This window comes from Myotis lucifugus, unplaced genomic scaffold, assembly GCF_000147115.1.
Source record: "Myotis lucifugus unplaced genomic scaffold, Myoluc2.0 scaffold_146, whole genome shotgun sequence".
NCBI lineage: Eukaryota > Metazoa > Chordata > Mammalia > Chiroptera > Vespertilionidae > Myotis > Myotis lucifugus.
This window is the reverse complement of record NW_005871194.1, coordinates 2,596,408-2,706,515: the sequence shown is the minus strand read 5'-3', so window position 1 is coordinate 2,706,515 and position 110,108 is coordinate 2,596,408. Positions and strand designations below refer to the sequence as shown.

Sequence of the window (110,108 nt, the reverse complement as noted above, 5' to 3'; positions counted from 1 at the left end):
TGTTAACATCAAGACATTGTGTAAAGCTCCTCTAAGTAAGGGCCTGTGGCCGAGAGATAAACGAACCAGCGGAACAGAGCCAAGACTCTAAAAGTGAACCCGCACACGTGTAGAAACACGATTGTGACAGAGAGGGCAGGATGAGTCAGTGGGGCCAAGGTGTATTACTAAGTAAATGATGCCGGAGAGGTTGGCTACCCGTACAGGGAAAAAAATTAGAACCCTTCTCACACCACACGTGTGAGAGAAACACATCGATGGGTTGCCTCCTGCACGAGCCCCGACCAGGGCCTGGGCCGGGGAGGAGCCTGCAACCACAGGTCCCATCCGGCTAGGGCTGAGCGCATTTTAATTAATAAATGGAAAGAGCAAGGAAAGTCGACCACTTTGAAGGAAGTAATGCATCCACCATCTGGGAAGGCTCTACCCCACACAGTTTGTACAACACAAAGAACACCCTTTCAGATGCCTGAATTCTCCTCCGCCCCAGTCAGGTCCTCTCCCGTGAACCCCGGCTGGGCATTCTTTTCTTAGATTAGTTAAATGAGGAATTTAGAGATTAGCCCACAGGTAGGTTAAGTTCATCTAATGACATCTTAGATATCATTATGGTACATTCATCTAAATCATGAAGTTAAGGTTGTCAAAATACGTATAATAAACAAAGACATTTTTTTAAAAAAAATATATATATTTATATTTATTGATTTCAGAGAGGAAGGATGAGGGAGAGATAGAAACATCCATGATGAGAGAGAATCATGGATCAGTTGCCTCCTGCAAATCCCCCACTGGGGATCGAGCCCACAACCCGGGCATGTGACCTTGACCGGAATCGAACCTGGGACCTTTCAGTTCACAGGCCGACACTCTATCCACTGAGCCGGTTTTTCTCTGTGGTTACAGCGTTGGCCCGCCTACCCAGGGTCTTGGGTCCCATCCCGGTCAAGGGCGGGTACCTCCCAGGTCCTGGTCTGGGCGGTGCAGGGGGGTGGGTGTGGGTGGATCAGTTGATGTCTCTCTCTCGCATTCATGTTTCTCTCTCTCCTCTCCTCTTGCTCCTCCTCCTCCCTCTTTCCCTAAAGATCAATGGGAAAAAATGTCCTCGGGTGAGGATTAAATAAGTAATAACAATAAAATAAAAAATAATAAAATAAAATAAAATAAATAAATAAAACGGAGCCAGAGCTGCCATGCCAGGGGCATTGCCTTGCACGCTTCTACCTCAAACCTTGGTCTGTTAAAACTGGACCAAATAATCCTTGGGCCGGGCCTCGGACGACACTGTCCCAAAGCACTGCTGACAGAAACACCAAGAAGCCGCCATTAGGGCTCCGAGACGGAAAACTAAACACAACGTATGAAGCGATCACCGGCGCCCGGTCGTCGGCACCGATGGAAACGCCTCCCGCATCCGCACCCGTTGCCGTGGTCCCCGATGGGGCAGCACCCGGGCTCCTGCCTGGATCGATGGTTCCCAAGCAGCTCAAATAAGTCCCGCTGTCTCTCCCGCTGAAGGGCCTTGTTATCTTTGGGTTAATGACGTCTGGGTTATGTTACTGGGTGTTGATTCAAGGGCCACCCTAAACCCGTAAAGAAAGAGGACGTGGGCAACGAGGTGGGTAGGAGACCGTGGCCATGGGTCCGGTTCCGGAGGCTCGGCATCCAGGTCCCCTCTGAAGACGGCCGGCCACTCCGCCCCACGAAAACCCGCCCCCGGCGCAGGCAGGGCTGCACCAGGGACAAAAACACGGAACCGGAAGAGGGAACCGAGTGCGTGGGCGCGCCCGAAACCTCCGCCAGTTTGCCGCGCCGCCGCCACCTTCCTGCCGCACTGCGCAGGCGCGCAGACCGATCCCGTCCTCCCCTCCCCCTCCCACCTCTCCCCGGAGCCGAGGACGTCCGCCGCAGCACTGAGCTTCTGCGCACGCCCGTCCCGCCCCCGCCCCCGGACCAATTGGAAGCGGCAGCGCCTGGGCGCCGGGGGCACGACGCCGTGGGCGGGGCCGAGACGTGAGGGCAGCGTGCTGGCGACACAGGGCGTATATAAGTGAATACAGGCACCGCCCCTCGCCCCAGTGACTGAGCCGCCGCCGAGGACTCAGCAACCTCCCCCTTGAGCCCCCCTCGCTTCCCGACGCTCCGTCCCCCCTGCCCGCCTTCTCCCGCCGCAGCCTTCCGCAGGCCGTTTCCACCGAGGAAAAGGAATCGTATCGTATGTCCGCTATCCAGAACCTCCACTCTTTCGGTGAGCGACGGGGAGGGCCCGCGGGGAAGGCCCGGGTGGGGCGGCAGGGCTGTCTAGGCCCAGAGACGGCCCCGGGAAGGCCGCTAGCGCTCGGGCCTTTGTAAGTGGGTGCGAAGGGAACAGGACTGGCCTCGAGGGCCGTGGGGACCGGGCCTGGGCCTTGGGGTCTCCCCCTGAGCGTGACCGGAAGCCTAGGACGAGAGGTCAGCCCTTGGGCGGGCCCAGCGTCTCGGGTGGCGCATTTACTAATGGCTCCGGCCCCACCGCGGGCCACACCCGCCCCTCCCGCCACCGCGGCGTCACATCCTTTACGTCACCGCCGTTGTCCCGGGCCCCGGAGAGGGAGGCGGCCCCAGCCCTAGAGTGACAAACGCGCGCGCCAATGGGGCGGCAAGTCGGCCCCGCCTCGGAGCTCGGGTTCCGGCCGGTTGCATCAGCCGACTGGGGCGGTGCCCGCCCGCCAGCCCTGGCTCCCCCTGGCTCCCCCGACACGTGATCGGCTTCCGAGGGCGGACCCGGAGGCCCAGGCTTTTGGCGGGGCTTGGGCAGGAAGCCGCCCGTCCCCGACCCGCCTGTTCCGGGGAGAGCCCACACGGGACATCATCTGATCTGACCCAGTTCTTGGGGCGATTTCAGGATTCTTTTTCTGCGCTCACCGAAGACCCAGTGGGGAGGGTGACGGTGGCCCCTGAGCCACCAGGGCTCTAAACTTCAGCCTTTCTTCCCAGACCCCTTTGCTGATGCAAGTAAGGGTGATGACCTGCTTCCCGCTGGCACTGAGGATTATATCCATATAAGAATCCAACAGAGAAACGGCAGGAAGACCCTTACTACTGTCCAAGGGATCGCTGATGATTACGATAAAAAGAAACTAGTGAAGGCCTTCAAGAAGGTAGGTCTTCATGGGAGGGGTGGGCCTTGAGGTGCTCACATAGGGGCGCTGTGCTGTTTCTCTCCCCCGGAAAGGGATGATGATGATGATGGCCCGGCCTGATCTGCCTTGCTTCCCCTGCAGAAATTTGCCTGCAATGGTACTGTAATTGAGCATCCAGAATATGGAGAAGTAATTCAGCTGCAGGGTGACCAGCGCAAGAACATATGCCAGTTCCTTGTCGAGGTGAGTTGGGTCACTGGCTGCATTGGTGCCTCTGCCCTGGCTAATCGCAGATCCTGCCTCATCTGTTAATGTCTGCTGGGAAAATGAGCCCTTTCATTTTGTAAGGCTGGACGAGATGGTTGAGTTTCAAAGTACATAGACATGTATTTCCGAAAACAGGAGGAACTCGTCTGCCTTAGTTTACTTTTTTATGGCTCTACTTTACCTTTTTAAAAAATACTTTATTGACTAAAAAAAAAACCTTTATTGTTGAAAGTATTATATATGTCCCCCTTTTTTATGGTTCTACCTTTAAAGGTTGCAAATTTAAATTGTGTGCAGACAGGTACTAAACTGGATGTCTGGTTGGCTGTTCCTCCTAAGTGCTAAGATCTGTTACAGCCTAAGTACCCTGAGTTGAGAACCACTGTGCTCCCAGTGGTTGGGGTATGCATCTTGGCTCTTGGACTTCCCTTGCCCAGTGTAGAAGCAGGAAGATAGGACTATTTTGCTCCAGAATTGGAGACTTGAACTCTCTCAATCTACTCTTTAAAACTCTGCCCTTTTATTTTTTTGCAGATTGGACTGGCTAAGGACGACCAGCTGAAGGTTCATGGGTTTTAAGTGCTTTTGGCTCACAGAAGCTTAAGTGAGGATTTCTTTGCAATGAGTAGAATTTCCCTCCTGTCCCTTGTCACAAGTTTAAAAACCTCACAGCTTGTATAATGTAACCATTTGGGGTCTGCTTTTAACTTGGACTAGTGTAACTCCTTCATGCAATAAACTGAAAAGAGCCATGCTGTCTAGTCTTGAAGTTCCTCATTTAAACAGAGGTCAAGCAGTAGGCGCCTGGCAGTGTCCAGCCTGAAACGGAGCAATACCGTGATGTTTCCGCCACGCCCATGTCTGGCCAAAGCTCCTCACCAGAGTTCCCTGCCCTCAGAGAATGTCACCGCCTGAGCAGCCTTCCGTGAAGCTGAGAGGAGAGGGGTAAGGCAGCAGCGGCATGTGTACCACTAGAGGGAGCCTTCCGTAACCACAGATCTACACCTGACCAAGTGATGGAGCTTAGAGCAAGCAGCCTGCCACCTTCCCTCCAGTGAGGTGTAAGGACTTGTGGCTTGCCACCAAGGTCTTCTTGACCAGACAGATCCTAGCTAATTGTTGTCCAAACACCATAATTTGAGGCCAACCTTCTTATCAGAGTTAAACTTTTGACAAGGGAACAAATTTCAAACTGAAGTGTCAGTCATGTAGCTAGCTATAGAGCTTGCAACTTCCTAGCAACAGCTGCCCAATGCCATGTGAAGTAAAAAAACAAAAATGATTTTTGGGGTGTTCTTTTTTCCCTCCTTCAGTTTTAATGTTATGTTATGTATTTAAACCCTTATTTAAATAAAACTTGTTTTCAGAAACACCTGACTTGCAGATTCTATTTTATGTATAGTCAATATCGTGTGTGTGAAAGAACCACAGAAGTGGGCAGGGAGTCCGTCTGACCCAGAGCTTCTCAACTGGGGCCTGAGCAAATAGGCCAAGAAAACGGTTGGTGAGCTTTTGCTCCTGTAAGTTTCCCAAAAGGACAGACATAGTGTGGGCGTCACCTAATATCCAAACCCCTAGAAAAGGCATGCAAAAGTGTGCTTGAAAAATTAGGTTTGTAGAATTAAAAAATATAGTGACAGATGTGTTTGTGACGCTGAAATTAATATCAGGAGGCTATCCCTGACAAAGGACAATGAATGGTAAAGTATCGTGTACTCCAGGGTCCATTCTGTTAAATACAAAATACAATCCCGCATGTGGATCATAAACCAGTCCTAACCAGATACTGAAATACAGGCTTCCAACTTCTAAGGAATCAACACTTCCTGTTTGTCGCCCATTTTGTAGATCAAGGTCAAACTAGAATGTGGAGGTTGTCTAATGAAAGGCTGAGCCAATGACAAATGCCCTGAAAATAGAAGAGGATTCTAATCTCAGTGGTAGAGGCTTAGAACACAAGATCTTACAAAATCCATCTGTTGTAACAACTCACCACTTAGCTCCCAACTGGTGGCATTGTTCAAAACATTTGGGTGATATTTTTAAATCAAGATTTAACTACAACAAAAGATTTAACTTCTTTTCCTAGAGAGACTTCTAGAAGCAACACAGGGCCAAACCCACGGAGAAGCACAGAAGGTGGGATGAAATAGGGAATCTTGCCATAGGTGGCTGTGCAGGTCCTGAGTGAGGCTGTTAACAACTTGTGCCTTTTAAAGACCTGCAGTTTTCCCCAAAGGGATTCTGAGATAAGCTAGCAACACCAGTATTAAGCTGTCTGCAACCAATCAAAACAATCATCTGAACAAACAACAGGAGGTTTGTAAATGCCCTAATTCAGTTGATGTGACATGGGTGTATCTCGGGCTTGAAGTAATAAAGCAATGTCTCCATTTGATGGTTGAGAGAACTGAGATGTGGAAATGACAAGGTTAATAAGTGATAGAGTCTCATCTAGAACCCAGTCTGTTCTTCCCATCATGACCTGTACCTTCACAATTTAAATAGCTCAATGTACAGACATTGTGTCTTGGTTCATGCAGTGTACCTGGGGATCACGGGGTAAGCAAAGGTGAACCAGCAGACACCCTGATGGGATGTAAGAACAGTGTAGCCTTGCTATCAGGCAGAAAGGGGCCAGTGCCGTTACTTGGCTTAGCTAAAGAGCATAGAATCTCTGAGGATTGGGAAGTCCCCACTCCCATCCTCGCCCAGGGGGCATCTGAAGCGGCGCATTCTAGGCAAGGAGGCCCAGCAGTGAAAGCGCCCAGTGGGTATGAGGACCGTAAGGTAGGACATTGGCTGGAACAAAGGCCCTGCATACACTGCCTCACTATGTGTCAGGCCTGTGCCAAGCACTTAAGTACACATCAACTCTGATTTAACCTTTGGGACTCAGCCCCAGGTTAAAACAGATTCAGAGAAGTGACTATATCAGCAAGTAGGTGGAGAGAAGGGAGTGGAGGAAAATGAGGGGTGGGAAGTTGGTGTGAGATCCTCGTGGGCTGAGTCACAAGCCGAGATCCACCCCTTCCCCCACGTCCTCCCCTCTCCCCAGCCTCCCTGCCCCACCCCAGGTAGCAGCAGCCCTCCGCCCACCCTCTGCAACAGAGACAAACATTTCTTAAAATGGTGTTTCTTAAGAGTGGGTTTAAGACAATAAAAATGGTCAGAACTACACAAGAATTTACAACTACTTAAAGCCTCTTCAAATTGCTGTCAACTCTTTAAATAAATAGGTAAAAGGAAGTATATTTGATACCCAAGCCAGTTTGGTTCAGTGAATAGAGAGTCAGCCCATGAACAGAAGGGTCCCGAGTTCAATTGCGGTTGCAGGCTCGATCCCTGGCCCTGATTGAGGCACGTGCAGGAAACAACCAATTGATGTTTTTTCTCTCTGTCTCTCCCGATCCCTTCCACTCTAAAAATCAATGGAAAAATATCCTTGGGTGAGGATTAACAAAAAAAAGAAACAGTATATTTGGGAACTGAATATTCTACCAAGTAGCTCTAGCATTAACCCCCTTCCTCATTTGCATCCTTGGTGTCAGGGTCAGAGGGCTTTGAAATTAAGAGCTCCTTGACTAATTCCCCCCCCCCCCGCCCCCCAGGAGATAATTCTTTCAAAATTAGCACATAGCCTAAGGTTTCAATAATTTCTTACACTCTTTTTTTCTCTTTTGAGTTGTTTGTTTTTGTAAATTTCTTACACTCTTTAATTGTAACTCAAATATTTATAAAGTATATGTCCACATGATAAAGGCCATACATGACAACACTACAGCCAACATCATGCTCAATGGGCAAAATGTTCATAAAAGGCACTGTTCCTGGGGAGCTTGTTAAACACTGAGATTGTGGACCCACTCAGAACAGCTAGGCTCTCCTGTATCCGGGAACAGTGCGCAGGGCCCACCTGTTTTCCAAGGGCCTACAGAGATGTCTGAGCTGAAAAGAACGGTGTCATCTCTCAAATCTGACCCAACAACCGCAAAATCAGAAGGAATAATTGTTTAACACGACAAAAGGTAACACTGGCAAGAAATGCAAACGATTCTTACATAACTCCCTGTGAACATAAAGTTCTAGAGGAAGAACATTGTTATTTTCGAATCCTCGCCCGAGGTTACGTTTTTATTGGTTTTAGAGAGAGAGGAAGGGAGAGAGAAACATCCATGTGAGAGAGAAACCGGAGATTGAACCCCCAACCCAGGTATACACCCTGACCAGGAATTGAACCTGCAACCCTCTGGCACACAGGACATTGCTCCAAGCAACTGAGCCACCAGCCAGGGCAAGATAGGTTTGTAAAATTGATAAACATCTTTTCAAAAATGTTACAAAAACCATGTCTGTTTGGCCTGTGGGTGCCTGTTATTCGTTTGGTATAAGGTGGGACAGAGCCTCATGCTAGAATCCCCGGCCTACAAACTCCAACAAACGGCCCTGCCTTAAGGGCCAGAATATCTGGTCCAGAAGCTCTGACGTGGGGCCCAGAAACTGGCCTTTTTAACTAACATCAGCCAGTTCCTACGGGAGGCCACAAACCACCCTTGGGGAGCTATTGAGGAAATGAGCCGGGAAGAAGCACTATGAGAGCTAAACTTCAGGGAAAGGAATCAGAAGTATTGTTTTGAAGATCGTTTGAAAGGCGGTGGTAGAGGGTCAGAACTTGGTTACCAGCATTTGAGAAACTAACCTGAGACTGGTGAGGCTCTCCATGGCTTTGATCAGATTCTTAAAAGAGCCACTACCCCAAACAGTTAAGAATCAGTGGTCCCTGGTTTCCTCTCGAGGCTTACACAGGCCCCAGGGGGTTAACAGGTTTTCCAGGCCTATCACAACATGCAGCAACAGTGCGTATTTCCATGTCAACTTGTAACATTAATAACTATTTAAAAATATTGGTACATATCTCTAAAACCAACAGTGTGTCGGATGGAAGGCGCCCACACAGCAGCCTCGCTCCACGGTGCTCAGAAGCGGGGTGTGACTCACTCGCTCCCTGGCCACTATCGCCAGCCACAGCCCAGCCGCAGCAGTCTGAGCGTTGCACAGGTTAAATCATCTTTAATCATAGTCCTTTACGGTTAATTTATCCCCAGAATGGACGATTGGTTAAAAACAGGAAACGTAGGGAACACAAGGTATGTTAACGTGGAGCACAAACATGTCAGTATTCGGTGTGTGTGGCAAGTCATTGATTCTCACTCTATTTCTGCGAAACAACAGGAAACGAGCACACGGACAACGCCAGGGGCAGGGAGATGTGACTTACCTGGTTCCGTGGTCCACCGTGGAGACAGAACTAAAGACCGCCGCTCAGCATCACCTGGGAACTTGTTAGATGTGCAGAATAGCAACCGCCTCCACACACCTGCTGAACCAATCTTCATTTTACCAAGTTTGAGAAGCACCAGTGTGAACCATAAAAGCAGCAGACTTCAAATTGTGTTCTGCGAGCTGGTTAAAAAAAACAACACATACAACAGTATTATTATGACTTTTCATTTTTTATAAGTGAATTTTTATGACAGTGTTAGATCTGCATTGAAATGCACACAAACAGTTGAATACAGAAATCAATAATGTTGGGACAATTGGATGTCCACATGCCAAAGAATGAAGCTGGACCCATACTTACCACCGTATACAAAAATTAACTCAAAATGGATCACAGTCCTAAACATAAGAGCTAAAAAAATAGAACTCTTAGAAGAAAATATGAGTTAATCTTCATAATGTTTGGTTAGGCAAAGATATCTTAGATATGACAACAAAACTACACGTGACAAAGAAAAAAAAATAGATGAATTAGACCTTATCAAATTCTAAAAACTTGTGCTTCAAAGGGTACTATCAAGAAAGTAAAAAGATGCCCAGTCTGTGTGGCTCAGTGGTTGAGCATCACCCTATGAACCAGGAGGTCATGGTTTGATGCCTGGTCAGGGCACATGCCTGGGTTGCGGGCTTGGTCCCCAGTGGTGGGCATGCAGGAGGCAGAGTATCAATGATTCTCTCTCATCATTGATGTTTCTATCTCTCCTCCCTTCCTGTCTGAAATCAATAAAAATCCCTTAAAAAAAAAAGTAAAAAGACAACCCACCAAATAGGAAAAAATATTTGCAAGTCATGTATCTGATAAGGGACTCAAATTTAGAATATATAAAGAACTCTTACCATTCTTTATTAGACAACCTAATTGAAAAGTGGGCAGAGGATTTGAATAGACATTTTTCCAAAGAAGATATTCAAATGGCCATTAAGTGCATGAAAAGACATTCAACATCACTAGCCATCAGGGAAAGGCAAATCAAAAGCACGGTGAGATACCGCTGGGACGACTCTAGTAAAAGAAATGGACCACAACAATTTTGGGTGGAGGATGTGGAGAAATGGGAACCCTCAGACATTGCTGATAGAAATGTAAAAATGGCGCAGCTGCTGAGGAAAATAGTCCGAAAGTTCCTCAAAAAATTAAACATAGTATTACCATGTGATTCAGCAATTCCACTCCTAAGTATATCCTCAAGTGAGTTAAGAACATATATTCACACAAAACCTTGTACACAATGTTCATAGCAGCATTGTTCACAATAGCCAAAGGCAGATACAACCCAACCTAACATCAACCGATGAATGAATTTTTTTTTTAATATATTTTATTGATTTTTTACAGAGAGGAAGGGAGAGAGATAGAGAGCCAGAAACATCGATGAGAGAGAAACATCGAACAGCTGCCTCCTGCACACCTCCCACTGGGGATGTGCCCGCAACCCAGGTACATGCCCTTGACCGGAATCGAACCTGGGACCCTTCAGTCCGCAGGCCGACGCTCTATCCACTGAGCCAAACCGGTTTTGGCCGATGAATGAATTTAAAAACTGTGGTGTATCCATACAATGGACTGTTAATTCAGGAAAAAAAAGGAATAAAATACGGATACATGCTGCAACATGAATGAATCTTGAAAACATTATGCCAAATGAAAGAAGAATATATATATATATTCTATTCTAGAGGCCTGATGCATGAAATTCGTGCATCTGCCTTGGCCCCCGCTGCTGCAGCTTCGTCCAGAAGGTAGCCCTCCATCCTCTTCCAGGGATAGTTTGGAATCAGATGGGTTTATAAATACTGGAGAACTTTAGTAAAGCCTGAAGAAACACACAGTGCCTTTTCCCTTCCCTCAAATAGCCTTTCACAGTAGCCAGAGATGTTTTCGGCAAAAGCAGCCATCAATATCTCCCCCACTCCATTTCCCCTTGCCCCCGCCGCCTGTCACTCCAACCTACCCCATTCTCTGGCTCAGTAGCGAACAGAGTGAAGGGAAGAGAAAGATACACCATAGAGGGAACAGGAAAGCAGGAAGAAGATTTTTTTTAATGCTTATTGGAATCAAACTGCCCAGGTTCAAGTCTCAGTTGTGCATCTGATGAGCCGTGTCCTGGGCAAATCACCGTGTTGAGTTTGGGATTTGATTTTACCTACTTAGAGCAAGTTATCCTACTAGTGATTCCGCAGTGCTGGCAGAAGATATAAGACTCCAGGGTCAAGGACAACTCACTTTGTTACTCACACCCCAGCTAGCAGCATGATTTGCATCAATTCCTCTTACCCCACAAGCTCCTTGGGGATGACATAATATGGACCCACAGTGGTGGTATCTCAGCTGAGGACCACTGAGCTTGGGAAATCTATTGGTTTTTGTTTGTTTTTAATTTTTTATTTTTATTTATTTATTTATTTATTTATTTATTTTTTTAAAATATATTTTATTGATTTTTTACAGAGAGGAGGGGGAGGGATAGAGAGTTAGAAACATTGATCAGCTGCCTCCTGCACGCCCCCTACTGGGGATGTGCCCGCAACCAAGGTACATGCCCTTGACCGGAATCGAACCTGGGACCCTTGAGTCCGCAGGCTGACGCTCCATCCGCTGAGCCAAACCGGTTAGGGCGTGTTTTTAATTTTTTAAAATATATTTTTATTGATTTCAGAGAGGAAAGGAGAGGAAGAGAGAGATAGAATCATCAATGATGAGAGAGAAATCATCAGTCGGCTGCCTCCTGCATGCCCCACACTGGGGATCAAGCCCACAACCCGGGCACATGCCCTGATCAGGAATCGAACCAGTGACCTCCTGGTTCATAGGTCGATGCTCAACCACTGAGCCACGCCGGCTGGGCTGTTTGTTTGTTTTTTAATCTATTGTTTTTCCAGTCAGCAGCAGCAAGCTTGCTCTTTGACCCATAGGGAGACATTACCTCATGCCTTGAGGTTACTCACTTCAAACACAGCCCTGAGACACGGTGCAGGTAGAGACAGGTCATGGCCCTGCATTCTTGGCGTACAGGAATGCTCAAGGCCCGCGGTGGATCGCTTCTACCAACAATCACCAAACTCAGTGTCTCAGTTTCTTTGGCTATAAACTAGGGGCCATCGGATTACCCTTCTTGTGAGGCTGTGATGAGGATTATAAGACAAGTGCTCCCTAAATGTCAATCGCCATTACTAGGGGAAGAGGGAGGTGAAAACGTGTTGTAGATGTCAGCAGGCTTGCAGGGAGGAGAAGTTCAAGTAAGGGGTAAGGAGAGGCCTCTCTGCTCACTTCCTCCACCACAACATTCAGGACACTGCTTCCCTCCAAGAGACAAGGACCAAAGACCTGCTTGATCACCATTGTGTCCCCAGGCTCAGCACCGTGCCTGGCACTAAAAAGCATTTAAAGAAAAAAAATATTTTTAATCCTCAACCAAGGATATTGTTTTTAAAAATATATTTTTATTGATCTCAGAGGAAGGAGAGGGAAAGAGATAACATCGATGATGAGAGAGAATCATTGATTGGCTGCCTCCTGGGGATGGAGCCCACAACCTGGGTATGTGCCCTGACCGGGAATTGAACCTCCTGGTTCATAGGTGGACACTCAACCTCTGAGCCACACCAGCCAGGCCTCACCCAAGGATATTTTTCCATTGATGCTTAGAGAGTGGAAGAGAGAGGGAAAGAGAGAGAGAAACATCGATGTGAGAGAAACACATCAGTTGGTTGCTTCTTGTACATGTCCTGACCAGGGCCCGGGCGGGGGGAGAGGGGTCCTGCAACCAAGGTACATGCTCTTGACCGGAACTGAACCCAGGACCTTTCAGTCCACAGGCTGACGCTCTATCCACTGAGCCAAACTGGCTAAAAAATTTTTAAAAAATAAATGGATGAATGAACGAATGAACGAATGAAAAAGTGAAGGCACAGATCTCTGAGCAAGCAGGAGGGTTTGGGATGAAGGGCCCTGGGGGAGGGACTGCACCCTCCAGTGACGGAGGAAAGGAGAAAAGGACAGACGGGGCCCATACAACTGCCGTCTTGGCCAGGAGGAGGGGACTGACAGTCAGATAACCTTGGAAGTAAAGGGAGAGATGATACACCAGGTTGCCAGGCAACAACCCAGCTGCAGAATATTAATCTGCAATGGAATCAACTGGCCACTTTCAGGTACTTTCCTGTTTGCGCTGGGAGGGGTACAGGAAGGGGTGGTGGTGTCCTCTGTCAGGAACTGGGGAGCAGCCTGGCAGGTTCTGAAGCGGAAGAGGGGCCGCCATCCGGGTGCATCCCACATCACTGAAATGACAAACCGTGGGAGCAGGCTGGGAGGGAGGAGAGTGAGGCCAGGTGGGGCAGAGGGAGACCCCGGCAGGTGGAGGAACCGGAGGTCACAGGGAAGGTCGATTGTGCTTCTGGAGAGAGGGCGGGCCAGGAGGCTATGGGTGAGGAGAGCAGCAGCACTCGGAGTCCAAGACTGACCAGGTTCCCAGCTCGGCTCCCTCACCCCACCTGTGGGGCCTGCGGCGAGCACCTTCACCTGGCTGACCCTCACTCCCTCGCCTCTGAAATGCACCGAGGAACTACTTCTCTCTCACACTAGCGGGTGCTTTTAGCATTATTTCCCCATTTAAAACCACTGTCTGACATGGCTCAACAAAACACTTCCCAATACTTCATTATGAAAATGCTCAAAACACACAGAAAAGTTGAATTGGGCACTCAGATGCCACCACCTGGATTCTATAATTTATAATTTTATTATCTCGATCTCCTATCTGCTCAGCCATCTTATTTTTCATACATTTCAAAATAAATGCACAGGAGACTTCACCCTGTTTGTTACAGTTCTTTCTTTTTTTTAAATAAAATTTACTTACAGTGAAACGCACAAATCCTAAGAGGGCATTCACTGGGTTTGAGAGCTGCACAGTGTTCTGGGATTGAGTTTGAGTGTTCAGTGCGGCCATATGCCTGTGAGCGTTCATTCAACAGCGGGAGGTGTTACTGTTAAGATATGGGAGCCTCCCCCGCCCCCGGCCGGCGTGGCTCAGTGGTTGAGCATCGACCTATGGATCAGGAGGTCACGGTCCGATTCCTGGTTGGGACAAAAAATAAGTAAATAAAGATATGGGAGGCAAGACGGTCCCGAGGGTGGAGGCCAGCGTGACCCAGTGCTGTGGGAGGCAGAAGGTGGGGAGACCTGAGGAGCTAGTGTGAGGCCTACATGGAGGAGGGGGCCTTAATCTGCTCAGGAGGGGGCTGCCAGGGACTATTGCGGGGAAGAGTGGAGAAGAAAGTAACCAAGGAAAGGGGAGGTTGTCCTGTTAGTCAGCACAATGTGGCAGCCTGAGGGGGTGAGGCTGTGGAGATGAAGTCCCCGGAATGATAGGAGAGCCGTACTTAGAACTTAATGTGTGAGAGGCCAACCCTCACCACGGGTCGGGCCGCGAGTACCTGGATCCTCCTCAGGTCTGTGACTTGCCTTTGATCGGAGAGTTAGGAGGTGCTGCCGAGCTGGGGTTCCAGCCCAGGATTGCCAACCCTTGTCCCGAAGATCCAGCCAGCCGTCCAGGCCTCGCCCTGAGCTTCTGATCTGGGAGGACTCGGCGCTGTGCAGCCTGAGCGGCCTGGGCGTGAGGGTGGGGCTTAGGGCTCCCCAGGTGATCTCAATGTGAAGTGGGGATTGAGAGCCACCGTTTTAAAGGCACTGGTGGGCATCAGGTAGGCATCAGGGGAGAACGTGCAAGGGGAAGCCAGAGAGGGAAGGCAGAGGCTAAATTGGGGGCACCCCCTGCTCACTCTCCCGGGCAGCCAGGCCTGTCCCTGGCCCCTGAGCTTGGTGGGTGGCCTCTCCAGCTCAGCTGAGAGCAGCAGCTGGCTGTCCTCTTGGTCCCGGACAGCAGGCAAGGCCATGCGTTGTTCTCCTACTTCCAGTGCCCCAGCCCTTGCCCTGGGAGGGACCACGGGTGCCCATGTTGACACGAACCCCTCCCAGGTGTCACTATTTGTCCCAGCACCTTCACATCCTCCAAGGCCCTGTTGCCTGGACCAGGGCGACGGCGTCATTATCAGCCTCCAACTTTTCCTCCATCGATAACCAATCAGGAAGCCAGCAGGCGATCATCAATCACACTGACGTCTCCCGAGGCCACCTGTGGCCAGGTGGGCAGAGGTGCCCTTGGAGAGCCTCCCTCCCCAGGAAATGCTCTCCCCTTTCCTGGGTACCATTGTTGTGTCTCTCTGTGTGTGTGTGATCCCTCCCCTAGAACCTAGACTCCACCAAAGCGAGGAAAGAAAGGGCCACCACACTCTTCTCCTATCCCTGGGGCCTCATCCAAACCCTGGCTTCCTGCCGGTGCTTACTCCCCGCAGTGAGAATGGAATAGACGAGCAGCCCAAAACCTTAACGCGCATCTCCCTGAACTGTGTTTGGAAAATCACCTGCACACTCTCTCGGAGCCGGTTCTTGCTGACAGGAAGAAGCCTTCCAGAAGCTGGGGCCCCTCGCGTTCATTCTCTGTTGTTGCCCTAAAAATCACCACCCACTTAGGCGCTTCAGACAACACAAGTCCATCCTCTCGCAGCCTGTGGGTGAGAAAGCCAGGCTCAGCGCGCTCCCTGGGCCAAAATCGAGCGGTGGCCAGGGCTGCGTTCCTTCCTGAGGCTCTGGGATGAATCTGCCTCCAAACTCATCCAGGTTGTTGGCCAAAGTCAGTTCTTTGTGGAGGTGGGGCCTCAGTGGGGGGCCCCTCTCAGCTTCTGACGGCTGGCCGGCCACCCGCACACCTCGTCCTGCCGGCCTGCTGCCCTTCTTCAATCCCGCAAGGGCAGGCCAAGTCTTTCATTCTTCAGATCTCAGACTCATCCTTCAGCCACATCATTCCGTCTCCAGCCAAAGAACCTTCTCTGTTCTTATGGGCTCATCCGATTGAATGGGGCCCACTCAGATACTCCAGATAGAGCGCTCTACTTGAAATTCTGCGACCTTAATTACAGTTGAGAAGTCCCTCTTGCCATGTAAGATCACATAGTCACATGTCCCGGGGGTTGGGGGGATGAACATCTTTGGGGGAACATTATTCTCTGCCCACCACACCCACCCCACCCCACCCCCCAGGAGAAGAAAGATCCCAGAATTAGGTGGACAGAGACCTGAGAGAATTTTTTTTTTAAATATATTTTTATTGATGTCAGAGAGGAAGGGAGAGGGAGATACAAACATCAAGGATGAGAGAGAATCATTGATCGGCTGCTTTCTGCACGCCCCACACCGGGATCGAACCGTGACCTCCTGGTTCATAGGTGGACGCTCAACCACTGAGCAACGCCAGCTGGGTGAGATCTGAGTTTTAAGCCCAGCTCTCCTTCTTGGTCATGTGATCTCAGGACAGGGATCGCTCAGCTGTCTGGGCCTGTTTCTTCATCTGTAGAATCGCCCCAGTAGAAATCAAGACTTGGGTTGTGGTACAACCAGGACTCTGCGGAAAGCGTATCATTTCCCGTTGCCACAGCAACATGAGCCTCTCTTTTCCCCAGGATGTGAGCAGAGCTGCTCCCTCAAGCCCCCTCAAAGTCTCTTCTGCCTCTGAGAGTCTGTGACTCAATTATTGTCACCAATGCCCGCACTGTTTTTGCCATTCTCGTTTATTCCATCTGCTGAGTCACCGAGACCTGCGCTGCATCAGGATGGTTAGTCACCAGAACATTTGGCCACTGGTTGCCATGGAAACCTCACAGCCTGCTTCCTTCATCACCTGTTAATTCTCAGCAAAGCTGGCTGTGAATGTGGGTACCACGGCCTCTTATCCAGAGCGGGAGGGGCCCTGATGATGCACGAACAAAAGCAAAATCTCTAGGCCCAGCTGCGGAAAAATAAAAAACAGCCTAGAGCTAGTTACATCTGTCCAAACGAGGTCAAGACAGCGATTTATCAAGCAGGCTAACCAGCCCAACCGGTGTGGCTCAGTGGTTGAGCATCAACCCAGGAACCAAGAGGTCACAGGTTTGACTCCCGGTCAGGGCACATGTGGGCTGCAGGCTCAGTCCCCAGTAGAGGACATGTAGGAGGCAGCTTATCAATGATGCTTTTTTTCCCATTGGTGTTTCTCTCTCTCCCTTCCTCTCTCTAAAAACCAATAAAAACATATTAAAAACACAACAACAACAACCCAGGTCAACAAGCATTCCATTTGGTTTTCTGGAACATCTTGGGCAAGCCCTTTTGTCTCTTTGCTAACCGTCTGAAGATGTATTTTTTTAAAAAATATATATTTTATTGATTTTTTTTACAGAGAGGAAGGGAGAGGGATAGAGAGTTAGAAACATCGATGAGAGAGAAACATCGATCAGCTGCCTCCTGCACACCCCCCACTGGGGATGTGCCAGCAACCAAGGTACATGCCCTTGACTGGAATCGAACCTGGGACACTTCAGTCCACAGGCCAACACTCTATCCACTGAGCCAAACCGGTTAGGGCTGAAGATGTATTTTTATATTGAAAAGTGGTGAATGCGTTCTGTGATTACTGCCTTCCCTTGAGGCACAGGAGCCTCAAGGAATTGGCTCTGGGTAGGGGGTTTGCAAGAGGCGGGGATGAGGGGCAGACCTGGGGAGATGTGGGGTAGCTGCAAGCTAAATCCAGCCCAGCACAGAGGGCACCAGGAGAGGGGGCGACACTCCGGGGTTTCCAGGTAAGGGAAGGTGAGGGTTCACAGCCAACCAGGATGTGGCCACGGGGCAGGGAGAGCGAGGCCTGATCAGCCCACGGCCCATTGCTCCTGATAACCGTGACACGTCCTGTGTGCAGAGGCCGGCAGACGGGACAGGAGATCAATACGTCACCCTCTGATCACACCCTCCCTGATCTTCAAACATCAGTATGGGCGGAACATGCTTTCTGAGTCTAAGGTCATTTGGTCCGCCTGCCTCACCTGCCCCCCAGTGGGAAGTAGCCTAAAGGATGCCCACCAGACCCCTGACCCCGAGGACATGGCAGACATTGTTCCTGACCCCAGGAAGCCTGCCTCCTGCCTGCCCCATGCCCAGCTGAAGAACGGCCCCTACCCTGCTTCTGCCCCTCACCAACGCCCCTTCCTCCCCCCGCATCCGGGTGACTGACGAAATGGCAGGGTGGGGCAGGGTTCTTCGTGCTGTGGGAGCCTGGCCTCATGGGAACGGAGGGCTTGGGAGGGGCCTTGAGGGCTTTATAAGGCAGGGCTGGAGCAACCGGCCCAGCAGAGAACCGAGAGGCACCAGGCAGACCTCAGCATCACCCAACTCCCGGCTCGGCAGGTGAGAGCACCCGGAGGGGAGGGAGAGGCTGGGAAGAGCATCGATGGGGCCCCACACCCTGTCAGGCTCACATATCAGTATCGCCAGGGCTGGGACCCTCCCCTTAACCCAGGGTGGGACTGGGTCTCAGCACGAGGACCCACCCTGGATTCCTGACCCTTGCCTTCGAGCTGACCTGCTGCTTCACCCAGGGCCCAGCCCGGACCCTCTCACTCCATATCCCCCCCTCTCACCAGCCCTGGGAGGTGAGAAAGACAAACGCTATTCTCCCACCTCTCAGATGAGAAAACAGGCCCAGAGGGAGATGTGACCCAAATGACTGGGTAAGGCTGGGCCTGGAACCCGTGTTCCTGGGCCCCATCTCAAGCTCTTTCCTAGACCAGCCCTGTCTGGAAGCACTTCCCATGCGATGGTAGTGTTCTATGCCTGCCCCGTCCGATACGGTACCCACCCGCCACACGTGCACGGAAATACGGCTAGTGCAAGGGAGGACCTTTTTATCTAATTAATTAAATGTAAAGAGCCACCCGGGGCCAGTGGCTACCATACTGGACAACCCACATGGCTAGTGTTGGGCACGGGGAGTGTGCGGGAGGTCTCCAAAGAGATCCCTGTGGTCCTTTATCACTGCTGAGTGTCCTTGTTAAAAAAGACATTTTTATTGATTTCAGAGAGGAGAGGAAAGGGAGAGAGAGATAGAAACATCAAGGATGAGAGAGATCACCCTTTCTTTTTTGCCTTTTAAGTGTATTTTTATTGATTTCAGAGAGGAAGGGAGAGGGATGAGAGAGAATCATCGCTCGGCTGCCCCCTGCACGCTCCATACCGGGGATCTAGCTGGCCACCTGGGCGTGTGCCCTGACCCGGTATCGAACCGTGACCTCCTGGTTCATGGGTCAACGCTCAACCACTGAGCCACGCCGGCTGGACCCTTGGTTGTTACTTTTAAAGTTGGCCTAAATGACAAGACCGAAACACCCACAGAGCTGCTCACGTGGCTTCGAATTGTGCATAACAGTTGAGAAATCGTTCCTCTAAGAAAAGCAGCCACTGGAATTAGGGTAGGGAAGGAGGAGAGGGGCAAGGCGTGGAGGTAGGGGGAGTGGGGGGACTGGCAGGAACAGTCCACAAGCCCTTGCAGAATTGCACACCTGCCAGCAGGGGGGGACCTGGAGCCCACCTGGCCCAGGCCCCTGCCCCTGGTGCCTGGACTGCCCTCCCCTAAGCTGGGCCCTGCTCCCTCTGCAGACAAGATGCAGCGGCTGTGTGTGCAAGCGCTGATCCTGGCTCTGGCTCTGGCCGCCTTCTCGGAAGCCTCCTGGAAGCCCCGCTCGCAGCTGCAGGACGCACCCTCGGGCCCAGGGGCCAAGAGGGCCCTGGAGGCACGTTGGCCGGACCAGCTGGGCCCAGCCCCTCACCACCAAAGGCAGCTGAGGTTCCCGGATCCCCCACGCCCGGTGGCAGGTAGGAGCTGCCGACAGCCCTCCCTGCTTGCCTCCCCCAGCCCGTTTGGGCCCTGGCCTCGGTTCCCCAGGGCTCCGTGTCCCTCCCCATCCTCACCGCCTCTCCCGCCTCTGGCCCGCAGACCTGTCCAAGAAGCAGGGGCCGTGGCTGGAGGAAGAGGAAGAAGCGTATGGATGGATGGACTTCGGCCGCCGCAGTGCTGAGGAAGGGGACCAACAGCCCTAGCCACCTCCCAGCCCAGCCCAGCCCAGCCCCATGGAAAACCAACCCAAATAAACCCGCTTCTAATGGACCACATTGTGTCAAGTGTCCTGGGGCAGGGGAGGGGAGCTGGGGCAGGGTTGAGGCAGGGAGGGGAGCTGGGGCAGGGTTGAGGCAGGGAGGGGAGCTGGGGCAGGATTGAGGCAGGGAGGGGAGCTGGGGCAGGGTTGAGGCAGGGAGGGGAGCTGGGGCAGGGTTGAGGCAGGGAGGGGAGCTGGGGCAGGGTTGAGGCAGGGAGGGGAGTTGAGCACCATCTAGGGCAGTGGTTCTCAACCTGTGGATCGCCACCCCTTTGGCGGTTGAACGACCCTTTCACAGGGGTCGCCTAAGACCATCCTGCATATCAGATAGTTACATGACGATTCATAACGGTAGCAACATTGCAGTTATGAGGTAGCAACGAAAATAATTTTATGGTTGGGTCACAACATGAGGAACTGTATTTAAAGGGCCAGAAGTTTGAGAACCACTGATCTAGGGGCAGACGCCATGGCTCATGCTTCTTGGTGTCCCCAGAGCCCAACACTGGGCAAGAATCTCCTCATGTGGGTGGGAGAATAGGGGGTGGGGGTGGGGGTTGAAATCAGAGACAGCTTTTTATTTTATTTTATTTTTAAAATATATTTTTATTGATGTCAGAGAGGAAGGGAGAGGGAGAGAGAGAGAGAAGCATCAATGATGAGAGAGAATCATTGATTGGCTGCCTCCTGCACGCCTCCCACTGGGCACAGTCCTGGCATGTGCCCTGACGGGGACTCGAACTCTGACCTCCTGGTTCATGGGTCGATGCGTAACCACTGAGCCACGCCGGCCGGGTCAGAGAAAGCTTTTGACAAGATAAATGCAATCGTGTCACGCCAACCCTCCAGTGCTCCCCATTTCGCGTAGAATGAAATCTATGCTCCGTGTCAAAGCTCTGAGAACCCGTCTTCATGGTGGATGCTGCCATGGGGGCCACATGTCTTCCTCCTCTCTCTTCCGTTCCCCAACACAGACACTGGCTCCTTCCTGCTCAGAACCTTTATCCTTGCTTCCGCCCACCCCACGCCAGCACGAACGTCGCTGGTTGACATGCCTCCTCCCGAGAGACCCATCCTCTGCTCCTTGCCCCCATTAGTCCCTGACTGCAGCGTACTGTGTTCTGCCGAGCCCATGGCACATGTGGTGGTTTGGCTGGACGGCTTCTTGTCTGCCTCCCCAGTTAGAAGGAAACTGTAAGAGCGAGGGCCGCGTGTCCCTCTGCCCTGCTGTGTTCCTGTCGCCCCAAACAGGAGGTACCCACTAAATATTTGTTAAATGGGCGAGTGGCTGGCTCGGGCACTTGCTGGTGTCTCACCCACAGCCCCTCACGGCTCTGTCTGTGGGCAGCATCCTCCCCCAGGCACAGCCACTCTCCGCCGGGGGGCGCTCCGAGCACAAGGCCGGCTGGACATGCCGGGGAGTTCGTGCCTCAGTCCACGGCCGATGAGAGCTGGAGGAGAATGGCAGTGCAGACCCCCAGGACTGGCAACCTTTCTCTAAAAGGGTCGGATAGAAAACATTTTAGGCTTCGCAGGCCAAGGGGCAACGTCAAGAACATTGTCTAAGTATTCAAAGAACCATGAGGCCTAGTTTGCTGACTCCCCTTCCAGAGCAAGTCATGCCATCTGCAGAAGAGAATTACTTACATTTAAAAAGCCATCCCCGGCCCCACCAGTGTGGCTCGGTGGTTGAGTGTGGACCTACGAACCAGGAGGTCGCTGGTTGGATTCCCGGTCAGGGCACATGCCCTGGTTGCAGGCTCCATCCCCAATGTGGGGCGTGCAGGAGGCAGCCGATCAATGACTCTCTCTCATCTTTGATGTTTCTATCTCTCCCTCTCCCTTCCTCTCTGAAATCAATACAAATATATTTAAAAAATAAAAATTAAAAGCCACCCTCCAGCCTTTGAAAGTCTGGGGTCCGCATCCCGGGCTGCTGCTCCATCATCCCGCCCCGCCCCCCCTCCATGACTCCCCATCCTCCACAAGAAAATCACTTGTCAGCCTCTCCTCTTTCATCGCACATCGTTTTACTGTCACCATGCCAATAAGGGTCCAGCAGTCATACTCTTCCTGTTTGGGGGGTCCCATCTCACCCCCCTGCCCCTCTGCCATCCCCCCCACTCCAACCACACAGGACTCCCCACTATTGGGAAGTGTCATACTTTCATTCATTCATGAAACGGAAGCTCTGCCCAGTGGCTCCCCCACTAGCCTCCAGCTTCCAGCTTCCTGGACCGTCTCGCTGTGTTTTAAACAGCTCTGTAGCTCCAACACCCAGCATAGAACAGGTCATACAGTAGAGGGTCGTTCAACTCCTGCTGAATAGATGTTTGTTGAACTGGATTCGACCAGCCCTGAGGTCCCAGGGGAGTTTGGGGTGAAGAAGGAGGACAGGAAATGGAGCAGACAAAGAGAGGGGAAAGGGACCCTCCAGGTCCCCAGGTGGTGGCATCATCTAGGTCAGTGATGGCGAACCTATGACACGTGTGTCAGAGGTGACACGTGAACTCATTTTTTTGGTTGATTTTTCTTTGTTAAATGGCATTTAAATATATAAAATAAATATCAAAAATATAAGTCTTTGTTTTACTATGGTTGCAAATATCAAAAATTTCTATATGTGACACGGCACCAGAGTTAAGTTAGGGTTTTTCAAAATGCTGACGCGCCGAGCTCAAAAGGTTCGCCATCACTGATCTAGGTCAAGCATATCAAACTCCCAGCCTGCGGGCTGCATGTGGCCCACAACGAATATTTTTGCGGCCCAGCCAATATAACGGTATGTAAGAAACGTTTTAATAAAAATATTGTAACTTAATTTTTACAATATCCTGTTATACATAATTATCAATAACGACTACAACGTTCACTAATGACTGATGACTATAATCGTGTTGCATTCATTTTCCTTAGGCGCCTTATGCTCAGGTGCATCATTTCTCTCCACTAATACTAGCAGCGAATATTTTAGCTGCCGATGACCACATCATTAGTCTTGTACTGACTTGTTTGGTGTGCGCAACAGGAAATATTTTGCTTTCGGAGAACAAGAAAAATAGGTTTATTTGCATTATGCTTATTAATTTGTGCAGCTATTCAGTGTCTGGTAAGTTAATGTTCAAGAAAAAATATTAATTTTTATTAAGATGTTTTATTATTTTAAGTTAATGATGACTCATTTATTTCAGCCCTTTGTATTCAGCATGTCTTTACTGAAATAAACCTATGTTTCTATGAAAATTGAAGCTTTTGTTTTTTTGCGGCCCACATAAACTTAAACCTTGTTTATTTGGCCCGTGTTAGCCTTTGAGTTTGACATGCTTGCTCTAGGTTCAGGCACTGGAGCCCAGCAACTCCAGCTCCAGCCACCAGAGGGCAGTGTCAGCCCACATCTCACCGCTCTCCAACTCCCTCCTAGGCAGGGCCAGTCACCCCACAAAAGAGGCAGAGTCTGCAAAGTGACCCATTTTACAGACAGAGAAACCAAGGCTCAGACCCTGGGTCACTTTTCAGGTAAACATGTGGGCCCAGCAGGTAGGCGTCTGCCACAGCCCAGGAGACCCGGCAGGCGCCTCTGGAGCGGTGCCTTTCAGCCTCCTTCCCCTTCCCACCCTGTTGCTGATGCTCTGACCCCAGAGGTCAGCAGAGCAGATCCCCTAGGCCTCCTGCTCTCCCTCCCTCCCAGTGTGTCCCCTCGGACTCGTGCTGGGCCAGAGAGAGGGCAGAAGGAGGCAACCCTCCCCTCCCCCAACCACCAGAGCCTTGAACTGGGGGCACCATCACCCTGATGCCCAGCCTTGGGCAGCCTCCCCTGGCCTGACCTTGGAAAAAGTCACCTGGTACAGGGTATCCCTTGGCAAGAGTCCCTGAGGGTCAGTGCCCGGGGTCTGGGCAGGGCCAGGCACCAGAACTACCTTCTGCATCCAACTGGGGAGCAGGCCAGAGAGGGTGCCCTGGACAGGGGACAGGGGAGACCCCCCCCACACACACACACTCCTGCTTGTCTCTTGCAGGCCTCAGGGAGCCCTCCTCCCTCTCCTGGTTCCTCTTCCACCACCCACCCCAGCACCTGGGCATCTCCACCCCTCAGGGCCCCCTCTTTCTCTTACTCCCCCTCTCAGGACCTTGGCCAGACTCCTGGGGCGCTAACCCCCTCTGAGCCTTTCCCCTGGCCTGGGACAAGGGTATGGAATGGGTTGAGGACCTGAGCCTCTCAGCCTGCTGTCCTCTGTTTTCTAGGACCCAGCTCCGAACTTCTAGAAAAGGTCTTAAAAGGGGGAGAAAATGGGAGAGATCTGTAATACCATCAACAATAAAAAAATATAGTAAAAAAAAGAAAAAGAAAAAAGAAAAGGTCCTAATTCAAGTCCTTTTCCCAGAGGGTGAAGCTTCTCGGTGATTAATGAGTAACTGCTCTTTGGTAGAAATATGTGCTTCCAAAATAAATAAACTCTGCATTTGGGAAGCTGCCCCATAGTTGAATTTGAATGCATGTCAAGCTATCAGCTCCCAGGAGGCCAGCATTAAATTCTGGGGAGCAAGACGTTTCCTGTCCAGCTTCCCTGGTGGCAGGGACTTGTGCGGCAGGAAAAACAAACAAGGAATCTGAATCTGCCGTGTCGGTTCCCGCCTGTGACCAGGAGAGGGTGCAATCTGAAAACGTATGTCCGCATCCACATCCCCGACGCACAAGGCCTTTCTGTTTTGCACACTGAGGTCAAAGGTCCCAAGCAGGACTGGAAGACGACCAGATATTGTCAAAGACCGTAATTCAAAACCTGAACATGCGTACAATTCTGGGGTGTATTTCTTTGGGGGGGGCTTGGGCGTGGGGTGGGGGGCGGGGGGAGAAATCTCATGTGTACGCCCTGGGAATCTCAGGGGCAGCTTCCCGTGTTGCCTTAGAGAAGGGCAGGCAAACAAAGCCCCGTTATGTGGCGGTAAACAACAAGCCGGGAAGGATTGGGAGGAGGATTTTCATCCTTTTCTAGAGAGACCGGCTTCATGCTCGCCGTTCCTTGACCTTTCTAGCTGCCCTGGGGGAAAGGCGCTTCCTGACAGGCACCATTGGACCGTTGGAGCATTCTTGTTCTCTTGGAATTTACGAATTGGAAAGGGTTGTTGAGGACACTTGGTCCAGGCTCTCCCCAGCGCAGGAATGGATCTCATTAGCAGAGACGCCATCTATTTTGCAAACCTCACTGGGAGTCAACAGTACATTCCCTCCCTCAGCGGCCAGGTCCTTCTCAGACCTGCAGGCGAGGTGGTGGTTCCAGCGGGCGACTGCCCGGGCTGCACCCCTCACACTGCTTCTCCCAGTGGACGCATTCAGTGGTGACTCAGCTATGGAATTGGTTGGCTTCAATGAATGAGACGGGTCACCTGCCTCACCTTACTACCTGGGAAGCCCTGTAACCGATCCCCGTCCCAGGCACTGCCACCCTCTGCCATGCCGGTAAGGAAGCGGACACTCAGAAAGAGGAAGTCACTTTTCCAAGGAAACACAGCTCAGAAGTGGTGGTGGCCGTGGCTGGGGCCTGACTCGGAGTCCATGCCCTGAACTACAACCTGCTCCCGTCCTGCCCAGTGTGTGTGGACAGCCCCTTGGGGACCCCGTCTTCTCACGCTGCCACCTGAGCGCTCCCCTTTGAACCCTGATAGACACGTCCGCCTCACAGGGCACCTGGATGATGGGTCTTGAGCTCTTCACTCCTCTGTCTCAAAGCTGCTCCTGCCCTGGCTGGTGTGCTCAGTGGTTAGAGCGTTGGTCTGCACATGGAAGGGGCTTGGGTTCGATTCCTGGTCAAGGGCATGGTACCTGGGTTGCAGGTTTGCTCCCTACCCCCTGTCAGGGCATGTGGGGGAGGCAACCAGTTCATGTGTCTCTCTCACATCAATGTTTCTCTCTCTCTTCTCCCTGCCCCCCTTCCTCCCTCTTCCTCTTCTGAAAAGCAACAGGGAAAAATACCCTCAGGTGAGGATTAACCAAAAACAAACAAACAAAAAAAAACTAATAAAAAAATTTAAAGCTGCTTCTTCCACACGATAACCCTTCAAATAGTTGAATGCCATGAGCATGTCCGGACACTCATTCTGTTTTATTTTCTCAGGCTAAAGAGACCCAGTTTTCCACCCGCCCCTGAAAGACATGGCTTGTGACCCCGCCCTCCTCAGATCCCCGTCTGTCAATGTCCCTCTTTAAACATCGCGCCCAGAATGGCAGGACCTGGCTAGAGAACGTGGCTGTGACCTTTGCTTGCCTTGCTCTGCGTGTTTTCTGTCCAGCGCGAGAGCGTGTGGGTTCGGCTCTATTTCTGCAGCCCAACCAGCTACCGTTTGACCCTGTGCAAACCACTTCATCCCCTGGGATTCTGTTTCCTTATGGGTCGGCCTCTTTGTCCCCGTGGTGACCTTCTGAGACTTGGTGTTCCTCCTTAGTTGGATGTCTGCCTCCCCCCTCTGACTGTGCTTTGCTTACCTGAGCTCGGTGCCATTCCTGGTACCAGGACGCTGGCAAATTGGGCAAAGAATGAATCTCCCACATGGAGATAATTACATCCTCTCTTCCGCCTTCACAGAATGGCTGTGCAAAGCCAATGAAGAACTACACATAGAAAACTATTCTCTCACACTAAAAATCATGCTGCTACCATTACCACAGCCACCACCACATATTCTTTTTAAAAAGTCAAACAGTTGCTTTGCATGAAAGACAAAACTCCCAGGACTTTTAGTCATGAATGTGTTCAGTTGTTCATTCATTCTTTGTTTATGAAGCATCTACTCTGTGGTCCATTAATGTACTTTTTCTTACATTACTATTTATAAGCTCAGCAAATCCTTCTCGTCTACTTGAGCTGCACTATTTATTTCTAATCCTGGCACTTTTTCTATTGTTCCACCTCCTTCTGTCACTTACATGTGTACTGTGTAAACCTACTTCTTTTAGTACCGCATGCAATGAATTCTTTGGGTTTGGATTTGCATTGGTGAGACACGTAAAGGGTGCGTGTTTTTTGCCTGCTGGAAAAATCGTGTGGGGAGATCATTGTGAATTAAAAAACACACACAAAACTACAAACTTATACCATAGGTTAATATATAGACTAGGGTGATTATGAAGATTAAATTAAATACCACACTTGAAGGGTTTATTTAGCACAGTGCCTAGAACAAAACAAGTCCTCAATAAATAATAATAGAAGAAAGCAGGCATCAAAGAAAGAGCCTTTGGCATCTCAACCTCCAATGCCTGGGGTCTGAGCTCATGACTACTATTGTCAATAACATAGAATGTCATCCTTCCGTTAGGCCAGGGTTTTTCAATGGTGACAATATTGCTGTTCTGAGGGCGAGAATTCTTCGGTGTGGGGCAGTGTTCTGTTCAGGGGTGTCGCTGGCCCCTATACGTTAGATGCTGCAGCACTGCCCTTCCCCAAGTTGCGACAATTACAAATATTTCCAGACATTGTCACATGCTCCCCAGGGGACAGAATCTGTCCTGGTGGGAACCAGGCCAGTAGACCAGGAACAGCTTGCTGAAACCAGACAGCTTGAACACATGGCCACTTGCTTCTCAAGCGACACGGTGGTATTTTGCCCACTTTTTTTTGTCCTCTTCACTGCCACAATACTGAAAAACACGCCATCTCATATCCACACAAGAACCTGTGTTACTGAGAAATCGAAATGTTTTAAATGGTGAGCATTTTTATGTACTGATTGAGCATTTGTAGATCTTGGTCAGAGAAATGTCTACTCAAGTCTTGGCCAATTTTTAAATTTAGGTTGTTTATCTTTTTATGTTGAGTTGCAAGGTTTTTAAAATATGTATTTTGGATACTAGACCCTTGTCACAGTTGACTTGCAAAAATGTTCTTCCGTCCTGGGGGCTACCTTTTTACTTCTTTGATAGTGTCCTTTGAGACATAAAAATTTTTAATTTCGAAGTCCATCTTATGCATTTTCCCCCGTGCTTCTGGTGTAATAGCTAAGAAACCATTGCTTAATCCAGGGTCACTAAGATTTACACCTATGCTCCTTTTCAAGAGATTTATAGCTTTCACTCTTACACTTAGGTTTTTGATCCATTCTGAGTTAATTTTTGTGTGTGGTGTGAGGAAGGGGTCCAATTTCATTCTTTCGCATGTGGACACCCGAGCATGTACTCTGGCCTTGCACTTTTGTGTTCGGAGAAGACCTAGAGAAGTCTTGGCACGCACGTGAATTCCAAATCAGGAAACTGACATTCCATTCCAGTTGCAAGTATGGGTAGCTGGAGCTGTGACTTGGATGCTAACAAGGGACAGAATCTCATTCTTACAAACCCCAAGGGACCCTTACATTATCACGATGGTTTTTCTGTAGAGAATTCTGCGGCTTCCAGTATGAGCAAGTGAAAGGCATTCTTGTCCAGGATGGAGACATCTTTTTGGCAGGCGGGGACTTGAGGCGCAATGGCCCTTGGCTGGCAAGGATCCCTCGGCATTGAGTTCCGGGGCCGGGGATGGATAATGTGATGACAGGGTTGGTTCACGGCCCAGTTTCAGGGAGGACAGCAGGCTCCCCTCTAAGGATCGTCTGTCTTCCTGTGTGCTACATGCTCTTGAAAATATGTGACATACCAGACCCAGAAAAATGCTAAAATTTCCACCCTTTTCACAAGGGGGGGTTCAGAAATTAAAATGAGTGGCACCCAGAGTTTATTCCCACTTAGCCATGGCGAAGCTGTTGTTTTTTCACCTATAACGAAAAGTCGCACTTCAGAGAGCTTTAGTGGGGGGTCCCCTCATTTTTTGAACCAACTCTCCACTCTCAGATTTGATTGAAAGTAAGTGTCCAAAGATTTCCTTAGGATCAATATTTGTGACCAGCTCCCTCCACTTCTCTGGACCAAAAACTGCCTCTGGGGAGCAGTTGAAAAGGGAGGCTGGGTTACCTGGGGTCCAGGCTGCAAGGTCTCACCCAGATGAATCCTTTGAATTGGTCAAGCAGTGACTTGCTGCTCTGAGCTGCTGTGTTTTGCATGAAACAAGGGTGAACTGTCTTGGCCCCTGGGAGGGTGTGGGATGGGATGCTGTGTTGCTCACAGGGTGACAGGAGTTGGGTTTCCATGGAGTGAAGGTTGTCCATCGGTGACCGAATGCGAGTCCTGAGGATGTAACCTTCCTAGAGAAGGGGCCACTGTTCCCTTGGCATCAGTAAAGCCCACGTGTGTGCCGGTTTCCAGCAGCGCCGAGGGGTCTCGAGCAGGCCATGCAGGACAGCACCCAGGACACCAGGGCCAGGGCTATGGGACATTCTGTGAGCACAGCGGCTGTAAAGGGACATTCTGTGAGCACAGCGGCTGGAAGGGAACAACGGAAAGAGGAGCCAAGGATTTTTTTTTTCACAAGAAGCAAAGCAAGCCCCGGGCACTCTGTGAATTTGTCCCTTTGGCACGGAACCTTCCTTCCACTCTACTTATCCTGTCCACTCGTTTGTTCATTGCAAGTGGCTTAAGGACAATGAACATCTGAGTGGAATTTATTGTGCTGATGGTTGTGAATTCCTGGGAGAAAACACAGGATTCCAGCTTCGGGAACCCCCTGCTGGGGAAGAAGTGTTCATTGTCTTTACTATATTCAAGGTGCTGTCAGACATCCGGTCTGGCCTGCGAACTTGAATGCAGAGGGTTGCCCCTGCCATTTGATGTTTAAAGCAGCAGGAAAAACTGTTCTGTTCTTCTCCCACAGAGTATAAACGCAGCAACAACCTGGGCTAAGATGTACATTCACTCCCTCAACCCCCACAAGTGAGGTTCCTAAGGAAACGTGCTCTGAGCAGGGAGCACATTATTATATAGAAACGACACTCATAGATAACCCTGTGGACACAGACCCAGATGAGAGCTGAGCGAAGCCAGTCTTTGCTGTTCCCATCGGCAGCTTTCCCCAAGGAGAACGGTAGAGGGTCATCCTGAGAATCGTTAGCAACGATGAGGGGATGGCCCGGCCGGCGTGGCTCAGTGGTTGAGCATGGACCTATGAACCAGGAGGTCACAGTTCGATTCTTGGTCAGGGCACATGCCCGGGTTGCAGGCTCCATCCCCAGGAGGGGGCATGCAGGAGGCAGCCAATCAATGATTCTCTCTCATCATTCATGTCTCTCTCTCTCCCTCTCCCTGCCTCTCTGAAATCAATAAAAACATATTAAAAAAATAAATAAAAAGATGAGGGGATGCCTGGAAGAAGGGAACACGGCCTTCCATCCTCTAATTGCATTTCTGCTTAGACCCTGCACTTGCTGACCTGTTCCTAGGGAAGGAGACCTGGAGAGCCGGGAGGGTGGAGAGAAGCGTGAGAGGAGCGACGGCACTCCCATTCATTTTGTGTCAAATGTGCAGTTTCTGTGACTCAGGTGCTCTGCCACCAAAGAAGGCACCTGGATGTGTACCATCTTCACTGGCAGAAGGGTTGGCCTTGGGGTGTGAAGGTCACTAGCAGCGTGAGGCTGAGGGATGCAGTGCTCATGGCAGAAAGTGGGTTGGAAGTTGTGTCTCCTGCATTAGGGACCTGGGCAGCGGGGAGGGTCCTGTATGGAACTCACAGAAGAGAGCCCGCTTGGGAAGGCCTGCCTCTCAGACAGCAGTGAGGCCCATGTTGGCAAGAGACGCGTCCACAGTGAACCGGATGAGGTCTACAGAGCAGTTGGTTAAGTAGAGACATACTTATCCCCATGCACCTTAGTCCTTCCCTTCCCAAGGAGTTAGACTCGTAGGGAGAGCCCAGGGGAGGCATTTTGGAACAGACCACATGTTGAGCAGTCCAGATCTAGCTCAATCCTGTGTTTGGGTTTAAGGTTTTATTTATTTTTTTAAATATATTTTTTATTGATTGATTTCAGAGAGGAAGGGAGAGGGAGATAGAAATATCAATGATGAGAGAGAATCATTGATTGGCTGCCTCCTACATGCCCCCTACTGGAGATGGAGCCTGTAACCTGGGCATGTGCCCTGATTGGGAATCAAACCGTGACCTCCTGGTTCATAGGTCGACACTTAACCACTGAGCTGGACCAATGAGGCTGGGTTTAAGGGTTTTAAAGCTTATGAAAGGAAAGACTAAATGGCGAGAGGAGTTTATATTCAAAGATGGGAAGAAGCTTGAGGAGAATGACACATCAGCCCCAGTGAACCGCCTTTATGTGCGGACTGGGACGCTCATGGAGCGAGTTAGGACAGATTCGTCCTAGTGTGCCTGGCCCACCCCGCCCCAGTCCTGGTCACCCAATCTGTCAGCCATGCTAGAGTGACCCCTGCCAGAGACAGCTTCACTACTCTGAGTCTGACATCTTCTAGGGCTCAAATGGGCCAGAGGCATCAACTTATAGAATAATAGCACCCGGGCCCCAGCACTCCACACTATCTACAACATGGACAATGAAGAGACGAGAGGAAGTCCTTTTTGGTTATTTATCTCTAAAGTCTAAACACATATCAACACCTGTAGGAAATCAGCAACTAATACCACACGTCACTTCTACCTGAAATGTCTAGGCTAGAAGAAGTATCCAAGATATGACATTCTAAGCTCAACATGGAGATCCCGGGGACCAGATACAAAGACAGCGAACTCATCTGCAGCTGCTGGCCAGTTTCAGGAACCAGCCCTCATGTGATAAGCAAGGCATTTTGTTTGTTATTTGTGAGTAGTATTTTTGAGACTCAAACAAGACCTTGCGCAACACTAAATGTTCTATGAAGCAAGAGGGAAGTCAATGGCTTCCAACTTTTTTTTTTCTGTCTTTTTCTCTCATTTCAAAACAAATATGTTCAGATCACTCCAAGATTCATAGCAGATGACTGAGTAATGTGAGACTGGGGAAGACAATAACTCCAGGGAAAAAGGGCGCTTGTCATGCATGAGAGGCAAAGGGAGTGAGGGGACAAATAACAAAGCCCAACTATGCAATGTTTAGGATTTACACGCATTGTTCATATTTTTATCACACAGAGTTAGGAGGACAAAGGGCAGAAACGTGGGTGAAGAAGAGAAAAAAAGTGGGTACGGGGAGAAACTGTCTCCATAAAACATCTAGTGCCTCATCTCTCTGGAATTTAAATCTATTTACATATGCTGTAGGCAGTTAGACAGACGTGAGCAGAGCAAGGACGATGGGCCAGGTACAGAAGGTCACCAGGGTGGAAGCCCCAGGTGCCTAACAATGGACAATCAATTGTAGGGTGGGACCTCGCCCCCAGGGTGACCTTTCCTCCCCTAGCATATCGCTGGTCATGAGGTTTAGACCCCCTGACCTTTTCTCTCTACAGATGACATCTAGGCCTCTGTTGTATTTCAGCTCCAGGCCCAGATAAGCAATAGAACCAGCCATGACTGACCTAAGGACCCCCTGCCCTGGTGCTGGCCAGTCAATCTGTGGAGAACGCAATCCTGAATGGACATATCTGGAAAAATACTGATTATTCCATTAAGATCTTTCCCTGAGACCTCCCCTAAAATCTCTGCCCTTAAAACCCTTAGGATGGAGGACCCAGTGCGCTCTCCCTCCAGGGAGCACCCCCCTGACTTTCCCTTTCCTCTCCATTTTTCTTTCCCTTCCCCCCACCATCCCCATTAGTTTCCTCACTTCTAAGCTCCAAGGGCCCTTCCTTTGCCTTTAGAACGTGTTTGCTAAGCCCCCTTCTTCTAGGAATTATGTTTCTGTAATTTACCCAATAAATGTTCTCTTACAGTTTGGGTCTGGACTTTGAATTCTTTCCTAGCCAGGACCCAAGTGCTAAGGTTGCTGAGCCCAGGTTTGGTCTGACCCCCACCAGTCAGACACCTGGTGCAGTCCCCACCGCCTACAACATATTCAAGGCAGTTGGAACAATCAGAATGCAAATAAGAAGCAAGCAAACATGCTTTCCCCATACACTAAGTAGTAGTGAGAGGTTAATTCTGTATCGCTATTTCTATACATATTGTAAACAGAATGCTTTCTTTGTAGAATTAGAAAATTTCAAGCATTGTTATTTCCCTCGTTTGTTTTGTGGTTCATAGACTGCTGGACAAATTTATTCCCATGATAAATCTTGAAGGAAATCCAGAATTTTAGCCTTAGTCTTGGCCGTCTTCTTTCCTCTTATAAACCAGAATTGATAAAAAAAAATGCTTTTGGTAATACACATGTTGTTATTTTTTCCACATACTGATTTTGGTGTTTGGGGCACATTTTGCGGTAAAACTTTGAACTCTGCCTCCCCACACTTTACTTAGACCAGTCACACCAAGAAAAACATCACGGATCACAGTTACAAAGGGCAGATACTCCATTGCTGGTCAGGTCATGCTTTCTGGGAAAACCCCATTTCTATATCTATACTACTACTAGAGTCCTGGTGCACAAAATTTGTGCACTCGGGCGGGGGGGGGGGGTCCCTCAGTCCAACCTGTGCCCTCTCGCAATCCGGGAGCCCCCAGGGAGCGGGCCTAAGCTGGTAGTAGGACATCCTTAGTGCTGCCGCAGAGGAAAGACTCTCCCGCCACCGCTGTTGCACTCGCCAGCCGTGAGCCTGGCTTCTGGCTGAGTGGCGTTCCCTCTGTGGTAGGGCACTGACCACCAGGGGGCAGCTTCTGCATTGAGAGTCTGGCCCCTGGTAGTCAATGCACATCATAGTGACCAGTCGTTCCTCCATTCGTCGTTTTATTAGCCTTTTATTATATAGGATTGGCGATCAACCAAAGGACTTGTATGCATACATATAAGCATAAGTGATGGATGTGGACAACAGGGGGTGAAGGTGAGGGTGAGGGCAGGATTGGGGGGATGAAGGGACATAGGGGGGATAAGGACACATTTGTAATATCTTATTCAACAAAGGGAAAAAATAAAAAAAATTAAAAAAATATACTACTATTGGCTAAAACGAAAAAATCAGGTAACATCACCCTTGGGTCCCCAGGGCTGTGACCTTTTAACAGGTTCTACTGCAGGTAGTTTTAGCCACATTCGGCCTTCCTACAACTGAGTATTCTATTGTCCTATGCGGCAGTAACTGACTAATATTAGATGCCAAGATGAATTAAAAGTCAACCTTCAAATTCTGTGCCACAGAAAGATACATTTCATTCTGGGGCTATTTCTAAAAATAAAGCTTCCTTTTGGTAATCTTGGTTTATCTCAGGGCTTCTGACAGTGACCATTGGAGTGAAAAGGACATCAAAATAGTCTCACTAAATTTAAGACTAAGTAATTGGATTAAAAGTTTATTTTTCATCTACAATATTTTTAAAAAATATATTTTATTGATTTTTTTTACAGAGAGGAAGGGAGAGGGGTAGAGAGTTAGAAACATCGATGAGAGAGAAACATCGATCAGCTGCCTCCTGCACACTCCCTACTGGGGATGTGCCTGCAACCAAGGTACATGCCCTTGACCGGAATCGAACCTGGGACCCTTAAGTCCGCAGGCTGACGCTCTATCCACTGAGCCAAACCAGCTAGGGCTACAATATTTTTGAAAAGGAAAGCAAATGAGTAACTTCTATGATTGCCTTTCCACAGTAAGAATATGAAAATATTGAGTGCTTTTTAAAGACTAAAACTTCTCCCTCCTTCGAGCATGAAACTTAAGCACATGCATGATTGATTTATTTTTAGAAGATAGCATATGACCATCCCCAGAGTTATTTCCTCCCTCAAATGGAAATCCTTCGTCCTAAGCAGTTCTTGAGTGCAGTGTGATGGCATTCTGGCTGCAAAAGGGTACAGAAGACTCCCAGAAGGTCATATTTAAACCCAGACCAACCAATGCAATAGTTCCCTGTTCCAAGGGACTCAGGTTGACCAGAAGGCTGGAGCCTGGTCCTCCTCCTGACAAATGACCTGACTCCTAGCTAAGATCCTGCTGTTCAAAGTGTGTAGTGCTTAGCTCAAAATGAAGACCTCAACCAAAGTCTTGGAAGTAAAAATGTTCTTTGGCATCTAAAAAACAAAAAATCAAGGGAAAATGCAACAGAATACAGAAACATGAATAATCCCATTTTGAGCCATTTGTCTCTGGGTGGCTTTGGGTCAGGGTCATGGAGCCTGTGGGCTGGCCCCGGGTTGTTTGAATGAGAAGTTCCAGGGCTTTGCAAACTATCACCATTAAGCTGTGACTCAATGCACAGTGAACTATTTGATGCCTTTAGAATCAGAGACTAAACACCAGGAAACTGGGCCACGTTTGCAAGAGAGTGGCCTGGCCGTCCAAACAGCACGGAACCACAGCGTTCCCCACCACCTTGGGGTGTTCCATTTGAAACAGCGGAGTCACTTCCCCGGGATGGCCCCGATTTCTTTCCGAGGACCGTAATTCAAGCTTCTGAGGCTGAAGAACTTAATTCTGCATCGTGATTTTATTTAAATTGAGGACTTTTTCTTGGGTGTGCAGCATGGACCCCAAGACAGCACAAATGCTAAAAGTTGACGGAAGGGGGAGCACTTGGGACTTTGAAATAAAAAAAAAAAACCCATGGTCTCCCCTTTACATAACAGGGCTTGGTCTGTTTTTCAAAACCAGTGCTCTCTCCAGCTGCACGTAGCCCCAGATGTTCTCCCTGTGAGGTTGGGGTATAGAAAGCCCTTTGAGGCCCCGAGCTCACGTCAGAACGCCCACCTACTTGCTCCATTTCCACATTGTTTACAAGAACAATCCATTATTCTCACCACCCTGCAACTTGAGAGTCTGCATGACCCCGTAAGGGTAGAAAAATAAACAGGAGGGAGCTAGAAAGATGATGGTGGAAATAAGGTAAAGAGTGGGTAAATCCTAAAGCAGGAAGGAGCTGGGAAACAAGGGAGGGAGTGTGCTTGTTTTATGAACATAATTGGCTGAAAAGTTTCTAGAAGACAACAAACAAAACAAAATAAAATAAAACAAAACGAAACAAAAACCCACAGACAAAAACAGCCCCACAGACCTTTCCAAACCTTAACTATTCATGTATTGTGTTTCCATTTGCAAAACTTTGGGTTTCAAGGGCTTTGCTTTCCCACCAGAACAACTTATTTTTATCTTACAGATGCAAACAGAGTGAGTGAGTAGGACAATGGCAGATTCAGGTCTCAGCTCGAAGTCTTCCCTGTTAGGTTGAGGCACACAGAGTTGCCAATATTCAGCTGTTTTTGACCTAGGGAAATGGCAATTTCATAGGGTGCAACCTAAAATACTTGGGTATAGAGTGCAAAAAAAATTTTTCAGCACCATTTATTAACCACTCTATCTCCCCCCCGCCCCCAATGAAATATTCATAGTTGTGTAGGAATATGTGTGGAAGAGAATGTTCATAATAGTGGCATTTGTAAGAATAAGATATAAAACTAAACTTAAAAGTCCATGAATACTTAGATGTGTTTTTGTTGTCTTTAGGCTGCCTTTGCTTCGTTAAAGGCCTTGAATCTGTAGCGTGATATTTCAATCAGTTTGGGAGAATTCTCTGCTTGTCTTTCTTCACACACTGCTTCTGTCCCTTTCAGTATCTCCTTGCCTCCTGGGAATTCCAGTTACAGGAAAGTTAAACCATTTGACATCATCACATGTATTTCTTGCTCTCTGTGTCCTCTTTCCTTTCTTTTTACTTTTCGTGCTTTAGTTTGGGTATTTTCTGTCTTGTCTTTGAGTTCACTAATTCTGTTTTCTGCTATTTCTAATCTGTTCGTAAGACCATGCAATGAGTTATTAATTTTAGATATTATATCATTACTTATACAATATCTATTTGATTTTAATAATAAATCCCAATTATCTGCATAATTCTCTATCTTGCTTATCTATTCTTTTCAAAAAAATATTTTTATTGATTTCAGAGAGGAAGGGAGAAGGAGTGAGAGATAGAAACATCAATGATGAGAAAGAATCATTGATTGGCTGCCTCCTGCATGTCCCACACTGGGGATCGAGCCAGCAACCCAGGCATGTGCCCTGACTGGGAATTGAACTGTGACCTCCTGGTTCGTAAGTCTATGCTCAACTACTGAGCCATGCCAACCAGGCTATGCTTTATTTTCTTTAATAAGTCAAGAGGATTTTAAGGTTTTGGTTTACTCACTTTAGTATCTGAATCTCCCAAGTCTCCATCCAGCTCTCTTGGTTCTTTCTCTTAGTTTATAGTTTACTGGAGGCCCAGTGCACAAAATTCATGCACTGGTGGGGTCCCTAGCAGCTGCCGGCTGCTGGCCTGATACTCCCTCCCTTCCCCCAGATGCTTACCACCACTGGGGCCTCCCTCCCTTCCCCTGGCCGGCCCTGCCCCTGGTTGAACTCCTGGACGACCTCCCCAGTGAGGGGACAATTTGCATACTATGCTTTTATTATATGGGATGGCTATTCTCTACTCTAACATAAAGCTATTTGGTCAACTGATTCTCTTTTTATCATTGGCTGAATGATAAATTATAGGGATTCTGGAAGATGTTTTCCCTCAAAGAGGGTCAAATTTTCTTTTGGCAATAGACTGAGAAGCAGCCGATCACTGATCATGACTTTGTAAGGGCTTGCCTCCTTAAGTTTTGCCTCTCTGGTTTTCAACAGAAAATCCAAGGTGTTTACAGAGCCCTCCAACCTGGCAGCCTCTGCAAGTACAGGGTCACTACTGAAATCTCTGGCCACAATTAGCCACCCCTCTGCTGCGTTTGACTAGATTTCTTGGAGTTAGTCTACACGTTGGCACTTTACATATACACCAACTTTGTCAGCAGTACTTGTGTGCAGAATTTGAGGCTCATGCTCTGTGGGTCTCTTTTCTCCAGGATTATTTTCCAGTCACTACTGAAGCCCTGAGCTCCTAGCTCTGTCTCCTCAATTCAGTATGACTGCTGCTTTCTGCTGAAGCTTAGTCCCAGAATTAAGTATGGATAAGTATGGCGCCTGCCTAGTGTGTGTGTCCCTTCTTTCAAGGGTCATATCCTTTCTAGTGCTTATATTCTTTGGTTATTCTCTACTGCCTTTGAATATGTTCCCACAAATTTTACAATTGCTATTCTCAGGAGGGTTACTCTAACACAAGCATGTCAAACTTGCTGCGAGCTTGACATGCTTGCAAAGCTACTTGGTCATGTTGGGGTGTGGCACACGTTTAAATGGATTTAAGTTGTGCATTGCACTCAGAAGAATAAGATGAGACTTTAAAATCTGACATGGTAAGTTATTTAGTGACTCAAATAAATAAGGGAAATTGCAACATTTTGTGTTGGAATAAGCTTCACATTCCAGGGCCGATGCTAATTTGAGTATGTAGGAGAGACAGGAAAGCCCATGGTTTGTGGACTTTGTGTTCCTTCGGCAAGAAAGAGCATTGAGGGGCAGTGTCCCGTCCCTAGTGCACAGACTAAGTGGATTTGTAAGACACAATGTTGACACTTAAAAGCTGCCTTCGAATTGGCACGCACTACACTTTTGCAAGCCTCATTCTGTTGGAATGCATTTCCAGCCAGCGCTTGCCAAGACCCTTGGGTCAGATTTTCAGAAGACTGAAACATTTGATGCCACCCAGGTAGCTGGAAGTAGGGAGCCAATATCCCCCTATGTGTGCAGGGTCACTGTAGAGTGAGATTCAAGCATTGAAAGTCCATGGATATTTTAAAAATCAGACCAAAAGATGGCACCCTTTGAAAATTAGCTTGGCAAATTAAAAGAAACAATACTGAAAGTGTTCTTTTTAATCTCAAGTGCAGAAATGCAATGCAAAGCTGGGAAAAGAACAGCATTTAGTAATGACCTTAAATGACATCTTAATGATGGTTTGAGGGATATTTGTTCAATTGTTTTCAGTTTTTAAAAATTGGCAGAGGAATCTCATGGACTTTCTGGGAAAATTGGAGACATTTTATAATGTTCTAAAGAAAGTTGCAAACAACGATTTTTTTGTTGATGTTAATAACAGGATTGAGTCAGAGGTATTTTTTTCTCCCCATTCTTTCTTTACTAGGTAAGAATAGCTACTGGCTAAAAAGGCAGGAAGTAAAACAAGGCTTTAAGCCCTGAGACTTCCTGTACCAAGGTTCCATGTAGGTAGAATTGCCTTTCTAAAACCTAACAGTACGTTAACTAGTTCTTCCCATCATAAACCAAAAGTGCTCAGGATAAGAATTTAATAAAAATCTTGCTATGTTTAGAAGCTATAACATGTAAGACTATCTTTTACTCAAACGCAGATGGTATTCATATTCTGCATCTATATCTGAGGATACGGGGCTCAAGATGAATTTAAAATTTTAATATGCTACTTCCAAATTTTGGGAACCCACCATCTTAGCTGATAGTCTTCAGAACTCCTTCTCTGGTCTAGGAATCTCCTTGGTTTTGCTTAGGGTATTAGCATATTGGGAAAGAGAATATTTTTTAAAAAATATATTTTATTGATTTTTACAGAAGAAAGGGAGAGGGATAGAGTTAGAAATATCGATGAGAAACATCAATCAGCTGCCTCCTGCACACCCTCTCATTGGGTATAGAGCCTGCAACCAAGGTACATGCCCTTGATCAGAATCGAAGCCGGAACCTTTCTTCAATCTGCGGGCCGACACTCTATCCACTGAGTCAAACCAGTTAGGGCAGGAAAGAGAATCTTAATTTTCCTATTATTCCTTCTCTAAATAATTCCTATTCCTTCACCCATATACCTACATTTGTTTGTTGCCAGGGATCGAACAGCTATTTGCATGGCCTACACTGCAGTGATGGCGAACCTATGACACTCATTTTTTTGGTTGATTTTTCTTTGTTAAATGGCATTTAAATATATAGAATAAATATCAAAAATAAAAGTCTTTGTTTTACTATGGTTGCAAATATCAAAAAATTTCTATATGTGAGCCGGCACCAGAGTTAAGTTAGGGTTTTTCAAAATGCTGACACGCCGAGCTCAAAAGGTTCGCCATCACTGGCCTACAGGATGTGTTGTTGATACAGATGGGAGCAAGATCTTATGGCGAAACCTACATAGGAAGCTAGGCAGGTAGTCCAATTTGGTCATTGATCCCAAAGGACAAGGATGAGAAGGAAATGCAGTTTTGAGATAAAAGGCAGAGTTCAAAGTCGAGAGTAGAAGGCAGAGCTCGGAGGAATTCTCTGGGCTGTGGGGACACTTTTCTAGATTTTAGAAATCGACGGGAGCCTTCCATACAGGCAGGGAGTTGTTAAGGGCTCTTGCCTGGCTCAAGGTGGGAAGGTTAGAGTGTGATGACAAGGTCAGTTCATGTCCATGTTTTGCCTTCTCTGAGCTAAATGCACTCATCTCCAGCTACTCTAAGTTCTGGTGGCTACTGGCTCACAGCTCCTCTCCTCTCCCAAGAATTGCTTTTGGCCAAATGGGAGCCATCTCACCACCCCTGGGACAGCCAGTGCTCATTGACTAACGTACAGGGGTGCAGGAGACCAGCACACTTGCCTCAAATGGCACCAACTCTGTGGAGCATGTCGTTGTCCAGAGCTCCTTGTGGAAGAGGCTGAATCTATTTTCTAGCCTAGAGCACTCCTGGACCACTGGATAAAAGTGCCCGGTAGCCCTGAGCAGGAGAGCGGGTCTCCTCTTCCCTGGCCGCTGTGGCACTAGGATTCAAGCCCTAATCAGTAGGGGCAGGGGCACCCTCGCTGGGGAAGTCATGGTTCTTCACACAGGTCAGTGCATCTCAGCTGAGAGAGAGAGAGAGAGAGAGAGAGAGAGAGAGAGAGAGAGAAACATCCATGATGAGAGAATCATTTATCTGCTGCCTTCTGCGTGCCCCCTACTGGGATCGAGCCCCAAATCAGGTCGACGCTCAACCGCTGAGCCAAGCCGGCTGGGTTCTTTTTTCTTTATTTTTGAATCAGATTGCCCTCATCCAGCACCCTGACACTCCCACCTCCTTCTCCCTTGCATGTCCACTCCCTTAGTCATTAAGACCCCAGGACAGTGAGGCCCAGGTCAGCATTAAGCGACGTCAGCAACAAAGCCTCAGGTCTGTTGACCACAGAGAGAGAGTTTCAGTCAAACCAGAGATAACATCTAGGCCTCAGTTGTGTTTCCGCTCCAGAACAGCCCCGCCAACGACATCCTTGGGAAACCAGACGAAGTGACGCCATGGCTGACATCAGGACCAGAGGGAGGGATCAACCACCCCCTAGCCTGGCACCAACCAATCAGTAAGCCAACGACTCCAAACACAACGCTAACTCTCTTAGTTCCTCATATAACCCATCCCCTAGAAGCCATTGGGAGCCGGGTTTTGAGCATGAGGTCACCAGTGCCTCAATGAATAATAAACCCTTACTTTCTTGACTGCAAACTCCTGCTCATTGTCTTATTGGGCTTTGATGAGCTCAGGCAAATGGACCACTTTAGTCCGGCAGCAAGAAGCCGTATGGAGCTGTGTGCCATGTTTGAAATGGACTAAAGGGCCTTTCTAATAGAACCTAAATGTCACTATCAAAAAATACGTCACAGCTCCACACACAACGGTGCTGTTGATTGCTGTGCGGGGGAGGGGGGTGTCAGGGGAGGTGGGGAGACGGAGGAGGGTATAGGGGGATAACTGGTGATGCATGGAGACTTTCTTTTTAAAAAATTAAAATTTTTACTTATTTAAAGGAAACTTGCCTATTTTCACATCTTGCTTATTTATGTTATATTTTCAAAAGAAGACAGTATTCATCTATGTATTTTTGCATAGATGATTTATATCAAGTATAGGGGTTTTATGTCATGTTAAACTCAATCAACTTTTCTTTTTTTTTAAATCCTCACCTGAGGATATATTTTCATTGATTTTAGAGAGAGAGGGACAGAGAGAGAAACATCAATGTGAGAGAGAAACATTAATCAGTAGCCTCCCGTACTCATCCTGACCATGGATGGAACCTGCAACCTAGGGATGGGCCCTGACCACGAATCAAACTCGCAAGCTTTTGGTGTATGCAACAACGCTCCAACCAACTGAGCCACACTGGCCAGGGCAGCACTTTTTAATTTTATTCTCACATTCCCTAACTGTACAACAGGATAGGCCATATTTTCTCCTTCTCAATGCAAAACCTTCTTCAAGTTCATTTTGAAGCAACAGGGGAGGATCATTGTGTTCAATTGCCCTGTTTAATCAAAATGACAGAAATTTGGATTTACAACCTTTCGACTGGCCAAACTGGCTGAAGAGATCAACTTACTTATCACTTCCATGCAATACTGAGAAGCCAAATATGAACAGGAGGGCCAGACCTCTGATGGGTTTAGAGCAGCGCTTCTCAACCTGTGGGTCTCGACCCCTTTGGCGGGGTCGAACGACCCTTTCACAGGGGTCGCCTAAGACCATCGGAAAACACATATATAATTACATATTGTTTTTGTGATTAATCACTATGCTTTAATTATGCTCAATTTGTAACAATGAAAATACATCCTGCATATCAGATATTTACATTACGAATCATAACAATTGCAAAATTATAGTTATGAAGTAGCAACAAAAATAATTTTATGGTTGGGGGTCACCACAACATGAGGAACTGTTTTAAAGGGTCGAGGCATTAGGAAGGTTGAGAACCACTGGTTTAGAGTGTGAATTTGAGATTTTTTCAACAGCTGTAAGAAGTCAACAACTTAATAAGAACACATCACAAATACTTAATCCATCCAGGGCGACCACAACACTACATTCCCACATCAACAGAGAGACGAACAAAACGTTTTCTGACCCAGGCAACGTGAATCAAAGCAGATGCTAGCCTCTTCCTTTCAAAGCAGACGTTCAGGGCACAGTGCCAAGATGAGGCTACTCTTGGTGGTGTATCAATTTGGTCAGGTGCCCGGGCCTAAGTGGTTCATTAATTTCTTATGAGATGGAGACACTCTTTAACCATAACTAATTTCTGAATCCAATAAGACAGCCACAGGATCTTGTGCTCTTCACATTTCCTTCCCCTTAGTCATACTCTAGATTGCAATGGAACTGGATTCAAATTTTAACAGTGACTATTAATTGTGGATCAGGTGAGTGGTAGGTGTTTTCTGTGCCAACAAAGCGTCAGATGCTATTAGCTTAGAGATGCAAAAGGAAAAGAATAAGTGAGTAAGAAAGAAAAGTTAATAAGAATGAGTTAAAAATTGGGATTTTCCTACCCTATGATTATAGGAGTACCTATATTTTATGGGAGCTGGTAGGCAGCTCATTAAGCAAAAAATAGGGATAACACTTAAGAAGGATCATATCTGGTAGTATAATTATTTTACTTATCTGCTCCAAATGCTTTGGTGATTTATAAAAGTATAAAAACAACTTTTAAATTTACTTCTTTTAATTTAGGTTGAGAATTATAAAATTGTATTTAAATGAGATCACATGTAACAACATCCACAAATGGAGTACTACACAGTGGTAAAAAGAAGGAACTCTCACCATTGGCAACAGTATGGATGGACCTGGAGAGCATTATGCTAAGCGAAATAAGCCAGTCAGAGAAAAATAAGTATCGCATAATCTCACTCATATGTGGAATGTAATGAACATAATAAACTGATGAACAAAAATAGATCCAGAGACATAGAAGCATGGAACTGACAAATTTCAGAGGGAAGGTGAGGGTGGGTGTGGGTGGGGGGGAGTGAGTGACAGGGGAACTTATATGCATGTATGGATAGCCCATGGACACAGATAATAGTGTGGTGAAGGCTTGGGAGGGGTGGGTGTGGGGTGGAGGGGGTCAATGGGGAAAAAAACCGCAAAGGGGACATATGTAATACTTTCAACAATAAAGTTAAATTAAAAAAATAAAAATAAATATACCAATAAACCCCCCCCACCAGAGTTGACAATTAAAAAATACTCACAATTTACCTCTTGCAGCTCTAATCTCAGAGATTAATTCCCCTTTGATTAGGATCCATGGTCATGTCATCAGGAAAACCTGTTAAAATTATTAGGAAAAGCTATTAAAATTATTCTTTGTCTAATTACGTGGTGGTATAAATTATGTTTATTATGAACTCCAGACTGCTTTCATTCTAATCTATTTTTTTAATATCATAATTGAATACAGCCAAAGTAACTGTATTGGATCAAAATACTATGTCACATATAAGGGAATTTTTTTTAGTGCAAACAGCTTTCCAGTCATATTCATTGCCAGAGTTGGTAGGAAATACCACTCTACTGGGTCTTCCTAGCTCATTTCTTACCTATCTGTATAATCCCAATAGGTACGTACTATGCTGAAATCTGTGCCCCTGTACTTCTTGAGTCCTTTACACATGAAGAATTCCAGGAATGGGAATTCCAGTAATTGGACTTCTGGAGTGGAAAGCACTGGGGGTACCTGAGCCAGAGAGCCTGACAGCCAAAGATTGGTAACATGCCAAGTTGACATGTCCAGGTCAGGAAGTGATATGTCATGAGCTGCTTTTCAGAGAAATCAAGGCTGTAACATCCCTGATGATCCCAACAGCCCTCAATAAATCAGACCCAACTTAGTAAAGGAAAGAGAATCAGAAAGAGAATGAATGAATGACAAAAGAGAATCACATCACGCGAGAGAAGAATGAATGACATAGCTTAATGACTTCCATGGGGGAGAATTTATACTCATGTAGCACAGACAACCTGCTAACTATGGTGAACAGACGTGGCTTCATTTAATGAAATAACACATGTGGTGAAAAGTTTGCAGGACTCTTAGAAATGCAGTTTTAGTCCTAATACATCCCTCTACCTCATTCCTGTTGAATCACCATTGCCCTCTTTTCTCTATTATTCCCTAGCCATGTAGCATGAACATCACTGGCCCAAATGGAGGGTGTTGTACAGAGTCAACCTTTCCAAAACGCCACCTGTAATTTGGTCTTGGGCCTCATTGCTTCCAGTATCCACCCTTGCTGAGAGTGGAGTTCTATATCACTCCCTCCTTTTCTTACAATCCTCTCTGATCCCCATTTTGGATAATGTTTCCTTTTTTTGATGTGTTCTTGGTAGCTTTCATTTCTTCGGGAATTCTACACAGTCTATGGTCAACCAATTCTCTATTTCCCCCCACACACTCATTATACCTTTGTTTTTTCATCTTTTCAAACCTCTAAGGATTTGGAGAGGGAAGAGTGTATTTATTTATCTTGAACGAGAGGTCTTCCATTTAAGATCGAGATGACAAATAACAAGGAAACTGAGCATCAGTCTCTTTCCACTCTCCCCTACCTATTTGTCTGAGACGCACCAAAGAAAGAATGGCATGTTGTTTTACACAAGAACTTTACTGGACAATTGGGGTAACCAAGTAGGCAGCATGGGGCTCCATTGTCCTGTGTAAGCACAACCTTGAGTGAGCGTGGGAAGAGCTCTTCAAGTCATCTCAGGACGGGGTGGTGAAAACTGGATTCACTTTGCGCCAAAGTCTCAAGAACAAGCCAAAGAATAAGAGGCACTTTTAATTTTTTTAAAAAGCTAATTTATGTAAGAGCCCAGGTGGTGTGTCTTCCTTCCAGCATTCCTCAAAGATAAATAGGTTCAGATCGGAGTCTATTTTTCTGACTTTGTAGAAGGCACAAATGAAGTTTATGCTCCATTCTTAATGACATGACTATTGAGTTTCCCAGTTCGTAAGTTTAAAGCAAGAAGTATAGTAAAGACATTCTTTTATTAGTCTCTATGACTTAATTCCAAATCTGTGAAATTTTGGATTCTCCTGTTGATCTTGAATAGGTTCGTGTGGCAAACCATCCAAGTTGTAGCACATCCCTCATTGAAGCAAGTGCTCAGTGTTTGGCTCAAAAATAAACAGACACTGCAAGTTTGAACTTGAGAGAAGAAGAGGGAAAAGCCCGAGAGGAAAGCTTTCACAGGAAGTTGGAATGCAATACAATTTTTGGTGATTCCGGACAGTGTTCATTCTGTTTTCACTGTGTCATTAAGAGTGACTCAGGACTGGAACCAAGTGGCAATCAATCTTGTCAACATACAAGAAATTATTTGAAATCTTTGGGATGTTTCTACAGCAACCAACAAAGTTGTTTACAGCAACCAACAAAGTTGTTTACAACTATAACAAAGTAGAAGTAATCAACTCTTCACTGAGTCTGTCGGCCATCTTGTTGGAAACTATCAATTAACCTAAGGCCATCATGTTGGAAACTATCAATTAACCTTATGGCTTAATAAAAATAAAAACAAAAGCAGGGTTATTTTTGAAGTCCTGGTAAGCAGAAGTTACTTACATGGTGGTTTTTAATCGATCTTGAATTGGGATATTTATCCCAATTGCTCTTTCTCACTAGTCTTAAAGGCTCCAGTGGCTTAACAGACCTTCCTTAATACTTTAAAATATACATATATATTTTTATTGATATCAGAGAGGAAGGAAGAGGGAGAGAGAGAAACATCAATGATAAGAGAGAATCATTGATTGGCTGCCTCCTGTACGCCTCCTACTGGGGATCAAGCCCGCAACCTGGGCATGTGCCCTTGACGGGAATCGAGCCCTGGACTCTTCAGTCTGCAGGCTGATGCTCTATCCACTGAGCCAGACAGGCTAGGGCATTATTCAAACATCTCAAACATTCATCCTTCTAGAGTTCTGGCAAGATTTTATTACCTCCCCAAACGGCAGCAGAGCAGCTCCCTCACTCTGTAGCTCAGGGTCCCTCTGCATTCTTTGCCAACATCTTTCTGCCCCGCTGGGATTTCTTAACCCTTTTCGGTCCAATGTGGAGGCTGCTGGGATTTCTTAACCCTTTTCGGTCCAATGTGGAGGCTGACTCGACAGACCAGCTCAACATTCAATCCTGTCAATTAATTTGGACCAGACTGTTTGAATTCTAAAAATAAAATTGAACCGAAAAGGGTTAAGGAAGCCAGGCTCTTCAACTTTCTGAGCTGCAGGGTATAGTTTCTTCATAACCCCCCCCCCCTTTTTTTTGGAGTAGATATGCAGCATAGAATCTCAAAATCTGTGTCCACATAGAAATAGCGAAATCCCTATATTTGTTCTGAAACTACTCACAATCCCTCTTCAGAGACAACAAAGGAAGCGGCTATTCGGAAAGGAACCCACAGGATTCACGACAAGCCTAAACTGAATGTGTTATTTCTTAGACAGCTGTAACTAAATGCCTGACAGTTGTGGTTTGTATTTTGTAACAAGCCCATGAAAATATATTGAATGGCCAAAACCATGGCCAGGGCCACTACATAAAAAATGGTCAAAGGGCACAGGTCTGAAAAAAGTGGCTCCGGGAAAGTTTTTGGTCTCCTCCTTCAATTTCCTCCTTCAATATCCCATCAGTACTTCATTGACACTTCCAAAAATATTGAATATTGAAAACTTCCTAAGCAAAAACTCTCAAGGTTCTATTATTATTTGCATAACTAATTCACTTCATTGTCCTGATGGGGTGGTCATAATAATCTGGCCACTCAGTGTAAGTATCTTGTAGTTTATTGGTCTCGGTATTCTCTACATTGGAATGTGAACTGGAAAAGCCATTTCAAGACTCCCTACCACTTCACTTGCTTTTCATTCTTCCCCTTGTTGACTTGCTCATCCTTTAGGGAGAGGAAGAGAGAGATAGAAACATCAAAGAAAGAATCATTGATTGGCTGCCTCCTGCACACCCCACACTGGGGATCAAGCCCACAACCCAGGCATGTGCCCCAACCGGAATTCAAAACTGTGACCTCCTTCTTCATAGGTTCACGCTCAAATGCTGAGCTATGCTGGCTGAGCTAGAGATTGTTTTTAAAGTGATGGCTTGGTCCCTTGGGGGAGTTTCTCAGTTTTCCTGGGTATCTCCCTTGTATACATGTTATCAAACTTCTGTTTGTGTTTCTTCTATTAATATTTTTATTATGGGATGGGGGGATCTTAGCCAAGAACCTAGAAGGGTGGAGGTAAAATTATTTTTTCCTCCTCTACAACTTTGAAAAGTCCAATGAAGAAAAGAAAAAACTTTAGTGACAGATGACTATATTTGATAGTAATGAGTGCTAGAACAGAGAGAAGCAGAGGTTGTATTTAGGCAGTTGATTAATTCAATAATTATTCAGTGGTTGCTTATTATAGGACAAGTACTATTCCAGGCCATGGGAAAACAATGAGGAAGATAAGATCTCTACACTCATGAAGGTTATCTTTAACTGGAGGGGGTGGGGCATACAGTTTATCCACAAATAAATAAATAAGCTAGATAATTTAAGAAGAATAAAGCAAAGAAAATAGTGAGAGTGACTTGGAGCGGCTTTAGGTTTGGTGGTCAGGGTGATATTTTTGAAGAGGAGACAACTGAGCTGACTGAGACCTGAAAGATAATCAAGAGCCAAGTATGCAGATGTCTGGGAGAAGAAGGTTTTTGGCAGAAAGAAAAGCAGATGCAAGGTCCTGTGGGTGGAACAATCTTAGTGTTTTTAAGGAACAGATCAAAGGCCCATGTGGCTGGAGTCTCAGAGAAGTGGGCAGAGGCCACATCATAGAAGGATCTGTAAGCTTGAATAGGGAGTCTATTTTAGTGCAATGGTGGACTTTAAAAGGGATGTGGTGATGGAACCACAGAACCAGCTGAAAATAGTCTTATTCTGTTGAATAAGATGCTGAGTCGCTTTTTAGAGACAACAGACCAAAATGGTGAGTTATGCAGCTGTAGCATGTGCAAAATAGAGAACTTTGACCTCCAGCTGCACCGGAAACCAAAGTCCCATGTCACGCAAACACAGAGAGAACCAAAGATTGAGACATAACTGGATCTTGAACACCAACAGCTTTTCAGAAGCAAAGAGTCTATTGTCCAGGACCAGTGCTGATGCCTTTTACCATAAATGGCCAAGTTCCAAGGTCTTCCAATTAAAACTTGTCCCACCAGTACTTCTGTCTACCCCTAGTCAATCAAAACCCCTTAACCTAGCCCAGAGATCAATACGGATTTGAGTCACCATTAGGTCTTCTATCTTCTCAATTGGCACCTTCTTGACCAATAAACCTTTCCTTACTCCAAACTTTGATGTGTTGAGTTTTGGTCTTTAGAAGTGTTGGGCACACAAAGTTGGATTCAGTAACAGTGACATGATATGATTTGTGGCCACTGCATGGAAAATAAAGTACAGAGTGCAAGATTGGATGCAGGAAAAATAGTGTGGAGGCCAATGCAGAAATCTAGATGAGAACATTCAAACTATGGTGGTAACAGTACATGTAAAGAGGTGGATGGATTTGGCGTACAGTTTGGAGGTAGGGTCAACAGTACCATTGGATCAGCTGAAGGGAAGAAGGGAAGAGAGAAACCAAGGGTGGCTCCTAGGTTGGCAACTGTATGTTGCTATTTACTGAGAAGGAAAAGGCTAAGGGAAATATATTAAGGGTTCTATTTTGCACACATTTTGTTTGAGATGCGAATTAGACATTCAAATGGAGAAATTAAGCAAGTGCTTGGATATATGAGCAGAGCTCAAGGAAAAGGTCAGGGTTGGAGATATTTGAAAGTTCTGTTGCATTTGAAAGATTAGATTCTAACATTTATTCCACCCTCCTTTCATGAACTTTCCAGTATTGTAGAGGCTGGAAGTTTAAAATGGTGCCCAATCAGTGTTCCTCAGTGGTTGAGTGTTGACTTATGAACCGGGAGGTCACAATTCAATTCCCAGTCAGGGCACATGCCTGGTTGTGGGCTTGATCCCAGTGGGAGGCGTGTAGGAGGCAGCCAATCAATGACTCTCTCTCTCATTACTGATGTTTCTATCTCTCCTTCTCCCTTCCTCTCTGAAATAAATAAAAATATATTTAAAAAAATAAATAAAATGGTGCAGTCTCCTCTCTTTCATTTCAGACCACCCTAACAAGTCCAGGGAGTCAGACTTCAAATAACCAAGATAATAAGAATCACTCACACGCTTTATGCTTAGTTCTCATGAGTCTCTGATGGCAGTAGAGAAGCTTCAGCCTACTTAGAACCTTGATACAAGAGACCTTTCAATCCCCAAACCAAGACTTAAATCATCCAGGCTCCCAAAGGTTATGATCTCAACTTCAGAATCGCTATTTAGTTTAAGTCTTAAGTATTTTTTCCCCCTTGGATGTGAAGAGAAAGGTGAAAATACACATTTTAAATTACCAGGAAAAAAGGTAAGGAAATTCTGGAATTTGTAAAAAGAATATTACTCCCCCCCCCACTTCCAAATGTTGCTATTTCCTCTGTATTATGTGATGATAATGATTTCATCTTTCCCCTCAGTCCTTTCATAGCTGTGGATGGTCTTCTCCTCTGAAGTAAACAAAGGATGTCTCTTGAGACATTTGGCTCCCACCATCATAAAGACATTTTCATATCTCCCCTGTTTCCTTTAGCAACTCTCATTCAACATATTACTTGGCCTCTCTCAGGTCTTGGAAGTCTGTACTATTTTTTTTTAATTGTGGGAAAAATCCTCTCCCATAGTTTTAGTTCAACAAGATCTTGGAAAAGATTTTGGAAGTGTTATAGAACTAGAAAGAAGAGGAAACAAACATGTGAGCAGAAAAGGAATCAAAAGCATAGAAACTAGAAAAAGAGGAAGCCTGGGAGAGGGAGACAGAAACCAGATTTCCTTAGGATTACACATCTGGTTGAAAAATAAAGATGTTGGTTATTTAACTAGTATTGTTTCTACCATGCCAACCAATTTACTTTATTATTTATTTAAAAATATATTTTTATTGATTTCAAAGAGGAAGGGAGGGAGGGAGGAAGAGAGAGAGAGAGAGAAATATCAATGATGAGAGAGAATCATTGATCAGTTGCCTCCTGCATGACCCCCACTGGGGATCGAGCCTGCAACCTGGGCACGTGCTCCGATGGGGAATCGAAACATGACCTCCTGGTTCACAGGTTGACACTCACCCACTGAGCCACCATGGCTGGGCCCAACCAATTTACTTTAATTGAATATTTCTCTTGAATACAATTTGGTATGGCCTCCAGAGAAAAGGCAAAACAAAGGAGGCTAAAAGAATATTATGGAATAGAAGTGAGATAAGAATTTAAAAATGGATGGACAGAGTAAGACTGGCTTTAAGGAGCAGAAAGAATGATCTTTTGCATAGCAATATGTTTCCTGTCTTCTGTGATCTATAAATATAAGTGGTTGTGACATGTTTGAGGGTAAACGCTGCAGTTCATCTGTTCTTTTAGTTCTAGGTTTTCTCATTGGCCTCAGAAATGTCAACAACTGCCATCTGGTCATGAAATATTTCAAATTTCATCATCCTCCGTGTGGTACCAGATTCGTGATCTTGGATTTCCTCTGTAGATGTAGGGGACAAAATGTTTTGAGTTTTATTTTTTTTTATTTTAAGCTGTTGATTAAGAAACAAAAAACTCAGAGAAAAATATTGACCCTTCCTCTTTTGCTCCCCAAGAGATTCAGATAGAAAAACATGCTTCAGAAAGGAAGTCTGACGATGTTCATCTTAGTCTAATTTGAACTAAGTGTGGTATGTGGGGAGGCTTCAGGCAGGGCCTGTTCGCTAGATACCCCCGACCCATTGTTTCTGAGTTGCCTGGCAAGAATTTGCCTGCCACATGTGTTCCGCTCTTCCTCAACTATCTGTAAATCTCCCATTCTCATTTCTGAAACTGAATAGCTCATTCTCCCTCTTTTCTCCTTTGTCCAAACTGACATATATACTCAATGTTGCCTTGTGTCTTTGGAATTTTCATGCATATGTGAATTCCCCATGCCCATGTATTAAAATCTGACTTTCTCCTGTTAATCTGTCACTGCTAATTTGATTATTAGTCCAGCTAGAAGAACTTAGAAGGTGGGAGGAAAAGTATTCATTTTTTTTAGCGTCCGCCCCCCCCGCAGCAATACATCATTTGAAGCCAATACCAGACTTTGGTCCCAATGAAGCTGTATTAAGAATTGGGCAAGCTTTTCTTTGCCCAAGAGCAGGTGAAAACTTAAGCTCAGGTATGACACAGTTGTCATTTTCATTTCTCCAAAGACCTGGTTGTCTGTGCTACCGAGGCTGGTTGAATCCATGGGTTAAATAAAAAGCCACTTCAGTGCTAAAATTCTGCTTGTCCCAGGATATCTCTCCCACTGACCTAGTTTGTGTGATTTCTTTGGGTTACAATGTGAAATCCTCCCTTAAAAGAAGTTTGTTCAGTGTACTAGTCCCAGATACCTCCTCTGGCCCTTTGGGAATGAGGTGAAAACAGGTTCATTTCGATGTGTCCTTGAGAAGTGAGGGGAGAGGAACAAGAAGGGAGCTGGTCAGGGCATGGCAGAGCTTCTTTGAATCCCTGGGCACTGGTAACAGCCAGGCAGCAGTTTGGTGGTGTTGTTGCCTTTGTCTCTTTTGGTTGTCATGGTAACCCTCTGCTGTGGGTAAGGAGATCAAGATCTCCATTTTACAGGGGAGTAAACAAGGTCTGCAGAGAGAGTAGATGGTTGATCCAAGATTAAATTTAGGCCCCGCTCTAAGTCACTGTGCCACATGGCTGCATTCACTGAAAGTAAGAGCTGAGTTCCATTCATTTTTTTCCCCTCCTAGCACAAGATGAATAAACAGACCTCACACAAGAGCCTGGGAAGGCAGTTGGGGAGAGGAGCTCTCCAGAGAAGAATTTTCTGAAAGGGAAGAAAAGACATAAAAGCACTGGTAGAAAGCTCAGGGGATCCTCTCCACTCAGAAAATCTTACATTTTATACATGGTCATCGCATCCAGTAGTTTAGTAAACGTCTCTGCTCGCCACCACTTTTTACTTCCTTAATCACGGTGTGGTGTCTTCTTCGTTTAGATTTTGGTAGCGCATTGATTAAAGCAGCAAACTTACTCTTATATTAGAAATCATTTTCCACTGGATTGCAATGAACTTGTAAATTGGAGACCCAAGACTGGAGAAAAAGACACATGAAATAGAAGACATTTCAAAACTATATATAACAGATTTATTTTATATTTTCGTCCAACTTGGTCACTGGACCTATTACATTTATCAACTTTCTGAGCTGAAGTAGCAGATGTCCATAAAAGATGTTATAATACAAGCATCTTTAGCAAAGATTTAAAAATACAGTGAAAATAGGACTCTGTTGGTTTATAAAAATAAAAAAGCATAATACATTCCTAATAGCAAGTTTTCAGTTTTCCAGATCTGTATGACTGATAGTGTTACCAGTGGAAATGTTATCAAATATATTGATATCAGATTTTATGACCAATGAGTGAGGTTTTCATATTTTTAGCCATAAAATATATATTAAAATATTTTTCAATAAGTATAATACTTTTTGACATGCTCACTTAAATTATTATTAAAATATCAGCTTTATAAAGTATCACACTTGCTGAAAAGTAAATATATGGATTTCTCAGTTTAGGTTAGCAAAAAAAGGATTTTAAGTTTTTGATAAAAAAATAAAATAAAATTTGTATATCATATTCAGAAATGTAAATTTATTTATTCAGCATTAGAACGAAAAATGGGATCAGGGTGACCTGCAGACACACGTAGGCTGGGACTGGGAGGTGGGCTCAGTCGGGTGCCTCTGTCCCTGTTGTCACTGCATTTGCCCAGCACTCACTCCTCCTCTCCACCACACCAAAAACCATGTCAGTGTTCACAATATAGGTTCTAAATACAAACACTGATGCTATCAAAATAAATGTCTTAAAGAACAACCACAGGCTTGAATGGAAACATAGAGTATTTGGGCTTCACGCCTCTTCCTGTGGGAGGAGCTTCCGCTTCATGGAGGGTTGAAGCTCATCAACAAAATTCTCCAGCTCCTGCTCCTTTGAGAGCTCCAGGAAGACCTAAAAGGGGATAAGAGATAGAGAGACAGGGATGTCATACTGTTTTCTGTAGCTCCAAGAGAGTGAAAAGAGTATGTTCTTATTGTACAGTTCTATTCCATGGATGATGTAAGATCACTAAAACTGACCCACCTGCTCCAGGGTGGACTGTGACAAGCTGTACTCCTCCAGGTCGAAGCTCTGTTTAACTGCACAAAGATGGATGTACATTAGGGGTTTATATGTTTTTATATCCAGATGGCCTTAGAAGTCAGCACAGAATACAAATAACAATTTTTAAAAAATATTAAATGAAAAGGTGAAGACAAGAACCGTTAGGATGGTTTAAGTACAGCATTCAGCCAAAAGAACAGCAATGCATTCACATAAGTTTGGAGAAAAGGTGTTATGTCGCACAGTTTCTGAGATGTCTACTTAAGGGAGGAAATGGTGCCGAGAAGGCTTCCTTTCCTGCAGGTGAGCCAGGGTTTTTGCACATCCAGCACAGGAAGAGGTGGAAGGCAGACACATTTGGAACAGGGTTGCTTCAGAAGATTATAGAGAAAGATGCCTGTGGTTTTCTCAGAAGCAGGTAATCCTCATGGACCTCTTTCCGTCCATGCAGCTTGCTTGATCAAACCAAGTAGAAAACCCTTTCTTTGACCAAAATGGACTGGGCAGGGGAGTTAGAGCCCCAATAAGAGCCCAGCAGGCTGGGAATATGCCACCAACAGTACCAGATTGGAAATATACCACCAAAGATACCAGGCTGGTACCGGCCACAATACCAGTTAGGGGATGCTCAGAACGCTGGCGTGCTCAGCTCAGAGAATGGAAAGAAGAGGCATCACTGTGACCATGGATGCTATTCGCAGGAGGAAGAAGAGTCTCCTAGAACCAGGAGACTCGAATCTCTTTCTCAAGGAAGCTGACAAGCAAGTGAAGATATCACTGGGCAGTGACAATGAAAGAATACGGATGGAGAGGGAGGTCCAGCTAGCACAGAGCAGAGTAGCAGAGTTAATGGGCTCAGATGGCAAGGACCACATGAGCCTGATGATGACAGATGCAGTGTAGTTAGTTTTATAGCACAACAGACACAAGAAGATCATCTTAGTGACTAGACAAGAGGTAAGTTTCTTAATATGGAATCCAAGGCAAAAAAATAATATGCAAGTCCACATAAAATTTAGTTTTAAACATGTAAGCACCAATATTCCAAAAGACAATATTCTTTTTTTGGACAGTATTATTCTTAAATGCATGTATGATTGAGTTTTGATTTAACTTATAGTAATATAGATACACAAAAAGATATGGAAAAAGCTCAGAAGAGTAAAAATCACTCCCATTTCCCCACCACTACAAATGCACACAGAATGCCTGTACCTCCTTGATATTGTGCTCCTAACATTCAATTTGAATTTAACACATTATATCACATTTCATGTTTGTCATGGAGGTGGATTATTTTGTGATTTGAAATGATCTGCTTTCAGGCTCTTATTTAAAAGCCTATCACTCTTACCCCTCTCTAATTTGAAGAAAGCTTGTGCTAAAGGTCGCACATCTTCCATCGGCAACTTATAGACCATGAGAGACGAGTACCTGGGAGGCAAGGAGGGGAGAGACACACTGATCCAACCGCAATGAACGTGAACAGACTCAGACTTCTCTCTGGACTTTATTTCTGTAAGTGTGGTTTGGGGTAGGCGAAATGCAGAGGGTGAAGCCATACTAGTAAGAAAGAGGAGGTTCACAAGGAAAACTGGGGATCGGAATCCTGTAGGTAGGTTAGTGCCCTTGGCCCCTCAGATGGGGATGAGTAGGTACAATGCAAATCACATTTCCAGACTTCCCAAAGTCACCTTCCACCTCACTTTTTTTTTGTTAATCCTCAACAGAGGATATTTCTTCCATTGATTTTTAGAGAGAGTGAATGGGAAGGGGAGAGACACACAGAGTGAAACACTGATGTGAGAGAGACGCATCGATTGGTTGCCTCCCCCAGGTCCAGGGATCGAGCCTGCAACCTGCAACTGAACTATGTGGTCTTGACTAGAATCCAACTGGGCTGATGCTCTATCCACTGAGTCAAACTGGCTAGGGCCCACCTCACTTTCTAGGATCAACACGTACTTCTTAGCTTCATCCTCCAACCGGGTCCTGACACCATGCAGTTTCTTCATGTTTCCAACTCAGGCGGAAATCTAAGTCTATTCTCCAGAGCATTTCTAGCTACCCTACCTTCCCCTTCCTACTCAAACTGCTTTCCTAACACAGGAGAGCATAACTGAGTCTCTGATTAGGAAATTAGAAATCTCTAGGAATTCAAGCTCCAAATAATGTCCAGAAACCATTTTAAAAATAATTTGTTTCTCAAATAAATTCGTCTTTCCATCATTTGAAAACCAGGAAGATTCAGATTTCTTTTCTTAAAGATGCTATTTCACATATTTATGGAGCAACCTTTCTCATCCATTTTGCGCATTCCCTGCACCCCTATGACATATTTCTATTTAGTCGTGGGCTGCACGATGAGTTATAACGCTGACTTTATATTTATACTCCGCTGTAGAAATATATTTTCTGGCCTTGTCTTTATGACTTATTTCTCTCTACTACTTTCCCTCAACTCATAAATTATCTGTCTTCTGCATTTAAATTGCAGTTGTTAAAAAAATGACCCTAATGTTAATGTTTGTATTTTTTTTTGTATATTACTTTTATGAGGGTTGTTCCATGACCAGACTCTGGAAATATTAATAGATTTGAAATGAAACTGGAAATATTAATAGATTTGAAATGAAACAGTTTTACATCCCTGTTTTGCCACTTATTAGCTGTCATGTGACCTAACCAATCTACCAATTTTCATGGATTAAGGTCCTTGTAAAGGTCAGACTCTTACAACGAGTTTTTGCAATCATCTCCTTTTTCACTGGAACACCATAGTCTACTTTAGAAAGTTCCCAGGAGGATTAAATAAGATAACCCAAGGACAATACCTGGCACATAGTAGGACCATAACATGCAACATCACCTCTTCTCTAGTTGACTTTCTGCAGTGTCCAACAAATCCTTTCTTTCTTTAGGGTTTCCTTTTGGGCTACATGTGGACTTGCATGACCACAGCTCTATGAACCTGACAAGGAAAAACTGACATCTGATAGCAGATCAAAGCCAGCCACCATCCTCACCTTTCCTGCCGAGCAGCCTGGGGGAAAAGCCTCAGGATTTCGCTGTGCAGGGGCTCCACGTGGGCGAGGGTCTTCACCTTCATCTCCAGCAGGTAATCCTTGCCAAATTTGCTCTTCAGGTGCTGGATGGAACCGATACATCTGGAGGGAAGAGGAGGAGGGGGAGGAGAGGGTGCAATGTTTGAGACTTGGAATTTGCTGCTAGCACTGTCTCAGGACTTGGCCATCAGACCCTGGTCAGGTGGTCCCAGTTTTTCACAGTGACCTCTCTGCCCACTGACAAACTCTACCAGCCATGCAGCTGGTGGTCAAGTGCGGGCTTGGGCGGACACCCACCTCAGCCTCCCGGACACCATGATGGCCACACGGTCACACACGGCCTCTGCCTCGGCCATGTAATGGGTGGTCAGGAGGGCGCCCCTCTCGGTGTTGTTAAAGCTGGCCCTGATCGCCTGCCTGAATGGAAAGAAAAGATATGCATGGGAAACATACACAATGACATCCAGAACCCCGCCCTCTCCCCCACCTGTGATTCCTAATGATAATCACCATTCTCATGAGAAGTGTGGGACAAGGGGTGATTGTGTTTTATCGTGTTACACAGATACACCATAGCTACTTAAAAGATCAATTGAGCAATTACAATACTCAGAGTGAGTCTGTTTGGGCCTGACCATGATTATTTTTCCTTTAATGAGAAATAGCAAGATGTTTTTGCAAAGTGTTGGCTATACGAATGATATTCAGGGTTTTTCTTATTTTGTATTAAGAGACAGTGTACGGGAAGGGGCCACCTTGCTTTCTGTAGATGCGTGGAGTTGGTGGCCACGCCTCTGGGCTGGGATGAGCTAAGCTCTCGGGGAGGCGGGGGAAACCGGGGCCGAGCTGGAGTTACAGCCGCTACAGGGGTGGCAGTTGGACCATTGCTGCTGCAGGATTTGCAGTCTGTTGTGTTTTGTTCTTTTTTAAAAATATATATTTCTTGATTTCAGAGAGGAAGGGAGAGGGAGAGAGAGATAGAAACATCAACGATGACAGAGAATCATTGATCGGCTGCCTCCTGCATGCCCCACACCCAGCCATGTGCCCCCACAGGGAATCTAACCGTAACCTCCTACTTCACAGGTCGATGCTCAACCACTGAGCTATGCCAGCTGGGGCAGGCCATTGTGTTTTGCAAGCCAGGAAGTATGTGGAGCCTCAAGTCAAACAACACCTTCAAAGTCTACCAAAATGTGCCTTCAGTGGTGGCTATTACACGTGGGTTTGAACCCAACATAACAAAATGGGAAACGGAATTCACATAGGGTAAGCCCTCCTGCCAATACAGGAAAAATAAGAGATGCGCATCAGTGAATTCTGCTTTTAACCCTCCTAGACGATCCCTTTAATGAAGCTGAAGGTTCACTAGAAGGCCAAGCCAAAAAAAAAGTGAACATATAGGATGAAAAAAGTTCTTATCATGTTATGTACACGAGTACCAGCTTTTTATAATAAATGGTCCGAAGCTACACATTTTAAAAATGATTTCGCACAAAATAAGTCAAAGCCTTGGATAAGTTTCCTTTTAAATTTGAGGATTTAAAATCAGATTATAGAATATTTAGAGATGAATGCTTAGTAATTATGGATAAATACACACTATTTGAATAGAACTATGGTTCATTACTCATTTAGCAAAGAATTGGGTACTTATTTCAAGGCAAAGAGAGCATGAACATCTCTGCTCTCACGGAACCCCAATCTAACGGAGACTGAAAAACTGGTAACAGAACGTGATAACTATCATGATGGAATTGGTGATAGTGAACTTATCTCATTGGGAACAGAGAGCTGGCTCAGCTGCTTGGAACTGTGAATTCAAAAGTGAGTAGCCATGCCAACTGGCATGGCTCAGTGGCTGAGGTTGACCTATGAACCAGGACATATGCTTGGTTTGGGGGCTCCATCTCGTGTGGGGTGTGCAGGAGGCAGCCGATCAATGATTCTCGCTCATCATTTTTGTTTGTATCTCTCTCTCCCCGTCTCCCTTTCTCTCTGAAATCAATACAAATATATTTTAAAAAAAATAAAAGTGCGTAGCCACAACTTTGACCTAAGAAATTGATATAAGTAGGTATATGTCCCCGACAGAACTCAGATTTCACACGTTAAAAACTTGATGAAAAGTAAAAAACAAATCAAAACAGCTTAAGGGACAATGTTCACAGGAGGTAAACACTTCACAGATTCCCTGCCAGGCGTCCACGCTGGCCCTGACCCGGCGGCGCCCCTCACCACATCTGCTGCTGCCCCGAGGGGTCCATGCCCGTGGACGGCTCGTCCAGCAGCACCACCGATGGGTTTCCCAGGATGCTCAGCGCGAAGCACAGCTGGAAGGAAAGGAACAGCGCATCTGGCATGGATCTGGGATCTGTGGGCCTCGCGGGGTAACCCCAGCCCCAACCCTACCTTTCTCTTGATTCCCTCTGACAAGGCCTTCACAGGGCGCTTCTGCTCCTCCTGCAGCTTGAGCGCCTCCACCAACCTGAAGCAAACACAATGGGGGCTACAGGCTTCTGAGAACCAGGACACTTGGTGGGAGAGCGAGCCACGCAGGACCAGGTGGGGAACAGAGCTCCGAAATGCGGTTCTGACATAGACGCTGGGCCACATTACAATGGACTGGTTTGACACCCCCCACCCCCAAATTAGTTTTTCCCTTTAAAAGATTTGAAGCCATTTTATGACATGCAAATAGCTGTCCTATGATAGTTTACACTTAAATTTAAGTATTTTTGATAAATTTACCAATACATATTTTGTTCTTTCCATATTTAAGATGAGAAAAGAAAATAACATGTTAAAATCGGGGAAACCAGTTTGTGATCGCAACTCTCCCCATTGGGGTCTGGGTCAGCGTTGAGTCTCCTGGGAAGTCTTGAGTTTCCTGTGAAGGCTGTCACTCCAACTGACTTCCTGGACCTCTCAGCTGTGTCCTCCTCCTGCCCCCCTCCCCCCCCACCCCTTCCCCCCTTGTACCGTGTGATGGTGACCGTGGCATCTGCTTTCCTCAGCCCTTTCACCGCAGCGAACACGTCCAGGTGCTGCCTCACTGTCAGGTTGGGCCACAGCGCATTCTCCTGTGGACAGTACCCCAGGAACCCCAGAGGGTCCCCTTCGCTGCTGCCTTTTAGTAGCACCTGCAGAGAAAACTTCCCTCTCAGACCCGACGGCCTGCATTGCTCCTCTGTGTTCCCATGATATCTTTCTCCTTACAAACCTAGAAAAACCAAAGAAATTCTCCGATCTCATGGACTCAAATCACCTGCAACTATTTTGCATTGGAAGAAGGTTGTCAGAGTGTAAATACCTGGCAACAAACAGATATTCAGGGCAAGTGACTTTAGGTAGGGCGATCAGAGAAAGCCTGCCTGCTGAGGGACCATTGCAGCAGGAGGGTGACCGGGTGCCTGCCCTGGAAAAGGCCAGGAGTTTGGGGTAGAGCAAAGCCCTGTGGAGGGATGGTGTTCAATGTGCTCTCAGACCCCAGGCTACAGTAGGGGATCTGGAGCCGAGTGGTCCAGGGGAGAAGAGAGAGATGTGATAGGAGGGTCGTGGGAATCAGCAAGGAGAGGTTTCCTTCCAGCCACAGTGCAGTGAGAGGTCACTGAATGTATTTCAGCAGGACAATGACCTTTTATAAAGATCTCACTGACTGATCTGATTCAAGCTGGTTTCATGACACCCAAATGGTTATTGGGTTTATAATTCAGATCTCAGGTAACCTTTAGAAATATTTCATTCCAAGATCTCAATGAATGGTTACCTCTTTTTTTGCCCATGCTTAAGGAGAAATAAAATATCGATTTTATTTCAAGGTGGTGCTCTCCACTGAACTAAGCACTCCCGATAGGCTCAACTGAGCCACCAACATCACCCAGAGGCACCTTTCACGAACACCTGCTCTCACCTCAGCTTCAGAGCAACTGTGAATATGTTTCCTCCTTCCTCTTTCCTGGGACACCTGCCAATCATGTTCTTGGTGGTCTTCCCCTTGGTGGGAGTGACCACCAGCCCCTTTCCCATGATGGAGGTGCACAGACCTCTGCCTTAAGACTCTGTTCTCCACTCCCCCCACCCCTGACATACTTTTCAAAGGAGCTCTTAAGGTTACCTATCTCCTGACATAGAATTTTAGTTTTCTCTGTAACTCATGTTGTTTCTTTGATAAATTCACCTCTTTTTCTGTTTTCCTGGCCTTCTATGCAGTTGAATTGGATGGATAATTCATTCCTTGAAATCATTCCCCCAATATAGTGTATTTCTACCAAAATATATGTTACAGTAACTAAGCACTTTTAAAGGACAATGATCGATAAATAAAGTTGTTGTTTTTTTTTTTAAAAAACCCTCATTTTAATTTATATTGGGAGGACAGTGCTCATTAAAAGTGCAAATCCAAGTGTTTTATGGCAGTATAAATAGAATTTGTATGCATTTTGAGATTGGACATTCCCACTAATTGCCTTTACAGTCATGAATAATTATTTCCTTTCAGTGATTAATTTTGTTGTATATTAATGTGATAATTTGTAATGTGTATTCAGTCACATTAATCAATTCATTCATCTAATGAATAAGTGAGATTTGCTGTGTATAATATTTTGGCATCTTATAAAATTTATTTTGAGCACCAGTAGGTAACGTATTTTCCATGTGATTCACCTACCTGTCCAGCAGTTGGTTTGGTGTCTCCAGTTATCACTTTAATGGATGTACTTTTACCAGCTCCATTGTGTCCTAGTAATCCTAAAACCTCACCTGGAAAAAAAAAGGTCACATTTAATACAAATTGATTTTAATAATAAAAATAAAACATAGTCTGAAGTCTCACTGTGACAAGTATTCTATGTGATTTGTAGGTAGTATCTCTTTTCATTGTCATACTCTCCCCCTGCCCCAGAGGTAATCATAACCCTTTCTTACATATTTGGGAACAAAAGCCCTTAGGGATGAGGTTAGTTGCCCAAAGTTACACTGATGGGAAGTGACAAAGTCACTCTTGGAAGCTAGGTGTATGACACCACACATCTCCTGTGATCCTAAGAACTGTGCAATAATGTCACAAAATGAAGTCAAGTGCCATCTGCCGGTCAAGCCTTCAGAACATGCTGGCACATTCTTTTTGTTTTCTTGTGAAAAATAATGAATGTTAGGAAATTAATCGTGTTCATTACAGAGAAAAGCACATTTTTGGGGTTTCAATGGTTTATTTCAATAGAGTGCTTATGGTTTCCATGCCCATGTGACTAAGTCCTTATCTATGGGCATGACTTAGTTAATTTCTCTAGGAATGAGCCATGTAAAAGGAGCTGTCAAGGTCACCCCACTGATGGGTCTGTGTGCGAACCAAGAGGTGGTCACAGAATGATTCTCATCAAGAACCACAAAGCGCGAAGGAGGGCACCGAGCCAGCAGTGGGAGAGCCTCCGTGTCCAACCTTTTCTGACACAGAAAGAGACATTCCTTGTGGCGATTTTCTTCTTCTTCTTGGAAAAGCAGTGTTTCCTCCTCACTGTGTACTCCTTGCGTAGACAGCTGGCAATAATGGCTGGTCTCTGTAAATGACAAGTACGTTATGTCAGACCTTAAGACTCTCTATTGACCTCGAACAAGCTTTAGCCTCCGACTAAGCTAGCCCCTGACTGCACAAGCCATGCTTCCAAGAAGACTTCTTACTAGATGACAGGTTTATGGGCCATTCTCCTATCTTAGCACTTATGTTTCCCTCTCCTACAAGGGCACTCACGCAGGAACACATTATTTTATGCAGCCAGCCCATCTCTCAGAACAGAAGCAGAGACTTGGAGAAGCACCAAATCACCCTCCAAGGACAAACAACACACTGTGGACTCGACTTTGCCCTGCATTTTGTAGTGTCCTTTCTCCAAGAAGCAGTGATTGGGGTCACTTAGCTCAGTTTCTAAAATTCACAAATTCTTTCTTGGCTTCAGAAATTTCAATTTCACTCCATTTTTAAGATTTATTTTCTATGAAAGACAAAGTGAGTTAAAATGATTTTTTAATCTGTGCTCATTTAGATGTAAAAATAATGACTACCTGCTAAAATAAAGTTATGATCCTCATTTGTATGAATTAAAGAAACGTAAAATCATTTGAGAATTAGATGCTTTCTGATTTTATTCATTTGTGTTAGTTGTTGAAATAACTACTTTGTATGTTTTTACCTCATCAAAGTTTGTGGAATTCAAGGCATTTACTGTTCTCACTCTTTCCATCTCAACATCTTCATCCTCCCCCTCGGGCTCCTCTGGATTTTGGTGTACATCACTGCTTCTTGGAGAAATTCTGCAGTCAAACCATCCATTAATAATTGATTTCTGTTTTTTATCCTCGTATCAAAAACACTGCATTCTTTAAATCTTATACTTGAGTAGACTGAGTGATTAATAACCCATCATAATCTCTCTTCAATCCAGTGAAATCTCCACGCCCCATCCAAATGCAAATAGGATGCTTGATCTCCAATGAAGGTTAGGCATTTCTTTGGAATATGTGTCAGATTCACTAATTTTTCTCCATTTAACTCTGTCCCTCATACTCTCTTCCTTCTAGTCTCTCTTCCTTCAACCTAAATCTCCCATACTGATCTTAGAAGACTTCTTAAAAGTCTTCTTGTATCTTGGAAGTCTCCCATGCCACTATCTGTAATAGTTATCAATGAAACTGATGGGGAATAAGATGCTTATGGTTGCATCATTGAATGATGGGAACAGTCTCAGCTTTGAAGTGCCATGAATAACTGAACCAGTCTATGGTCCACCAGTTGGACTTCTCACTACCACAGGAAAAGAGCAGTTATTGTTGTCTTTGACCTATTGATCATTCTATTCTTCCATTCTGGACCGACTGCATTCCATCGTCACTGTCAATCTATTCACATTAAGTGCTATTTAAACTGAATGAGCCGGATGTAACTTTCCCTAGTGTTCCACTGCACAGTGTCAGACAGAGTCTTTAATATTCAATGTTTTAGGTCTGTTTGCTCCACTATTTATAATCTTTGATTTAGGTCCCTATATCTCTATTATTTATATTGACACATGGTTCCTACCCCAGCCCATTCTAGTTCTTAGCACTTCTTTGTTAATAGATTCATTTATGCATCAAATATTTTAAAACAGTGATCACTGAAATAAAAGAATCAAATTTCATTTTTCCAGACCGAAAGAAGGGATCCTTTCTCATCGAAATCTTTCCAAACTTCCATTCCAGACATCGAAGAATAAAAATCAAGACGATAAGTTGAAGGGAAGTCTAGGAATAAAGAGATGCATAACTAGAAACACTAAAAGAAAATCATTTCACATGAAAAGTGAGTTAGGAATAATTGGACTTCTATAAAGATGCATTTGGCAAAATCATTACCAATTTCCAATAATCTATTTGTCAAACTGTGAAACTAGTAAATTTACTCTTAATCTTGTTTACAGAAACATAGGTAACAAATATAATTGTGTGATACCATTACTTTAAATAATTTCCTCTAATAGTTATACAGTGTCCTTAAAAATTGGGAAGCATAGTATCTGGTTAGTTGATTTTTATAAAAAATATTCTATTTTTACAAATATTTTATCTCTATGGGCTACAAATACCTATATATCCACACTAATAAAAAGTTCTGCTATGTTTACAGGATTAAAATAGTTTAGTTAGTAAAATACATGATAAATTTTAAAGAAGAATGTGTTCTTACAATTAGGAATATCACAAGGGGCTCTCCATCATTTTCAAAAAACATGAAAAACTGCAAAAACAAAGACAATGGTTAAACATGAAAATTTTCGTTTCGTGAGTTTTTGCCATAATAATGTGAATTGGCCCATTTCAACAACCCTCCTGACATACCCCCCGAAGAGTACTGGCTAAGGGTCCATTCCACAATGTGTAGTGAGGAGCTGTCTTCCTTCCTCCCAAGGTTTATGAGCCATTGTGCTTTTATTTGAAGCAATAGGATTTAGCAATTATTCATCACCTGGTGAGAGAATCTTGGGGTCTGTTGTGCTAGCCTCCCCAAACATTGAGAGAGGGGCAGATTTAACCTTTATCACACAGACCTTCACACACCTGCTGGTGCTCACTGCCCCTTTCATAAGTCCCCTTTCTTTCCTTTCTCTTCCCTATGGATACCCCTTAACTCACATACTGTACCTTCCTTCCATAGGTAGAAGTATAGGTATCAGTCAGCTAGAAAAAAAAGGATCGAGAGCTTCTCTAGAATCCTGAAATCCCTAAGATTAGAGACATTTCATTTGCCCCCTTCTAGAGCTGAGCATGCCCAAGAGTGTATAGAGCCCAGATTGAGTATAAAGGCTGCTTTATTTCTCCCCACCCATTATTCTTCCTCCCCACCCATCAAGTAGGGTCAACTATTCTATTACAGTTCAGTTGGAGCATATTGCCCTATCTGGAGAGAGATTCAGCTGGAAGCATGAAGTAGAAATCTTCAAATTTCATACATACTGAACATGTTGCAGAGTCCCAGCCCTAAGCAAAGCTTTCACCATTGTTTATGTGTTCCAGGACACTGGAGCAGATGGTGGCATTACTTACATAAAAAGGTAAGATGATACAGCCAACTATTGTGATGTGTGGTACGAAAAAGTTGATGAAAAACAGTAAAATATATCCAGGGGATTCCACTATAATTATGGCCACACATAAAAGGGTGATCTAAAAAGGAAAACAAAGCATATTAACCACTCTGAACATCAATAGATGCTCCAAATTAAGATGGCTCATCTTGGAGATATTCCTAACTTCCACTTGACCCTGAAAACCAAGCTGAAATGAGCGGATCTCCATGGACATTTTCTCTTGATGACTCAGCCACATTCCTTCACCCAGAGGATCATGAATGAGACCTTACTGGGTAAATCTAGGATCTAATATGGAGAGCATTTTAAATATAGAAAAGGAAAAAAGGTATTGTATATTATTTTGGGAGATAAAATTCAGAATGATATATAAGCAATAATTATAGGTAAAAATTGAAATTGATATCTAATAGGAATCCCCAGCCAGTGTGGCTCAGTGGTTGATCATCTGACCTATGAACCAGGAGGTCACGGTTCAATTCCCATTCTGGGCACATGTCTAGGTTGCTGGCATGATCCCCAGTATGGGGTGTGCAGGAGGCACTCTTGGGCACTCAATGGTTCTCTCTCATCATTGATGTTTCTATATCTCTCTCTCCTCTCCCTTCCTCTCTGAAATCAATAAAAATAAATATTTTTTAAAGAACAGCTAATAGGAATAAAGCAACAATGAAAGGAGACTTGTTAACTATACCAATGGATAAATATAAGCATTTAAAAACCTGGAGTGGCTTAGTACAAGTAGTAAAATACAACATTCAGGAGAAGAGAAAGTTATAAGTACATCTGACCCTCTCAGACTTTTTCTTCTAAACTACTGTAATGCCTTCCTAAAAGTGTCTGTACTCCTAATTTCTCTCTGTTACAAACCATCACTTCTATGGCTTCCAGAATATTCTTCCTAAAAGTGTGTCTGTGATCATATTTCTTTTCTGAATTATTAGCTTCCATGGTGTCTCATGAGAGTGAGTGAGAGAGAGAAACATCAATTTGTTGTTCCACCCATTCATTGGTTGATTTTTGTATGTGTCCTGACTGGGTATCAGTCCCACAACCTGGGCATATTGGATGATGCTCTAACCAACAGAGCTACCTGGCTAGGGCTGTAGAATAAATTCTTGAGCCCATCGTTTAAGGCCAGCCATGGTTCCAACCATTATGTTCACCACGACTAGGACAGGCTCAGGCTGCAGCCTGTTTTCTACCCATATTCATGTCAGATTATTACCAGTAGTTAGGACTTATTCTAGTCTAGACACTCTGCCCTTTGGGTTTCTGTTCCTCCACTCTTTTCAATTTGCATCATCATTCTTCTCCAAATGTTGAAATCTTACTCTTCCTCAGGTTTCACTTCCTGAAGGAAATCTCTGTTCTCATTTTTATAAATGACTGTCTCCCTTTTCTGGTTTTCATAGACCTCTTTATTACTCAGTTGTGTTAGATCATATATATATATATATTTCAGAGAGAAAGGGACAGGGAGAGAGAGAGAGAGAGAAACATCAACGATGAGAGAGAATCATTGATTGGCTGATTCCTGCACACCCCCTACTGAGGATCAAGCCCATAACCTGGGCATGTGCCCTTGACCAGAATGGAACCCAGGACCCTTCAGTCTGCAGGCCGATGCTCTATTCACTGAGCCAAACCAGATAGGGTGGTTGTGTTAGACTTTTAAAGATGGATGGTATCTTGGTAACTTTGCCTTATCACTGTTTTAGGAATTGGCTGTTTACTCATCTGTTTACCCTTTGAGCACTCTTTCAGTGTTAAAACGGTTGACGACAGGAAATTAGAATAGATGCTTATAGATTACATATATTTTCCTCCTAATTTAGATAAATTAAGTGTCACTTTATGGAATTAATTCTTAGTAGAGAGTTGGAGAAGTTGCTTCTAGTTTTAACTAAGCTGGTTACAGTATTTGCATAGCGTCATGGAGATCTTTGGGGTTATTTCCTTTTCAGTAAAAAGAAAATACAGATGGTTTCCAGGTTTCCTTCTGTTAAATATTTTATGGTGAGAAAAATGTGGCTACTTTTCAAGAAAGACCGGGTAGAAATAGGGAGAGGGAAAGAGGCAGATTTTGAAGAGGCTCCATATCTAAGGCAGGAAACTTTAAATATGTTAGACTCTCATATTAATGTATTTTACCAAGGGCAAATTTTTTAATATATTTTATTGATTTTTTACAGAGAGGAAGGGAGAGGGATAGAAAGTTAGAAACATCAATGAGAGAGAAACATCGATCAGCTGCCTCCTGCACACTCCCCACTGGGGACGTGCCCGCAACCAAGGTACATGCCCTTGACCGGAATCGAACCTGGGACCCTTGAGTCCGCAGGCCGACCCTCTATCCATTGAGCCAAACCGGTTAGGGCCAAGGGCAAATTTAAAGTACTATCTCAGAATCATATATTACATGTATAAAATACGTGTTCAAAAGAAACATACTTACGACAAAGTAGACCATAGACCAAATGCCACTATTTTTTCTCCCCTTGCGAAAAATGAACGAAATTACATAGGTAAAGAAAATAAGGGATGTGGCAGCACCAATAACACATGGGATCTGAAATAAACAGGATGTTACATTTTACTTAAAGACAAATGCAATCTCGGAAAACATTTAAGATTCAAAACATCAGCACAGCACCAGGTCTTATAGTTATTAATAACTTATGACTATGTGAATATCAATGAAAACAGTTTGCATCTTCAAAGTTTCTAACTATGTCATACAATGATATTTGTTCGATGAATGTTGTAACTTACATGTATAGCTGGATCTAAAAATGTAATTATAGAATATCTGGAGCTTAAAATGATATCCAGCAAATACATTAGAAGGAACATCAGCCAGTATAGTGGGACGTCCACCAACGCCTGCCCAAACCAGTAAGCGGAAGGGAAGAGCCCGGAAATCCGAAGCTGGGACCACACTTTGTTCTGAGCAGGAGACAGCAAAAATACAGATGCTATTTCAACTTGAGGTTTAAGAAAATGTGGATTATGCAAGAGAATCCCAGTTTCTCCACACCCTCACAAACTCTGTATTGTCAGTCATTTTAACATGTATTCATTTTATTTGGTGTGTAAAGGAATCTCATTGGGGTTATTTTCTGGGTTACACAAGATGTTACCCATCTTTTAATGGAAGCATTTTCCATCTACATATCTTCTTTGGTAAGGTATCTGTTTTAACATTGTGCCCATCTTTGAAATTAGGTTATCTTCTATTACTGGGGTGTAAGAACTCTTTATATTGCTGACACAAATCTTTTGTTATATATGTGCATTGTGAATATTTCTCTCCCAGCCTACAGCTTTTTATTTGCTTCTTGGTGTTTTACAAAGAAGAAAAGGTTTGAACTTTGATGAAGGTCAAGATAACATTTTTTTTTTGTATGGTCTATGCTTCCTCTGTCCCAACTAAGAAATATTTGCCTACCAGAAGATCTATGATTCATTTCAAAATAATTTTGTGTATGCTAAGAGTTGAGTGTCGAGAACATGTTTTTTATAACAGTATCAATTTCTTTCCATACAGTTTTCTGAAAAGACTAACCTTACCCCATTTGAATTCCCTGGCAGTTTTATTGAAAATCAATTGATGACATATGTGTGGGTTTATATCTGAAATGTCTATTCATTTCATATATTTATATGATTATCCTTACTTAATACAACACATTTTTATTTACTATCACTGTAGTAAGCCTTGCAGTCAGAAGCATAAATCTTCCAATTTTGTTTTTCTTTTTCAAAGTTATTTTATTTTCAGTTATTTGCATACTCATATAAATTTTAGAATCATTCTGTAGACTCTATCTATACATTTATATTTCCACTTATAAAACTTCCTTTTATTGTTACAGCTTAGGATTTTTGTCTGAATTGGCGGCTCAAGTAAACGTGTATAAATCATGTGAAAAATCCTGTAATTATATTACCTTCAACAAGTAAGGAAAGTTTCAGTTACTCATTGTTACCTTATAATCATCGATGCTGCTCATGGCAATGTAAGGAGCACAACTGGATAACAAAAACAGGCAGAGCAAGGTAGGCATTATGAATCCAAATGGATTATCCAGTACCTTGTGAAAAGACAAAGAATATAATGAGTTGCATACACAAATTTGAAAATCATTTAAAAAATATTAAACAGACTATGTATAACCCTGCCTTCCCTTTTGTTATCAAACTCTTGACTATCTAATCCCGTTTTGAAGTTTGATTTTTGGCTTGAAACCCACATGTGTGGATAAGGAAAGTGCTAGTCACAGGACTGCACGATTTCACTTTCATTTCTTCATGTTCTCTTTGAAAATATAGTTTGTTAGTTCTAAAAAAAGTCGAAGTTCTGAAAAATTACATTGATTTCCCAAAGCCACAGAACTTGCATGAATCCAAATGCTAATTTGCCCTGCAGATGTTTACTCAATAAGAATAAAATCCCAGCCACCCGGGAGATGCCTGATGGAGGAGAGTCATAGAGTACATACTCACCAGCAAAGACGTGCTTTTTCCAGTTTGGATACGTGCTGATGGTTTAACCATTCTAAGCAGCCCATTACTAACAATATCCATAAGAACTGGGAAGCAATTCAGTCTCTTGGTATTGCATGCTAATGAAAATGTGTAATTCTAAAATAGAAAAAGCAAGGTTATAAATTCTCAGAGATCTTCATTTTTTCCCCTAAAGAAATAAAAATTCAATACTTTAATTAAAAACCATGTTTTAAAAACAGTGTTAAATAATCTGAACAAAAACAAACATTGTGTTAAATAAACCGAAACATGTATATAGGTGGTATCTGGCTTGCAGGACACCAGGTGTCTGGCTTACGGCTAGAATCAAATATTATTATTGTTTAAGAATAAAACAGAAGTTTCCTTGAGAGGGAATAGATATTTTTTGGACTTAAGTATGTTCTTGACAGTGGGTATTATGTAGTATTTATTTTGCTAATGCACACAGTCTGTGTTGGTAGACAATGATCGATATACGAATTATTTATCATACTAATGACTACAATTAACTAAATAATGGAAGCAGTATTCCTGTATTTGTTTTTCATTCTGTTTCCTAAATTGAAGGCCAGAGTATATTGATAGTTTATTAGCTTTGCACACCTTTAGGATAATTTCTTAAATGGAGACCAGCATACCTTGTCATGACCAGACACTATAATGGCTCCATTATAAGATGGATCGTCTACGCCAGTTCTATTTCCAGATGCATCCACTTCCAAAGCTATGTTCTGAAGCTCCACGGAATGTATGAAGTCATCAATGCTTGCCCCTAAATTGTAGTTTAATGTATTAGGTATCTCAAAACTAAAAAAATCAATGTCCACTTGTGTAGTGAAATGAAAATTAATGATCTTATGTAATATTTACTGTAATATGGACTGTGAGGATATTTTCCCACATAATAACATGCCTGCTACTGTGAATTTAAAAATCTACTCACTTCTATGGATTTTACTTTATAATATATTTATTCACTGCTATATGGTGCATATGGAATTGATTTTTTTCCAAGAAGACTTCAATGAGTAGCTATACCAATATGGTTTTAATGACATAGGTAATTTCTGCTAATTAATCACCAAATTGGCTAAGTCTCACTTCACTACCACTAGATTATTAATTGATTTTCAAAATGTTTCTTGATAAAGGAAGACAACTTGTTGAATGGCTATATAAAGAGCTCCATAAACCTCCTCCCCAGAAAAACAACCATAACTTGTAAAAATTACTAAAAAACCCCAACATGATGAAATTTTTTATTATCTTAAAGACATACAGAAAATGAAAAAAGAAATTAATTTAAGAAAAATCTACTAAATCTGTGTAAGAACACCAAGAAACTGTGACAAAGACCTATACCTTCACAACTCTTCCCTGATTAGCATAACAAAAGCTCCCCTCTGAATGGGTTAGAGGAGGATTCAGATTCTACCTCCTCAAACTCAGTCTACAGTGTCTTCCAGGGAGGAACTGTGATGAGGATGTTGAGAACCACTTGTCCGTAAATTAGAGCTTCTACCTTATGGGTAAGAAGAGAACTCCAGATCTCTCAGCCCCCCATTTCTGGTGGTCTCAAGCTTCTGCAACATGAAGCTGAAGGGAATGGGAAAGTTTGATGGCCTGACCCTCCCAGGAAGATAACTGGAAATCTATTGAAGTTGCATCCCTTCCTCACACCACACACAAAAATGAACTCAAAATGCATCACAGACCCAAATGTAAGAACTAAAAGTATAAAAGCCTTAGAAGAAAATACAGGAGTAAATGTTTATGATCTTGCATTAGGCAAAGCCTACTTAAATATATCATCAAAAGCATAGGCAAGGGAAAAAATAAGTTGAACTTCATAAAAACTAAAACATTTTGCCTTAAAGGATACCAATAACAAAGTGAAAAGATAATGTACAGGATGAAATATTTGCAAAACATTTACAGTTGATTCTTATTATTCACAGTAGTTATATACTTACTTCTATAAAGTCACAAGAAAGTTATCCTACATACTGAATTAGTGAATACTGGATCAGTGCTTATAGGGGAAACACAAGTTTAGGTCTCTGTAAGCCTCTGGTCTTTAACCAATCAGTGCATTATTTTATTTTATGTATGCTTCTGTATATTCATTGTTGATTCATTAACCTTGATCTCCCAGCCAACAGCACTATAATGCATGCCTGAACAAAGCTAATCTAACACACACATTTTCTTTGTAAGGTACATCACAGCATTCTTTACTTAGGAACAGTAGATAGCACTTCAGCTCTAGAATTGGGAAGCATTTTATTTTATTTTTTAATAATTTGGGTTTTTTGTGTGTAGAAATTGGAATCCTCACAAAATGCTCGTGCAAATGTAAATGGATGCAGTCACTTTTAAAAATGGTTTGACAGTTCCTCAAAAGATTAAACACAGTCACTATATAACACAATTCTATTCCTAGGTTTATATCCCAAAGAAATGAATAAAACCACATTCACTTAAAAGCTAGTACATGTATGTTTATAACAGCATTACTCATAATTGCCAATTATTGAAAAACAACCAAAATATCAGCCCTCTGATGAATAACAAAAAATGTGGTATATCCATTCAATAGAACATTATTCAACAATTTAAAAAATGAAATATTGACACAACATAGATGAACCTTGAAAACACCATTTTAAGTGAAAAAAGCCAGTCAAAAAAGATCATACATATAGTTTATGGACCTACTCCTATTAAATGTCTAGAGTAGCAAATCCATAGAAATAGAAAATAAATTTGTGATTGATCAGAGCTGGGGGCATAGTGAATGGAAATGATTGCTAATGACATGAGATTTCTTTTTGAAATGACAATATTCTAAAAAGAATTGTACCAAAGATTATATGATTCTGTGAATACATTAACAAACATCAAACTGCACATTTTAAATGAATAAATATGGCATGTGAATTATGTCTCAAGCTATTAAAATGTATTTTTGGGTATAAACTTTTTTATTTTGCAAAATGTTATCGGATCATTTATTTTTCCTTGACACTTTCTTAATTCCTGCTCTATTTTGGGCTTGTCTATTCATCATCCCCAAGCCTCATAAATTGTTTTGAACACATGCTGAAGAAGCAAAAAGCTCATTTTTTTCTCTCATGTTTATGTTATCTATGTAATGCTCTGAATAGTGAATGCATTGGAGACGAAGCATTCACCACATTATTACCTGTATTATTGATGATTAATAATTGAGTGAGAGGATCATGTGGTGGTTGTCCAGGAGCAAGGAAGTATAAATGGGGAGAAAATTCCCATGTGTAACTGCCAACATATATTTTCGAGATGATGTACTCCAACAGATTAGGAATAAATCCAATTCCTAGAATCAATAGCCTACACAGAAGAAAATTGCCAGTGTGAATGCACAGTCATGTCCTAACCTTTTAAAACAGTCTAGGCAGATTCTAATCGAATGAGACCAAGAAATTATGAAAACTAAACATATAGCCCTCTGAGTCAGTTACTGAGGACCTTGTCTTTTCCCTATCTCTAAGTTAGAGATGATAAATTGTAGATTTATCCTCTTGTTCATTTCTCTCGTTCCTCTCTGGCCATGAGCTACCACATACAATTTCATGAGACATGTGTCCTTTAACTCTGTGTCCAGATTTTGCCTCTTCCTGGAATTCCAGTGTGGTGTTCATTCACCAACACTTTATACTCAATTTTCTTCATGGCCAATCCTCTTCACTTAGTCCTGTGATGACTGCATGGTTTCTTGAATCTCCAGGCCAAATTTTCAATTATTTTTTACTCTTTATTTTCCTGTGCTCTCCATTTCCAATAAGTTGAAAAAATTTTTGTTATATTTTCATGATATCTTATTTTGGAACCTTTCTCCATTCCTAATTTCTAATTTTATGATACATCTTATTGCAATTCTTGCTAAAGGACTGGCATCTCTGGAGACACTGTTATGTGGTATGGCCAGTTTAAGCTTAAAGATTTTGTTAAATCATGCTCATCTCCTAGTCAAATATTCTCAATGAATTCTCATTACTTATTTATTTAGCAAGTACTTATTGAGATCCTATTTCTTTGATGCTTCATCCACGTATTCATAGACAAGGCACTGATTGATACCCTTGGACACCAGGGTGCTACTGAGAGGTGACATGATTATTAGGAGCAGCGATGGTGCCCATTATGCACACAGTATGTATGGAGAGTGAGCTACCATCACTTAAGAGGGCTGGAGGGAAGTTAGGACATCTAGGTTAGAGCAAGTAGGACATAAGGGGAGAGTCAGGACTGCTAGGGCTGAGTCAGTAGAATGCCTAGATAAAAACTAAAATGAGACCTTGGCATATGGACGCTGGAAATAAGGTCTACATCCCAATGTTTCTGTCACCGGCCATAGAAAATCTAAAGGAGAGCAAATAGGCCTAGACGCTTTGACTCAGCTGATAGAGCGTCAGCCTGCAGACTGAAGGGCTCAGGGTTCCATTCTGGCCAAGGGCATGCATGTACCTCGGTTGCAAGCTTGATCTCTGGTTGGGGTGAGTGCGAAGGCAACCAATTGATGTGTCTCTCTCACATTGATGTTTCTCTCCCTCTCTGTGTCTCTCCTCCTCCCTTCCACTCTCTCTAAAATCAATGGAAAGATATTCTTAGGGGAGGATGAACAAAAACACACACCAAAAAAAAAAAAACACGAATAAAGGAGAGCAAATATTACACGAAAACTTACATTAATTGAACTTTTCCCCTACAATTGGCTTTTCCCCTACAATTGACTGTGAGACCTTATAAATTCCACTTGATAGCCTGCTAGTAGCTAAAAACAAGGCCCTTGAATCCAGTTTTGCAGATGCAGACATTTATTTTTATTTTTTGTTTGTTTTCTCTTGTCTTTAAGCCTTAATATTTGTTAATGCATCGACTGACCAAAAGCTATGGCACTCTGATACTCACAGTGATAAAAGAGATTTTCTATCCTGCTTTAGCTTCAATAAGCGGACCCTTGCAATTGCACAGATTTGCTGTCTCCACAGAGCCATGCCACCTACTGTTTCTTTCATCTCACTAAGTGAAGAGAGAACTTGTTCCATCTCAACAAGTCTTTCTGTGTCTCCAGCTCCTTCTGCTTGTCCTCCCCCAGATGTGGCAATACCTGCCAAACACAAAATAAGCAATGCATAAAAAGCCCACTTCGGATGGACTTGATTGAGCTTACTATAGGCATTTGTTGTACGGAGGACATCACAGATAACATCCCCTCATACTGTAGGCACTGGAACAAAAGGACCAGAAAGAAAATCTTAGATGGACACAGACAATATATTAAAGAGGTTAAGATAAGTATGCAAGATCATCATAGCACCTAGGTGTGACTTGGAAACTTGGGAAAGGAAACAATTATCTTAGGTGCTCACCTAGAGAAACAAGTTACAAATTGACATGCTACAAACTAGGGGGTTAACTGTAAATTAAACCTAACTATAGCAACAACCACATTAAAAATAATGAACTAAACATGCCACTATAAGAAATGTAAAATGTCTCAATAAGCAAAATTCAACGATATGCTGTTTATAAGAAGTGCATTTTAAATGAAAAGCACAAACAGGTTGAAAAAAATTTTAAAGTCATAAATTACATTAAAATTAAAGCAATCTATAATAATAAAAGCATAATATGCAAATCAACCAAATGGCTGAACAGTGAAACGATCGTCCAGTCAACCTTCTGGATGACCTTCCGGACTAAGCCGGGGCTGTGAGGGCCGAGGCAGCCGGGGCTGTGAAGGCCTACTCTTGCACGAATTTTGTGCTTCGGGCCTCTAGTTGTATTAATATTAGACAAATTGGGCTTTAGTATATAGAGAAAGGGACAGAAAGCATAGTTGAAGAAATAGTGGCTAAAATCTTCCCAATTGTGATGACAAACTCTAATCTACAAGTATAGGAAGCTCAACAAATACCACATAGGATAGACCAGTGGTCAGCAAACTGAGGCTCAGCAAACCGTGGCTCGCAAGCCACATGCGGCTCTTTGGCCCCTTCAGTGTGGCTCTTCCACAAAATACTGGCTCTTCCACAAAATACCGACTTCTGCGCATGGGCCACGAAGTTTCAATCGCACTGTATGTGCGTGCCCGCACGTGGTATTTTGTGGAAGAGCCACACTGAAGGGGCCAAAGAGCCGCCTGTGGCTCACAAGCCACGGTTTGCCGACCATGGGGATAGACAGAAGGAGGTCCACACCTAAAGACATCATAGTTGAATTGTCAAAGCCAAAGACAGAAAGCAGCAGGAGACAAACAACTCATCATACAAAGAAATCCTGAATAAGATCTAGAGCTGACTTCTCATCAGAAACCATGGAGACCAATAGGCAGCGTGATGACACATTCAAAGTGCTTGGAGAGAGATTTAGAATAAGTGTTTCATCTGAAATTGCTCTTAGAAAATGGGATACAATGAGGGCTATGAGCCTTGGGTAGAAGAAAATGGGCTGTTTTTAATATCAAGGCAAAATTGGCAATGGAGGTAACAAAAATGACAGGGAAGCACTTCACCTTAATATATTCTTGTCCAAGAATGGCCTTAATCATGAAACCCCACATGTTGTAATCATGTTACTGAATGATGTTATTGGAATGGTGTCTTCTCTTTTTTTAGTTTTTTATTTATTGGTTTTTAGAGAGAAGAGAGAGAGAGAGAGAGAGAGAGAGAGAGAGAGGTGTTGTTCCACGTATTTATGCATTCATTGGTTGATTTTTATATGTGCCCTGACTAGGGATCCATCCTGCAATCTTGGTGTATTGAGATGATGATCTAAGCAACTGAGATACTCAGCCAGGGCCTGGAATGGTGTCTTCTTGAACAATATACTAAATCAGGTGTTATGAATATCCTTACATGATCATTTTCATGCATTTTATTTACCTGGTTCATCAATAGTTGCTTTTCCTTCTAGTTTCAGGAACACCTCATTCAAGGTTGTCATGGAAACACCATAATTCTCAATTCCCAGGTCAGGACAGAGATCAAGATTCTCATAAAGTTCTAAAAAACACATACACAATAGCAAGTCAAAATAAGCATAGTGCATCAATTAGAATATAATATTTCCCACTGTAGGTGAACGTCTAGTTATTGTTACCTCATGTTTTAAATACCCGAACACATTGTATGCTCTTAATGTTAGTTACAGTAATTATCATTGATATTATTTTTATGAATAACATTTATGTATTTCATTTCTTGATATTCTTGTACATTACCTGGAAATTTATTTGTTCTTTCCAAGGGCAATGTATAGACAAGTTTTCCTTCACTTTTTGCTGATAATTGGGCATCAGGGATGTGCTTTGTAACAATGGATGTTATTTTTTCTTGAACACACGTTTCATTCAACTGCAAACTGGTGATAAAAAATAGATCTGTGTTATCTAACATTGTCTCCAATTGCATGAAGAAAATTACTTGTCTCTAGGAGACAAAGAAAAATCACATAAAATCTAATGCAAGAAATAGGTCACCCAAACATGAAATAAGAGGTCAAAAAAATCAGATTATATATAGTGCTGACCTCTTAAAGTAAAAGATTGAACTACAATAATGTTAAGCATCTTATCTTTGAATCAATCAATAAATAACAGAATATGTTACTATCTAAAAATAGTAATAAAAATAAAATGAAGAGGATGGACAGGAGAGAAAGAACAAGAGGGAAGAGGAGGAGCCAGGGGAAAGAGAAGAAACAAGGAGTCTGCTTAAGAGACTGTTAAAACCCTGGGTGAGAGATGATGAGGTTGTGAAATACAATGTCAGTTGAGAAAGTTCCCTTAATACATACCTTTCTTACCAAATAATGTGTTGTAGATATATTTTCTATCACATTTATCTAAACTTTTTTGTTATCTTATATTCTTTTTTTAAAATTTTTTTATTAAGTTATTACATATGTGTCCTTATACCCACATTATCCCCCATTTATCTTATATTCTCAATCTCTAAAATCTGCCAATCAATAACTCATATACTCATACTATATACTCCATATATCTGTATCTGTATATCTCTATCTCTAATCTCTCTATATATCTGGCTATACATCTCCTTATTTTTATTTGTGTATATGTGTATACATCAACATCTGTATGTAATAATCAAAGGTTTCATTGTGTGCTGTCATATGTTGTTTCAAGCATCATGTCTTGCTTTAGCCCATTTCTCATTCTCCAGCCTCAAGTGGCCTTACCTTAAGTGATACCCAATCCCCCATTTCTTCTTTAGAAACAGACTTGAGCCTGCACACTTCAGCTTCCCTTTGGAGAGAAACACTTTCCTGTCTGAAAGGGAAGAAGCAAAGAAGAAAGTTTGTCAAGAAGTTGACCGTTCTTTCCCCAAAAAAGATAGGTCATTGTCTGCGTGATCCAACTCTAATTCAGGAGCTTCTGTATTTTCACATACAGGGCTTCATAAAAACTCACTGAAATAGACACATTTTTATCTTATTTATATACTTTAGACTATTGTTTTCCCTTCCAGCCAGTCAGAGAGGTTATGCAGATAAATCTTTGAATATAGAGAATCATCACATTATACATTTTAATGGACCAAACATCAAAATTGTTTGAATATTTCAAGTTGATTTCCTTCAATTTTGAGGAAAAGGACCAACCAATGCCTTTGAATATAGACTCTTCCTTCAAAATAAGTGAGTTTCCTGGCAGATCATACCTCCATGTAATGCAAAATCCTAGGACATACATAGAAGTGGTTGGGAGTAAGATTCTTGGGCCAGTTCATATCATTACCAGCTGTTCCAACGGCTGGATAGAGCTGGGTGACTAGGTTACACAATACAGCTGCTGAGCATATAATCAATCCATATTTCTCAAAACTCATCAAGTCTTCATCGTGATACTTAAAGCAAACCAGCGCTTACCAGCCAGGATGTCAGCTTCGTCCATGAACTGGGTACTGAACACGATCACACGGTCCATTTTCCGCTCCTTCAGCAAGTTCCACACTTGATGCCTTGAAAAGGGATCCAACCCAGCAGTTGGTTCATCCAATAGGAAAATCTACAGTGGAGGGGTGTATATAAAAGGATCTTTCCAATAAAGTATATGGCTCTTCCACAAAACACGTTGAAATCATGTTATTTATATTTCCAAGGGCATTGTGGTTAGGATTTTGTTCTTATATTTAATGTCCCATCAAAAATATTTTATCATAGATGTCTTTTGCAAATAAAAGGTTGGAACTACTATGGAAAGTTTTAATTTTAAAAATGTTAATCCATCTCTATATTTCATCTCATTTACCTGAGGATCTCCTAAAATGGCAATCCCAAAAGTGAGTTTTCTTTTCTGTCCACCACTTAAGTTTTGAGCAAGGACGTCTTCAATACTGTCCATTTGCAACTCCAGCACAACTCTTTGTATCTAACCAAATGACAACATTTGTGTCACGTACAAGATTCCTTTCTGTTTTTATTTTTACATTGATAAATACAAGGCAGGAAAGCATGCATTCTGAGACAGATTGACTAGATTTGAATACCACTCCACATTAACTAGCTACATAGTCCTGGTCAAGTTACTTGCTCTCTTAAACCTCAGTTTCCAAATATGTAAAATGGGAGTAATAATAGCATCTATCTTATAGAATTGTTATGGGAAATAAATGAATTAATATATTTAAAGTTAAGGATAATGGTTGGCATATAAATTATACATAAATGTTAGATAACTCAGATAAATACCTAAATTAGATTTTTTTGTTTAACTTACAATGACTTTGTTCAAAGATAATTTAATGAAAGCATAAGAACTCAGTGCAAATAGACTTAACCCTCTCATTTTGACCAATACATTAGTTCTGATATCTTTATGTACCTCTTGTTCCACTTCCTGTGGTGGAATCCCTTTTATTTTAGCAAAGAGTCTGAGATTTTCTCTTACAGTGAGGTAGTCAAATTGCACATTGTACTGTGGGCAAACTCCAGTGAGCTTGCTGATATTTTCTAGGTCAGCCATTTCTGAAAGTTTATTACTATACGCGGTGACAGAACCTATAACAAAGATTAGAAGTTAACATCAGATTATACTTAAGATATTTTTCTAAATGAAAAGCCACTATAGAGTTATTTATTGCATTCTAGATAATATGGTTTTATCTTCAAGGTTTATACAACTCAGGTATTGTGAACTTCCATTTTAGTTGTGTGGTGTATGGGGTGGGAGAAAGGTCCCTTCCGCAGTTTTTTCCATTAAGATGTAGTCTATTTATTCTCCCCTCATAGTTAGGTGTGGTTCTATGATAAATGGAATTTTAGCAGATGTGATATAAGCAGGGATTGCAAAGTGCCTCCACCCTGGGGTTGCCCTCTCTTTGCTTCTGGAGTCATGGGCATCACTAGATGAAGAATCCCTAACTAGATTCCTGGGAGATGTAGAAAGAGAGGTGCTGTGGTCCTAACTAGAGCCCCACATGTGTGAGTAAGGCTATGCTAAAGCGTTCAGCCCCGCTTATTTTAATCCAGACAGAAAAACCACCAGCCAACCCACAGAATCATGAGAAATAAGCAAACATTTTTATTTTAAGCTATTAGCTTTGGGAATGCTTGTTGTGCAGCAAAAGCTAACAGATACAAGTTGGAATGCCAAAGGACCATGTAAATAATGATCATGAAATAATCAAATTCCATATATACCCACTAAGTATTACATACCTCTATAGAATACTATAAATTAACTTCCGTTTTTCCCTGGTAATCTGTGTTTGTGATTAATAATCACAAGAACTTATTATTATTATTTTTAAATATATTTTATTGATTTTTTTACAGAGAGGAGGGGAGAGGCATAGAGAGTTAGAAACATTGATGAGAGAGAAATATTGATCAGCTGCCTCCTGACCCCCTCCCCCCCACTGGGGATGTGCCTGCAACCAAGGTATATGCCCCCGACTGGAATCGAACCTGGAACCTTTCAGTCCGCAGGCCGACGCTCTATCCACTGAGCCAAACCAGCCAGGGCAAGAACTTATTATTAACAGCTGATTTATTTGTCAGCCTGACTTTGGGGGAGAAGAACCCTCTTACCTTTGGTGGGAACAGATAACCCACTAAGAATGTTTAATAGTGTTGATTTTCCAGCTCCACTGTGACCAAGTATTGCAGTGATTTGGCCTTCATATATGTCAAATGCCAGATCTAGGAAGAAAAAAGAAAAGGAAAGAAGGCTGGGAGAAAGGAAGGAAGGAAAACAGGTAGGGAGGTAGGAAAAAAACTACAAATTTATTGTGGAGCTAAAATTTGTCTTTTTATTTCCTTGAATGGCCATGTTTTCTATATATGAATATATTAGGTTGTTAAACTCAAAGTAAAAAAAAATATGCTTTTATAAATTTATATGTGCATTCTGTTTTGAAAATTTGAAATTATTTGTTTTAAAACCAAGAAGCATCTTATACGCTTAAGTTCATTGATATTGCCTGCTATATGGCAGGTGAATATTAATATTTGTAGACTAAATGTTAATTTAGGCAATAAATGATAGATTAATAGTTCAGTAAATTGTTATATGGATTAAAATCCTTTCATGTATATGACATTTTTGCACATAAAAATAGCAATATCTACAATAGCTTTAGAATTACCGAAGAAAAATTTGAGTTTGTAGAAAACAACCCAGAATAGCTTTAGGCTACCTCAGTATGAGACTAAATATCTCTCAAAGACATATATAATTTGAAAACACAATCAAGTTTTTCTTTTATATAGTAGAAGTAATTGTTAGAAAGGAAATTTTATCATATGGCTAAATAACTAATTTCAAATATGAAATACCACCAGTAATTGTTCACCAAGAGCAAAAAAAGAGTGAAAATCAGAAAATTATTCCTATAATAAAAGGCTAATATGCAAATAGACTGAACAGCAGAACAACTGTTTGCATTGACGCACACTGACCACTAGGGGGTAGACTCTCAATGCAGGAGCTGCCCCTGGTGGTCAATGCACTCCCACAGGGGGAGCACTGCTCAGCCACAAGCCAGGCTCAAGGCTGGCAAGCTCAGGGAGGTGGTGGGAGCCTCTTCAGCGTCCGCAGCAGCTCTAAGGATGTCCGACTGAGGGCGCAGGATGGGCTGAGGGGCCCCCGAGTGCACAAATTTTGTGCACCGGGCCTCTAGTATCAATATAATAACTAAATGGTACCTTTCAAAGCTTCTATTTTATCAGGCTTTCCTTTATATTCTTTTGTAACATTTCTGATTCTAAAAAAAAAAAAGAAAGAAAAAGAGGTTTCAAGTTATGACAATTTTCTTCAGTTGGTCATTCTAGGTTTGGTTGACATGATTTATGAATCTGCCCCCTTCAGTACATAGAAAAGCTGGGAATTTACTCTCTGGCAATCATGCTTGTGTGTGAGAATCAACAAAGGTATTTCCCCCCAGCCTTGGCTGCACACTAGCTTCACCTGCAAAGTTTTTTAAAAATATATTTTATTGATTTCAGAGAAGGGAGAGGGAGTGAAAGATAGAAACATCAATGATGAGAGAGAATCATTGATTATCTGCCTCTTGTACCCCCCACACTGGAGACTGAGCCCACAACTCGGGCATGTACCCTGACTGGGAATAGAGCCATGACCTTCTGGTTCATAGATCAGCATTCAACCACAGAGTCACACCGGCTGGGACACCTGCCAAGTTTTAAAGTTTCCCTATGCTTGGAACACATCACCAGATAATATTATTCCAACGACTGAGGTGGAACCTTACATTACTATAGAAAACCAGGATCATCTCTAAACTGCAAAGCCAAAGAAGCTAGACCAAGAGGTAACACAGGCATCCATTCCTGAAGGGCTCATTGTGAACTACTGACTCAGGCTGGAGATACCTTTGGTTAATTTGAGTCAAAGTCAGGGTGGAGTAAGGGAGAGAGGCAAAGATCATAACAGTGAGAGCAGTGGGTTTTACAGTCCTACCCACCTGAGCTCACCCCAGCTAGAACATTTAGTAGCTGTTACCTTAGCCAATGTACATATTCTGGGTAAATTTTGGCTTTTGTAACCTAATAATTTGGAGTGCTTTAGGGCTGTGTTGAAGGATGAGTAAAGTATTTCATCTTGCGTGCATAGTGCTTGGTTCTTGGTAAGTATTCAGTAAACATCAGATGATATTGGTTTATGATGATGATTATGGTAATAGAAAGGAATGGAATTAGCATGCTGGGTGCTATAATAGATCTGGAATCCTAGGCATTTTAACTATTTTATTTTATCAGGTACATATCCATAAACTGAATCAAATTTACATTTCTTATTTTGTCATCTATTCATCAAACAATCCAGGTTCCATTCATATAGAACTGTTTAGATTTTCTCATTTCTGTTTTAATCCCATTTTACCATCATTCTACATAGTCCTTATAGTTGAGTGAGCTGCTAAAGAGAGAAAAATTAAAATAAACATATAAACACATCAAGTAAAGTCATTGTTTTGCTCCCAGTTGATCTGCTGGAGGTTAGACCTAGTTTGGGTCACATGAAAAATATAAGTATGGAAGATAAATATGGGACATATTAAAATAAAAAATGAAATGGTTCTAGAAGCTCAGTAGTCTGGAGTAATCTGAGACAGTTCATAGAAGACTGACATATATGCTGGACATGGATGAATAAAATTTGAATAGTCAGGGATGTTGAGAAATTTCTTCCTAAGTTTTTATTTGAAAATAAAAGTTCCTAGCACGGAACAAAGCACATTCTAAAAGGCACTTCTCCCTCAATTCCCTTTGTGACTATCTCTAGGTCTTCTCTTCTTTCCTCTTCCCTACTCTTTCATCTTCTTTGAAAGGGCAATAAATAGAAAAGAGAAGTTTAAAAATTGAGAGGAAAATATAGGAATATAATAAACGAGGTGGGAGCCATGTGTGAATAAATGAGTCCAGGCAAAGGAAAGAGTGAGGTTGAGGCTCAGGTCGGAGAAGACAACAGATAGAAGATTGAGAATCCAGATCAGTGTTTTGTCAAATTATCTTTGTGGGTGAAATCTCAGTTTGTATTTAATGTAAATGTCAATAATATAAGACAAAAAAAGGTAAAGGAATTTTTTTCAGCTTGAAGTGGGAAGTGATGAATGTAGCATGGAGGAGGTTCGATGGGAGCCACCGATAGGGCACTAGAGAGAACTTGGCTTCTCTCAGGTGTGAACTACTAGCTCCTCATTCTTTGGCCTGTTCTCCATCTGCATCCTTGTTACCTGATGGCTTCTTTCCCATGGAATTCTGGAGACACTGGTTCAAAAGAGTCATTAGATGAAGGATCAGAATATATTTCATCTTCAAGGGCCACATGATCAGCATTACGTTGTCGTGACCAAAATGAGGACTTCAGGAAAAACAAGGGTGAGTATTGGTGTCCATATTCATCTATGTGGCCAGGAGACAGATTCTGGGTCAATCACCACGTTAAGGGAGAGAGTCACCCCAATGCAGCATAGCAATGCAACCTTTCTGCCAATAAACTTGAAACATGGTCAACACAAAAAAATACATGTTTGGATATATGTAGCTTCTTAAGGAGAAAAAAGATCACTAAGATATCTCTCTATTATAATTATTGTTCCTCTGGGAAGAACTGAAGCTGTGACTTTTAAAAATTCTGGAGGAACTTAAATCAATGTTAAGACTCTTCTTAACCTCAAGAACATCAGATATTGCAAGACAAATGCAAGATAGGTCGGGCATGCTGAACTCTATCAACACTGGCAAAGGAGGAAGACTTGAGGACTAACTATTGCATATAAATCAACAAATATTGCAAGAGAAGTTTGATTAGGATTTAATAAAAATAAGTGACAGAATTGGGGAGACTGTGGCAAATGAACACAGAGTGGAATTTCAAAAGCTAATCTGTATTTATGCCTTATCTCAACTCCAAATCTAACATTCCTCTGAAGCAAATTTATGATCTGCATTAAGAATGCATTATCCATGAACCTTTTTCTAGAAATGAATCCACAGTACATTTGCACTTAATTATCACTTCTGTTTTCTGACATGTTAATGGACATTATGAAATGGAAGAATTATTTTTCTCTAATATTCTGCAACTGGCTTCCACTGTAAGATTGATGGGTTTTCAAACTTCTGTGTATTTTTCACATGTTCAGGCATTCATCCACACAATAAATATATTCCGACCACTCCCTACATACCTGTCGTAGGTATATTATTAGTTAGTACCCATCTTTTCCCCTGGATTAGGAAGCCTAGCAAATAAAAGCATGTAGCTTAATTGAATACATTCTGCCATGAGATTTATTAATACATGATTCTATCATTTTATCTAGTTAATTTTTCTTTCTCACATTGATATTTCTTATCTTTAAAAGAATTTCTAACAAAGTCAACTTGTTTAAATTCAGGATTAAACTCAGTCTTTTTTTTTTTTTTTTTGAGAGAGAGAGAGAGAGAGAGAGTGGGAGGGGGGAGAGGGAGAGATAGAAACATTGATGGGAGAGAAACATCAATCCGCTGCCTCCTACAGGCCCGCTACTGGGGTTCAAGCCCACAACTCAGCCAAATGCCCTGACAGGGAATCAAACCAGTGACCTCTTGGTTCATGGGTTGACATTCAACCACTGAGCCACACCAGGCTAAATTCAGTCTTAATGAATGGATGCTACAACTAATTCCAACTCTATAATAAATGTATGAGCCAAAAAGTGTAGATCCTGACATCTATTTTTCTGGGCTCTTCTAGAAGGCAGAGGTAGTTCTTGTTCTTGAGGGATTACCTAAAACAGCACGATCAAGTCACTCCTTCAAGACCATGCTGTGCGTTTTCAGTCTCACTCCCTTCCCTTCTTCCCTTTCTACCAGTGTTTAGTCACTGGTGACGTTTTTACCCACTCAGTGTGTTTATGCCATTAGTGACTTTCATAATTTTTCCAGCTTTACTGAAGTACGATCAACAAATAAAAATTATATACACTGAGTGACCAGATTATTATGACCACCCCATCAGTACTTCGTTGGACCACCTTTTGCCTTCAATACTGCGGCAATTCTTCTTGGCATTGACTCCATGAGATGTTGAAAGGTGATGCGAGGAATCTGACACCACTGATGAATAGCACTGTCCAGTTCTGTGAGATTTGATGGTTGTGGAACCAGCTGCCTGATAGCTCTTTTAACTTCGTCCCACAAATGCTCAATTGGATTGAGATCTGGTGATTGTGGGGGCCACCTAAGCAAGGTAAAGTCTCCCTCATGTTCTTGAAACCACTCCTGCACAATATGAGCACCGTGGCATGGCACATTGTCTTGTTGGAAGAAGTCATCTCCATTGGGATACGCCATCAACATGATAGGATGAACTTGATCAGCAATTATACTTAGGTATGTTGTGCTATTCAGACGTTGTTCCACACAAATTAAAGGGCCCAAATCATGCCAGGGAAACATGCCCCAAACCATAACCCTGCCCCCACCAGCTTGAAGGGTTGTACTCATGCATGTGGGGTGAATGCTTTCATGCTGTTTCCGCCCAATTCTCACTCGGCCATCTGCATGATGCAACTGGAAACGTGATTCATCGGACCACATGACTTTTTTCCAATGCTTGACTGTCCAATCCTTGTGTTCTGTGTGAATTGGAGACTTTTTATATTGGTAACTGCAGACAGCAAAGGTGTTCGAACAGGCCTTCGGCTTCCATATCCCATATGATGCAGTGTACGGCTAATTTGCCTACAAATGTCAGGTGGTCATAATAATCTGGCCACTCACTGTATATATTTAAGGTGTTCAATGTGATGTTCTGTGAAATAATGACTGGGGGTGGGTGGGTAGAGTCTGGGGGGGATAAAGAGTGGGGGGACCAAAAGGGGGCGAAATGGGAGCTACCTATAATACTATCAACAATAAAAACTGTATTAAAAATAAAGTGGAAAAACCTGAAAAAAATTATCATCATCAAGCTAATTAACATATCCATCACTTCACATCATTTCTATTTGTGTGTGTGTGTGTATGTGTGTGTGTGTGTGTGTATTGAAAGAACACTTGAGATCTATCTTAGCAAATGTCAAGCATAAAATACATTATTACTAACTATAGTTACCATGATGTAAATTAGATCTCCAGAACTTCATCTTATAAATAAACACATGTACCCCGTAACCAACATCTCTCCTTTCTCCACTCACCCCTGTCCCCAAACCCTGGTAACCGGCATTTGACTCTCTGTTACTGTTAAACATTTTTTAGATTCCATGTATAAGTGAGATGCAGTATTTGTCTTTCTGTGTCTGGCTTATTTCACTTAGCATAATGTCCTCCATGCTCATTCACCCATGTTGTTGTAAATGGCAGCATTAAAGGCTGGATAATATTGCATGGTAGATAGATAGATAGATAGATAGATAGATAGATAGATAGATAGATAGACAGACATACAGACAGCACATTTTCTTTATCTATTCACCCACTGATGAACACTTAGGTTGTTTCCATATCCATATCTTGGCTACTCTGAATAATGTTTCAATGACCATGGGAGTACAGATCTCTTTGAGATAGTGATTTTATTTCCTTTGGATATATACTCAAATATATAAATGGATTAAATGTATAATAAAGGCCCTTGGTGTTCTGTTTTGAATGGGAAATGCAGAGGTGACACAGCCCCTGCCTTTCATTATAAAAGGAGGAAGGAAAAATGCAGCAGTATTTCAGTTGCAAGTACTTACGAAGTCCCTGGCATGCACCAGGCACTGAGGTGAGTGCTTGGGGTTTATCTGGGAACAAAACAGAGCCCTGCTTTTGTGGCACTCATATTCTTTTGTGTTGCAGGTTGATAAAAATGAGGATTGATCACCTATTGACTTTCCTATTGTGAAAATATGCAGAGATCTTTTTGAAATAGTGGTGCCCTGGTCCCACCACTGATAAAATGAATTATAATCTCTTGGAGTTGAGCTGGGCTTAGAAGGTTTTTCAAGTTCCCCAGGTGGTTCTGATGTACAGCCAGGGCTCAGAACCACTGAGCTAAATAGTTAGACAAAGCAGCTATAAATTTCCATGACTAAGTACCTAGCCAGACCCACTTAGGAACTAGCATCCTAAGCATCTCTTAAAAAAGAAACAAGCCACACACAGAGTAGAGAGAAGTTCAGACAAAGGCTCATCATTCTATAAGCAAAATTCAGGCTTTAGTTCTGTCCAGTCAAACCAGCCAGAGAGAAATAAAGAACTGATTTGGTCACTGGCAATAACCTTGTTGACTTCAATGACCTTGATGCACAAGATAGTTCTTTAAATAAAAACCACACGTGTTAGGAGATTCATTTTAGGAAACGAAATTATTTAAATGATGTTTGATTTTAATCATGTCACTACTCACTTGGCAAAATTTTTTCAAAATAAATCGTCAATGCCAGGTAGAGGAAAATATCAAAAGCCAACATAAAATGTGCTGCTATTATTTGACTTGAGTAGTTTGAAAAAGCAGGAAATGCATTGGAATTCACATCATTGTCCACACGTAAGAGCTGAAAATTAAAAGGAAATTAATTAAAGGAAATTAGGCTTATGATAAATGTTAAAACAGGTTTAGCATAAAAAATAAAATATGCCACTCTTTGACCCATACCGGGAATACAAGTTGAATAAAACTGACTACTTTACTCTCAAATCTATTGGAAAGCATGCGCACGGGAACAACTACAATGCAAGTTTAAAATATGTTCCCAATGAAATGGGAGTGTTAGGAGGAGGTAGAGGAGTATGGGAAAAGATGACATTTGAGATCTGCCTTCAATAAATCTTTTCCAAATAGAACATGGAAGGAAGGTGTGGTGTTCTTTGAAAATGTCTCCTGAGAGAGAATTCATGCTCTTGGAAAGATCGCTGGTGTGTTGAAGAACGAGTGGGCTGGTCTATATGTTCAAGCTAATGAGTACTTTATAACAAGCAGTCCTTGTGTTCAGCACTAAATAACGGACCTGTAATGAGTGACATGACCATTAATTGGAAGAATGGCAAAGTAAGTTCAATGAGAGAATCAGATCAAGAGAATTGACATTTTATGAACAGAAATGTAATTTACTAAATGCATTTTTAAGGTGTTTTTAACTTTGACTTTTCTTGAATGGTTTCTACAATCATGCGTGCTGTTCAATTACTAAGTCAAAATATGAACTGGAAGATTTATTTAGTATTAGATTTGTGACATCATGTCCATATTTAATTAGCTGCCAAAAATAACACTCCAAGAATTATATATTGGTCTTCCATTTTTTCACTCACCTATGGTTTATTTTACTGGGCTAAGTGCTGCGAAAGCTTTTAAAACCTCACAAATAGTCTTTATTAGGATTTTATACCTTACAATACTGAGCATAGAAATGACTACAGACAGTTAAATTCCAGAGAGGAGACAAACATAGGGTTCACACACAGCAAAATAATAGTTTATTTTTTATTGAAATATAATTTATTTTATTTTATAGTCTCGTGTTCTGAGATTTGAGTTGCTCCTATTACTCAGTGCATAGAGCATTCTAATTGTTGTGTTTAAGGTAATTATTATGCCTAATCTCACCAGGATGCAGTGGGTAGACACTTATCTATGTTTGCATAGTAAATGTAACAAAAATTTCAGATGCTAGTGTTTGATTTTTAATAAAGTAAATAATGTGATACAAAAAACAAAATCCCAGAGAAGAAAGATAGTTCACAAATGCCATTAATAAGTAATTAGATGGCTTCTCACCTGGGTCATTCCAAGCATGAAGGCAAAGGGGCTGAGAAAACCCAATATCCACTCCAAGGATGCAGGAAGATGCCTGTACAAGACCGTGAATCCTAGACTCCCCCAAAAGACAGTGAGAAGGAACACGACCAGGCCAGTGAGGAATGGTTTCTTTATCAAGACGCTCATTAGAAAAGCCAAAGCTATCTACAGGGAGAGAAGACTAGGTTGGTTTACGTTTCTCTATAAATTATTCCTAACAGAATAACGTAAGAAATCAAATATATAAAATTAGCATTATATTAATAGTCTATGTATAAAATACAAAAAGGTGATCTGAAATTTGAAGTACAAACTGGCATTACAGGTCACATACCAGTCTGCAGACTTCCATGCAAACAGAGCAGGCAGGGAAGAAAAGGGTTATGTAGAACAACAACCTATTTGAAAACCAACACTTAATCTTGTCAGATGAGAAAAACTGTAATTCACTGACTCACCAAAGACAATCCATAGAGGAAAAAGAGAGTGAAGACCACCATGAAGCCAGTCCAAATGACAAATTGGATAGATTTTATAATAAGCACCAATAAAAGGGTAGCGATGAAGATGAAACCAGCATAGAGCAAACCCCAGGAGAGCCTAATGTGGAAACAAAATGTTATTTTAGTATTTCGTGTTCCATTGGAAAGGAACTACGGCGGATTCAAACATACCTGGAAGAGCTCAACTTGTGACATTTTAAATTCCAATTACCCAGCCCCTATAAACCACCCTGTTCTGCCAGTTTGCTCCCTCAAGTATATCCATCATACCTGATCTCCAAAAGGGCTTCTGATCCCTGACCTCTTTTTTCCCCTTTCAGCCTCACCCTGGCTTGCATTCCCCTTCTGGCCTAGGCATTGTCATTTATCACTTCTACCACACTCTTTCCTGTAGACTCAGTGGCCATCCCCCAGGACCCCTGCTTTGCAATCTCCCCAAAAACCCAAACCTGATATTCTCTCTTCTACATGCATATTAACCCCTAGCCTCAGCCTCACAAGCATTCCACTAAGGACAATGTATCCCATTCATAGGAAAAAAGGTAGAAAGTCATTACATTTGCATAATGAAGTCCACTTTCCCTAAACTCCTACCTTTATTTATTGGTACACTTGACTCACCAGAATGCTGAATGTCGAAGACCCATCATTGTCATCAAACCCTTCATCCTTTTCCTCTCTTTTGTAACATTAATAGAGACATAATAAATGAATGGGGAAAAGGAAATAAGGAAGAAGAAAAGGTAGAGATCCATGGTTGTCCCTTCTTGACTCACGAAGGGATGTATCTTCATATTTTTTCCAGTAACTGATATCAATTCCTCCATCACTGAGTGATTTGTTGTGATCTGAAGAAAGACAGTGACTTGTATATTCATGGATGACAGGCTCCGTTTTCTTTCAATCATCTCTTTTACTATGAACACGTAATGGGTCTGTGTGGAGCTGATGCTAGCCCAACTTTTCACTTCCCTGTTCCACCACTGGCCCGCTTGGAGCCTCCACTCCAGGCATCCCGAGCTGCACACATTTCCCCAAATTTGCTATGTGCTTTATCGCCTCCCTGCCTAACCGCGCCTGATGTTTTGCTTGCAATGTCTTTATGACATTATCTATTCAGCAAACCTCTTCCCTCAAGCTTCAGGGTGAAATGTCCTTTCAATGAGGCATTCTGCCATGGCGTCCTAGGCAGAGATGCTTGTGCTCATTTATCAGGAAGGACTTTGTGAAGACCTGCATGACAGCCTACTTCTCCTCTTCCAAGAATTTAATTCTAGGCCTGGCTTCCTGAGAAGGTGTCTTTTCCGCGGAGAAAATTTCTCTTCTATTTATATATATCTTCTATGGCACGTGGCAACTTAAGTAAACTTTGTTGTAAGGAAACCAGTAAGTAAATGAAAGAACAAGGCTATTGATTTATATTTTCTTTGATGAAACTTTATAAAAAAATTGATTTGAGTGAGAGGAAGGCAGAAGGAGAGAGAGAGAGAGAGAGAGAGAGAGAGAGAGAGAGAGAGAGAGAGAAACATCGATTGGTTGCCTCCTGTACATGCCCCAATCAGGGATGGAACCCGCAACCTAGGTATGTGCCCCAACCAGAATTGATCCTGTGACCTTTTGGTGCACAGGATGACACTCCAACCAACTGAGCCACATGGACCAGAGCTGATGAAACTTTTCATGCTTCTAATACCATTAATATGCATTGAACACTAGTTTGCATTGGACATTTTTGTACTCACTTCTATAATAGCAGCATTAATGACAGCTTGAAGAGCCACAAAGCCTTTCTTCCAGGATGATGCAACTCCACAGTCAATATCTTCCCAATATGATTCATAACAATGAGCTTTAAGGGAAAAATGTATAACTGTTTTAAGAAATTATTTTCTATCCCACAGTTATAAAGACATTGCCCAATGTTGACTTCTGAAAAGTTTAGAGGCGTATTTTTTTCTCATTTAATTTTTCATCAGGAATTGTCATTTCACAAGAAATAATTTCATTTTGTTCTTTACGGAAAGACAATTTTCCTGACTGACCCGCAACGTCTTCCATGGCTCTCTCTTCTGCTTCACTGATCTATCTGTCTATTACTATGGTAGAAGCACAGTCTTAATTACTTGCAACTTCATTCTTTTCTAAAGAGCATCTTGGCTATTCTGTGCCCCTTTTAGAGGTATATTTTAGAATAAATATATCAATTTATATTTAAATATCTGTTATGATTTTGATTGAAATACAATAGGTTCCTGAAGAAATCTGGGCAGAATTCATATCTGCAATAAATAAATTATAAACATGGAATATATGTATACATGCATATATATCTAGACATATGTAAATATAAGTATATATTTATATATATATAAAACTACAACATAATACAGTATGTTAATGTACTTCAAAATCACTGTACATTTTTGAAATGTGTTCATTGGCCTGTTGACATCACCATCGCAGATAAAGATATTAAAATTCACGGCACTAACATCTATTCCCACATATGCCTTATGACATAAATTCAATAGAAAGTAGTGGAATTGTATAACTAGAAAGTTACCTGTATGGTCTCTGTGTTCCTTCCTATTTGAAATTGATTTTTCCCATGAGAATTTCAAATTATATGAGAATGTATTAGTAAAGATGACTCCTACTGCTCCCATAGGCAATCTTGCCATTACTTCTTCAAAACTTTCTCCATCAGACAGTCCCAAGATGTCTGTCTCTGCCATTATAAGAAAGGAATATTATAATTAACTGGAGGCCTGATGAAGGAAATTCATGCAAGAGTAGGCCTTCCTTCCCCCAGCTGCCAGCACGGGCTGCCCTCTGGCACCAGGGACCTGGGCTTCCCTTGCAGCCCTGGCTTCGTCCAGAAGGTCGTCTGGAAGGATGTCTGGTCTAATTAGCATATTATGCTTTTATTATTATAGATAATTTCTTAGGAGACTAACATCAGGTTTCACATTCAATTGCTTTTATTAAAGTTCTTTATGGAAATAAAATTAAATCAAATATCGATTTGGAGTAAGTCAGGCACAGTCAAAGTTGGGTACAGACATTTCTAATTAAAAAATATTTTTTATTGATTTCAGAGAGGAAGGAAGAGGGAGAGAGGATAGAAGCATCAACAATGAGAGAGAATCATTGATTGGCTGTTCCTTCACGCCTCACACTGGGGATCGAACCACAACCCTGTCATGTGCCCTGACTGGGAAGTGAACTGTGACCTCCTGCTTCATAGGTTGATGCTTAACCACTGAGTCATGCTGGCTGGTGGGACAGACATTTCTATAATTTTATCCAGAGAGTGCATAATCAGAAAAATCAGAAAACATACATAAAAATTATTTTCAAATGTTGGAATTATTGAACTAATTTTAATTACACATAATATACCATATACTCACAGAAGAATTAGCATTACAATAATCTATAATTATAAATCTATAATTAGCATTACAATAAATCTAAAATTATATATATATATCTCACAATTAGGTACTGGTTTATATCAGGTAGAAATAACTATGTAACTTCATTTCTCTTTAACAAACCTTACAGTATCATTAATATGCTGGAAAAAAAAGAGTGAAAACTTAAAAAATATGTGAGTGCTTATGTTGATATCACTAAAGTAATCCCTATTTTTTGCTAATAATTTGTTCAATGCCATCTAGATGCTTTAGTAAGACTGAAAAAAAATGAGAAGAAATGGAAGAAAAGTTCAGAATTGGGGTGGGAATGTCAAAGATCAAAGTGGAGGGAGCAGGCAGCATGTATTTTGATAGAATTAACATTTTCCCCCTGGGAGATCAAAGTAGAGGGAGCAGGCAGCATGTATTTTGATAGAATTAACATTTTCCCCCTGGGATAATATTTTTCTTTTCTTTTTTTTAAATAGAATTTTTATTTATATATATATTTGATTTTTTACAGAGATGATTAGAAACATCGATGAGAGAGAAACATCGATCAGCTGCCTCCTGCACACCTCCTACTGGGGATGTGCCTGCAACCAAGATACATGCCCTTGACTGGATTCAAACCTGGAACCTTTCAGTCCGAAGGCCGATGCTCTATCCACTGAGCCAAACTGGTGAGGGCTGGGATAATATTTTTCATTAAATATGTTATAATCATGAGTAAGTCTCTTAACCTTTTTAACTCAATTTCCATATTCGTAAAATAAACTTAATATCAATTATTATTAGTACAGAATAGTAAGCATAGTACAGATAAATATAATACAGAAAAATACTGTTAATATTACAGAATAATATCCTATTACTATAGAATAAAGTCTACAACTCTAGCACATAGTAGCATTTCATGAATATTTATTATCATTATTGCAAATGACCTTACTGTAAAATAAAGATAATAACACATTCATTGTGAAGACAAACTCCATGTAAAGATCTAGCAAACAATAGTCATTTAATGAATATTATTATTGCAATTGCCTGTGACTTTTAACAAAGGTATTGTTGAGAAGCACATGTTCATGACATCAGGACCCCTAGGGGGACACTGTGAAACAGGGTAGGAACAAACTCATTTCAGGGTAGACAGGAAGAGTAGGCCTCAGTTTGTCAGACAGATCAAGTTAAGATCTTGAATCAAAAGCAGATTCAGTGTTTGCAGGCAAGATGCACAGTGTAGACATTCAGATTCAAGTGGAACTAATGGTGTGATGTTCCATGCGGTACCATGGGAAAGCTATGGAGGTCTACACACACCCTCCTGGCCTGTGTGCAGGGAAGCAAGGACAGGAAAGAAAAGTCCACATAATCTGAGATGTGCAGTCATGAATACAGACTGCAGAGCGGGTGGACTTCTGGATACTGAGTTTAGATACGGAGTCAGAATCCAAACACAAAATGAATGGTTACTGGGGCCAGAGTGGAATTATGCACAGAGGTTGACAAAAAGAAGAGACATTAATCCATTAACTTCCAGTGACTGGGTGGAGCAAGAGTCACAGGTTGCCTTGACAATAATACCGCTCTTGGTAGGGAATTATGGTGCCTAAAATTAATACTGAGTACCTCCCAAGTCATGTTTTTCTGTTCTTTAAAAAAATTCGAGATTTAGTTCCATAAAAGTCATCCTTTTAAACTGTGCAATTTCATGATTTTCAGGATAGTCACAAAGTTGTGCAAGCAGTAAGCCACTGTCAAATTATAACTCAATTCACATTTATGGGGCAATCACCATAGACTCCCCTTTGAAGTGTGCGTTTCTATTTGTAAAAAAAATCCAAAACTGCTGATTTTAATTGACTGACATCCAGTCTGCCTTCTAGTAAACACCCTAACATTTATCTACGATACTGGTCCTCTTCCATTCACACATCCTGTGGTTTGGATGTGGTTTACAAAGGGGACCTGGAAACCCAACTAATGGACAATGACAATACTTTTCTCTCCCTATCCAATGAGATTAGTTCCTGACGGACCAAGATCCAGACTTATCTAAAGAAGACCATTGTTTCATGGGTATATTTTCCAAAATTATTTTGAAATGTTGGGAAAGATCTGTTTATGCGGTAGGACTAACACGGGAGATTCTGAAGACTAACTCTGCGTCTTTTGGGGGGAGCCTACCTGTGAATGAAGGCAGCACACATTGCTATAGACCAGAGAAGTAGACACATATTTCTCCCTCTGCTGTTGACACTCACTTATCCAGCTGTGCTTTGATACTCTTTTTCCTTAAGCGGCACAAAAGATGCCCCTTTTCCTTACCACAAGATGAATTGGAAGTCCCTCATTCTCAACTGGAATATTCATGAAAAATATAATACTGTTAACTCTATTTTAAATATGATGGTGAGACTCAGAGAAGTTGATGACTTGTAAAACGTTCTATAGACATAACACAGAACTACTTTCGTCAAATGCTCTCTGACTCTATGTCCAGTTCTCTTGCCTCTGCTCTAGGCTGCTTCTCCTCAAATTTCAGGAAATTGTTGCAGACACGATCTTGACAGTAAGAATGCTCATCTTAATTTTCATTGATAAGTACCTCACCACTAAAGGGAGAACAACTAAAACTCAGAATACTCTTCAACAGAATCTTCAAACATAGCTAGGTAATCCTTTTGGTAATGAAAGGTGAGAATAAAATTCCTATAATCAAATTTAAGAGGAGAAAAGATTGGTTGTTTTTTGGATATAATAATAAGCAAATGCTAGCAGCCGTGGCAAACTACGGCCCGCGGGCGGGATTCGGCCCGTTTGAAATGAATAAAACTAAAAAAAAAAGGACCGTACCCTTTTATGTAATGATGTTTACTTTGAATTTATATTAGTTCACACAAACACTCCATCCATGCTTTTGTTCCCGGCCTCCGGTCCAGTTTAAGATCCCATTGTGGCCCTCGAGTCAAAAAGTTTGCCCACCCCTGTTAGAACAATAGTCTCATTCCAGTAACAAAGCTTCCACAGCTACAAGTCAACAAATCGCTAAACACTCCTCCTTTTCAACATCTACCCATTTGTGTATTCCATGTTTCCCCAAACCCTACACAACATCAGCCAATTTCTTTTTTTGAAAGACTGCACACTGCAAGTGGTAATCCCTTGCTTGGCAAGAAATACATTCATAGTTTTGACTTAGATATGGCCTCTTATGCTCTGGAAAGGGAAAATACATTCACATCTCTCATTACCTAGAAATGGTGACAACTGATATGGTTATGAACGGAAATACAAATTAAATGCACACACCTGCAGTCAAATGAACCAACTATTGACATTAGAAATTCCTCTTAGATTTCTAGAAAACTCACCATTTACCAAGGAGGCCAAGGCAACTTTTTTCATTATCTGTTGGGTTATATTGGTGAGAGGTGTGTATACAATCGTAAATGTAGTAGATAGTTTAAATGAATCTACCCGTCCCAGGTCCATGGTAGGCAGTGAAGAGAAATCAGTGACTTCATGAGTAGTAGGATATAGGTACAAAGAAAGCAGTAGGAGCAATGAGCTCAACCATTCCTACACAATGCAAGAGGAAAAAAAAACAAAGAAAATGATGATTTCAAATAAGTCACCCACAATCATTTGGTCATACAGTTTGTTTCATTCACTTTTCTCATTTCAATATAGCACACATTCTGAACCATTTACAATAGGGACAGTACAAGTTTCAGCAGTCTGGGTAATATCAATGAACTATTACTAGAAGTTTATTTGTTTTTTGTTAATCCTCACCCAAGGACATTTTTCCATTGATTTTTAGGGAGAGTGGAAGAGAGAGGGAAAGACAGAGAGAAACATCCATGTGAGAGAAACACATCAACTGGTTGTCTCCTGCCCAAGCCCTAACCAGGGCCCAGGCTTGGGAGGAGCCTGTAACCAAGGACTGTGCCCTTGACCAGAATCAAACCCAGAACCCTTTTGTCTGCAGGCGAGCACTCTACCCACTGAGCCAAACCAGCTAGAGCAGCGGTTCTCAACCTGTGGGTCGCGACCCCTTTGGGGGTTTAACGACCCTTTCACAGGGGTTGCCTAAGACCATCGGAAAACACATATATAATTACATATTGTTTTTGTGATGAATCACTATGCTTTAATTATGTTCAATTTGTAACAACGAAAATACATCCTGCATATCAGATATTTACATTACGATTCATAACAGTAGAAAAATTACAGTTATGAAGTAGCAACGAAAATAATTTTATGGTTGGGGGTCACCACAACATGATGAACTGTATTAAAGGGTTGCAGCATTAGGAAGGTTGAGAACCACTGAGCTAGAGCTTACTAGGAGTTTAAGTGTTTTGATCCACAGCGCCAGTGGAAAGCATGCACTGGTCATGCAAATATGAGAGGCAAAAGTGGCAAGCTATTATAAATTATCAGCTGATAGTACTGTGGTGACCTACTCATGCTGTGCAGGCAGATCTCGTTTTATTGCGCTCTGCTTTACTGCACTTCACAGATGGTGCTTTTTTACAAGTTGAAAGCAAGACTCTCCACCAGCAGGAAGATTACCAAGAGCTTGATTTCGATCCTCACTTTATTATGGAGGCCTGCAACTGAACCCGCATACCTCCGAAGTATGCCTGTATTTGATTCTGCTGAAAGCACATGTTGTAAGAGGCAGTTTCAAGGCATTGCACAATGAATGGTAATGTATTGGTTACATGCCAAGATTCTAGCATTGGAAACTCAACAGTATGTTGGTGACCTGAGAAACACTATCTTGTTAGTTATCAATACTAGTCACTTAAACACTACCAATAAGAAATCACTCTATTCCCTAAAGGCATGATTGTAGAAAAAATTTCACAATAGATATACAGTAAAATCCCTCCTTAGTGAAAAGTGCTACTTAGCTAAGACTATCTGATTTTCTTTTTTTAAATATCAAAGTTTAACCGGGATTTTTTGTTATATGGTATAGTTACAAGTTCTAATACTAATTTTCTTCTTGGCACTAATCACATTTCTAAATTACCCACTATTTTTGAAGAGAATGATTTACTTTGTTTTTTAGAGAAAGGTTCAAAAGAGAAAAGTGCCAGTTGCTATTTCTGTGGGTTGATTTGTTTACCACATCTTCAGAATACCAGTATCTTAACACAAGGATCTATGCATGGGAACACTGGTAAAAACTGTGACCATTGCTCAGCTGTTGTTGCTCAGTGGTTGAGCATCGGGCCATGAACTAGGAGTTCACAGGTTTGATTCCCAGTCAGCACATATGTTGGGTTGTGGGCTTGATCCTCTGTCAGGGGCGTGAAGGAGGCAGCCAATCAATGATTTACTCTCATCATTGATGTTTCTATCTTTCTCTCCCTTCCCCTTCCTCTCTGAAATTAATAAAAAAATATACATTTTTTAAAAAAGTGTGACCATTGACTTTTAAAAATTGATTGGGTTCTCTGCTGCTGACCAACTTCAGTGCCTTCAGACCTCAAATGATGAGTCTGTTATCAAAATATCTTGAGAAAGATTTCTTCTATTGTATAAAGGTGTTGTTTTGTTTTGTTTTGTTTTATGGAGGGGAAATAAACAGAGTTACCTCCCAAGGAATGGACATTTTTCAATCATAAATAAAGAAGAGAAACAGATATTGAATCATACCATTAAGGACTCCCTTTTCATTCTCCATTTTTTAAGCAAATTCTTGCATAATAAGGCCCCAGTTTGTTGACACACACTTCTCTCTCTCTTACTCATGTTGCCCTGTTTCATAAGAAAAGAAAAGGGGAGAAGGTAAAGCATATATGAAGGTCTTAATGGGGAAAAAAAATCCTGCAAACACACAAACGAGCAGCCTGAGAACTCCAGTGTTCTGAATCTGAGTGCCTAGTATCTGAGTGTTCCAAAGTTAGCATTTTATTACTGGACCTGCTCCCCTCTGCCCCCATCTTTCTCACGAATAAGTTCTTGTTTTGGAGGATTTTTCTTTCATTGTGCTTTATACTCATGTTAAAACTGGTTTTCCTTTGCTTCTAGTTTTGCCCACATTCTTACCTTCTGTTATATTTTATCAAGTTTTCTTTCTCCCTTCCATGTTTTACCTCTTATTCTAAAGATATAATTAAAAAAACTACTCTTCAAAAAAAAAATCTTTCGAAACTTAAAAGAATTATTTATTTAATTTCGTTGTTGTTTATTTAGGATGGTTATTTTGTATTTTAGTTGTAATTCCAGTTTGGTCCTGGGAGCGTGTCAGTGTAGTATCCACTTACTCTGCCGCCATTTTGGAATCTGTCTGTTGTTGTTCATCCTCACCCAAGGATAGTTTTTCCATTGATTTTTAGAGAGAGTGGAAGGGAGAGGGAGAGACAGAGAAAGGGAAACATTGATATGAGAGAGACACATGGATGGGTTGCCTCCCACACTTGCCTTGACTGGGGCTGGGGATTCAGGGAATTCAGTCTGAAACTGAGGTACGTGTCCTTGACCAGAATTGAACCCGTGATCCTTCAGTCTGTGGGCTGACACTCTAACTACTGAGTAAAACCACCAGGGCATAATGGTTACTCTTAAATTTTGGCCTTTCCAAGGGAATGATCTTTTCTTTTTCATGAAAACCTATTCCTTCATAAAAGAAAGACTTTCTAGGTACTTAACCTCTGCTGAAACCTAACCAGAAACATTCTGGTTATTACAAAATTTGGCTCAATCTCTAATTTAAAGTATATATAAGTTAGATTTATTTTTCCTGGGTACTTATTAGATTTGCTGATAGACTGTATAGTTTCCTATGGGGAGGTTGTCATGCATTTGAGCTTGGGCTCCAGATGAGGTAGAAATTCAACCCGACTGCGCTCAGACAGGCGTTAGCTGGGTGAAAAACCCAGAACCCTCTGACTTGTGTGGAGGTCAGCTTATTGTGAAAACATTCCAGGGACTCTGCCCAAAATTGTCTGCAGAGAGCAGTATTATGCTTCTGTAGATATTGCACCAGGACTACACAGTAGACCACAGCCCTCCTCCAAGTAAAAGTAGCAAGTCACAGATTTAGCATATGCTACCTTGAGCACAGGAGAGAGAGGAGAGAGAGTGTTGGAGTTGTGGTGGTGAGGATTAGGTAGGGGAATTTATACATAGTTTTTGTTGTGTTTTTTTTTCCAGCAAGGGCCCAGAATACCTCCCAGAAGGAGGTGCCTCAATGTCTAACAACTGCGCCACATCTTCCCATTGCCTAATAACCAATATCACAGAACACGACCTGCTGAGCCTGCCCTGAACACCGTGGGACGGGAATGCTCGCAAAGCTCACTGCAGGAGCAAACTGTGCATCTGAGCTGATCTCTACGAAGTAAGGGGATTCTGGGATGATCTCTAGTTTTCTGGGAAGCATGCCCAGTGACTCGGAAGACTAGGTCAGGACTTTTGAGCACAGAGCAGCATCTCCACCCTGAATTTGGCTTTTAAGTCCTGAACCTGGAGCAAGCAGTCTGCTCCCTCAATGTGTACACAGCATTGGCCAGGGATAGAAAGCAGGCCGTTGTCATGGACTCCTCCATCCTGATAACGAGTGGGTGAGTGTGCCCCTGCCTGAAGCTCTCATTCCATTTGTGGAAGAAGATGCCGACAAGGCTGTGCTATTTCCTAGATATAAAGCTCGAGAAATGGGTCTGGAAGCTGGTTCCAATGTCGGGCTTATTAGCCAAGACAGCCTCCGAGGGCATTGCCAGAGGAAGAACCTACACGTGGATGTTTCGTGAGTCCGAGAGGCAAGACTAGGGAGGAGAGGACTGAGTGAAGAGGCTGGAGAGCCCATGGAGAGGCAGGCGGAGGGAGGAAGAGATTCTTGGAAAAAAGCATGAGGTGAGGGTGTCCAGTGAGAGGGGCTCAGGATCCCCATAGATGGTTCTAGTGCAGAGAATTCAGAGTAACCACTTAAAAAATCCTCACCCCCTCTGATGTGAGAGAGACACATCGACTGGTTGCCTCCCATACTCTCCCCCACCCCAACCCACCCCCCGACTGGGGCTGAGGATTGAATTTGCAACCCAGGTATGAGCCCTTGACTAGGAATTGAACCTGTGACCCTTTGGTCTGCAGGTCGATGCTCTAATCACTGAGCAAAACCATCCAGGGCCAGAATAACCACTTTTAAAGCAACTGTGCAGGGCTGTGCAGGTGGGTAAACTGGCCCAGAGGGTGATCTCCCCTCAGTGGAATCAGCCACAGCCCAATGTAGCATGAAAATGTCAGCGTGGCTCCAACCCCTTAGCCGTTCCATTTTAAGTTAGCATCGCCTACTGTATTTTTCCTGAACTTACGTATGTTCTGTAGTTTATCCAAAGACTAACAACCTTTTTATACAAGCAGTAGGCAGTTTCAAAGGGAACCAAATCTGATCTTCCCCCTGTCCTATGGTTGTTGCATTCGGAACAAAATGTTTACACCGCAGGCGTGTGAAAGCTCTGTGTCCTGCAAAGCAAACGATTGTTGGGATGAGGAAAAGCTGCACATTTCACATTTGGACCCAATATGTGGTGTGCACAGAGCAGAAAACCCTGGAAGGCAGCTTTCATTTCTAAAATTCTTAGAGCCCAAGCGTGAGAGGCAGGAACAATAGACATGCAAGGGTGTGAAAGGCAGGTTCACAGTCTATCGTATGGAAAATGAGACAGTAATTAGCAAATAATTATAACACAAGAATAAACGCTGTGCTTTGTGTTCTCACAACTGTCAACCTGCGTTTGCCCACCCCTGTGTTTCTGTAAATGTTTTTCATAAACAGACTCAAAGTCAGAAAAACAGTTTTTCGCAATACCCCCAAGTTATTGTGCAATAAAAGTAAAGACCTTCAAAGGCAATTCAGGTTTATAAATGAATTCTCAGTATTCTTAGTTCTCCGCAATCTCTGAACCGATTTCAGCTTATTCCTACATTCAGTTTCTGGCTCGAAACCACATAACAGTTGCAAAACTTTAAAAAAACGTATGTTATAACTCAATGCTTTCATCTTTACAATTTTAAATACCAGATGTCCAAACACATCCAAATAGTCCATTCATTTTCAAAATAGTTTCTCTACAGATAGTTGGCTTTCAATTCCTAAAGACTTATTCATAATTTTGTGATAGAAAAAAAACACACACACTCTCAAACAAAACAGAAAAAGACCATGAACTTACCTTTGAAACGTGAAGCACATAATCTAGAAACACATTTTACCCAGTGCTCTCCTTTTATAGAAGGAAGCAAGTCACATTCTTCCCTGAACTTGGCCTAATCTATAGGTTTTGCTTTAACTGTTTGGCTTCAGTGGAAAGTTCCTGGGGAGACTATTTTCAGAAGAAGTTATGATCTCAGTTCTGTTGGCCTGACAAAAATCACAATCACGTGACTGCCCTTGAACTATTTCTCTCTCTCTCTCTCTCTCACTCTCTCTCTCTCTCTCCCTCTCTCTCTTTTTGTAAAATTGAATAATTATATGTTATCTTCATTTTCAGTGTTTCATTTAACAGAAGCATGAGAGTTTCAGAATAAACTTATTTTTTACCAAGTAGCAGACCCAAGAAAAAGTTAAAAACTTTAAAAAAAGTTTTAAAAGTCTATTTCCCAACTGATTATCCTACTTAAAAATCAGTACTATCTCACGAGTCAAATTCTTTTCACAAGCTCAAAAAGCAACAATTTTCTGTCACTACGTTAGAACCTGCCTCAGTCTTTGATAGCAATCTCCTTAGATAATTCTAATTGCACAATAACATGCCTTTGTTTCTCTCTCCATTAGCCACAGACTCATAGAAGACATGGGAAACATCTCATATTTGATCTCTAATCAGGATCTACTGAAGGCTTCTGAATAAAAACAAAAATGCATAAATTACTTAGCTTAATCTGCAGTCACTTTGAGATAGAGATGGCACCATGGAAACAATGAACTAAAAACCAGATAAACTATTTCAGACTTCCACAGAGATTGAAGGGAATCATCTTTTCTGTAGTTAAGACTTTATATTTGATCCTGGCCAAAATGGTTCAGTTGGTTGAGCATCATCTTGAGCACCAAAATGTTACTGGTTCCATTCCTGGTCAGGCACATACCTAGGTTACAGATTTGATCCCTAGTTGGGGCCTGTATGGGAGGCAATTGATCGATGTTTCTCTCTTACATTGATGTTTCTCTTTCTCTCTCTCTTTTTCTCTCTCTCTCATCAATACACGTATCCTTAGGTGAGGATTAAAAAAAAAGGGCAGCTGGGTCTTATAGTTGAATCAGAGGACCAAAAGCCAATAGTCTCCCTTTTTCCTTTTTCAGTGTATTCAGGCACTACTCTTTGTAGTCCCCAGGTGATTGTCTAACTCCAAAGCATTTCCTTGTGTTTTATTTTTTTAGAATATATATTTTTATTGATTTCAGAGAGTAAGGGAGAAAGCGAGAGGGTTAGAAACATCAATGATGAGAATCACTGATCGGCTGCCTCCTGTATGTCCCATACTGGGGATCAAGCCCATAACCCAGGCATGTGCCCTGTCTGGGAATGGAATCATGACCTCCTGGTTCATAGGTTGACACTCAACCACTGAGCCACACCAGCCTGGCCATTTCCTTATGTTTTAAAGGGAGCTCATTAGGTGGTATTGCACAGCAACTGTAAGGCAAAAGACTAGCAGTTTGGGAAAGAAAATGAGAGTGCACCATATTCTATGGAAAGTTGAGCCCACGCCTAACTTGCCAATTAGAAAATCCATTGAACTCAGTGAAGATGAACTTAATCTTGCACAGTGAGGGTTGGCTCTTGGAGTTGGTGTTTTGAGTGAGGGTGTGGGTGGATGAAGCCCTTAGGTTTAGTTGCAGAGGATTTCTTCCAACCTAAGCAGATTGTGGAAATAGGAAGGTCTCCACCCATGCTGCAAATTATCTGTCTATCCATTCATTTCCTCCAGAACATCTTGTCTTAAATGTGAGTCATTTGGTCACTGACTTACAGGGTAAGATCTATCTAGATGCCCATCTGGTGTGGTTAAGTGTCGACTCATCAACCAGGACAGGGCACATGCCTGGGTTGCGGGCTCGATCCCCTGTAGGGGTCATGCAGGTGGCAGCCAATCAATGATTCTCATCATTGATGTTTCTAGCCCTCTCTCCCTCCCCCTTCCTCACTCTGAAATCAATATGCTCGGTATCAGCTTATACTGGCATGTATACTCAGTATCATATCATAAAGAGCAACCTAACAGAGGAAATCCAGTATGCATAAGCTTTCCTCTATTATGGCCAAGATGATTGTGGCTCACACCAAAAATTTTAATACTGTCTTCAAACCATGAGAAAAGAAACAGTTTCATCAGAGGGAAGCTCCTCTTTATACAAAACTCTCGACTGCCCAATTGATAATCTCACCTGGGAAATCAGGATTTTCACTCCTCTATTTCGAATTTTCATTCAGTTCCAAGTATCTTCTAATCTCCCTCGAGACTTACTCTTTGAGCCATGAATTATTTAGCAATGTGTTGTTTCCTTTCCAAGTCTCTGTAGATTTTCCTGTTATCTTTGGGTTATTGATTTCTAGTTCAAATCTATTACTGTATAGTCAGAAAATTTATTTTTTATGTCAAATCGATTAGGACTTGCCTTATAACCCAAGATATCATCTGGCTGGGTGAATATTGCAAATGCAAGGAGATATATTCTGCTATTGATTGAGTGGAGTGTTAGATAAATGTCAGTTAGATCTAGTTGGTTGCTGTTAAGGTTTTCTGTTTGTTTGTTTGTTTGTTTTTTCTGTATACTGTTTCTATTGATTACTGGGAGAAGAGTAGTGAAGATTTTAACAAAAATTAGAGACTTTGTTTTTCCTTTCAGATCTAACAGATTTTGCTTCATGTAATTGGAAGTTGTGGTATTGGGTGCAAACACATTTAGGATGGTTGTGTCTTCTTGGCCTTTTTATCATTATGTAATGCCCATCTTTATCCCTGGTAACTTTCTATGATCCAAAGGCTACTTTGTCTGATATGAATATGTCATTCCCACTATCTTTGACCAGCTGACCAGATGACTTCTCTATCATTTCAATATTCTTTACTTTAATGAAATTTTTTGGGGGCACATTAACCAGAACATGCTATGATTCATGTGCATTGAGTCTTTGTTTTCTCATGCATAAATGACCCTATATAATAAAAGGCTGATATGCAAATCGACTGAATGACAGAAGGACTGGTCACTATGACGTGAACTGACCACCAGGGGGCAGACGCTCAATGCAGGAGCTGCCCCCTGGTGGTCAGTGTGCTCCCACAAGGGGAGCGCTGCTCAGCCTGATGCTGGGCTCACAGCTGGCTAGCACAGCGGTGGTGAGGGGAGCCTCTCCCGCCTTTGCAGCAGCGCTCAGGATGTCCGACTATGGCTAAGCCCACTTCCCATGGGGAGTAGGCCTAAGCTGTCAGTCAGACATCCCCCAAGGGCTCCTGGACTGAAAGAGGGTGCAGGCTAGATTGAGGGACCCCCCCCCCCCTGCCAAATTTCATGCAACGGGCTTCTAGTTTACACATAATTGAGCCACTGAGTTCATAGTACTGTGCCCTTTTACAAATATTCATAGACCTATGCACTTCAAACAGAAGTTGGCTGGGTGCTTCTGATTTGGGGTAGATGTAGCAGACTATGTCAGATCAACGTTTCTACCACAACAATTGTAAGAAAGCCAGGTATATTCCCGGTCAGGGCACATGTCTAGGTCACGGGCTCGAGGTAGGCAGGAGGCAGCTAATTGATGTTTCTTTCTCTCTTCATCAAGAAAGTTTCTCTCTCTCTCCCTTTCCCTTCCTCTCTAAAATCAATAAAAACATATATATATTTTAAAATGTATTGTAACAGGTGTCTGTCTGAGGAGAATAATTTGCAAAAAACTGCTTTGCCATCTGTTCACTCCAGCCCAATTTCCCATATGTAAATTGCCCTGTAATATGTCCTGTTATAGTCTATGGAGTTGCCTACTTACCTTCAGTCTGTACTTACCTTCTCTTACGGTGGCCATTACCCCTTTGCCCCACCCTCACACATGTCTGCATTATGGTTGAACTGTTTCCCTACTTTGAAAAGTCTCATTCAGACTGCTTTCTGGAGGGAGGTTGTGGCTACAATTCTCTTGGCTGGAGAACACCGAATCCAAAATTAGCTTCAAACCCTGATTAGATTGCCTGAGTCAAGAAGTCAATCCAAAGGTCCAGAAAACCCGAGTGGAGAAAATGCTTTTCACTGACTAAGCTCTTTACTTTCTTCCTATTTTAAATAGTGAGGTTCCCCCTTCTCCTCTTCCTTCTTCTTTTTTTTGTAAAGGTAGTGTTTTATATTTTGAAATCAGCCCCTTTTGACTGAGGCACGAGATCATTTACAAATATCAGATTCCCTCTATAAGACACTTCTTTATGAGATGATACAGCCAGCCAACCAAGTACAGCTCGAGGGCAATAAAAAAGCAATTTGTCCAAGAGCGTCCTACACTGACCTGCTGACTCAGGTAATCTAATCAGGAGTTGGACTTTTTAAAAAGCAAATTCTGGATTCTTCTCTGCTTCCCATATCACAGCTTTGCTTTTTTTTTTTAATCCCAGGAAACAGTACCAAATTCTACTTGCTCAACATAAAATATAGGAAGTCTCCTTGACCAGCATCTCCTCCCTCCCCAAACGTCCTCCTGACACATCATTCTAGTGCAAGGGGGATGATTTGGACAATGTCAGAGACATTTTTGGTTGTCACACTCAGGGGCAGGTTGCAACTGGCATCTAGTGGGTAGAGAGCGGGAATGCCACCTAAAATTCTACAGTACACAGGCAACTTCTCTTTCTTCCTCCTGCCCCCAACAAGGAATTATCCAGGGCAATGTCAATAGTGCCACTGTTGAGAAATTCACATCTAGTATAAGAATAAAGAAGCCCACTGTCATTGAAATTAATTATTCATAATCGCTGTAATGTTTTCATTCATCTGGCCCTTTGAATAAATGACTCTTACCTTCTACTTCAAACACTGCAAGCATTCACTCAATATACATTTTGCATATCCAAATTAAGCTATCCTTTCCTGTTTTTGGGGTTTTTTTTTACACTATGAGAAAGGGTAGACTCATCCAAAGGCATCTTGGGTGTTTTGGCTTGGTTCGTGCCCAAAGAGCGATTTTGAAGAGACATTAAAATACTTCCAAAACTGATAATGAAAGTTCCATTTCAAGAGGGCAGTTTTGAAGCAGTTTTAAAAGAGCATAGACTTTTAGATGCAGAGAACCGACTGATGGTTGCCAGAGGGGAGGAGAGGTAGGGGACTGGGTGAGAAAGGTGCAGGGAGTAAGTAGTACAAACTGATAGTTACAGAATAGTCACGGGGATGTAAAGTACAGCACAGGGAATACAGTCAGTAATATTATAATAATGATATATTGTGCTAGGTGGATACTGGCAATATCAGGGGGACCACTTTGTAAAGTATACGATTGCCTAACCACTATGAGGTACACCTGAAACTAATACAATATAATATTGAATGTCAACAGTAATTGAAAAACTAAAATTTAAAAAAAGATAGCAGTTATAACGCAAGATTTTAACTCTCTTGTTTTGAAATTGCCACGGATATAATTCAACAAGTATCAAAACAAGGACAACATTGATATGAACAGTGACAACAGGAGGTTACTATTGTCTATCTAAACACCTTGAGGGCAGTCTGGTGGAGATAAACTGAGATTGACGGGAATATCAACTGGTTGCAGAGTCAGCACAGATAAGCAAGTGGGAAGGGTCGCCCTTGCAGAGTCCTGATCTAGGCAAGGGTCAGGGACAGGCAGGTTGGGATAGTTCAAAGGTCCTTGGCAATTGCATCAGTGCCCTGTTCAGGTTTTAATCCCACCCCTTTCTTGTCATGATCTACTCTATTAGTCAGTGTAATGTTAGCTCCATGTTGTAACAACCCCACTGTCTCAATAATGTCAGTAGTTCAACGAGTGTATTGCAGTGGTTCAGTTTTTGGTTTTGTTTTGGAGTGTGTGTGTGTGTGTGTGTGTGCGTGTGTGCGTGCGTGCGTGTGTGTGTGTGTGTGTGTGTGTTTCATGTCTCTGTCCTATGCAGGCCAGCTGGCTCTTCTAGGCCGCTCGCCTCCACATGGTGACTCAGGGACTTAAGTTCTTTCCATTGTGGTCTCTGCATCTCAGAGTCCCTTATTTCTGACCCATATATGAGAAAGAGAAACCTTACAAATGATCAAGCAGGAAAGTTAGGTAATGGCCCTAGAGTGGCATACATCGTTTCTGGCCACATTCTGTATTCCAGGGCTATACAGATGGTCCCAGAGTAGCTGTAAGGGAGCCTGGACAATGAAGTCTTCACGTCTGTTCAGAGGGAGAATGGGATTGGTGAGCCTTGGCTGGTCTCTACCTAAATGACCTAGAAAATTAAGTGGGGCCCTAACCAGTTTGGCTCAGGGGATAGAGCGTTGGCTTGCGGACTGAACGGTCCCAGGTTCGATTCCAGCCAAGGGCATGTACCTTGGTTGCGGGCACATCCCCAGTAGGAGGTGTGCAAGAGGCAGCTGATCGATGTTTCTCTGTCATCGATGTTTCTAACTCTCTATCCCTCTCTCTTCCTCTCTGTAAAAAATCAATAAAATATGTTTTTAAAAAAAGAAAAGAAAATTAAGTGGGGCTGTTTTTATCCCCAGATTCTCAGTAAAGAAGCTGCACCAGAGGAGAAACAGTGCCCCAGCTGATTTCAATATGATTCAACAAAATAGGCAACTGCATTTTATCTCCAAGTGATCTCGGTACCATTCAAACAACATAATCCATCTCTGTGACTCTCCTGAAAATGAACTGCAATTACCTTTCTTAATGGGCACAAAAAAATCCTTCAGCATCAAGGTTTTACATTTCTCTTGTTCACAACTGGGTCATCTGAATTTACCACTGTAATCGGCTATGATTAGGCTGTAAAAATAGTGTTTAGCTTCAAATCCTTGTATCATTCTAGTTGATATCATAACAACTAGAAGCTGATTATATAGTGTCTACTGTGTTCTTCAGATTCTCTGCCTGAAAGGTAACCAAAACTTCAAATTGAAGGAATGTTTTTTATACCTTCATTGCAACCTCAATCAGATGTTTAATAACTGCTTGGTGATATCTTAAAGTAGGTGGCATCAGAAGACTCCTGGGTTGAATTCTGGGTCCTGGGACTTATGACTTTGGGAAGGTCAACTTCTCTAAATATGACTTAATTTTATATACCTGCATCAGACTATAATTGCTGCATAACAAATTACCATAAACTCAGTGACTTATGCAACAATGAAAGTAGCAACAACAACAATAGAAACTCATCTAAGTATGAGTGTACAAGTATATTGTGTTGATTTTAAGGTGTTTATAGAATTACCAGTTGAATAAATCACAACATGTACAGACAT

At 42.8% G+C, this 110,108-nt stretch overlaps 3 protein-coding genes across 4 annotated transcripts; 2 read left to right on the top strand and 1 right to left on the bottom strand.

The window, feature by feature from the left end:
* The first annotated feature begins 2,059 nt into the window (after nt 1-2,059).
* On the top strand, nt 2,060-4,761 carry EIF1 (eukaryotic translation initiation factor 1). The gene is made up of 4 exons (XM_006094934.2): nt 2,060-2,248; nt 2,977-3,140; nt 3,264-3,365; nt 3,924-4,761. Exons 1-4 carry the CDS (start codon nt 2,218-2,220, stop codon nt 3,966-3,968), a joined length of 342 nt encoding a protein of 113 aa, XP_006094996.1. The 5' UTR covers nt 2,060-2,217; the 3' UTR covers nt 3,969-4,761.
* A 13,201-nt stretch (nt 4,762-17,962) lies between these two features.
* On the top strand, nt 17,963-19,746 carry GAST (gastrin). 2 transcript variants are annotated; one of them, XM_014461004.2, is made up of 4 exons: nt 17,967-18,006; nt 18,287-18,329; nt 19,255-19,470; nt 19,592-19,746. In XM_014461004.2, the coding sequence occupies exons 3-4, from the start codon at nt 19,260-19,262 to the stop codon at nt 19,693-19,695; spliced, it is 315 nt and encodes a 104-aa protein (XP_014316490.1). In that variant the 5' UTR covers nt 17,967-18,006; nt 18,287-18,329; nt 19,255-19,259; the 3' UTR covers nt 19,696-19,746. The 2 variants fall into 2 exon arrangements, with proteins under 2 accessions (XP_006094995.1, XP_014316490.1); XM_006094933.3 differs by lacking the exon at nt 18,287-18,329 and having other exon boundaries at nt 17,963-18,006.
* Nucleotides 19,747-52,629: 32,883 nt separating this feature from the next.
* On the bottom strand, nt 52,630-103,007 carry ABCA8 (ATP binding cassette subfamily A member 8). The gene is made up of 39 exons (XM_023759079.1): nt 102,832-103,007; nt 99,314-99,415; nt 97,009-97,216; nt 92,773-92,937; nt 91,952-92,058; nt 90,831-91,057; nt 90,165-90,306; nt 89,686-89,871; nt 88,315-88,462; nt 84,167-84,335; nt 82,116-82,174; nt 81,000-81,110; nt 79,792-79,967; nt 79,219-79,338; nt 78,837-78,975; nt 78,147-78,237; nt 77,167-77,306; nt 76,829-76,948; nt 74,853-75,051; nt 73,105-73,271; nt 70,538-70,671; nt 69,876-70,013; nt 69,359-69,463; nt 68,142-68,315; nt 67,825-67,938; nt 65,263-65,442; nt 64,466-64,516; nt 63,932-64,023; nt 62,934-63,054; nt 62,186-62,303; nt 61,415-61,506; nt 59,725-59,885; nt 59,155-59,230; nt 58,981-59,075; nt 57,040-57,159; nt 56,704-56,844; nt 55,032-55,111; nt 53,657-53,712; nt 52,630-53,524 (listed from the first exon to the last, which is right to left on the bottom strand). Exons 2-39 carry the CDS (start codon nt 99,407-99,409, stop codon nt 53,426-53,428), a joined length of 4,917 nt encoding a protein of 1,638 aa, XP_023614847.1. The 5' UTR covers nt 99,410-99,415; nt 102,832-103,007; the 3' UTR covers nt 52,630-53,425.
* Between the last annotated feature and the right edge of the window lie 7,101 nt (nt 103,008-110,108).

Excerpts from the sequence above, each read along its gene's own strand:
- ABCA8 (XM_023759079.1), bottom strand. The coding sequence starts at position 99,409 with ATGAGTAAGAGAGAGAGAAGTGTGTGTCAACAAACTGGGGCCTTATTA. Across the intron at positions 78,238-78,836 it reads CGAAGCTGACATCCTGGCTG|ACAGGAAAGTGTTTCTCTCC; the intron begins GTAAGCGCTGGT and ends CTTCCCTTTCAG. Across the intron at positions 59,886-61,414 it reads CCAAACCAACTGCTGGACAG|GTGCTACTAAAAGGCAGCAG; the intron begins GTAGGTGAATCA and ends TTTTCTCTGCAG.
- GAST (XM_006094933.3), top strand. The coding sequence starts at position 19,260 with ATGCAGCGGCTGTGTGTGCAAGCGCTGATCCTGGCTCTGGCTCTGGCC. Across the intron at positions 19,471-19,591 it reads TCCCCCACGCCCGGTGGCAG|ACCTGTCCAAGAAGCAGGGG; the intron begins GTAGGAGCTGCC and ends TCTGGCCCGCAG.
- EIF1 (XM_006094934.2), top strand. The coding sequence starts at position 2,218 with ATGTCCGCTATCCAGAACCTCCACTCTTTCG. Across the intron at positions 2,249-2,976 it reads CCAGAACCTCCACTCTTTCG|ACCCCTTTGCTGATGCAAGT; the intron begins GTGAGCGACGGG and ends CTTTCTTCCCAG. Across the intron at positions 3,141-3,263 it reads TAGTGAAGGCCTTCAAGAAG|AAATTTGCCTGCAATGGTAC; the intron begins GTAGGTCTTCAT and ends CTTCCCCTGCAG.